Genomic DNA, 144,179 nt, shown 5'->3' with positions numbered 1-144,179 from the left:
CAAACCAACTTTTTTACAATACAGTTTAACTACTGTTGTACTGTTGTACTCTATGAGAAAATTAATTTAGCTTCCCTTATTGAGACCATGAAGCATGAGAGAAAACCTATTTAGAAACGTCTGGGGTACAATAATGACAGGTTGAAAAATATAACCAGTGACAATATAGTGAGTTGAATTAGAATGGCAACCAAAGCCTGTAATCTACTTGCCCTCTTTGCATCTAACCTAGATCTGTTCTCTATTGGTTAACCACATGTGCTACAATGGCCAAACCACATGTGAGGGATTGTATCAATAAGAGCAGGTCATCAATCAAGCTTGAGCGCTCAGCATCGTGTTTGCTGAGGTTTCCATGCCTTCAAACGAAAGGCAGAATCACTGCCTGTTGAGCCAGGGAGAGCTTGGAAAACAGAGCTCTCTTTTTTACAAGCATGAAAGGGGTGGATGAGCAGTCAGCTGTGACAGGCTACACCAAACAGTGCGACTAATAATCGGGCAGATTTTCGGACTCATAAGCATCTTTAAGGAATATTTCATGCAGAAAATCAAACTAGGTGTTCTTGTTTTTCAGTATGAGCTCCCTCCTTATGTCTCTTGAAATATAAGACACAAAGAATTCCATAACAAAGGTGATCTAAAGAAGAGACAAGTCAACAGAACGATGGACATGAATGGCAGAACCACCTAAAAAATATTCCTGCACGCCCTTCTACAAAACTAATGTCGACTGGTAATATAATGGATGGATTACTGGACGGGCATGGATGATAATGAAGAGACCAAAAATAACAACTGTTAAGATACAAAAAAGAAAGGATGTAACTATGGTTATTTTCCATGTCTGTATCAAAGGCATCATTTTCGTATAACTCATCTGTGGCTGTACTCTAGCTTCTGTTGCAAATAGCCCGTAAACAAACCTCTTTTTAAGCGCTATATTCTTTTTTTTTTTTTTCGGATTAATCCCTTCAATTTTACAGTGCAATTATTACAGATAGCTTAAGACTCGAGGCTTAAACCTTTATCATTATACCCCACCCACTGAGTTACACAGTTCTTTATGCCTGCATCCTCTGCATTCCTTCCCGTTCCAAGTGTATGGACAATGTTTGCCTATGAGGAACTACTCAGGTTGAGGGCAAAATAATACCTTCCCTCATTACCCTCATCTAACACACACTCTAGACCCTTGTATGTGCTGTCAATGAACATTCAATAGAAGGGATTAAACCCCTCCTTCACCCTGTTCTTACGGGTTTTTTGTTGGTTCTATGGGTCATCAGATCCAGCTGGGAGTCTTCACTTTGCCCAGAATACCTCCCCGTGTTATGACACAGACAAAGTACAGACTAAGGAATCAAACTGCTGAACTACTTTGAAGATCAGTGGCTATTATTCCTCAAGTACCCACATTGTTCTACGCTTGAATTAGTGCACCTGAATCCACTAATCGACGGTTGTTAGTTCTATGTGCATATGAATGACATGTGAGGGCTGTTAAGTGATATTTGAGTGTAAGGAAAGATTCCCTGTGGTTCAGTTTGAATTATTTTGGTAACCGTGCCTCTTATCTCTCTTTTGATTTGGACAAAATACACAATACAATAACCGTTGAAGAACATATTTCATCAAAAACTTATATTTGTCTCATGCTATAACTGAGGTGACACACACGACACTAAGGGTTGTTTGTGTTCTCAGTGTTTCCAGGACTGCAGGTTCATTCAGGGTAAATGATGTGTCACTGGGCCTATTCAGACCTTGCATTAAGATCTGATCAGAGGGATCTGGTCACGTGATCTCTGACCATATTTGGAGTTGGTCTAGGTCACATGTGTCTGTATGTGTCCACATTCCTTTGGTGGTGTGGCATTGAAAACCACCTATATTCAGCAGGTGTTAGGGCTAGGGTTAGGGTTAGGGTTAATGGAGTGTTTCCTCATTTTTTCAGGACAAAACCATGGCAACTATTATAAATAATCACGTGAAAAGGAAAAAACACTGTACATGATGTTTGTTCATTAGTAATTACAGCCTTTTAAAATATTCTGTACTGCACAGAATATTCTACCACATATCTACTATTTATTACTATTTATTTTATTATTATCATTTATTTTATTATTTTGCATTCAATATTAAGATATTCAAATAATACACAGGTTCAAATATCTTCTTTTTTATTTGAAGCATATGCAATGTCTTCTGCCCTTTACCAAAATATGTTGGATTCATGTTAATGTGTATTTAAAGAAATTTTAATTTGCGGGGAAAAACAAAAGGATATGTATATATAGAAATGTCTAATCAACCAAAGACTTTGCAACCCCCTTGCAGTACCGTCAAGGACCCCCTGTGGAAGACGACCTACATATTTCCTCGCTTGCACACACACACACACACATACATATGTAAAACAGTGCTTGGTTCTGGAACAGCAGTAGAGATCCATTAGAGACAGGAGTTGTTAAAATATTCTATGTATTTGGAGACACATGCTAATGGTCTGAACACACATACCTAAAACTTGCAATTTGATAGCCCAGATCAGATCTTAATGCAAGATCTGAACTGGCTCTTCTTGTGAGCCCAAAAGGTGGTTAGCATAATTTTTACACACTGGAGCTGAGGAGGGTGTACTGGTTCTTAATTAAGGAAAAACTTGGTTGATGAGAATAGGCCTTTCCATTCAACTAAGGATGACACAAATTTTGCTCCATGTGGACTTGAGACTGGTGCATAAAACAATCGCAACATACTGAAAATGAAAAGAGTTGGTTTTCTGATCTGCTGCCTTCATTGTTAGATTAGGGTCAAGTCCAGAGAACTGAAACCACTTTCAGTACAACATTATTGTCACGGTTAAAGGAAACCAATTTTAAATGTTCGACATGTGAACTGGTCTGTCATAGACTAACCACCTTAACCTCTGCCTGTCATGTAATTCTTGCCTTTTTAACCATGGCAGCCTGTCAGTGACGTTTAAACAGACTGAAGATTGTGTTGGGGTGGTTAGTCAATGCTCTTGTTTGTGTGACATTACGTACTCAGGGATATTTTTTGATGAACAAGTTGGATTTTAGAAGACGAAACAAAACATATTCATGCACCTGTGTGACACATATGTGCGGCTGTCCATGTTCCACAAACTGCAGCATATGACCCACTCTAAATGACTGTAAGCAAATGAAGAAAGCGAGGTAGGAAGTTGCAATACCATGAGAATACCTTGATGAATGTTGTGGCATTTGTCTCCTGGAAGCAGGAACTTCCTAAAGTGATGTCTAAAGGCGAAGCCAGTAAAGGCTTTACAGGGGTCAGCAGACAGGACCCTTAAGACTTTGCTGGTTAATGGGAAGTTACAAATCTCTTCCACGGGGATCGGATGGGAAAAGGAGCAAGAGGCCAGAGGAATCACAGCGGAATGATGCTTAGATAATGCAACAGATTTGGTCTCACACCTGTGCCTAGGCTGTTGCAGTTGGGCTGCACCTGTGTGATATCTCCCGAGAGGACAATGAATAACCTCAGCTATGGTCAGACACCATGGAAGGACTGGGACTCCCAGAGGGAGGTGCAAAATAGTGGCAAATGTGATAAACTCTGTCATGGTATTCTACAGTAACATGGGGAATTATGAGGTGTCAGTAGCATAGCGAAAGGAAGGGCAGACAAGCAGTCTCCATTTACTGGGTGTTTCTGATCACTCTAACAGTCATTTTGCTCTAAATGACTCTCTTTTTGTGTGATTTTTCTTTCTTGTTACCTTGCTCCAGTAGAAGTAATGACATGACATTGTTAAATAAATACAAAGATCTGGCTTAGATACAAAGAAAGTGAAAGAACAGAAGAGAAGTCTAAATCAAATCAATATCTGGTGTGACCACCATGTGCCACTTAAGACAACATTTATTCTTCTAGGACCCCTTGCACACAGTTTTTGAAGGAACTCAGCTGGTAGGTTGTTCCAAACATCTTGGAGAACTAACCACAGGCCTTCTGTGGATGTAGGCTTCTTCAAATCCTTCTGTCTCTTCATGTAATCCCAGATACACTTCTTCTTCTTTACAGTGAAGATAGTTCTTAATGACCTTGGCTGTATATTTGCGGTCTTTGACCTGCTGCAGAATAAATTTGAGGCCAACCATACACTTCCCTGATGGTATTGATGATGAATAAGTATCTGCCTGTATTTCTCAGCATTGGGGACACCATTAAGCCTAACCAAATCCCTAACAAAACCAAGAAAAACTTGCAAGAAGCCTCCACCATGCTTCACTGTTGCCTGTAGACACTCTTTGTTGTAGCTCTTTCCAGCCCTTCAGTGAACAAATTGTCTTCTGCTACAGGCAAATATTTCAAATTTTGACTCATCAGTCTGGAGGACCTGCTGCCATTTATCTGACCCCAGCTCCAGTGTTTTGGTGCATAGTTGAGTCTCTTGGCCTTGTTTGGGTGTCAGAGGAATGGATTTTTGGCTGCAACTCTTCCATGAAGGCCACTACTCCAGACAGTAGATGGGTGTACCTGGGTCCCACTGATTTCTACTAGTTCTGAGCTGATGGCTCTGCTGGACATCTTCTGATTCTGAAGGGAAATTAACTTGATGTGTTTTTCATCTGCTGCACTAAGTTTCCTTGGCTGAGTCTACAATCCTACAAAATCCCTTGTGCAAGTGTACCTATGCGGATTGATGCTGGTTAGTAACACCAAATATTGATGTGACTTGATTTGTCTTTTGTTCACTCACTTTGCATTTTGTAAACTGATAAGGAAAATAAATAAACCAAAAATAATTTCATATTTTTTAAAGCATTCTTAGTTTACAGCATTTTTTCCACACCTGCCTAAAACTTGTGCACATTACTGTATCTGATTTAATTTTGCTGATTCATCCAACATTATTAATGTGTCTGTCAGGGTGCGTATAACAGAGAAATGGGATTTACTATTACTTACTTAAAGAAAGACACAGATATTTATCAGTACATACCTACATACTGCATTAAGTCTGCAATCAATCAAGCCAGAATCGTTTACAGCACGCTCCACACTTTAATGCAGCGTTTCTGCCGAGGCAGCATAAGCATCCCATATACATGTAACAGCGGAACTGCACCCAGTCTGCAAAGCAGTACCACCTGAAGAACAAACCCTGGAAAACAAGTACTCGTTCTCTTGTGTCAAGAGCTTCATAGCTCACACAAGTACAAATATAAATCTGACACGCTGTGCACTTGACAGGAAAAAAAACTCCCTTTGCTTTCACTGGTGATTGTTACAAGCTAGTGAGAGAAAAATCAACACAAACTTCAAGTTAGACACCACAATATAAAATTACTCTACAGCAAGTAAAACCTGTTGCGGAAATGTTATTTTGTGTTCAGAAAATTGCTATATTGTTGTTTTACTGATGCAGAGTGAGTATTTAGTCATAGGTTGAGGTGGAGCTTAGTAAAGCCACCCACCTAAATGCCACTGCACCATTGGTGTTTGTTCAACTTCAGCCCTTCTAAATGCTTGGTTCACAGTTCATGCATAATTTTTATTTATTTATTTATTTATTTATTTCAGATTTGTTTATTGAATTTTTGAGACACAATACTAACCAGACAAGAATACCAACATACAGCAGCAGCAGTGTGGAAATAAAAGTAACTGGCATAAAGAATAAGTGAGGATTAAGCGGTATGGAAGATGAGATGAGATGAGAAATTTCACAACAGTAAAACAGTCTTGATATATCCATTTTATGACTTTACGGACTGAATTGAAATTCAAAGGAATGAACGGTTCCTCGTCAGCCTTTACACTGAGGGAGTGCTCAATGTGGATTGTTTTTTTCATGGGGCCCAAAATTCCCAGCAGTGCCCCTGCATACAGGTACATTTGCACCAATCAGCCACGAACATTATGACCACTGACAGGAGACTTAAACAACATTGACCATCTCATGACACTTCAGTGTTCTGCTGGGAAACTTTTGGACCTAATTTATGTGGATGTTACTTAGTCATGTAGCTCCCACCTGGACCAGACCAGGCACCCCCACCCCATAGCAATGACACTCCTTGATGGCAGCAGCCATCCCCAGCAGGATACAGCCTGATACAGACACACACACACACACACACACACACACGCACAACAGTTTAGGAACAACTCCAAAAAAACATGATGAACCTTACAAGGTGTTGACCTGGCCTCCAAATTTACTAGATCCCAAACTAATATCTGCGAGATGATCCACGGAGGCCCCTCTCCTCAACACATAGGACCCAAACATTGCATTGCCAGACACCACATGGCGCTGTCAGAAGGCCCGTGTCTATTCTCGATGAGTCACCACTGTTCTGGATGCTCAAAGACCTACACAATATTAGGTCATAATGTTATGGCTGACCGCTGTAAGATAAGACAATTGAAGAAAGCATCCCATGCCAATTTAATTAATATTGTGCTGCAATAAATAAATAATAATAACAAAAATAATAATAATAAATACATCTAATCGGATAAGATGTGTTGTAATTGTATCTTTGTCAGTCCTACTTTTAGAATATTTGGGTCAGTCCTTACTTTGACATTCAACTGGCAGTTTGAGAGATAATCTTTGGGTTTAGGGTTAAAGTCAGAACTAGTTTTAGGTGTGCAGTGGGTTAAGTGTAGGACTAAGAAGTTCAGGTTTGCCACTGAGCGTGTTTGTGAATGAACCACTGTTTTCTCAAGACAAGATGATGACTGTTCTTTTCCCCTCCCAACTTCCTGGTATAACATAAATGGGAACAGATTCAAAATCTAAAGGAACAAGCAACATACAAGCTTGCTTCAGCGCCAATTCACAGATCTTGAAACATAACATCATGACATGAGCCATTTCTTAACAACAAAAGTAATCCATAAATAATTTTTTTCCGTGACACACTGTGGTGTGCTAATGCTTAGTATCAACCGTTTCTCTCAAATGAAACATGAGATACAATGATCACTTTTCTAAATACAGCTGCCTTGGCAAGATCTAACAAAACAAGTATTGTGAGCTACCTGCTCACTTTAAAATAAACAGCCCGCAGAGGTAAACTGACAGAAAAGAATAGATTGTTTATTCATTTCTTGGGAGATGATGTAGCTCAGAGAGAACTGTATGGTAGGCTCCTTCAATTGGTAATCTCATGAAATAACATTTAGGGATTGGCTTTAATTTGACACACAGCAGCGTCTGTCATCAGAGGCTTGTCTAGGACTGGCTTAGAGCAGCTTCACATGATCTAAACTGTCATTACATGACAATAGCATATCTGATTTTAGCTACTCCTTAACTGACTCCACAGTCCTCCATGATGGAATATGAAGAAATTTAACAGGGAAAAAAATATATATATATATATCTACAAGCCCTGTGCTTTTAGTTTCACATTCTCTAAATAATCAATCAATTCAGTTCACTTTAAGGTTGAGTGGTTTTTCCTTTTTCCAATTAATAACATTCCACCATTCCATCTGTCAGCGCTTGGCAGAAGTGAGTAGCAACAGTTTGTTGGAGTACCTTTCAATTCCCACATTGTTCTTACTGTTCAAGTAAAATGCTGCTGTTAACCCTTTATAAGGCACTCATTGAATTACATGGAATTTCCAAATTTAAACCCTGTTATGTTAACCTTTTTTTTTATTATTATTATTTTATCCTTGTGAAATTTTCATTATCTTAACTTTTCATGTAGAAAATCATGATCAATGAAATTACCACATATGTCCTACTGGTCTAAAATACAGTACATGTTTACATTTGTTTACCACTTAATATCAAGGAACCATAAATGCTGAGAGAGAGGCTCAATGCTCAGACACTTGTCAACATATACATTATCACATTAGATAACATTAGGACACTTCTTCATGGTACCTAATGAAGCAATTATCCACAGTGTTCAGTGTTGGACCTTACAGACCACATTTCACTGTGATTTTACCTGAGAATGTTTTCTTGATCTTCTCTGAAGCTTCTAAGCCTCAATGAGAGGTAAAATTTCAATTTCAATTTAAATGTGTGCTGAAGTCACCAAATATGGTTCCTTGCTCTATAAAGTTAATGGGATACGCGACCCCTATGTAAAATTTAGTCACTCGCTGCATTCCCCAGAGTTGGATAAGGGAGAAAAGGCATTTTTAAATTGGTCCAAGCATTGTCCTAATTCGGCAGTGCAGCTGTTAGCTTTAGCTTGGCATAGATGCTGTAATGTAGTGTTGTTAATTAGCCAGTCGTTCACAAAAGTGATAAACTCAAGAATTTGCCTATTTACTGTACTCCTCGTGACCTTGGAACAAACGTCAATGCAATTAACACTAAGGGATTGCCTAGGGCAGATAAACCTCCAACTTCCATAAACACACCGGCGTGACTGGTTTTCAGGTGCTGTATGGCGTCTTTGTGCATGGCAGTAGTGCTTTGCCAGTGCTCTAACTGCCTTTTAACTGCTCTAGGCAATCCCTTAATGTTAATTGCTGATGTGTTGACAGGAGACCATTAGACTATTGTTGTCTCGTGCAAACAATAGTTGTGATTGTTTTCAAAGCCTAAACATTCAGTGAAAACACCAGCCCAGATTCTGAGATGTTAGAATCATAAGTATTGTATGTACAGTAGACTGTATGTAGTTCCCAAGTCTAATTTCTGTACCATAGAGGTCCATATGTCCAAACACTATGAAAAACCATTGAGCCACACGGTTCACACATGTTGGGCAACATATTCCTTCATTATCCCAAGTACATTGGTGTATTTGGGATTTGAGCAAGTCCCAGATATTCCACTTAACTGTTCACAACAGGAACCTTCAACAAACCCAGAGAGGATTGAGAAACTGACCAACGCATTGCTGTTATTTTTGGCATTTCTTGTTTTGCCTTGTTTGCGTCACATCTTTGCTATCGGCTTTAATCTTTGCTGTCTGTTGCATTCCTTAACGTCTAACTATCTACAAACACATCATAATTAAGAAATAGCTCGAAGCGTGAACACAGTCACTCTCCTTTGTTTGGTAAGTAGCATAATACTGGTAACGCTGCTCCAAGTGAGCGGATACTCAGAAATTGGATGAGATGCATTCAAGTTGGAACCAATTTCTCTCATGTGGGTGGCCAAAAGGGAGCTGTTCAGTGATTTAGCTTCAGCTTTGTCTATCTCCACTGATATCATTAAAACTAATATGATAAAATGTTTTTCAACATTAATAGTTTGACTGGCACTCTATGACTTATGACATCTGTCATTTTCTCCAGTTGCTATGGACTGGAAAAACACTGTACTCAATGAGCAATATCCTATAATTAGTGTGAAGGTAGCTTGTTTTAAATTGAAATGGGCATTTTATTTTATCATCTTTTAACCAATTTATAAAGACAAAGACAATATGTGAATTCAGCTGCAAGTAGCAATGTATTCTCTCAGTCTAGACCAAATGACCAAGACTACAAGTAACAGTCACCATCCAGTGTAGATTGTTATGGTTCAGTCCAAACCAACCGTAGTTAAATTCAATAAAACTGTATTTATTTACTGTCAAAAACAACTCAAACTGTCTCAAAATACTTAACACAAACTAGAGCCCGAAACACCTAGAGCAAGCAATAAGGTGGTTTATGGACAATATGCACATACATTACACAGTGTCAAAGACATAGATGTGTGCAGTGTGCATCAGATATAGCAAAATGCTCATTTCCATCTGTATTACAAAAATAAAAAATACAAAACAACATCCAACACAGACCCACAGGATGTACAGAGATGCCTATAACACCATGCTACAAACGTTGCACAAAACACAAACACTTTATGCAAAATACAGTCTAAAATGGGCTCCTAATGTAATGTACGAAGTAAAACAGTGCCTAGTAATGTCAGATTCAGATTCTACATCAACAGTGGTCAATCAGAAATTACAGGGTATATTTTAAATAGTGAGGAAGTTACGACAGAAAAGACGGGATGACAGGAGGAGAAGAGGGCAACAATATGACGCATGCATCTGTCATACATGTGATTATACACACATGCTGCACACAAACACGATACAAACAGTTGTACAATAGCAGAAGTGAATCACACTGACCATCTTGTGACAAGTTCTGCTGGGAAACCTTTGGACCTGGTATTCATTCATGTGGATGTCACTTAGACATCCCCAGCAGGATGCAGTCTGACACACACACAAACTAAAAAAAAAAAAAAAGATCAAGTATCTGTGGGGTGATCCACAGAGACCCCTCCCCTCAACTCAAAGGACCCAAACACCCCCACTAATAACATTCTTTTTCCACAGACAAAAACAAAAGAGTTACCGTCATAGAGATAAACAAATGTACAAGGGCATAAAACTCTGTGAGAATAGTGGTTCCTGGTGAGTTTAAATGCATGGATATTAGAATATTAGAGGTATCATAAGCAGGTTGGGGAACTACGTGTCTAGGAATAGATAACTAGAAGCCACGAAGAGAGGGCAGTTTGATGGGGCTGGGGCTGGGGCCGATGATTCGTACACAATGCTATCGTCACAAATCAGAAAAGCACGCAATGTTTATCTCCACATGAAATGGTATGACACAGAGGAAAACCCCAACAAGAAAAACAATAATTTGGATGTGCAGTAAAATACAATGCAATTTCAGCGAAAACACTTGAAACACTTAAGTTTCTGAATGCCTGGATGAGTGTGTATGCTGTTCCATCTAGCTAAAGGGCAGTGCGTGAGGTGTTCTCAACTTCTTCTCACTGTCTCAGTGCCAACCCTAAAGCTATGTAAACAGCCATTACAGAATTACTATCTCTAAACCAAACATTAGGGCCTGTGAGTTAAACAGAGAAATCAACTGGAACACACTCGAGCATGGTGTCGTGACGTATTGACCCACGTCTGAGAGCGGGGATTTGTTGTTTTTTTTTCTTGTGAACTGTAACGTCGCTTGCAGTAAATGAGAATTTTCACGAAACAGTTGCAACACAAAAACAGGACTTCTACGTCACTGAAGGCCAAAAGACAAATGTCAGGCTTAAACCCAAATTTACACAAGGCAGGATAAAAAGAAGAGGAAACAATGGAGTCCATTATGCCTTAAAGGGAAGCAGGAAATCACCAGTGCACACGTCCAACACCAACAGTATCGTTTTACAAAATTCATACTGCATAAATCATTTAGTCATCAAATATAACACACAGCAAGGCCATTCTTCTCCATCCCCTTAAAATGACAACAACTCAATTCCTCACGGTCAATTTGCGATCAAACGACATTATGATGTTAAAATGTAAGCATCATTAAAGTTCATCAAATTCCTGAGACCAATTGTGGCCTGTGGCGGGGCTCATTTGTCTGCTGTAAACACACATAAATATATTTTGATTTAATTTGACTGCGCTTCTTTTGTGGGCGGCGGGACTCGACCTTGGCATCGTCACATTATGCGTGGTAGCGAGCTTTCCTCCCCTTTAGTCTCTTCAGCCTCATATTTGTGCAGGAAGACGAATTGGAAGCAGCTGAATTGAAGAGTTAAACAAATCTTGAATTAATAGTTCGGTGGTTATTTCCTGTTTGTAACACACCCCTCTCCCTTCCTCTCTGTTTGTCTCTCGGTTTCTCTCTCATCTCATACCAAGCCTCCCTACAGCCCTACCCATAACATTTAACCTAAGTCCTCTTACACATAACCACCACGCACACACACACACACACAAGCACATGGCTCCGTTTAACATCTGCAAAGGCTCAAAGGTTGTGACATGGTGAGTACTGTAATCTACTGTATAATGATGTAGCCTCCTGAGACAGGTCAGTTACATAAACTGAAAAGCACTGACGTGATGGCATGCTCGTACATGAGTTTTTGACAGTATTTTACAGTAGCTGCAAAGGTATTGGCTTTAGTATGTTCTTGGTGCAAGAGAGCGACTTTTCTGAATGCATAAAAAACAACAACATTACATAAGAGAACATTCTCCGACCTCCCCCTAATCTGATTGCCTCTTTGTGTCGCTGCCTCATGGTATGTCTGAGAAGAACAAACTATTACATTGTATATGCGCTCCACACGTGTATCACGTCATCTGTCATAAACACATTTAGAGAGCTGCTGGCCTGTGCTAAAGTTTGATGTTTGCTCAGTACCTGTTTGAAATACTTTTTTTTTTCTTTTTTTTGCCAACGGTTGGAATTTCCTTCATACAAAAATGGAAAAACAAGACAGAAAAAAGTAAGAGCAGCGGCAAAAGACTCAGAGCAGATATTCAGCCTGAGGGATTCCCTCGTTTGGCAGGACGGCAGCACTGCCTGGGAGATTGTCCACAGGGAGATATAAAACACACCGGGGAGAACAAAGGTCACGACTCACAGACTGAGGCCTAAGCCCCCCACACTATTCAGCCATGTCATCGTCTTGCTCGCTCTTTGGCACCCGCTGATCCCAGCGAACTCCCAGCCAGGAGGTTGAAAAGCTAGGATCTGCACCCCAGCCCATTGTGCTGTTCCTGCCTGCCTGCGTAACTAAAAACTTTCAATGAGGGCTACGCCCTTCACATGTCACTCCCTGGACCCTGAGTGGTGCAACAATGCCAAATGTATGCCAAATGTTTGTCTTTAATGGTGGGTAATTTATAGACACTGGCAGGAGCAAATTTGGACTTGTGGTCAGAGGTGTTGATTACCCTTTTTATCTAGCCGTTTGTTTGGGAGCATGATCAAAGCCATCATCCGTTAGCTATCATGTGCTTTTCTTCCCCCTCTGCCCCTGCTCAAACTTTGGCAAACAGCCATGCATCGGCCTACTTTCTTTGTTTTATTACTTCAAAAGGTTGTGCCTCACCCCATTCATCACAGAACAGCGCTCCCGTCAAAGCTGTAACAGAGTCAGATTGTTCAGGCATTTGGGCATTTAACAAAGCATGGTGAGCATCTCCAAATCTGATGTAATTCAAGGAGGGATAATTCAACACTCTCAGAGTCATCTTTGATCTGTGATCTGCACCATATCTGCACCCACGCTCACCCGTGGCTCCCTTTATCACGCTTGATTATGCTTTTGATATTTCATCTCCCCTAATCCATTTGAACATATTACCACAAATTGGCACTGTGATGCGGAATATCCCTTGATGATGTTTTTTTTTTTTTTTTAATTTCCTAGGAGTAACTTTGATATGAGCACATAATTGTTTACCATTTACACTTTTTCTGTTTCTTACTATCAGAAAAGGGACACTAACTGACAAATATCCAGGAAATATTACCATGCCAGGGTGAAGAGTTTTGTAGTGTGCATTTTCCTCCAGGGGGTCTTTCAAGCAGTGCTGCCGCTGCATGGATTTGATCTTATTTATCTTCCTGTTCAGCCCAGTGTTTGTGCAAATGTTGGCTGCGAAGGGAAGGCACATGAGGCAGAGGAAGCCACACCGGCTCTCTCGGAGGCACCCTGCCCCTATCTCGAAGCCTAATCCGATGAGCTCACACTCAGCATGTTCCTCTCGTGAGTTCTGCATGACTTGCGCTGCCCCCAGAGATAAAGGAAGGATGGGATGCTGCTGTCCTCATGGAAAGATGGGTGTGGAGTGTGTGTGTGTGTGTGTGTGTGTGAGTGTGTGTGTCAGGGGAGCGGGGGTGTTTTAAGGAGGTGGGAGGGAATGGGTGGAGAATCGGTGTATGGTTGTGGGGAAATGGGTGGAGAGGAAACATACTAAGGCTTCAGTGTGCATGTGTGTGGGGGAGTCTCATCATCCACCACCTCTCCCGCCCTGGGACACTGACCTCTTTGTAAGATTAATATTAAAAACTCTGGCTCTGTGAAGATGACCCCCCCTCCCCAAGACTAATCCTGTGACCTCCGGGGCATTAAAGTGACCGTTAGTGGACACGGCAAGGACAGTCTGTCATTTTGGAATCCCAGCGCAAGGATGGTGGTGTGTGCGTGTGGTCAATATTTGTAAGTAAGCAAGTGTAAGGTGGGGTGCGGGGTCTGTTTGGAGAAGTGGGCTATCGCGTGCAACAGAGAGACCCTCAACATGACAAATATGGCTGAAGAGTAGATTCTTGTTTAAGGTTGTTTGAATGGTTTTTAATAGTTGGCCAAATCTCTACTGAGGATAAAACTCAAAACTAGAAATATGAATTAATACACTACAGAGTGGCCTATAAAGCACATTTCAGTAGAATTAGTCATGGAAAAACTTTAATATGTGGAGAAATGCTCTTTCTTAGCAGACTGCTTACATGCTCAGACTTGAGGGAATCCTTTATAGCTTCCGAAGTCTGTAAGTGGCTGGCCATTTGGTTGGTAATGTTCAGCGACAACACAAAGCACCGACTTGTTGTCTCTGGGACCTGTGGACGTCTTCTGAGGCTCTTGGAGGCAACTTTATGTGGTGATAAAAAAAGGGGGCCCAATAAAGCCTTCTCACCAGCGGCAGATCCTCCCAGCGCAGCAGTCCTTGTTAATCACAGCAAACAGTTGGAGAGCCTTTCAAAGGGGATTATATCAGGGTCAGGAGCATTTGGACCTTAATTACCCTTGACATAATGTTTGACCATTCTGCTACCACTGGGGAGGGCAACACTTATTAAGGGAACATGGGCCTAGGGGTCACCAAGGTTATCCAGGTCAACACTGTGAGCAAAGCCCACTCTAACTCCTTGCCATCTTTGCACATTACATCAAATGAATCCAGATAAAGATCTTTCAGTCAGCCTCCAACAAAAGTGATGTGCCACGGAAGTAATCTGGTTATTATTTAAGCAGAAACATACGGATTGTGTTGGGAGGGGGGGCATGATGTTGTTTGACCTCTTTGCACTGAAGGCCGTCAGTTGGGCAGGACCTCAGACAGCAGGGCTCAGCTATGACGTGCAGACACATGCTCAGAGGGCAGCTGCAGCCAAAGGGTCAGAGGTCACTGGCTCTAATCCCCTGGCTAGCAGAGTACATCTGTACTTGAGAGCAGCGCAACTTTGTTGCAATTTCCTGATCCACACAAACTTCTTCACTTGCAGTTACAGATTTAACACATCCAGCTAGCAGATTTAGGGTATTAGCAGTGTGAAGAATACCTGCAACTTCTGTAACATCAGTTCCATTTCAGTGCTGCCGAAACTCTTCTTCCATCCAGTTATGCGTCCTAGTCCATTAAGAGTCATAGGATACAATATCTTTCATTGTCAGAGCACAACACTTACTATTGTAACATAAATTGTCAGGTATTTACAGAAATTCTGCCGCATCTCTCCATAGACAGAAGTGGCAGCCTTATAGTACAACTCTATAAAAAGCAGTTAACCTAAAGCAGTATGTAAAAATGTTAACTCTATCCGAATACCCCAATCATGGCAGGGTACTGATTGTGTACATTCTGCCTACAGAACAGAGCACATTCACATGATTTGGCTGATAGGTTGAAGGATTATATTTCTTGTTTGTTAAGTATTTTCATAGAAATAGAAAAAGAGATATACGTGGTCTGCATAACAAAAATCTAGACATTATATTTGACTCCCCTATTTTTTATTTATTTTTTCCTCCCAAGGTGAGATGGAACCAATACAAAACCCCACAGTGCCACAAAATTTGTCAACCTGAAGTTCTCTTGTGTCAAACTAAAAGTGTGTGGCAATGTGCGTCTTTGGGTAACAAACCTAAGACAACCTCCCCTCGGTTGATATGGGGGGGAGCATGTAACTGGGAGAGTTACTGTAGTGTAACCATAGGATTGAGACGGGATTATGGAAAGGTAGGGAGGGCCGAGACGGGGAGAAGACAAAAGACACTTGTAATTAATTTGTATTTGCTTCTCAGATGGTTCAAATTTCTATTGTGCTATGATCCATGACTGACAAAAGACATGAGGGAACTTGGAAGAGAGACATGGTTTTCACATAAACACCACTGATTACTTATTTGCATACATATTTTAGAATTTTTTTTTAATTACCAACATGTTGTCACAACATGGCCTTCCCTGAACTCTTGAGGGATTTTAGGAAGTTCTCCTGCTTCATGTTTAGCTTTTTTTACTGAGTCCAGCAGGGTAATGCAGGATCTTAACCCGCTAGACTGGGCCTGTCTTTCCTCTCTGTGTGCATGATAGCACACATTTAAGCCCATTTTCATATTAAGTTACATGCCAAGACTGTTAAAATGAAAAAAACAGCATGTGCATGATATTTGGCAATCTAACATTAGACAATACAGGCAGTTATGTTTCATCTGTGAACTTTACACTACAGTTTAATTGTCTGGTTGTCCCATCTTTGACATAAGATTAAAGCAGGAAAGCAAACTCAAGACATTTTAGTTTTTTTATTCTCCACTTTGCTGTCAGAGTTGTGTCTTCGAAATAATGTCTGGGATTAGGGTAAAGCTTTTTAAGGCTGGTGGGATTGCACTGTAAATTCTAACAAGGTACAAGGTATTTAATCAAATAAAGGTAATAACCCTAACTTAGTTTTTGTTATCTTGTTATCTACTCTTACTAAAAATGAGTTTGCAGAGATTTGGGATTGAACAGGTGGACCAACTCATTGTTTTTAAATTCAATCCCCTTAGAAAAATTATGTTTTTGAGCTGTCAAGTTAATAGTCTGAAGGTTCACTGGCTTCCAGGCCATGATGACAATGTTATATTGTTGTGGAAACTGAAGAAGTATTTCTGTATAGCTCTCTTTGGGTCATATGGTTTAAGAGGCAAGTAGTGTTCATATAAACAACATACAAACTAAACATAAAATATACAAGCTTATATAAAAACAATGCACAAACTATACAGTATACACCAAATACAAAGTATGTACATAAATTAGTGCTGTCAAACGATTAAAAATTTTAATCAGATTAATCACAGGGTTGCTGTGGATTAATTTTGATTAATCACAATTAAATATCATTAATTCTTAATCTATATTAATCACGTTTCATTTTGCATGAGCAAACACACTCAAGAAAGAAAGGAATATATCTGCACTTAACGTGTTGATTAAACAGTTTCAACAAAACAACTTGAAACAACTGAACTGCTTTTTGTCTTTTTTTTTAACATTTGTCCACATTAATGTGTCCCTGTTGCTACTAACTTGTTGACATTGTCCAACGAGAGGAGAGCTGGCCACTTCTTATTTCCAATGTTGCTGCAACTGAGAGCAGTCTCTCCAAGTGAAAAGTGGTTGCAGGAGTGGACGCATATTTACAGCCAGCATTGGCAGCTTGTCTTAGTCTTGGTTTGTCTCCAGCTCTTAGCTACGTTAGCCCAAGTCCTAGCAGACTCCCCGACTAACATATACTTTATGTTGGTCCACTGTTCCGTCTTGTTTTTTGTGTTGTTTTTTTCTTTTTTTGTACTCAAATGTCCCATACAGAGGACAAGCGTGCTGTTTAGCATCTTCCATCTTTATGCGTTGGTTCTGCTGCCTGGCACTCCCGGATCAACTGCAAGTTTGCACATGCGTGATGGTAACTCTACTTGGACAAACTGCCTGAAATGAGACGGTCAGAATCATTCTGAGCTGCAGATGGATTAATTACATTAAAGTTTTTAATAATGACAATGGATTAATCCGAGTTAACACATTAATTTCCACAGCCCTATACAAATATAACAGACATTAAAAGCATATTTACATTATACAAAGCTATATACAGTACAAGGACATACATTTTTACAGAAAATATACAATATACTAATATATATGTGGCTCCCAGGTAGGTGGAGCCTGACAGGTGGGGTCTGACTTAAACGGGCAGCTGATTATTCCAGCACGGATAGATAGCACCTGACTGAGACCGGGCCTGCTGCTGTGGTCGGAAGTAGAGATTTTATCAAGCTTACTGTCCCATGGGAAGACAGAGTTAAGGAGGCTAATGAGCGCAAGAGAGCTAGATATGCAGAGATGGCAGCTGAAGCTGAGGGTAGAGCGCCTGTGTGCGGCCGGTGGAGGTGGGTTGCCGTGGATTTGTGGCAAAATCCACCATTTCTCTCCTATGCAAGCTGGGCATTGATGGGAGAGAACAGAGGGTCACAGTAAACAACATGTTCCTGTCAGCAGAGCAAGCAAGTGAGTGGCTGTGGCTAGGGAGGAAAAACGCTAGTTCGGGAGCATGTTAAAGATGAGGATAGCTGAGTGGTTTTAGTAATTGGTAGTAGGGCTAAGCTAATCTCTCGGTGGTTGAAAGTCACACGGTTGTGTGGTGGCAGCATGGAGGGGGGTGAAACTCACTGTTAAGCCTTCTTGAGGTGTCATTGGCCTAACTTGACGAAACATTGGTGAGGGAGGTGCCCACTGAGGTGTCTGTGAAGGTTCTCAGTTATGCAGGTCATGGTAATCCAAAAGGCGTTGAATAAAGGCAACTGGACATTTAGAATTTCTTGAAGACATTTCACCACTCATCCGAGTAGCTGCTTCTGTTCTGAGAAACTAGTGGGAAGTTGAGGTTTAAATAGGAAAACTCTGTGGGTAAACCCATCAGAAACTTGCTTGACCAGAAACCGGTGCCACTAATTTCTTGTTGGTTGCTAGTTGGTAACTGACTGCTAGCCTTATAATGAATATATATAAATGCAGTAATATGGATATGAAGATATGGTGTACAGTATATAGTGAGATATGTAAGATACGTAGTTGTAAGATGTATATTTCATAAAATGCTGTATGAAAATAATAGCATCAACTAGTAGCCGAGATTACAGATGCATTTCATGGAATATTGCCGTGAATCATCCCCAGTATTCCTTTTATTTTATCTTTTTATTGAACAACAATCTCCACACTGATAATTTATTAAGGTCATATTCATATATGACCTTAATTCTACATTCTGGTCTCATATATAAAGGGGTATCATATGCGATATATCATCGTGATTGTTGTGGTGCCGTTTGAGCAGTTATAGCAGAAGTAACTCTACACTGTATTCCCAACAATCTTTATTGATAGTGTCAAACCTGACCTTAGGGACACAATGTACCGTATGTCCAGGCTTATTCCTGAACATGAATCATTCAGGCTGGGCGCAGCCAGCAGCTAAGATTAATGTGTTTAAATGAGCGCTGGAACACATTGCAAACAACACACTTCACCAATAGCTGAAAGTAGCCGAAGACACTCAAATAGTGGCATGATGCATCCCTGACCTCTCAGACATTTTGTCAGTGAATCAAGTTAAATAAACTTTTGTATGAACCAAGCATTTGACGACAACAAAACACTTGTAACTGTTATGACAGAGCCGCAAGGGACATTGCCGACATACAAGTCATTCATCAGAGTCCCGGGAGCCGTTGGAGAAAAACATTTTTCCGCTAATGAAAATGACAAAAGTGCTGGAAGTGTACTGTGAGGTGCTGTTGTAGAAGCTGCTTTATGGCCTTCCTTGAGTTTTACATGAGACATGGTGGCTAGGTTGCATAATGAAATAATGAACTGGGGCTGCATTTAAGCCGAAACCTTTTTTTGGCACATGCTGCCAAGACAAGAATAGTGGAGCATTGACTCTTGTCCTCGTAAATCTATTGCTGGATCTATTAATAATCCTAAAGCAGTCACAGGGTTTTTGTTTGGTTTTCTGTGAGCTTTATAGCTGATGATGCTAGCAAGACAGCAATTTGAGAACGGAGTAAATTAGGTATTTCAGATTTTATGAACTCAGGTCTGTCTGGTTTTATTGCAGCAATGGAAATAAGCATGTTAACGTTCCCAGTGCCACATTCCTAGCAGATTCACAATGGAATGGGCCATATTATACATATTAATCAGCTTATTTATGAATTCCAAATGGGCTTCGGGAGAGTCAGAGAGGCTATGACAAAATCCCATTTTGTTATTAGGTTGCCCTTGAAGGTTCATAGGCCAAGAAAAATAAATAATGGGAAGGAGAATGGCTATATTGTCTGGCTGCTTGGCAATGGCTGCAACTAAGTATTTGTTGGGGGAAAATCCCTCTTATGGCAAAATTCAGCACTTGTTGTAAATCATACACTGAAAAGCTAATCCACAGTAGATGCAGCAGATAGCATACAGACAGTACTTTGTACTGAACAAAGGCCTGAACATAATGCAACTCTGCAAGCTCACATCATCTCATTATCCTGCTATTGTACTGTACAGAACAAATATACAATACCTGACATACTTTCATCTCTTCTTTATTTATATGCATGACCACACTGAAAGATTAGTAATGGCCCTTTTATGTGTGCACACGCAAGCACACACGTGGCCATGCCAATCACAACATATGGTAAATTAAACTGCATTTAAACAAATATCACATGTAAACATTTTTTATTGTTCCATTGTAGGTATAACTCGTTTCACCACTCATTTCTTTTGAAGTGCAGGTTGTTTTTTAGCAGTAAATAAATAGCCAGTTGAGATAAAAATATATAGAAAATAACAGTTTGTCAGTCCTTTTTATAACATATCATTAGACTGGAGCGCTGGTTCGTGGACAACGAGCTCTACCTAATGAGCCACAGCCGGTACAGCAGCAGAATTCTGCTTTTTCATGAGTAATCATTTAATGTTATAATATACCACAATATAACCTGTCACAAGGAAGGTTTTCTGCATTATTCTTATTTTATAATTATAATTCCTCAAATTTATTTTCATTTTTTGGTTCTTAAGAGTTCTTCACACCGCTGGACCCCACTGGACTATAGACCCCTTCACAGTTTGTAAACAATGTGAAGTTGTTTGAGGGGCAGGGCTTTACTAGATGCCAAACATCTCAAACACCATAGCTTGTTAACAGCAGTTAGCATTTTTCAATGGACTGTTTTGGCACGAATGGAGGAGGAAAATGTATATTTTAGAGAATATACTAATACACTCACTCATTCACTCACGAGACTGTGAGTGTTATTTTAAAAAGTTTACTCTGACTGATGGAACTATATTCACATGGACGATTTGACCAAAGGAGGACACAAAAGGGGATGAAGCCTGGTCTGTCTTTATCAACTGGAGCCTCTCCAATAAATAAGCCGTAAATAAGCATTAACTTAACATAATTTCAGTCACAATTTATTCTAACCCGTAATGTTATCCAGACTGAAACTGGTGATGCATTACATATCAGTCTCATCTTATATGAAATGTGTGCATTGTTGATTGTCTCACTCTAAAACTTCCTTTTAATCGCCAAAGCCAAACCAGTTGTGATTAACAATCACAGAGGGAACAATGCCCTCCTCTGTCCCTGCAGAATGAAACTGTTCATGGTCACAATCTTTGTGTATTTAATTGGCCAGCTTGATTTGCTGAAAGATGGAAGTAAGATGTGACGTGTCCAACTCTACTGCAAGAACCCACCTCCCCAACACAACCACCCGCAGACAAGCAGCGTCAACAATGAGGATGCCCTGCCAAAAGTGACCAGGAGGTCACAGACAGGTCAGTGACCACTCACATCTTGACTTCCGACTGTTTGATACACTCTTCGACATGTCACATCAAGCGCAGGTGAGCCATGAGACAAAGGGTAAGGAATTTAGGGTTGGAAAGTGAGCAGGAAAGAGGGACATATTGAGAGAAAGCCCTATTTTCTTTCTATGGTTTTCATAAAGGCAAGCTCTCTGATTGCCAGTGTCAAAGTGACAGGGTCTTTTATGAACACTTGGCGGGTCCCCGCCCTGGTTTGTATAGCCAGGCAGTGATAGCAGTGGCCATTGTTGGACTACGGAGAGAGGAGCGGCTCTGAGCTATTGAGAGGGGAGCCCTGCTTGCCCGCCCTGTGCAGTGTGTTGGTTGAATAGGCAGCTAAGGTGTCCATGCCCCCCAGTGCCCTTCAGTGTGGGAAAGCTGGTGCAAAAAGCACCTGCAGCATCTTGACAGTGGCCGACACGGGATTGCGTGCTAGCTTTGGACGCACAAGCCACCGTGAGTTGACACTCCGAGCTGACGGGTACAGTAGGAGTGTCAGTCTCCCATGCTGTACTAACATCTCCTGTCAGAGATCAAACGGATCGAGTTCACATGCACATACAGTTCTTGCTGCATTGTGCATGCTTGCACTGTGCACACAGAGATGTGGTATAAAGCACACTGACAGCGTAATCTGATTCTCTTTATAGTACAATACGTACACAATCACCATACATGCACTTGCACAATCATATCTGTGCAAATGTATACATGTTATACAACAACAAATTACAGCGCATAATGCAGCACGCCTCTAATGCTTGGGGAAGCTAACACACACACAAATCAGATAAGATGACACCTGTTCTCAAAGCTCTAGGGAACAATATAAACCACATTTCCCTATCAAAAAGACAGAAAACAGCAGGTTTCCTGATTCAGTTATCTGTACACTTCCCAGTATTTGTTACACATTAAAATCTTACAAGTATGGTCATATTGGCAGCTGTAGTGTAACGTAGAGATTGTTGCTTTAATCAGTGTCTTATTTATTGCCTAGCATGTTCCATGTGATGTGTTTGTGTTGCAACATTGAAATTCCTGGCATTCCTCCCTGGAATCCACAAATAGGACCTCACAGAACGGGATCATGACTGCAAAACAAGACAAGATTCCTGAGGCAAGTTTTAACAAAAAATGTTATTATGCCTTATATACTGTATGGAACACGCTGCCGAGACATGTGCATCTGTAAGGTAATCTGTAAGATTGCTGTTGCTACAGATGCTTTTTATTATTATTATTATTTATTAATTAATTTCAAAAGTAAAAGTTCCATTTTACAAACAGGATTGTCTGATTTATTCTTGGACCCCACTTGTTTTGAGCTAAGGCTTCCACAGTGTGCGACAAAAAAAACAATAAAAAAACATAACTTAACAAACATTTACTTAATATCAAATATGCATTATGATGTCTGTGTTCAGGCAGGATTCAGATTATCTGTTATCAGTCTCCCTCTGAAGGGACTCCTGATTACCACTGATTGGTTGACTGCTGTTTCCCGGGGCAACGAGCGAGCGGGAGAGCTGGTTGACACATGACAAGCAGTTTGAACTTACTTACTTGTTTTCTGAGGGGGGAGCTCAGTCGGGTTGACCACAGTGTGGCTGTTGTTCCAGTGCACAAGGATTACAATTAACCAGCCACTCCTGTTGGGCTTAATGACCGAACACAGCAAAAGCTGGCAGCAGGGACACTTCCTGAACAGCGCCGGGTTAGCCCTAATTGGTTCTGGCAGAGAAATCCTTGCTGCTTATCTCATAGCCAGCTGAGAAAAATCACCAGTGGAGTATGAATCAAAACATGTTGATTGTAGGAAATTCAGATGGAGAAACATACCTACCTACTAGAAAGCTCTGTTTTGTTTTATGGTCACATCTTCAGTCACAGTGGGTTTTTATTGTCTTCTTCTGCAGTAAGTGATCCAGTGAGTGAGTGTGTATTTGTAAAATTACTATTTACAGTACACAAAGTAAAGCTCATGCTCTCTGGACTAAGCCCTTGAGCCTTTACAAACAAATAAAAACATACAAAAAACCTCCAAGAGAGAATTGTGGAATACCCTTTTTTTGATAATAGGACCCTGCCAACACATGTCCAAGCTCAGAGTCAAATGGGGCAGGGGGGTTTTGGATGGGAGGTCCAGGGGATTTGGGTAAACCATCTGTTGACCAAAGCTTTTGGGGAAAGAGCACTAATATGGATTTAGGATATTATTCTCTCTGCAGGTGGGATTGTCAAAACCCCTGCGGATTTCCCTGCGAGGAGGGGGCGAGCCTAAGGAATATATATATATATATATATATATATATAAAAAAGATTTCAAAAGAGGGCCAAGGCAAAATCTACTGGACAAAGACGTTGCATTATTGAGATTTACCCTAATCCCCAGGACTCATTCTTAACTCAGCAGAGTCAGGTTCAACAATGAGACAGAACAGAATAGAGAGAAAAAAACATCACAGGATCAATACAATTTTTCACTGCAAATATCCATAACTTTGGGTGGCATTTCCTTTCTCCCGCATTCCAAGCACAGCCGGAATGGCAGCAATAAACATGTATAGGACGTGGGTGGCTCTCCGCATGAGCCAGGACACCAAACTGGGTTAACTCGACCACAGTCCACAGGCTGACCCTTCCATCGTCTCAGGTAATCGGGAAGCAAGAGCTATATTTCCTTCTCTAACCATCTGGGATCTTCCAACAGCAGCCGTATTTACTGGGCTTAACAGCGATTTGCCCTCTTTGCTTAGTTGTTTGTTTATCAAGACACCAGAACTTTAAGCTGCCAGGTGCTTTCACTCTAAGGGAACATGCACAGCTGCTCACATCTGCATCAAGAGCAGTGACGGGGCCGTACTCCCCGAGGCCACAAATAGGCAGGATGGCTGTAACAAGTTTTTAATGAAATTCTAATCTCCTTAAAGTCCCAGACGAGAGTAAACTGACTTTCCTGTGACTGTCTAAATATCATCTGAGTGTGCTACCTACAGACTGTTGCATATGCCAAAACAAATCATTGCCCAAACTAGTTGACCCAGGACTCCACAAAGTCTAAACTAAGCCTTCTGAGAAAAATGCAAAAATTCTTCCGAGGCAGATGTTCGGCTGTCTTTTCAGGCCAGCCGCTGACCACCAATAGCAACTTCTTTGCGTGCCACAAAACGAAGATTATACAGACGGAAACATAACACATCTTCGAGAGTAAGGCACAGAGCAAATCCCAAATTCAACGTTTTTGCAGGACAAAATGTCTTAAAATGGCAAACGAGTCTGTACCATGGAAACACCGTACATTCATTTTTAAGTAGAGCATTTACAGGAATTCAAAATCAACAAAAAGGTGGTGGTGATGAGAGCTCTCAGTCAGTAAATTACAGCTTCCTTGTAATCCGGCTCTGATCCCATTGCCCCCTCCCCAGCACACCCACCCACTCCCCCATTTCCCAATCTCAGATACTGAGTGAACTGATTCCAGGAAATATCTATTTTCAGGAACAGATTGTGGCGTTGTTGTTGACACAGTGTTGTAACAGTGAAGTCATAGTGATGGGTAAGTCACTGCACTTGGTTGCTTTCCTCTGACATCATCTCATCAGGACACCTTCAGCAGTTTAATTTTAAAATACAATTTTAAAAACGTTTTTAACGTGATCATGCTCATGATGACAAAGTTAACCCTCTGATGTTTAGGTATAGATAAATTTGCAGTAGAAACAGTGAATAAATGTTTATAAAATCCCAAACTGTAAAGTCAAAGTCACTGAGAACAGTTCAGACAGAGAGTTCCACAGTTACAGGGCCTGAACAGCAAAGTTGAGATTTAGGAACCATTAATTAAGCCCTTCTAGAGGATCTGAAGCAGCTTCAGGCTTTAAGTAGGTCACAGATATAGTCCAGAATCTATGTAAAGCTTCAATGCTGGAAATGCTCAAAGGCTGGCAGCAGTGCTGTGTATAAATTGCTGTTTTTGGACATTTAGAATAATTTACAGTATGGTGTGGTGAAAATACTTGGATTGGTGCTAAATTTGGTTTCAACATTTGTTACCGGGGTTGAGGGGTTGAGCGAGGATCGGATGGATTGCCGTGGACTTATGTGGACAAATATTCATGTCAAACCAGTCAGCTCTTCGTCCCTGCACTTGTAAAACCGAAAAATGGCGCTTGAAATCATGACTGATAAAGCATCTCACCCTTTTGTTGCCTGGTTTCTTTCTTCTGTGGCATCATCTTCATTTTTATTGTGATGTGCTAAGCCATAATTAGGTCATTACAACCCCCCGAGGGCCTGGGACAGAGGACACTCACCGGCACAGTTGCTGAGAGCAGCAGTAGTACTGGCAAATACACACCCAGCACACACAAAAATTGGTGCCCAAGTGTGAAGGTTGAATAATTCGGATGCATGCATGGAGGTCGGTTATTATTTCGATTAGTGTTTCGATTTTATTGACGTAAATATATAAGATTAGACCAAAAGACCAATCATAACACTGTCATCCAATGAGCACCATTGCAGGTATGGTTAGGAAAAAAAGAAAGAAATTCAAAAATTAAAACAGCAGTGGACACATGAGGGCCCCCATCTTGGATGTTAAACAAAGCCCTTACAGTAGATTAATTGTTCCATCATTAAGCCATTAAACGTTCATCTCACTCCAGTTTGTGGGGGGCCCTGGAATTAATTCATGGTCAATAAAGATGACTTAAAGCCGGATTAGTGGATTTTGCCCCTCGTAGATATAGGATCTGGCTGAAGTGATCCCATGCGTAAGGATATGTGAATCCAGCCACTTTGGGGGCTCTGTGGTTTTGGGTTGATTAGTTTCGCGGATGTCCTTCCTGATGCTGTTGGGATATCCTGCTGCTTTCCGGTAAACCAAACATTTCTGGTCATACGCTGCAAGAAAAAGAAAATCTTTCTGAGCAAGCAGTTTAATCAGAGCTCTCTGAGATCTTAACACAGGATGGAAAACTCAACTCTAAACATGATACAGTGAAACACATTTACACTGCACAGCAGCCTCATTGGAAAAACGGTCGGACTGAATATTTTGAATCCTCTGCGTTAGTCATCAAAGACGGAAGAAAACGGCAAAGTAGAACGTGAGCTTGATTAACCAGGAGAGGCGTGCTGATCAGGGACACATGGGACAGAAGTCCTACAGCTCTCAATAGAACAAGACAAGGAAATACAATCTCTCAAACTGTAATTCTGAATAATAGGCTAACTTCCTTCAGGAATGGTTCAATTTGATTGTTTAATTGTTTGCAGACATGTGGGTGAACTAACTGGAATCTGGTTAGATTTCTCTCCCAGGAATTAATGAGGACCATGTTGGGAAGAAACTGAAGGAGGGCTTCACAAAATGAACACAGAAACAGCTTGTCATTACAAACGGAAATCACTGTCCTGTTAAACTGAATTGACTAATTGAATGATTTTTTTTCTCTGTCAGCATTCTCAGTCATTCAAGGATAATTTGAAGGAGTTAGTAAGAGGGAACTGGTTTGCTGATTTGACCAGTAACTTAAAATCTGAAATATGTATATAAATATATATACATGACAAGGCATAGCATTATGACCACCTCCCAAATATTGTGCAGGTCTCACTTGTCCTATGGGTTAAACGGAGAGTCCCCTGTGGATCATCCCACAGATACATGACCAGTTTGGGATCTGATGAATTTAGAGGGCAAGTCAACACCTTGTGCTGTTCTTCATGTTTTTTGAGTTGTTCCTAAAGCATTTGTCTGTAGAGTGGGGGTTCTTGGTCTGGTCTAGGTACAGTATAAATATAAGTAAAGAAATCAGCTATAACTCCCAGGGTCTGGATCTATTGCTACCATCTAGCTTTACTAAACTTTGCATCTGGTTTAAGAAGGACCCTAATGTGTTGCTGTGAGTTGCTCCCCTCTTTCCCTTGTTTTACAGTCACTTGTGGTTTCTTGTCTCCATGCATTTGGTAACCTCTTGCTAATTGTTCACACTCCATCACCTACTAATTGGTAGATTTAGTATGCTGGCTAGGGAGAACAGTTGGTTTTGTTCTTTTTTTGTAGATGACAATAATTCTAGACTATGTTATGTGTTGTTTGGTTCTATTTTTCTTCAGTTTAGCAACACACACTCTGGCCCTTTTCCTTTACAGGGTTGTCTCCTTTGTTAATTTGCCAATAGATGAATTACTTTACTAGACCAAAGATATCAGGTTTGTGTTGCATATCTGTATCCTAGCTGAGCTGGGACTATTATCTATTAACCTGTTCTTTTTCATTCGCATAATGTTAAGATCACAGGTCTGCTGAAGTGATCCCTTAGGCCTTTTCACAACAGAATAATGATTGCAGCAACAGTAGGAGATGGAGATGAGGAAAAATTAGATTAGCTGAGGTCAGTACATCAGAGAAGTGTTGTCATACTAAACCAACAGAGAGCAGCAAGCGTGGCTGTCATGTTAACACTAACCAAATTTAGGTGAAAGTTCAACAAGGTCTGTTCCCCCTCTGGTGAATGTGGCCTGTCGCTCTATCTCCTCATCTCTCCAATCAGTCCATCCTCAATTTCTACACGGCTGCTTTCATCCAGTGAACTGTGTGTCCGCCTTCTCTCAGTTAATCATTCCCTCGTCCCCATGCTTTAAAGTCAATGTCATTCTGTCACCAGAGGCCAACTGTTGCATAGCCCTCCTCCTCTCCATCTCCACCTTTACATGGTCATCCCAAAGCTCCTTGTCAGAGGTCTCCTTTAGTCACATCATCTCCTTCTCCACCGCCATCACCAGCAGCACCTAGACTCCAGGGGGTCCTGTCCCTTCTGCCTTCATCACAATATAATACAAGGGACAACAAGCAAAGATCGTAATTATATAATTGTTATTGTATTATTTGTATCAAACCTTTGAGATACAGACCATGAATAAGGCGATAGTGTTAATATTACAGATGGCATAAGCAGCACATGATGATTTGACAGCAAACTAAATACAGCTGTATTCTCTATTTCACAATTACCATCTGATGTTGTGGACGACACTCATATCTACTTAAAATAAGAGAGTCATTTTCACACTGCGTACTTTTGTCCTCTAACACAAGTAGCTATTTGTTCCAAAGCAACAGTACTTGTTTTAGGCGTCTCTATCAAAAATAGACCTCTAGAATGTACTACTTTCATGCGTAGTCAGGTCTCCTCATGATAGCTTTAAGGCGGGCTCCAAAGAAACCTGGGGAATAAGGACAAACTATTTGCCGTTCTTGTGAAGAGTCTACTTGTGACTACATGCAGATTATAATAAAAAGTAATGTCATTTGAAATGTGCTTCGTCAAGTCAGCTGTATGAGATGTGATGACAATGGTGAGATTGTTTGCTTATGTTTACCAACCTGTTTGAAACATTAAAGCTAATCAAAACGTATCTGCTGACCCAATAAATTGAATTAGCATTTGTATGGCGCTGGCTATGATTCTTTAGTTCTGTATTTCAGTGAATGGTGCTTTAGGACCTGGGATCAGATTGAATCTACTAATGTGTTAAATAAATGAAAGCGCACACACACAAAGCATAATGTCACTGACAGGATAACTGTAGCATAGACTGACATCTTTAAAACATCTGTTACATTCATTTACTATTACTATTTATTTTTGGTGTACCAATTAAGAACACAGTTTTTAGAATAAGATAAACCTGTATCTAGATTATGCCACACTACAACTAATGAAAAAAAGAGAATGTAACTTCCTGATCTGAAATATATATTTTTACTGCCACACAACTGCATTCGACTTATTGGTGTAATAATTGTGTAATAATTACTATGTAGTTTGTTGGATTTTAATAAAGATATTGAGGCAAATGAACATAACGATACATCTCATCATAAAAATACTTGTGCAAGCATATAGCAGAGCCATCCCCAGAACCATGTCTATTTTACACAACAGGACAGGACTCACACTTCTAGTTAAAGATCCATGGGTCAAATCAAACACACCAGTCAGCCACAACATTAAAACCACAGACAGGTGAGGTAAATAACACTGACCATCTTGTGTCAATTCAGTGTCAGCTGGGAAACTCCTGAACCTGACATTGAGTGTGGATAGACATGTACCACCCACTTAGACCAGACCAGACCTCTGATCCACAGAGGCCCCTCCCCTCAACCCATAGGAGCCAAAGGGCCTCCACTGACAACATTCTGTTGCCAGACACCACAGGACATGTGACACCTAGAAAATATCCGGAAGGTGGTCATAATGTTATGACTGATTCCTGTATATACAGACCATATGCATGCTCACTTCTGGAAAAGTGCAATGATTCAAACTTTCTTGGTTAAAATTCATTCTGTGATTCCTAGAAGTTGTTTTGTTTTGGTCATTTGGAAGTGGTTGTGCGTGGAGGGAACCATTACCCAGTTAAGATTCTTCTTGCAGCTGGAAAGAAGGTCATAGAACTTAGAGGGCAAGTCAACTTTAGAACTGAGTCAAGACTAAAGTGCCAAGATACAAGCAGTGGGTGTGAATTAACCAAGATATACTGGTGATGGAAAATCTTACTTCTTCACTGTTACATTCTTTGTTTTGCCATTTTGCTGTCATCTGTTGAAACACGGTCAGGTTGTACTTGTTCTTTGTACTGAGTGTGAGATCTGTCCTATAGTGTGGAAAAAAGAAACCACTTTGAGCGATTTGTCGTGACTTGATTTTGCCGTCTCTCATTCTACCGTCCTCTTGGGTCTCTTCTTAGCCATTGAGCTGGTTCACATCCCTGAAAAGCCCTGCAGAGTGACATCATGGTGCCGATTCAGCTTGCATCTGAAGCGCACCTGTGATGAGGCAACCCACCCTCCTTCAAGACGTAAAGACCACACCTGGACTGCCTCTGACCTGAATAACGTCACATTATATATGCTGTCATCTAAACAGGAGACTCAACATGGTGAGTAACATATAAAAGGAACTTTTTAAAAATGTTTAACATAACCACAATGTATTTTTACTGAACTGTCTTATCACTGAATGTGTTAAGGCAGTCTGAAATGCAGTAAACAGTTTTGGTGTATACAATATAGTGTTATACAGATGGTTGTGGCATTGTGAATGACTTACTGTCATTGTCTTAATTATAACTTTTTGCATTGTCAGAGGGACACATGTCACGTGGCCGTGAATGAGTCATGTGTTTGTCCGTGAGGCCATCACCTGGGTTCTCCCTGTTCTCTGACAGGACATGTTCTCACACGTCGGCTATCCCCTGAGTTTTTGGAAACGCCCTTGCCAATCTATCTGGAAGTGCATTCTCGCTTTGAGTGCTATGTGAGTAAACAGACGAATGTACAGCTCGTGAAAAAAAAGAAAAAAAAAAGAAAGGGCCTTAAAACGCAGTGCTGGGAGGATATTTAGTCATATGACGAAAATCGGAGAAGAGATCTCAGCCTCGAGGACCCACATCTGAGTGGGGAAGATGTTTCAAAACAGTTAATGCTGCTGCTTGACTACAGACAACCACACTTCAAAATAGAACATGCTTCCACCTAGCAACACCGAAAGATTTGAACGGCTGAGCAAAATAACACTACCACAGGCTACAAATATGGGACAACTTGTGAGCTGTTGCATCGTTTTCTTTCATCCCATGCCATCCGCGCAAGTGAGATCACTGACTTTACGTTTAACTGTAAATGTTGCTGTTTACACCTACAGACCTCGCAGCACGTCGGTGCCATGTGATCCTGGAGAAGCTGAAATATGACATCTGATACAGAGACAAACAAGAGCATGGGAGATACCTGTGAGGTATACAGTGTCCGGGGCGATTTTCGTGTCAAAGGTGGTTTTACCATGGGCTTATGCGCTGCCATTCAGGAACATCTGAGACAGTGCTGTTGCTGCCTTTACCTCTGTGTTTCAGCTTTTAACTCAGTACCTGACAGTCTCTGCTGGACAGTTTAAAGGATGAGGCTTGTGATATTTTATACTTTTCCTTTGTCCGCAAAGTCTGTGAAAATGCGCACTATAAACAACAATACATGTATCCCGGTAACAACTGGTGTGTGTGTGTGTGGCTAAAGCCTGATACTGTATACCTCATTCCTTTCTCTATTGTCGTCCAAAAACTATTAAAAACCCATCAGTGAGCCACGCTGCTGTGCAGGATGATATGCTCCTTCATTTCTCTTTGAACACACAATATACTGACTCCCAGCACATTTTTTTAAAAAGTCAATATTTCCGACCATTGTATGGATTTACAACTTTAGTAAAAACTAATGGACTTGGGGTTGAGTGCTCAAGGATTGAATAACAGCTTAATATCAGCATCATTTGAGAATGCTATTTTACCCTTTATATTGTAATGGTTTTGGTTTTGCATTATCAGGGTGGCATTATACTGTCAACTGAACCCACCAATGACTGCATCCTAATACAGTACGGAGCCAAAACCCAATCTAACAATTTCCCTAAAAAAAAAAAAAAGTAAATTAATTAAATGAATTGGGCTCTCTAAATACTTGCAGATTTGTTCTGGTCAAAAATTGTTTATTTCTTAACTCCACCAAATCTGAAGATTGAAAAGGGCCACAAAACGCTCTGTTGCATAGTATGCAACATTCATGATCCACTGTGCTCACTGCAGGGAGCCCAGGCCCTAGGCCGTAGGTCTTCAACAGGGGGTCCGTGCCCCTAAGGGGACCATGGAGGCACTGCAGGGGATCCAGCATATTTTAGGACAGATACAAGGAATAGTTTCATATTAAATTCAAAATGATAATAATGCTGTATACTTATAAATAGCACTAGGCCGAGTTTAATATAGAACACATATAGTAGGTAGTGGGTCCCTGCTTAGTCACTCCTCTGAAAAATGTTGAAAGCCCCTACCCTAGGCTTTCCAACAGGCTCTTCAAACAAGTGTTGCAGGTTCCCTCCCTCATGTGTACTTGATGGTCACCTGAAAGATAACATTACTGCCTAATGTAAACAGGAATAAAAATGATAAAATGCATTGTTTTAACTTTGCTGTAACCAGATATAGACAGAGAGTTGTTCATATTTAGAAATGAACAGTGAATTCAATAATATAAATAGCTAAAAAACAAAACAAACAAAAAAACAACAGCAATTTCAGCAGTATTCAAAAGTCAGTGAAGGTATTAATAAAAATTACTAAAAACTCTCGATTCAGGAAAATATCCCCTGTGACTGTTTTATGACTGTATATGAGATCGTTATTATAGAAGAATTCATATAAAAGGAGGATTTTATCTTCTATTAGTCCATCTTCATATTTTTGCAGCTGGACCAATTAAAAGTTTTACTTTTTTTTTTTTTTTTATTAAAATTAAAAGTTTTACATGAAAACTGACATAGCAGAATGGTTGACACATTCATGTCACGGTATGAAGCATTATATTTGTTGCTATTCAAAACAGTTTTAGGGCATGGGCCTAGCTTGACTATCCCAAGCATAGACTTCAAATTTCTATGGAACTGCTCCTCTAAATTGAAGCCAAAGCAAGTAGAGCTCCCCCTGGTGACTGGCTGCAGTATAGCTCATAAGCTCCACCCCCTCCATGTTAGTGGATGAGACTTGAGACAAACTGAAACACTAAAATGCATGCCAAATAATTAATTCTAATAACAGTTTCTCTCATTTTAGGCAGGTAGGTAATATAATGTGGATGCATGTTCAAATGTCAATTTTAATTTTTAATTTAGACTCTGGCTCCAAACTTGCAAGATGGTGCTGCTGGTGTCCCTGGGAAGGTAGCTTCTGTTTGGCCAATGCAAGGATGCGACAATGCATTGTCTATATTCATATACAGAATATGGTCCCAATCTTACTTACTTACTATACTTGTCACTCACAAACAATGACTAAGTCCCACCTCTGATAAGTAAGTAAGGCAGGCAACAGCAGGGTGTGAAGGCACTGAATCAAATTACTGCGTGTGTTGGTGCCGCATAGGTAACACGTGACCTTTTCAATCTGTTCTCACTTGGGTAACCACTCAAAACATGCTTGGTGTAAATAAAAGTAGCTCTTTAAATCATTCTCTGTTTTTCCCATCATACACACAAATGTAAAAACTATTTTCTCTGAGTGTATTGTTGCCACCTGAAAAGATTATCTTGCACTGGGCACTCACTGTGCACACCTGGAGATACTGTTTCATTATTAACAGAACAGTAGGTATTACAACACATAGCGCATTTCTGGTAAAATGGTTTCATCATTTCAGTTTTAAGTATCACGGTGACACAGTTTAGAGTATGGTGGAATGCAAGGAATTCTAATCCAACCTCTCACTAACCCATTTTCTGAGGAAAAAACTCTCTGAGAATCCTGCAGGTCTAACGCTCCATTTTTGGCAAAATGGTGATATAATAAGTGTGAACAAAGCAAAGTCCATGTTGGAAACCCTATCTGTGCAGGTGGTTCAACAAATGGCTTATCTAAACATGCAGGCGCCGTCCTCGCAGGTGAGGAGAAGAGCATTACACAGGCATAATGGTCCAGCTTACACCCAACAATAACGCTACTTCAGTCCTGAAACTGACACAACTCAGCAGATTGGCTGAAGAGGGTAAAATATCCTGCCTTCCCTGCACGACTAGTGCTAAGGATTTGCACAAAGGCAGAGGATTCAAACAACTAAACATCTAAATTTTGCACACTCCACTTTTGAAGGCAACATCCAGGGCCTCAAATCAGCCTTATGTCCCAAAACAAAATATTTGAATTGTCCTGGAACCTTGACGAATATTGATCCAAAATTTAAGTCGACAGCCGATCCGAAACATTGTTAATCATTCCCCTCAGAATCTCAAAATGTCACGATGGTCAAATTTGAAGACAAAATAGCTAACCTATCATTACTAGTTATATAACTTTACAATAATGATACCGTGCTGCAATGTCTCTTTCTGGGAGAGGTCAAAATGTCACCCCGTGCCTCTCATTTTGTCACAAACCTTCAGCTCAGGCAACGGTCCAGAATCGCTTGAGCAAAGCACTTTGCATTCCTAAACTCATTCCTAAACTGAAACAGCTTTTTTTTTTTTTTTTACAGCCAACCTCGTAAACATAACTCCGCTCATAACTAATGCGCAAAAACGCTGCTGCCGCTGGTATTCCTAGTCAAGGCTTACATTTATGACTATGCAATAATTAATTTCCTCAAGGCAGCTTTACCCCCCAGCTTTGAAGTGGAAAACAGTATAATTTCTTGTACATTCCTAATGCCATCACTTCTAGTTTGGTGACTTTACATAAAAGGCAATTGTGTAAACAGCACCGTGCGGCTGGAGGCCCTTTTTTATGATGGAATAAAACAGCTTTGGCCTTCATGTTTTTTTACAGATGAGGAGGCTGATCCTGAACCCCTGTGTTTCAAAGCTTCTTGAGCCCTGCACAATCCTCTCCCAAAACCCCCACCTCCTCTTCTTCTTCAGCTTACAATGGGCCTTCATTCACTCTATCTTCCTTTAAATGCCAATAAAATCTTTTACATTTCCTCGGCAGGCACTTAAAATTCGGCTGACTACTGTGCTTTCGGCCTGTACTCTGCAGAATCTCCTCCTGTTTCAGCTTTCGTTTTGTTGTTGTGTTGCCTGCCTGCCTTCCTTCTTTTTTTTTCTTTTTTCTTTTTGTCACCCTTGATTCAGCCCTGACTAGCTTTGAGGAGGTAACACAAGGGAAGAAGAAGCTTATTATTTTACGAGCAAAGTATCGGTCGCCCTGTTTATTTTCTTAGCTCGCCTTTTAGAGCTTTATTCAGGGACGTGCTTTTTGACATATGAGAAGGGTGCCAGGCCCTAAATATTTCACAGCTTAGCGACCATTTGTACAAGCTGTCATGAGCACACTTGCTTACCAACCGCCTCAAACTGTGATGAACTCATCCTTCCTCTGTCCCGTCTTGTATTTCTTTCCTTTCCTTTCTTTGTCACGCCCCTCTCCCCCATCTGCCCACTCAATTCATATCCCATTTCTGTCTTCATTTTCTTTACTTTTTCATAGCTCCATGACACCTACTATCCATCAGTCTCTAATTCTGTGTCCCAGTGTCTGTTTTCCATTCATTTCTGTCTGCCTACCTCCTCTCATACTTTTATCCCTTTTTCATTCACTACAATCTTCCCTTCTGTCCGTTCCTTCCTCTCTGCCCTTCCTGTATTCATTCAGTCTTTCAGATTCACTCCCCATGCCCTCTTTGCTTCTTTCCAGTGTTTTCTCCTTCTGTCCAGGGCTCCACACCCACATGACCAACATCATGCGAAAACCCTCATGACAGCACACTCTGCCAGCCCTGCCATGCTGTTACACGCTGGGAGCAGGGAACCGTTTTTTTTTTTTTTGTTTTTTTTTTTCACAAATCTCTTGTCTCTTCCAAGCATTGTCTCCTGGCCTAAGATTAATAGCCTGCTACTGCAGCAGGAACTTTTCCATGAACCAGAGACACTTTTACGATCCCACGAACCTCAGCTGCACTTTGGCCAATGGAGCAATGGTCTAAATTTAGTTCCTCGGGTAGAGTTCAATGAGCTGTCTAAATTAAACAACAAAGTCTGATCTTTGTGATGATGTCCTTAATTATATTGTCAGTATGGAAATATTGGCGAATGGCTGTTCCGGGATGTCCACTTGTCGCATTTCGAATTTCATTCTCCAGCTCCTTCACATCATCCTTGTTGATTTGACTGGATCAAACATCAAACCCCCGACACCATTGAGGCTAAAATATTCAATCTTAATATATTATATTAATAAAATATATACCTATATAGTCTAATCTTAATATACTGAGTTTTTAAATTTATAGAATAGTTGCGGCCATGCTCAAAAGACATAGGCCAGACAGCTTCTCTTCCTCCTCAGACGCCTCAGAGACTTCAAGCTCCATTTCAAGGTGTTCAAGAAGTTTTGCACCTGCACCACAGAGAGCATCTTCTGTGGGAGCATCACCACCTGGATGGGAAACTGCACCAGGCAGGACTTCCTGGCCCTCAAACAGGTGGTCCACTCAGTGGAGCGGACCATCAGAATCCCAGTCCCCTATCTGCAGGACATTTATACAAAACGTTACAGGATAAGGGCCAAGAAGATCCTGAGACAGCCCAGACCATCTCTCTGCTCCCTACTGCCATCAGGCTGAGAGGCGGAAGTTAGAGTTTTTATCCTCATGCAATCCATCTGCTCAACTCTGAGCCTTCACTGCAGTTGTTTGTTTTATTACTGTACCTTGCTCTTTATTGACACAGCTGCAATATTGTAAATGTATGTTCAAACAAGAGCTACCCCCTTTTCATTTTACATTATATATTTAACTTTATGGCATTTTATTTTTCTCTTTTTTATACTTAGAATTTTTTACCTTTTGTGTTGTGTGGAATTATTACAGTTTTTTGTACTACTGAGTGCAGGTACTAAAAAATGATATCTCAATCTTATCTTATCTGTCAAGTAATAAAAGTCTTAAAGTCTGATGTTTTAGGGAGTCCTGGCTTCTTCCCCCACCTCCACACAGTCTTTCACAAGGACACCTGACCGCTTGAACCAAAAGATCGACGCTGTCATTGTTCTTTGAAAGACACTTCTGAGTAAAACCCATGACAGCGTCCCTGACACCAGAACTGGCTGTGTACTCGTGGTAAATGTGGTCACAAAGGGGACATGAAAAGTAAGCTGTGCTTTTCATCCATAAACAATACAAATACTGCAGGTCAAACCTACTTGTTAAACTCTACTGTATACCAAATTGTGTTATACTCATCGTGTATGTAACCGCTCAATAGACACCAGCTATTGTTGAAGACGAGAGGATTTTTGTTATATCTAGAATGCTGAGCACCTTACATGGCAAAAATAACTACAACAAAAATGAGAGTGGCTGAGTGAACAACCACAGAAGCTAATAGGTCTACTTTCAGTAGCAATAAATTATATATTTGAGTATGCTGAGCAAAAAAGGCATTTCTAATAATAATATAATTAATAAAAAAAATATATTTTATTAAATCGATGTGATCCCAATGAGGTTTTATTTATAACTGCATGCACACACACACACACACACACACACACACACACACACACCTCCCCAAATACCAGCCTTACAGTTTTGACAGTATAACATATAAAGACATTTGACAGTTTAACATATAAAATTCCACGTGCAACATTCACATAGCCAGGCATAAAGAAAATGAAAAAATTTTCTTGTAGATCCCCTGATTGTGTATCTGATTTTCTCCAGCTTCATGTGGTGCATGACCTCCTGAACCCAGTGACTGTATGTTGGAGGTCTTTCTAATTCAATAGTGTTGTGCCTCCTAGCTAGTAGAGAGCAGATAGCCAACACAGTTTTGTCCAACATCTCAAAATCGAAGCCCATCTGCGCTACACCAAAAGGTGCAATAAATGGAGAAGTTGCACGGCCTTTCCCAAAAATCTGTGAAGATTAACTGCCAGAAAGTACAAAGCTTTCGACGTGTCCAGAACATGTGTAAGAGAGTAGCTGGATCCCGTCCGCATCAATCACAAGTGGGGTCTATGTCAGCTTTGATCTCAGAAAGCCTTAGACCAATGCAGACGGTGTGCAGTTTTGAATTGGATAACAGCATGTCTAAGATAGACTGATGAGGAGAAGATTCCCTGTATTAGTTTTTGCCAAGTGTTTTCTGTAATTGGTTAATTTAAATCTGTCTCCCAATTATTTTCGAGGAAGCCCAGAGGCATGAAATTATGGAAATAAAGCTAATAGTTCGTTTTCTAACTGAATTACAGTCAAAAATTGAGTCCAACAGACAAGTTGGAGGACATGAGGGAGAACATCTAAAGTTTAAAATACAAAATTCCAAAGTTGTGCCAATAGAAATGTGATTTGGAAATATAATATTTTTGTACCAGTTGTTCAAAAGAGGTAAGTTTGCCATCAAGATCAGACTGTGAGACCAAATCTCTTCTGGACCATCTATCAAAGACCTCATCCATGAACGATGGGACAAACATGTGATTTCTTGCAATTGGTGTAGCCTGAGATAGATCTGTAAGTATGAAGGATCTCCTAAACTGGTTCCAGACCTTGTTGAGTGTAAAACAACGGGGTTAAAAGTAAAGTTAGAAATGGGCTGTATAAATGGCTACTTAGAATACAGTAAAACGTTTAACCCTCTCACACTTTTTATTTCATTTCACATCATATGTAACTTATCAATCCACTTCCTCATAAACTGTAAACTGTAATTCCAGTGAGCAATAACTACTCCATAGGGGCATTTCAAAAGAGGTGCCCTGTAAAAGATATGAGCCAACTCAGACCTCAAGTAAAATTCTGCTCCAAATTTCATTAGCACTATCTAGACATATTTTTTCTATCCTCAATGTGCAGAGGAAAGGGGGTTGGATTGTGTTTTACTGCCACTCATGCAATGCGCAAGGTGTCAGGAGTTTTTGTTAGTTTTGTATTAAATAACTGGTCACAGTCATTTTAATCCCAATCACCTGAACGATGCGTTGGTTGGGTTAGAAGTGGCAGAGATTACCATCACTGGTTTTAGAAATCCAAGATAACGTCATACATTTGCAGAACAATAGCGAGTAGTTTTGAATGAAACTGTTAGTTATGAATCATTACTCCAGATTCTATGAACGTAGGTGCAGCCCTTTGAAGCTAATGGGTTTATCCCTCACGCCATCACCTTGTACTCTGCATGCAGCTGCACCCTCGTGCTGTGAGTGATTGGCACTGTCAATGTTGCACATTGTGAGAGTCAAGCACTGACTGCTACACCATATGCCCTTCAATACATTACCTCATAGGGTGACGACACTGATCTATCGCTGAAAATATAGAGACAGAACAAAATGCTGGCAGAGTACATTGTAAACCTCTATCCCTTGAGTGCTGGTAGACACGCAGAGGATTTCTCTCCAAACACCAGCCTTTGAAAGCTGCCTGGTAACCTTTTATGGGGCGAGGAACCATATTTAGCAACTTCAACGCACATTTAGAAGCTTATAATTTTCACCCAGCCAATCGGCAAAGATCAAGGCAATATTCTCAGGTTAAATCAGGGTTTAACGTAGTCCACAACGCTGACTGTATCTTCTTTATTAGGTACAGTGAAGAAATGTTGTCTAATGGGATAATGTGTACACTGTTAAGTGTCTGTATCAGCACTTATGTTCTAATGGTCTAAATTTACATTTATTTACCACTTAAGGCCACAGAACCGTATATGGTAACTTCATTGTCCCTGATTTACTACATGAAACTGAAAAAAAATTTGAAAAAAGTAAGATGAGTTGAAATGTAGGCTTTTCACTTCACCTTTCACCTTTCACTTCACCTTTCACTTTTCACATATGTCAATTAATGCCCTGCAAAGGGTAAAGCAATGTAAGACACTCTGGTCGACCTAGCCTTACACTATGGGCAGCGTGTATAATAATGAATAATGTTGCACATAGTAGGAAGTTCCATCATGTTTCTGTTCCTCTCCATCCAGAGAGAGATACATCTGCGAACGCCAATATGTGTGTCAGAAGCCCCTCCTTGCACCAGGTTGTGAGGAGAGGGCTCGATCGGGGGGCGACAGAGGAATGGAAATCATGTGTCTCAGTTGATGCACAGTCTACTGAACCACTGCATGTGGAGCTGGCCCAAGGAATCACCCCATGAAAGGCTGACATCATCCCGTGAAGCTGCATGACATACAGAACTGTCACAGCATGGTAAGGCATGGCCATGAAAAGCTGTCCACGCTTCCACTCAATGCTTCAAAAACCGCGCTCTCGTGGTGGCCCAAGGAGTTTAATTCTACTCCCAGATAGACAACATGCTGGGAGAGAGGAGAACACTTTATCCAGGTTTTACAATTTTATACATAGCCCTGGAGTGAGTAAACAAGAGCAGGTTCTCCAGGTAAAACACTGTCTGTAACGGTTGTAGAGCCAAGTGCAGGTGTTAAAAGTATATAGTAGATGAATGGGGATAGGAACTGGTTGTACTAGTACTGAGCAGGAATTCTCTGTGTATTGGGTGTCTTTCAGATCTACCAAAATGAACTAATTACCCTGGAGAACGCATTGCAGCAACTGTCAGATCATCAACATGCAATATGTCCCGTCAATCTGTTGAAAAGCAATAAATCAAGTATGGATCTAAAGACTCCTGACTTAAATAAGTAAAGTCTTTAATTTTCCTTTTCCTGGGTAAGCCAGGAAATTCCATTTTAGTTTTGGAGTTTCAGCAGCTCTGACAAAAAAGTGTCACCCTGTTACTGTGATGACAGGGTTGTTTTTCAAATCCTGTTGAAATATGTAACCCGTGCTGATCAACACATCCATCCACTTGTCCACTCTGAGTAATGCCCCTGCTGAATGTACTTTCCACTTTGTTATAACATTCACAGAAATATGATATAAAAATAATATTAGGTTTGATCACAGTACAGAAACGTGGGGATTGGAAGTCTGTATGCGAGTTTGAGAATGATACGTACACCTCTAGTAACACATAATTTCAAAAAATTTGCTTTCAGTTCCTGATTTGGTACCTTTATTTTATTACTTTAACTAGTAACAAACGTTTTTCAACATGTTGTGAATGAAGTCTCGCTGAAAGAAAAAACTTGGCAATACATATAAAGACATTCAAAATGTCATTAACCCGCTCAATGCTAGGCCATCATTGGTTAAAAAATATTGTTATTTTACATGAAGGAGCTGTCATGGCTCAACTTTTTTTTATTATTATCATTAATTATGATAATACAGAGCTACCATATAAACATTTTACTGCACATTAGACCTTCAGGTGGACTGGAGTAAGTGATTAGAGTACAGCTTTTGACAATAAGGTCTGACAGAATTTGATACAGCATTGTTAGTAGGCGTGGGTGTAAACCACTGCACATTGTGAGGCATTTCCAGCATGAATGCAGCCTACCATTAGCCTAGCAATGAAGATAATACAACTTCCTCTACCCACATGTTAGAACCTGACAGCCATTTGGAGCCATAAAAGTCCAGAAGGTTCCCATAACCAGCAGTTCACACCAGGAAGACTGTTGTTAATGTTAATGAGGTGTGATGGCAGGCTGCGTAGTTGTCAAGGTCAAGGCTAGCACGGCTAACAGCACACAGCTAGCAGGGTCTCGAGACAAGTGGTGGTACACCTCAGTGCTGCTATTACGGAGGCAAAAAGACTTTTGAGATGTATAATCGGTCAAATAGGAGCTATAAAGAACCTGAAACACAAACTGTTGAAATTGCACTGACAGCAACACTGTATGGATCTTCTCTGTGGGGGATACACACAAGTTGAATCATTTGAATCCATGATTGTCAGCAGTAGAAAATGGAACTGCTGCATGAATGCCTGTTCCATGTTGTACGTCCTTATATGGTAGAAAAAAGATTTATTTTTTTTATTTTAGCTTCACTAATTTGTTCTCAAAAGACAAAAAACAATTACCAGAAGACGAGGCAAAAACTGATTGAGGAAAAGAGAGGTGCTGCTATGAGCCATACAGGGGAAACATTTCAACTGCTGTTTACACAAATTCACATTCTAACCAGTAATGTCAGGACACTTGCATGCTCATCCATACACACATACTATCTAACTATACACTGTGAGGAGATAAATATTGAGGGAGTTCCCTGAAGACTGGGTGCATGTATATAAATACTCACATGAGCAACACAGTCCAGGTTCTTTACATGATGGCTGAGTTCCGAACTTCAAGAGAAGAGAGCCCAGTCGTAGGACAGAGTGTCTTATCGTTATGCGGGATGAACCCAAAGCAGATCCTGACAAGGCCAGGTCACATATTTGACATTTGACCCAGCACCACTACTGAGAGCTTTGCTAGTAAAAGCCAGTGTGTGAGCTCCATAAAGGAGGAGAGCGAGACACCCAGACCGGATAACACGGAGGCAAAGAGTGTGGTGTTTATGTCAGCCCGAGTCCAATGTAAACTGCTTGGATGCTGTCTGTCACCACACTGCAGTAACACGGTTGTCCTGTTTTCACTGTCCCATTTATAGCTGTTATGAAACTGCTTTTAGGGGATCAGGTTATGAAAGCATACCATGTACTGAAGCGGCACCCAACAGATTTATAGTGTTCTGAAAGGAGTGAGGTAGTTCAATCTCTGTTTGTAAAAAGAAACAAACAGTGTATGTTGGAACTAAGGTTCACGAGAGTCCGGAGATTCTCCAAACTGATGGGCTATGTTCTCTCTTCTCACACTTGCTGCCTTTGAACAAAGTCATCCCTATCTTTTCCGAAGAATCTCAAAAAGGAATTATTTTTACACCTAAATCAACACTGAATCAACCTTTCCTTGTTAATTAGTAATGACTTCGGATTGATCCCTAAAGGGGATAACCAGAAACTGAACTTTGTATCAAGATGAAGACATTTTTGAACGCAGTCAAAATCAAAGCAGCTGAGAAATTTTAGCTCTAGTGGGTCTAGTTACAGTCCTGTTAGATGCTTTCTTAAATGCAACGGCAGACATCCCTGTCCCAAGTAAAGTTTTCCAGTTTGTCCTGCAAATGCAAGGCAACCAAAAGCTGCAACTAATGCAGGTAAATTGAAAGCTTTGGCTTCTGATCAGTTCCCACATGAATACTATGGTCCAGTACAACACCTACATCACAACTGTAATCCCACAAATTATAAATTATAAATACCACGCCTCAGTTGACCCTTCAACTTCCTCATGGAGGATGAGAATAATGGAAAATTCTCTAGCTGGAAATAAAGAGAAACCTGCAGCTACTTCAGGCTGTCGACTTTAGTTTGTAACTACATGCTAGCATGTGCTTGAAGAGGTTACGTGAAGTGTGATAAATGTCCTCAAGTGATGTCTTTTGAGTTAGCATGTGTTAAGCCCATAGGCTACAAGTCTGAAAAAAATCTTGGAATATCAGGTTAGAAAGTTACCAGACATCTAGAACGCCCTTCTCAATATCAGACATATTCAGTGCGGTAGATTCTGCAGTTACATAATTGTCCACTCCACATGTGTTGACTGACTGAACTGGGACAAACCTGATTACATACTTTCCAACACTCAGAACTCCTCCAGAGCCACATTGGATTTGTTTTCAAAGGATAAATACTTTTCTTCTATGAGTAATCTAAATGTTACGTGCAAAAATGCACAAAATAGGCCTTGAGCATACTGTCCAGCTTTAATAGGACATGGATAGTCAGAATACACCGGTACCTTGATATAGTGGCCATCCTTGCATATACATAGTGTGCTTTGAGCACACTACAGCTTCAAAATAGTGGAACATGTTGATCTGTTGTTCTGATACAGTGTTGTAGGGTGGGTACATTACAGTGATACTTAGGGGTTTATGGGTACATAAACAGAATATTAACTGGTGTTTTTACAGGGTACAAACAGTCACATGAAAAGGGAGCTATGTTTGGAAGTACACAGCTTTTTTGACAAAACCACACAAGCAAATTGCACTTCAGTTTTCAAGAATAGCACATTTATTTGCAAGTACTGTATCAAAGAAAAACAGATCAGATGTTTCGTCCAAATATGACAGAAAAGTTAATTATTTCCATGGATATGCTACTTTTTGACATAGCTGTATATTACTTGAAACAATGTAGCACGTTTATGTTGAAAATTGGTGAAGCACATACTTATATACATATTTGAGCTTTATAGCAAGTTTCAGGAGCAGGACCACACCCCAACCATGCCTCTTCCGGCTTGAACACCCCGCCTCACCTTCTCCTCCTATTTCGTTCTCGTATTCCACACCCTCTCCCTCCCACCCCTTTTCTCCTTCTTTATCTCCTCTCTCCGTAGGGTCCTAAATAGAGAGTCCATCGTGCCCGGGAGCCGCGGTAGATTCGCTCACAAAGCTTCCCCACATCGTACTTACATCATTCCATTGTCATTTTCATACTCGCCCATAATCATGCATCAATAAATCGTTAAATCCGTAACTCTGTTTGGAAGTGTGGTTCTCTCTAGTGAATCTCACATAAAGAGCCTGGATAGTTTCACCTGTGTTAGGTTTGGGGAATATTTCAGTTAAAATATATATCGTCATTAGAAATATTAATGTAGGATGTGTTCAATGAATTGGCTTCCTTAAGAGAAACATTTACTTTAAATTTGAAAATGGAACAATCAGTGTTTCCTCAGTTTCTTCACCTCATCAGTCCAACACAACCTTCTCCCTTTGGTGTCCCAGTAAATACAAGAGAGATGAAATGAAACTTTTTTACTACAGTATCTGTCATAGTGGACCTCTCAATCATTTTCAGTTACAATTTCAGTCTGAGCCCTGTCTATGTCTGCCAATCTGCTCTGTGTCTAGATGTTCTAGGAGCCCCTCCACCCACTCAATCATTTAACAGCCCCAAAACTACCTGCTCAGCTGTTTCTCATTCTGAGCCTGCTGCATCCAACGTCACACCTCTCAACATATGAACCTGCCATCATTCCCTTGTCTGTTGCCAAACCTTTGCAATCTGGTTACCAGATTCTGGTCTTCTGATCCCTGCTACCAACACCTCCCAGCCTCCATTTAATCACAAATGTCTCAAAATAAAGTTACTAAATTCTTGCACGTCTTTGAGTTTGAGCCCTCTCACTGCCACGTACTCAGCATACATAAGGAATTTCTATGCATGGTATTTACCTTCATTTTCCACCTTTATTAGAACAGTAGTTTTCCTGCATGTTTCTTCTGCATTCTGCTGGACTATCTGTTTAAAACAAAAGTTCCACGTCTCTCTTCATCATCTCTAATCTCACTGTGGTCACGTTGCCAAAGAATGTCTTCTTGTTTACATAATCCATCACTTCTAAGTGATGAAACATGTAAACTGAAACGCATTCTTTGGCAACATGCTCAGCTTCAGAGGCAATATTAAGATTAGAGATATGGTCTAGTTGCTCTATCAGCAGACCAAAGGAGTTTCAGGTATGGTCATTTACTGACATTTAAATATGCACATACATGTATTTGCTCCACTGTTAAACTGGTGAATTTACAGACTTGAATCAAGTGTACGGGCTCCCTCCCTAATTTCTTGGAGTTTTGCCTTCACTGTTTGTCCCTGCTGGAAGTATAGTTAATAACTGAATATGTTCGATTTTATGCGATTACTTATGTTTTCTTGTAGCTTTTTGTTGTTTTTTAACAGTGTGATAGGTAGCCTAAATAGTGCTTGCAGTAGCCAACAAATTGTAAGACTAGGAGGATTACCAAGAGTGGCATCTAAAAAGAAATGCTATACATTATAAAAAGAAGGAATAATCATTAAAAAATAAAGACTATTCAACATCCTGTACTGAGTTGACAAACTTGCCATTCATACTAGAATTGTTCTGTACCTTTGCGCCTACTACTAATTATTGAAAATGTTTAAGCTGCAGTTTTTGTGAGTTTTGAAGTTAAAGGGTTAGAAAGCATTTTAATTTTAATTAAATTCCTTTAAAAAAAATTCCTTTTAATGCTATAATGTCTCCAGGAAAATGATCTCATGCACTTCTTACATACTTACGGATAATACGCACATTGTATGTTGTACGTATGTGTTAAAAAAAAAAAAAGTTTTGCTCCAAAAAGAAATTTAAAAAAAAAATAGATAGATAGATAGATAGATAGATAGATAGATAGATAGATAGATAGATAGATAGATAGATAGATAGATAAAACTAAAAGAAACTTAGGTCCCAATCGTGTTCTTTGGCCATCATTAATAACAGCTATAATGGTACTGTGATTCCAAAAAACAAGCAGCTAAAACACACATTGCGTGTATGGTTTTGCTGGCTTCTTTTAAGACGTACTAAATCATTTGAAGGAGGCTATATTTTGGCGCTTAAAGTCTTTGTACAAAGTAATGCTAAGTTAAACATGTCCTGTACTTGTTGCGAGTCCTCTAATCTAACTATGCTAACCCCAAGTAGGGTGTCATGCAGTCCCTCCAGCCGAGCTCAACACAGTGCCTCTGTACTGACACATTCCTGTTTAAAGTCCAGGCAACGGTCAAAGGAACCAGGCAATTACAGTGCAGCTGCCTGCGTCACTTTTTTGTTTACTTCCAAAATGTTCAGTATCTGAACCTTTTTAAGTCGTTCCTTGTGTGGGAGGCTCCTCTTTCTCTTTGAGGGAAAGAAACTAGCAGTGTGCAGAGATCCAGCTGTGTGCCACATTACAAACTCAGTCCCACCTGAGTCGCTCTTTCTATTACTGTAAAACTGTGTTTAGACCATTTTCTGATATATTTTACGCCTAACAAATCATAAAATTGGTGGACTTGAGACAAAAGCTAAATGCAGTGGACCTGGATATGCTCTGCAGAAGACTACCAAGTGTAATTTAATGTCATAAGAATGTGTGACAAAAATAACAGTCAAGGGTTAAGAATAGTTAAATGAGTGTTATAAATCTTCCTGTGCCTTCCTTCTCCTTTTTAACTGCACCTTTATATTTACATGAAAGCATTATCATCCCTAGGGCAGGCTGGATGTGTCAACCCTTTACCACATTTAGATTCTGCCTTAAGCTTCCTATCAATTGATATCTCAGTGTATATTACCTCATCACGCCACCAGGAAGGATCTTGATTTCTTTCACTGCAAAATCACATCTCTTTTGAAACTTATTTGCAGTTTCCAGGGTGAACACAGACTCTCCTGTATCCTTCATCTTATTCTCACTACCCAAATCTTGAAAGTTGCAGCATAGATTAGAGGGCCATAAACTGAGGGCGTTGCCTTGAGGCTCAGTGACCTCACCATCGAGCAGTACAATGTCCTCATCACTGCTGATGCTGCAGCAACTTGCATTGTCTGGCTGAGCTGAGGGTTGTACATTATGTCACCTCTGCACACCTACAAACATGCTGTTTACAAGTGCACAGAACACGTAGAGGTGATTTACTCCTTTCCCTGACCATGGAGACTTTAAATCATTCGCCTAAAACTCCCTCCAGAATGTCAGTCCTAAGAATCAGCTTTACAAATGTTTCATGACCTGGTTAACATGTGTGTCGTGGCTTTCGACCTTTCTCAGTGCCTGCTGGGGATGATGGTCCGACAAAACTCGGAGGAATACATCACCGACACAAAGCGGTTCGGGTAACGGTGGCTGAACATCTCAAATCTCCTTATAGCCCCAATCATGTCCACCAGGCTTTACTGGGAGATCCTACGGAGGCCTTTCCAAACCACACACAGATTATTTGACCTTATCTGTTCTTGTTCCGCCCCAGATCCAGCTGGACATGCTCAGTATTTCTACAGAGGAAGATATTCAGAAAGTATCCTCAACTGCCTCAACTAAGCTAAATCCAATTCAAATATGTACTCATTCATTAAACGCCTAAAATGCAATGTTACAAAATTCCAGTCCACGTTTAAACATAAAGAAGGAACCCGTTTCTCCTACCAAAAAACACCACAGTATCTGGTTAAGAAAAGTTAGTTATTTTAAGCAGATCTGTGAATTGAATCACAAAAAAACTTTTCTCTGTTTACAGATCTCTACTGCTGCAGCAAAGATTCTCAGCTGTGATAATTCCCCTTTTTTCTCCCGTGCAGTGATTGAAACTGCCCGTGTCATAAAAGCTTTGTTGAGCTTAGGGCCTATTGGAAGCCCCGGGCCCCCGGCCATTTCAAGCAAGCTGCTCTCAGCTAGTGAAACCAGAGAAATGGCAATGCTCATGGGAGCAGGGATAGTGACTCAAAGACACCCATTCACCAGCTAAACACTCCTCCCAGGGGTGTAAGCCATACAAGCAGGATTGTACAGCAAGCACACATCCTCTGTTGTTGCCTAAATGGAGTTATTAATCCATATTTTTTTTATTGATCGACACAAGCTTTGACCTGTGCCGACTTGAGAGAGTGAAGTGGCTTTGAGAGAGTGCTACTTGAAGTCGTTACCTCAAACCAGGAGGATCATGTGAGACAATGTAGTGAAAGAAAATGTACTTTCAAAGATTCCTGTCAATCTCCTGATAGCATTCATGCATATATACTTAATATCAATGGAATATTACCAATGCTACATGAACTCAGTCTCTCAGTCTCAGTCTCCCAAGTTTTCAGTGAAAAACAAAACCCAACCTAAATAGATCATCCCTTTTAAAAAAGTTGATCGTGTAACAAACACAAAAGGAAATACATGCTCATATGTAAAATGCAAAACTTGGAAAAACAAAACAAAACAATGGGCTCTGTAAAGAAGACCAACCTTCATGGTATGTTGTGGCATACCTCACAATCAAAGCATTTTATTGTCTTCATTTGTCTCTCATGACAAGATGTCAAATAATGTTATTTTGTCAAAGTTGCTGTTGTCACAGAAAAGCACTGGTGTGCTGACACACGGGGGTTTGCAGTTGAATATTAGACTCTGTAAGACAGTAGCCTAATTTTCCAGCCTGCTTTCATCACTGTCGCTGCCTTTCAATCAAGCTTTCCGTTGAACACGTGGTCTATTTTGACCTGACCATCTGACCCGAAACAAAGTAGAATGTTGAATGAATCCAACCTTACAACAATTAAAAACCAAGCAAAACAACAATAAAAAAGAATGAAAAACACACTGTTATGAATGAATGTTTTTGGACTTGTCCAGTGGCCGAGCACACATGGTGAATCTCCCTGTCTAAGAAGCCAGGAGCTTTGACAAAAAGCAAAACTCTGCAGTTGATGAAAGCTGATATGGCAACAAATCACATGGGTTTGCTTCTCGTATTCCCATTTTAGCCACACCACAATGGTGAGTCACTGGCAATGCCAACAGAGTTGTAAGTTTTGTCTACCGCACCAGCAGGTTGGCTGCCCAGTAATACCTTAAAAACCCAAACTGGGAGAACCAAAACTACCTTCCAGATCCCTGTAGTTGTGCAGGAGTTTTGCAATCCTGAACAGATGGATGCTATGGAAAACGGGAATATTTTGAGAAAGATGATGTCTGTGGTTTTAATTTTGAATGGATATCAAAAAAATATTATAAGGTGTCCTACAAAATATAAATGCCTCCAGCCTCAATGTTCTGATAATAATCCTTTTTCTTAGCTGTCCATTCAGATAATAACCAAACTATTGTTGTGGTCACTGCAAATCACGCAAGAGGCCTTAATCTAGATTTTACCATAATCTGGATGTTGGCGGTAATGGAGTTGTTTCTGAATTTTCTGTCCAAATATTGCTATGAATAGTTAATCTTATGTTTGACTGAAATAACCCCACCGTCTGCTGCCTGCTCCCTGCTGCTCTCCCAAAAGAATATCACACACTAATCAATATGAATACTAAGACACCATAATCTCTCTCTCTATGGGTGCTTTCACAGGGAAGAAGAAGTCCAGTTCCCAACCCTCGGAGTCCCACACTTCTCCCATTCATTTAGCACGCATTTAACATGTTAAACAATTACTCAAAGAAAAGGGCTCACGCCCCCCTCAGGGTCCCCCGCATTCAACAATGGGATGACAACTATGTCAGTAGTTTGTACAGAGTGACGAGAGAGCGAAAATATGCTAAAAATCATCATGCACAAGTGAACATAAATAGATGGCCTCCAACGTACATGCCAAAAAAAACAGTCGGTGCGCAGCAAATGCAACAAACGTAGATTCAACAGTGGATAAAGAAGCGGGAGCAGACTGGTGGGGTGTGGGTGCAGAAGGGGAACCGGGGTAATGATGAGTGGGGGTTTTGGTGGGGGCAAAGTAGCGCAGAGGCTTTAACAGCAGCTGCCCAGAGAGCGACGACTGTACAAGAGGGAGGTGGAGACATAAAGAGCAAGGGAAGGAGGGATTTGAAGAAGGGAATGAGGGAGGATGGAGAGAGGGGAAACTGATGGGGCAATGGGATTTAGGGAAGGTTAAGGAAATTTAGCTGGTAATTGAGAAAAGTAGATAAGGGAGCAGGGGAAGGTAATGTAGAGTCCAGTCCTGCAAGCTAGTGCAAATTAATTGAAACCAACTGTAGATATAAACAAAAAGAAGAAAAAAAAAAGATTGTTGATATAATGTAAAAATAGGCTGTCTGATTATTTCCGAATGCCATCAGGGTGATGGGGACTTGTAGTCTTTTTCGACATGAAAACTGTTATCCCAATGTAGCATGATAACATTAATTCTCATTATGCCCCTTTCTTAAAATGTGGATGGCGTCCGGGCTTCTGGTCCCACCAGCTGCCAGGAGTGTCACAGGGTTAGTGGGCCCTTGAGCCACACAGATAATCAGCTTTATTAGTGCTGCCGCTAAAACCAATTTAAGAGCAGACTAGAGGGATCAGACGGGCCAGCTGTCCACACCAGCGCCACGGCAGGCACTCTTGCCCTGGCCCACACAAAACACCAAAACAACAACGAGCCAATTGTGCGTGCAGCCAATTCAACTGTGCGAGCCGGCTTATTACCATAACTGAAACACTTGGCAAGAGAATGAAAATACAAACGCAAATCCAAAATCTGCTTCAGTCGGTGATTAACTGGAGGACTGTAAAAACGTTTCAGACAGTTCTAGGTTTTTGTTACCTTAAAGTTCCTCTTTGGTGGATATTTAATGTTGAATTAAAATAACTACAGTTTTAACATGGCAAGCATTAAGCCTTTTTTCTGTGCTGAGTCCAAATCAAACCATGTTCAGGTCTCTCCACAGTTCACCTAACTCATCAGCGCAGTCAAAACATCCTTGCCTCATCAGCGAGCCTCCGACCCTGACAGTGACCCACCAGCGGCGTCATGACCTCATGGTGTTTCCTCTCCACAAGACAGTCCATCTCCCAACACCACTGCTAATTACGCAGCGACGAATGGAGGCTAACTCCATATTAGACGGGACACGTGTGCAACGCGCTGCAGGCACGAATTCAACCTTACGTCATGTTTCTGTCTGGGTTAACAACGACACGCGGGGAAGGAAGAGCAATGTTAATCTGGGCCGGTCACAGTCTCACTGACTGTTGCATCCTTAGGGAGCACACAGAGGTTTCAAGGCCAGATTAGCTGGAAAAGGGCAAGTGAAAAATAGGGCATTGTAATAGATTGGCCATTCAATATCAGGGCAGGAGGACAGTTGAATTTTGAAAACAGTTGAAGTTTTCAGTGCCTTCATGTTTGATTGAGAAACAGTATTGGTAGACAGAGTTTTATTTTTTCACTGGAAAACAGACAGACTAAAACTTGTCCCTGTCATTGCAATTGAGGGTGTTGGTCTGCCCTTTAAGACATTTCAATTCATTTATTTTATTTTATTTTATTTTATTTTATTTTATTTTATTTTATTTTATTTTATTTTACTTTATTTTATTTTAATTATGTGCCAGATTATTTCTGCTACAGGCAAATATTGCTAAATCCAGAAACGCTAAAAATAAAGTTTTAGCTCTGCTGTGTGGGAGTTTGTGTGTGTACTTAAAATCATTTGGATTGGAGACACTTTTATTACACAATCAGATTTACGTCGTTTTTAAACCTCTGCTCATCTCTGTCTCATCTGATAAAGGACGAGGGACAATGCTGCCATTCTTTTTTCTCTCTAAGTGGAATGAAATGTTTGCTTTTGCAATTTTGTTCAGATGCAGTACAATAGTTTAGGAAGTGTGACAAGAAAGGATCTAATATATATATATATTTATATATACATATAAAGTTTTGTGTCAGTATTAGCATATTATTAATGATTCTTGCATCTATTAAATACATGAACAATCTTCTACAACTAAAGGAATCCACAACTTGGGTTACACATGTCAAGCTTGAGCTCTAGCATCAATACCCAAGAGGAATGCAGGGGTGCCAGGCACCAAACGAAGGATCTATGTGTGTGTCCATGTACACACACATAGCAGCCTGTTTTTCAGGAGTCTGTGTGTGTGTGTGTGTGTGTGTGTGTGTGTGTGTGTGTGTGTGTGTGTGTGTTTAGTCATATGCATGCATGCATGCATGCTTTGTTTTCTCGTATTTTCATGCATGCATCTTTGCAGGCTTGGCTTGCATTTGTTTTCATATGTGTGTGTGTGTGTGTGTGTGCGTGTGCACGTGTGTGTGTGTGCATGCGTGTGTGTGTGTATGTATTCAAGATCTGAACAGCAGATTCTTCAGGAGCACAGATCTCACTTAATCTGCAGTTAACGGCTGTTCAAACAACCTCCATAAATGTTTAACGGTGCTGCCCATTGCCTATTGAATGGGGGGCATTTTACCTCATGCAAAAACAGGCCAACAGGGGCCTCAAGGGCCCCCCTGACTTCCATTTAATGCGTGTAAGAAGGCGGCCATTATCAGCCTTACAATGACACAATTCACCCAGGCAGTGTGTCTGCTATCCCATTTGGTTCATGTCAGGGCCCGAGTCCTGCTGATGGCTATCTAATTGGAAGAGTTCATCAAGAGCTAATTTCTGAAGGACTGTTGCGTTAGACTGTACACAATGCATGTCGTCCAGCAGACATTTATTAAAAGGCTCGGCGGGGTGGAGATTAAACACAAACTGGACATGGATAGAAAATATTAGGTGTGATCACAACCAGAATGGATTACATTAATCTAAGTCATAATACCTAGAACTATTCTACTAAACTTTTGAATTAACTCTTCATTATTATTAGTCATGTGATTCTAATGCCCTTTTACTAAATATCAGTTTATTTAATTGTATATTTTCACTTTCACCGGATAAAGAAAACCAAGATGAGATCACAGTGTATTTAATGCCATACTAACATAAGCCTTAAATGGACTAAAACCCATCTTACATATTTCTAAACCAAATTTAGATTTCTTTTTTTCTACAGTACTGGTCACTCAAACCTAATGGGAATAGTGTGACATGTGGGAAATATGCTTATTCACTTTCCTTCATATTTAGTCATGAGAATGGTATCAGTAATGAAAAGAAAACAAGCATACTTCCCAAAAATTCCAGCTATTCCTATTAGATGCAAGTGAGTTTTTCTGTCATTAGCCATATCCTTCATTGTCACGTAGCGTATAACAATGGATTTAATTGAATGTCTCACAGGGATCACACTGACTACTTGTATATACGTACGCATATCTGTCTCTGCTTCTCTCTCTCACACACACACAGAGCTGGAGACAGAGGGAGAGGGAGGGTTACTGGTATGTGTAGCATGGTGACCAGTGCATTTAAGAGGGCAGGACTGCCTCCACTCAGCGCTCTAGGGGAGCACAGTGATTTACTGTTCCTCTCAGCAGTGTTATAAACGCTGCTCCGTTCCTTAATGAGCCTCTGACAAGCAGCATGTTTCCAGCATGTTTTCCTTTGGCTCAGTGGCGACGGCTGCCTGATTGCAGCCTCCATTAAGAGGGCATTCCCACTTACGCCGGCGCAAGCCTTCAGCCATACGCACTCAGGCATTACAAGCAATCAACTAAGGCTAGGTAATAAGGGGGTATAAGCAGCACCTGCTGTGTCACCAGAGTGAACCAGAGCCGAGAGGAGATGTATTCTAAATTTAAAAATATATCCCATGAGTGAAAAGAACTTTTTTTTTTTTTGTATTTTTAAATGGTTTCAGTGTTTATATTGAATAACTGCATCATGTGCCCAAGAGAACAAGAAAAGGTCTTGGTTTTGGAACAGTAACCATCTTATATCTCCCATAATGAGATTATTTGGCCTCTCATTCCTATGTGGCATTGAGGTAGTGGTCACATGAGCACTCACTTACATCTAGGACACTACACTAACATCTGTAGTTAGTAACAATAAATCAGTGAGGACATGTTATTGTGTATAATATAAAACCAGACTGTTACTGGACAACACACAAACTACTTTAAAATTCAACCTCATCTGCTTGATAAAACAAGCACTCAACACACTGTTATCAAAGACATTCCACTCACCCCCAGGTATGTGTTTGAAATGGTACTGGTACTCCACTGTTTGTTGTAATCCAGTGTAGTTGATAGAAAAATCATCCATATGAGTTCCTGTGTGTCTTTCATATCTACATAACCTGCCTCCAAACACACACAGTCCAGCGACCTGCCACGGAGACAGTCTAGAAGCCAATCCCGTGCAGAGGCAGGTGGCGACTGACTGACAGCTGCCAGCACAACAGCTGACACCCAATATCTGCACGCCACCAGTTGCAGCTGGACCAATGGGACGTAGCAGCGGCCGTGTAGCTGGGACAGCACTGCCTCGTTCACTGAAACCCAGGACTTCACAGAAAGGACCACAGATTCCAGTGTGCCCCAGTTCCTCCGCGACCAAATCCCCTCTGTAGGTCTGTCTGGACCTGACGTGCTGAGCCGCCAGTCCCAAGGATGCTGTCCAGACGCCATACGACTCTCGCACTTTCTCTCCTCACAAGGCTGGATTATTCTTCAACCACCTGGACCTCAGAAACAAGGAACATTGAGCAAGTTTTGAATCTGTTTGCTTTAAATCCATTCAGGAAGTACAACTAAATCATTTTTAAAGTTGAGTATTACACAGGATTTGCTTTGTGTAGACTTTTGTACAACATTTGTACTGTTTATACAACATAAATGCAATATTTAAATTACTAATGCTGCGAATATGCATCAACAGACCGGGCACATGCATAGTCTTGCGTCTGTGTGTTATGAGGAGGAACTGAGCGGTCCCAGAGCCAGTTTAATAAGCATTAAGAGACAGACAGTAGAGGATTCTTCGCCTTAGCTAGCACAGCACACTAGCTAATCCGTTCTTGTACAGACTCACTACTGCTTGGACCAAATTAACCTCATGTCAGTTGAAGGGGGACAGCAGCGACGGAGGTCGGTGGATCGAGATATTCTTTGCATATATTCTGCATCTGTGCCTTTGTCGAGCATCAGTACTTGTTTCTTCACTGCATGAATCATCTTTCCACTGTCTGTGTGGTGTGCTTGAGTTTTGAATATTGTCTAGATCTCTTGGAAGCAGGAAATTGCTCAATCTCCTGCTGTATGTTTACACAGAATTTATGTTGAGTTTTGTCTCTCTTTCTGAGGTTTGAGTTGTTGGCGTTTTTTCATGTCCATGTCCGTTGTTCTTCCCACATATCATTTTGGAGTTTCTTCTTCTCTGAGATAAATGGATTGTTTAATATTAAAGCACGCAGAAATAATCACAATCAACAAAACTCTTCTCTGAAAAAGTAAATATCTTTGTTTTGTTCTTTTTGGCAGCACCAATAGGGTCAAATATAGGGTATTACCCATGGTCAAATTGGGAGACACCTCCAAAGATGTTGGAGGATGACCAAGCTAAGATCCTGTGGCAGTTCCAGATACAGACTGACAAATTGGTGATGGTTACCCAATCGGACACTGTAGTGGTGGACAAACAGTGGAACAAACTGCAACATCAGAAGCTCTAGAAACATCAAGGACTGAAAAAAAGGAGCAGAAAAGTTTGGAAGATTAAGGCAGCAGTGGTTCTCGTGGTGAATGGGACACTTGGGAACGTAGCTCCATCAGATTCCAGACACAGCATCTCTGTCCAGAAATGTACTTTACCAAACCCTCAAGCTCCGAGGCCTCTGGTAGAGGACTCAGTGTTAACGCTGCCTCATAGAAAGATAACTGATTAGACACTAACTGCTTGGGTTATAATCTGAGAACGAGATACAGCTTCATCAGGGACACGCAGTTTATAATACTCTGACTACCTCTCAGTTCGTAATAGGTGATGACTTAACAGACAAAGTGACTGTAGCATGCTTAGACATGCATTAGACTGAAAGTCTAAGCATGTCCTGTTTTAAATCTCATTGGATGGGACAGATAATGTGTGAAGGACAAAGGAGAGCAAGACCAAGAGGGATAGTCTCTGATGAGATAACAGTTATCGCTGATCTTGTACATGATGGTGCAACCAAATCAACAGTTGCTTAAAGGGTATGTAGTGAAATGGCCACAGCTGTTGAAAAGAGATAAATATGTTTACACCGCAAATTAAGTGATAATTGAGAGAGAGATTTGTGTTAAAGTGTGCAAGAAGTTTGAATCTGGGAGGGAGCGACAGAGAGAAAGAGATATTGAGTGTGTGTGTATGTGTGAGTATGTGCGCACATGTGCGTGGGTGTGTGTGTGTGTGAAAACCTATACCAGCCTGTCCTCAGGGGAGTAATACACACTACCATGACACATCTCTGAGGAGTTGCTGTATATTGAAATCTGAAATATGTGTCGCATCATGACCAAAACACAGAACAAAGCCTTTATAATTCACATGTTATTGATACTACAGTAGGACACAAAGGAACAAGAAGCCAAATAATCACATTATAGGAGATATAAGCTGGGCACTGTTTCACAGCGGAGACCTTCATGGCCTCTCACACGATTGGAACAAAAGCGCAGAATGCATTGCAGCTGGATAATAACGTGGCAGTCCAGACCAGGACTCAAGGTATGACCTGTTTTCATTTTGAGCGGCACACACTTTTCTTAAGAGCATTTCCAACTTTATGCTTTATTACTTTATGCCTAATCCATAATGGGCAATTGCTTTAACATATATTGCTCCTTAAATAACCACAGCTATGATGAATGGATTTTTCCCAGAGGCCCCATCTCTAAATTTCAACCAAACCTGTCAGGGTCTCAACACACTGAAACTAGCTCAGGGCAAAAAAAGGACTCCAAAAAGAAACCATGGTATGCTGCCCCAGTATCACCAGCACAGAGCTAATAGATAGCAGGTGAAGGATGAGAAAGAGCAATGTCAACACTGCAATTGGAGCTCCCATTTGGCAGGACTCCAGACCTGCTTAGCTCGTCAAATCAAGTGGTACTTTAGTGCTCTGCGATGCCAGCATGTGCATGTGGGGAGGGACCACTGCAAGATGTCCAAGTCTGTCGCGTAGTTTTCCAGCAGCCATCTCATGTGGAACAGATGATGATCGTGTGTGTGCAGAACAGAGGCGAATATTCGGTGTGTGGGATCTGACCTTGTCACTCCTTACAAGGATACCCTTGGTTCAGCAGTGATTGGGCTGGAGTGGATCTGAGATGATAGGTTGTGGTGAAGCTTTTGACCTGATATGTGAACAGTTGCTGAAGCTTTATGTGAGCGCATAAAAAGAGAATGGACAACTTGAAAACACCCTCCTTGCAAATTTTGCATTGGGTGTACGTATGTGCTTTATATTCCAACTAAATCTACTTTCTGGACACAGTAGAGAACATAATGTTGCCTTACTTGTACACTTTGCCTCAGTAGTAGTCAAAACTAAGTATTAGTAAAAGATTTTACAAGATTTTTTCCAAGAAGCACTATTGGACACAGCGTAAGAGAATATCTCACATATTTCTATGTACTGTTGGGATCTGAATGCCCTAAGAGAGTTCAAGAAGTTGCACTGCAGTTGATGAAGGAACAAAATGTTCTTCTGCTGGAGGAGTTTGACTGCCCGGCTTTACTTTGAACTCTGCTGTGTATTGCAGCTAGATTACACTTCTGATAAAGTGTTTGTTATCATCCTATTGTCACGACCCGGCTCATGGGCTGCGTCAGAAGGCGAAAATACGCAGTAACATAATGTTTATTTACAACAACCAAGGATAAACAACGAAAGCATACAACCAAGGCGTGGTGTGGATGTCAGTATTTATCAGTGTGTCTGTTGATTGGTGAGTGTCCTCGTGTAGAATGTAAAGTGTTGGATGAAGTAAAATAATCAAAAATCAGGCCGAAGCCAACCACACAACAATATGGTGCCCTCAGGAGGGAATGCATGACAATAACAGCGTACATATAATTGCTCAGTGGAGGCAACCGGCCTGTAATATCGATGATTGGATACTCTAATGCATCTTAGAGTGTAATACATTTTTCTCCCTGTAAATTAATTTATTTAAATTTATCCTAGATTTATCCTTTTTTATACAAAGATTTTAAATTTATGCGTATGCCTGTACCTACTGTTTCTTTTTAGTATTCCTGCTGCACTCTGAGCCATTGCACCAAAGTTTCATTTTGATGGGAATCTAAATGACAAATAAAGTCTGTCTTTCTCATTCTTCTGCTGCTTTACAGGTGGGTTGGCACCATCATTTCTTCCACAGGCTATGTGGAGATGATGGAGGAAGAGGTGGCTGATCAGTTCAAAGACTTTAACCTTTGTGTGTGTCTATATTATTAAAGCCTCCTGCAGACTCCAGCGCAGACTACCTCTGGATATCAGGACAGAGGTTTGCAGCGCAGTCAAAACAATGCAGTTTAGCTGGCTAATTGAGCGCAGGACTCCTGCAGGTCAAAGTGCTATTCAGTGCATTACATGAGGATTTGAATCGCTACTAATGAATGATTTAAAAAGGATTAGGGTTAGGGTTAGAAGTAAGTTGTTGTTTTTTTGTTTTTTACTTTTAGTCCTAGTGTCTTGATAACCCCTGTAAGATCAACCTATTTTTGATAAGGTATGATAAGATGTTGTATGGCCATTAATTCTTCTATTAGTTGATTCACTTACTGTGCATGTATAGTTTCAAGGATATCATGGATCAAGCTGCTTGTGTAGTGGCATTGCTGTACTGATAATATATGTATAATAAGGACTGTCATATTAGGATTCATCTTCTGTGGACCCTTATTATGCTTTTATACAGTGAATAAACGGGTCTGCAGCAGCAGAAATATTTTTTGTGGGCAAAAGTGCGTCACAGAAGACTGCGGCAGGCTTAAAACAGGCTCATATCCCACATTTGAACATTTTTCTGAGGACACCGTCAATGTTTTGTGTTTTTTCCACTTTGCCGATGCCCTCCATTTAAGGACACCAGCTTTATCATCGTCAGTTAAAACACACACAGGAACTTCGGCTTGGCAGAGGAAATCTGAAGCAAAAGCGTTTTCATCTGCCTGTGCTCAGGTTACAGTGTGTTCCTGTGCACCCTAATCCACGTGTTTGTCTGGAACACAGCCTTCCTCTTAAAGCAGACTATTAAGCATAATCATTCTACTTTGGCGCAAAAACTGTGGGCATACTTACAAGAGATGGAAGGTGAAATTTGAAAAATAACCCAGAATTGGTTGAATGCAAAGCATGTGACTACACACATGTATAATACAGCTTAGTGAGATGGATTCCAGTCATTCATCTCATGTGATATATTTTTAGAAAGACCTCAAATCCCCTGTCCCCTCTGCTTGGCATCAGGGTTATACTGTGGTTTGATTTAGGTGGATTACTGGATGAGAGCAGTGTGTGTGTGTTGGGGAGGGGTGGGGGGTGGGGGGGATCCCAGGCTTCTGTTGTGTTCTATTGTATGAGAAATGTAAGGATGGAGTATTTACTGATGTCATTATGAGAGCAGAGTTTAGTACATTGCAGAGATCACTCTGTCTAGACTTTGGTGGTGCTATAATGGGATTCAGCCAGATTACTGTGATTACAGTTGTAGTTTTAATGCAGCTTTCTGGGTAGCCAGAAGGGTTCAGTTTCATTCACTTATGTGCCAGTTGGATTCCTCAATGGCTCGGGGCCATGGTAGGTACAGAGAGGATTTTAATTTTTCTAGGCCTCATAAAAATGCAATTTTATTCCGCAGGCTTGTGACTGAATGATCTCACAGGACTGGATGTATAAAGACTTAATATTTTAATGTCTTAACTACTGGCAGTGTGCCTATGAGACCTTCCTTGCTAATGTAACAATCGGATTAAGATGGGAACCAGTTTACAGTTTGGCAGTGACTGCTGAACTTGTGGTCTGTAACCATGACACACATATCACAAATACACTGCAGTGCCTGAGGTTCACAACACACGAATGAACACAAAATGAACTAAGAAAACTATTTTCCCAATGCAGGACGAGATTGGGCACTGGGAGCGATGACCTGCAGGCCAAAATGGGAGCGATGTGGACAGCACATAACCGCTACCACAAAGCTCCATTTTTTATTATTTTTGGTTTGGAGAAATCATGATTAGTCAGACAAATAGCGCTGACATTGTAAAACTAGTGCACTGGCCATACTTTCAGAAGACGTATTACAATCTAAAAAAGAAAGTAAAAGTAAGGACAAATGCTCTGGCAAGCGATAGTGACAAGAGTACAGAGATTTTTCTTCTGCAATAGCAGATGTGAAACTAGGACTAGCGCATAATCAAATTCTCATTTGGCTGTTTGAGCTAAGCTGGGTTAGACAGTCCCAGTCTTCTAATGTAGATGTTTCTTTTGTACTGATGATTTACACTTCATGCCTTGCGTCTTATGCGAATTCATGCTGTAGAGGTTTTCCAACAGTCGTATAAGATGGCATATTGGAGAAATAAATGGGAACATAGTTTTTTCTTTTTTCTTTTTTTTCACTTAGTTTACCATTGCAACAGATGGAATGGTATGTAATTGGTCCCAACTTGTGTTCACAGATGTAAAGCAGATAAAATGCACCATTGTTCAATTCAATACTCTTGGGGAATTAGGTAATTACTTTACTGTATCTGGTATCACCAAAAACTTATGGCTGCTCAGGTGGGCAAACTTTAATGAATGAATAAATTCTACTTGGTTTGCTAACACTTTTGACTCAACTCTATCTTAGACATAGACTTTAATGAATAATAGTTGGTCATAGTAGCTGGAGAATGAGCTCCTCTGTACCCCTTGAGCCTCTTGCAGTGGGTGGAATGGATTGTCCATAATGGAGAGCAGTTATCCAGTGTCCTCCTGTCCCTCACTGAGACAAACGTCTCCAGCTCCCTACCAATCAAATCTCCAGCCTTCCGGATCAGTTTGTTGATCCTACTGATGTCTGACAAGAAAGATTCTAGTAACTTGCTGCACAGATTGAAAGACCTGAGCATCCTGAGAAAGTAGAGTCTACTCAGGCCCTTCTTGTACATCACTGTTGTCCCTCCAGTCCAGTCTATTGTGGATATGACTCCCAGGTACTTGTAGCGGTCCACTACTTCCACCTCCAGGCCCTGGATGTTGACGAGCCCCACTGATGTCTTCTTCCTCCTGAAGTCAATGACCAGCTCCTTGGTCTTGTCCACATTCAAGAGTACATGGTTTGACTGGGACCACTCCACGAAGTCTCCAATCAGTGTCCTTTACTCCATCTCCGTCCATTTCCCTACCACTGCAGAGTCATCAGAAATCTTCTTTTTGCACAATGTAGACATGTTATAGTCTTCTGGTGGATTTCAAGTGAAGCACAAGGGAAGCACATTATCCCCCATCAGAAGGATCATTTGCTTCCTGTTTAGAGCTCTGTTCACTCACTCTCAGTCAGCTCCTTTGAATCTGACATCTTTAAATTGGTTGACCCTTGAGTGAATTCAATGAAATTTGCATATTGCTGCTTTAAAAATCTATGCATTAATAATGTGTAACCTACTAGGGATGAATTAGACAACTTGCTGTTGATGAAGCAGTCCTCATAAAACCCTCTGACTGTTAGGTCTGTGGATTATTCCGCCATTTCAGTTATTTGAGACTCATAATAATCTCCAGTGTACTGGATGGCAAGAGACTGGCAGGAGACAGGTATGTCCAAACTTCTACAATGAAATGTGACAGACTAGATAACATGAGAGACAAGTCAGAAAATACTGCCTGACACTTTCAGGTTAAACACAACCTTGAGCTACAGCTGGCAACAGGCCAGACACACATGCGCCGATGGCACTCAGGTGAGCGACTTAAGGTGCCTACTGCCAAGGAAAGGTCTTAAGACTTTTAAATGAGGCCATCCAGTTTCCCATGTCCCTCCTACACGTCCAGTCTGACTTCCACGGCAAAGATGAGGTAAACCGGGTTAAGACAGTCGAGACGGTCACTTGGGAAATGACATAAAGTCCCAGACAGTGTCCCAGCCTGCTTGGTTCACGTTAGTGATGTCTATGCCCTACATGTCATGTTCTGGTGCGAGACCTGTTTACAGTATTTCAATAGCTTCCCATAGGCTATGGCTTCATACTTTAAGGGGAATAATACAGTATGTCTTTGCTTTCCAAAGCAACTGCTTGGCCAATATAAAAGATCTTTTGTTCCCCGTTTTTGTCCTTAAAATACCCAGTAACACACAACAAGGTAGATGTGGGCTTAGGTAATGTGATAGTACGCTTGTGTTTGCTTTGTGTATATGTATCAGATACCAATAGGGACTGCTCCAGTCAGTGCAGGCTGATCTCTCTCAGCCATCAATCAAAACGAGCCCTCGAGATATTTTTTCCATCTACATACAATTGTAAATGTTCCTCAAACAACACTGGTTAAATAACGTGTCTGTACAGGTGCGCATAACACACTGAGTGACTTAGAGCGTGGTCATTTGGGACCTCAACTTAGGAGGTTTTAAGTGCACTCTTGAAGCAAATCCCCTTTGTTACTCCTTCAGATACTAAAGGATGTTTTTACAGTAGGTCTGAGACTGTTGACAACACAAGGGCTGTTGTCTTTCATCGTCACTCACCTGTCTGAGAGCGATACCCCCCCCCACCCCCCACTCCATCACCCTGTCTATGCCTCACACATCTAATAGCAGATCAAAGCACCTTTACTTAATCACCAAAGCTGCAGCGAGAGACCACAACAAAAGCAAAGAACAGTGGGGAAACTCCCCAACCTCTGACCTTTTCCCTTATGAGACTCCCTATGAGGAATTAAAGCTCTCAGATGTGGCACACATGAACCCCTTATTTCAATCCCCAGCCGCTGAGCGCTTGGCCCGTGAGCCATGCTTACGTTTAACTGTAGCCACCCCCATGACAGGACCTGCAGCAGGAACCAAGGTGGGGTCAGTCATGGTAACCGGATCATATCTGAGAGAGAACAAACGGACCCTCTGGAGACACGGGGCACAGATTTCACAGAAAAGTTGGACGCATTAAGTTCAAGGAAGTCCAATTTCCTTGTCTGTCTTGACGCTTGAGGTTCCCAGACGGTTTGGTCATATGGGAAAAACGACAAGGTCTTTCTCTTGAGAGGAAGCAACAAGCCAGCCAGGCATGGGGGTTACTATGTAATATATCACAGGCTGCCTATAATAAAACCGGAGCGAGGAAGACATGTCAGAAAAGAATGGGCTTGATCTTATACATCTGCACAGCGTTTCAGCGACTTTATTTGGACAGGTGTCTGAAAGCTTTCAGATGACGTTCAGATTGGAAAAGTAGACGTTAACGAGCGTAGAATATTGCAAGCATACATGTTATTATTAAAACCCTCGCACCATTGTACAGACCCTGAAATGCTAAAAATAAAATCTACTTGAGGACAAACCAGTAGTGGATACATGTCTTGGAAACTTGAATCATTCTTTATAGAGATCAACCTAACCAGCTCATTAACTAGTTAGAGTTCATTCTCTGCCACAAATATGTTTTTTTTTTTTTTTTGTTATACCAAACATCTATTGGTATCAGCTTTTAACCATAAGGGCAGTTTTTTATTTGTTGTGTTGTGCTTTTCCATTTGGACAGCTGGCTGAAACAACTTTTCACAATAACTACTGGGAACATGTAAATTGGAAACCTTGTGATATTTTGGAGTTCACGTTTGGCTCAGTCAGCAGCTCATTGGAGCTTGCCAAACTGAATGACCAGCGATTGAAATCCAATCTCTTGATATTCAAAACAATAATAAGTTGTAAAATAAATACCTGGCACACTTTAGGACCCATAAAGGATGAGGTCGTTGCAGAGGCAGAAAAGTCACAGGGTAACCAGAGAACCGAAAGAGTCACAAAGAGAAGACTGAAAGCAAGCAACGTGGGAGAGAGATATAGAGATGAGGAAGAGTTTATGCCTTTCCCCTCATCTGCTGTCCTTTTCTTCTCTGTGGCACAGATCAGAGATGTGTATCTCGATCTGGGTTGCATATTTTGGACTGATCCCTCCCCGGGGTTCCTCAAACTGCTCCTCTGTGTTTGTGCAAGCTTGAAAGAGAGTTGATAGTATTCAAAGTGCCATGAAAAAGAGAGTGACGCACACAGTCGCTGAGTTTTATCTTGACATCGGCAGCTGGGAGCGCAGCTTCAACGCATGCCCGCCGTCTCACGTTTCTGAGGCAGCAGTCGCAAAACGAACCATGAAAGGCCCTTCATAGGTCAATGGCCTGGTGATTAATGAGACAGTGAAGAACCACACAGTGACAATACGCTGCGCTGTGTCACCTGAAGTGATGCCTCCAAGTCCTCAAATTTCATCAGCTGCGTTTCTGCTATACCACGGGTGGATAAAGAAGACTTTACTACAAATCGCTAAGTCTTTCAGCTGATACGTTAATTATGTTAATGTGCCCAAGTGGTTGGTCTAATTTCAAACAGATTGTTCTGTTCATAGAACAACAGGATGTAAGTTGTAATTTGGACCAACCGGGATGCCTTCCTGCTTTGCTGTCAGGGAAACTGGCAGAGAACTACAGCAGTGTTGGAATCAAAGAAGTGAGCGGATGTCACTAAAAAAGGCCTTAAGTAAAGATGTGTGTTCTCTTCCTGGTTCATATCAGCACTGCAGATCGGAAGATTGCTGGGAGGTCTTTCTCATACAAGTTAGGCTATTGCTTCACTCGCTGCAGATTTGATGAACAGTGATTGGGTTTGTTTGATAAGCTCATCTGAACCATAAGCATAATAAGAAATTGATTTATGTCTATTTGAACTGGTTTTGTAGTTGTTTTGGGGTGACTTGCAGTTGCCCTTTTAGTTGCTTTGTCTCTCTTTGTGGTCAGTCACAATTTAAATGTGAAGCCTGACTCATTGCCTTTGCAAAAAGGCCGTTCAAAAAGTATGCAACCATTTCCAGAGCTCTGTTTTAACCTAAATGTTAATGGGGCTCTTGGAATTAATAACTTCTCCAGACATTGACAAGATTTAGGGAAAAACTGGAATTTCACATTCCATCTTATTTTAGTGCACTTGGCAGGTCTCCGTTCCAGGACATATACATATCCTAGGGGCCCGATAATGAACGTGCACTACATATCATAAATGTTTGTGTTCGTTGGATCAGTCTTATCATTATATCATCATCCTCTCAGGCTTCATCCACGCTGCCTTTATGGCCCCAGTGACATGTAGGGGAACAGTGCACACCACCATTAGCTCAAAAAGATGAAAATATAAAACTTGTGTCACATTATCTGAGCTTTGAAGTATTGTATAGCACACCTGACCGCAGTTTGACTTCCCGTTTTCATTACTCTCCAGGTGACGCTTTAAAAAATGCAGAAGATATGAATGATTTAGCAGTTTATTGATACTCTTCCATATTCTTTGGGACTGCACTGACATTTGTCTCATATGCGCGTCACCGCGTCATTGTGCAGAAAATCTGGGGTGTCTTTACTTTTTTGAAACTAATAAAAGTTGCTGAAAGAAAAACCAAAGAACATTGACGACCATAGGCAGATTATCATTTGAATTTTTAGTTTAAAACTTATCATTTGTATTACTAGCAAAAACAGATCACTGGTTCCTCCTAGTGCTGACTACAGGTAATGCACCTGCCACTTGTACACAACTTTAAAGTGAACATCCAACTCAGCAAACAGTAAATCGCATTTACTACTTCTATTAAAAAAAAAAAAAAAAAAAAAAAAACACTAACTCCAGCTGTGAACCTTTCTCCAATGTGTGATTTTCTGTTTTCTCTTTACCGTAACAGCAGTGGAACTTTTTACTGGATCATTTGGAGACATCACAGAACTCCCTCACTGATTCCTCCCCTGAGAGAGCCTGTTAATGTGTGATTAGTGGTCAGGGTGTGTGTTCATGTCTGATTCTCTTCCACAGGCTCTGTGCCGCACGCTACCGTGAGCCAGACTGGGCCGTGAGTCAGAAGAAGACGGGGCACTTGTGGCCTGCTGCGCTGCCAGCTCTCTCAGCCAGCTGTAACTGCTGTGGTGAGGACCTTGCCTGACAACTGCTGTATCGGCAGCAATCCGCGGTCACCGGTCTGCGTCTCAGCCGGCCAGAGCTACTTTCTCATGGGCTGCGGGGGAAAGGCGAAGGAAAGTCCCAGACAAAGTCATATCCGAAAGGAGCGGCCTTGTAATGTTTCCTGTGAACGAAAGTAAAGTAGGATCCGCTCGGTTGCCATTTGAAGTCTTAAAACTTAGAAATGACTTGTTCCCACCTGCTGAACTCTCAAACCTCAAACAATGACAGCTCCTTGACCACTTCTCCCACTTACGCCAACAAAATGCCTGGGCCGGATGTTATAGAGCGGGTCCTTTGAGGTTGACCATGAGTCACTGAAAGGGGACAACACCCTCCCTCAACCCCCTCTCTCCGTCCCCTCCCACGGCTTTGAAGTGGTGGCAGATTGTGCGCAAACAACATAAACCTCCCTGCGACAAACGCTGTGATTTACCACCCAAGGCAAGGAAATGGCCACTAAGACAGTTCCATTCAGTTTATAGGGCTGTTTTGTAGCTTTCGTACCTCCGGACGGACGCTCTTTTGTGATAGCCACTTTGAGAATGCTGGAAAAGAGGATTCCCAAAGAGGAGCCGGAACAAATGCCCGGACAGGCACCTAACTGAGGCTAACAAGCTTCAAGACAACTTTGCCGCAACTAAACTCACACTCTCACTGCTGTGGTGAAGGCATCCAAAAGCCAAATGTCACTGGATCCTGGAGTTAGATGCTGCCCTTTAAGGTTTAGGATTATCACATCACTTGGAGAGCAATGCTGGAATATTCTGAAACTGTTGCAAAGCTCCTAGGTTATTGGACATATCTTGGACATTTTGACAGATCAAGTCCATTTCATTTTTACTTTTATACTCTACTATCTATCTATTTCAGTAATACAGAATTATTGTCCACTTTCCTATTATGTAACATGTATGATTAATACCGTTACCATCATATCAATCCACTACTACCATAATCCTCATAACTATTATTATCATTAATATTACAGTCCACCAGTCCAATACCCAATCAACTATGCCCTTTTTACTATTTATGTCTCTTTCATGTATTGTCTCTTTTCTTTCATCTCTCTTTTCCCTGCTTTACATACATATACTTCCAGACTCAATGTCCACTTACACAGCACAGCCTTACACACACATGCTTTATAACCTCCTATGTTTTGTAGCTGTCTTGAACCAGTTGTTTAGAAAGATGAAGAAGTTTTTTTTACAGTATGATTACAGTATGATTACATTTCTATTACTGTGGTATTCCTGGGTAGGCTACCGCTAATTGTGTGAGACATACGTTTTTTTGTATTTATGTTTTTAAAAATATACAGGGAGAAAGAACAGTTTCTGCCCAGTGCAACATAGCAATTGCTAATTACACATAAGAGAAGTACTTTTATGCCTCTCTCAGAGACAACCATTATACTCTACAATAAGAATTACATTTCTGTATTGTATTCTGGTGTTGTGAAAAATTGTGAAACAGTGTGCACAACGTCGTGGCTCAAATATGTGTCATTATAAATGAGAGAAAGGTAAGATAACAGTGTATGGCCTCATGTTGCCCATAAAGTTGAAATAAAACATTTTGCACCTCTTCTTTGTGAAATGACTGTGACAATGTGATGTATTTCCAGTAGATAAAGTGTCTGGTCAGTGTCTGTCTTTGTTGGTCTGTCTCTTCCAAACATATATCTGCTGCGTAGAAACAGTAATAAAAAGAGGTTTGTGTCTAAAAGCAAAATTATTCCAACTGTATGGGCAACAGTGTACAAAGTAATGAACTATGGCTATAGATAAGACACTATATGTGTCTTATATTGATTTACACTGGTTCAGTTACACACAGCTGAGGATTTCCTCCTGGCCCTGACCACAGACAGGTAAGTGTCAAGGCACTGAGTGCAACATGACAATAATAACTTATACGTCAGTAGATTTTGAATGCAGGCCTTTTACTTGTAATGGACACTTTCTTTCCAGACATTCTGACTGTCACATCAGGGAAAGCAAAGGTGAAACTAATTTCATTAACAAAGTGTTCCCATATGTCATGACATAGAATTGACCTACACAGACAGGACCCTGGAACTCAATGGAATGGAATTTGAATGTTATCTGTTACACTTTTACTGCTGTGACACACTATAAACGCCTACTAGGGAAACAGTGGGTATTTAGCTAGGATTGTGGTGCTGCTACTTTTACTTTAGCGAAGGGGGCTGAATGTTTCCACTGCTGCGGTCCATGCCTTAATAAAATATACTGTAGCGATGACGGTGGCGAGAACAGAAACAGCAGATTGTTTTGTACAGGATTAACCCTTCAAACTCCAGACATCCAGACATGGGATCAGGCCATACCTCTTATTACCATTGGCATTTTTCATAAATGTGACCCACTGAAGGAAAGGGTACCTCCCAGCACAGGGACCAGAAGAGCTGTGTGATTTTGGTACCATTCAGCTGCATCAAATTTGGTAGAGTTACAGTTGAAAACATGTTCAGGTTCATTAGAGTTTACAAACAGTTTACAGTTTTGATTAGGCAAGTAAAAATATCTTTCCGGTGATGGGGGATAAGGCGGCTGGCTCGGTCTCCAATCCGTAATGCTATAATGAACTTAAAGATAAGCAGTTGTTTCTAACTGGACGTGGGGATGTTTTTTCAAGTGCAGATTTTAAATGATAGCATAAGATTTAGGGGCCACAAATGTGGGAATGAGTCCGTCAGTCAAATCAGTTAGTTTGAACGTAAACTAAGGGAGCCTCAATACAATCCTCAAATTAAAAAAAAATGAGAAACTGAAGAGAAATGAGGAAAAAAATTCCATAAATCAAGGGCTGTGTCGTGTAGCGATCCAAAGGTACACAGTCAAAGCCAAACAAATTGCCTTGATCAACTGGTTTACATACACATATACATATGACCTGCTTAGCCTCACAGACCTTAGTAAAAAAAAAAGTAACAGCTGAGTGGGTGTTTCCTGAAAACGTGTGTGTGTATGAGGTGAAAGAGACGAAATTTAAATTTTGTATCATTGCCAGAATGACTGTCAAAAATGCTGATTATAAAACTATTAAATTATGATAATTAGAACACTGTTTCGGACCAATAGAATAACACATTTTTTTTACACCGTTATCTGTTTATTTGATTTTTGTTTGTTTGTTCTAGAATGGGCCCAGACCAGTAACACAATAACATAATAACCTATAAGTAATGAAAGATTTTTTTCCATTTGTTTTAGTGCAAAGAAGAACGAGCAAATTAAGACAATATTAGACATATCAGTTAATTTCATTGAAAATTTTCAGTCTGTGTAATTTTCACACTTTGCAAATCCATGCTGCTGACCAGGTTAGAACGTCTTTTAGCCCACGGCACATATGTTTGACAACTGTTATCTAGAAGTAAATTCCACCAAAAGTGCTCGACTACACCTAACCCAGAAAACCTTTGACAAACAAATGGCAATGTTTAAGATGGTCACTAGAGGGCAGCATTTTCAAAGGAATACAATTCACTATGACTGTGCACGTTCCTTTGTTAAAGCATGGAAGGTAAGAAAGTGCATCTAAAACCTAGACCTGGAGCAGTACAGTGGGAATTAACCTGGGGGTTGGGTTGAGCCAAAGGATTCACCTGACAAAATGTATGTTTCAAATAACAAATAAAATCTAATACACACTTTAATGACATGATGGGATGAGATAAGTATTATATTAATGTTATGGACACCATGAAGTAAAAAAAAAAAGAGAAAGAAATGAAGAATTCATTGAAATACATGACATTTGAAAGTTCAGCTCTTAAGTGTTATTGCGGGGCTTAAGAAAACTTTAATGGAGACTTAATTTTCATGAAGAAAATCAAAATGAATGAATTTGCTATATATGGTTCATTGCCTTTAGGTGATAAACAAGTGTAAACATGTATATAGACCATTAGAATATAAGTGCTGATTCAGTTAACATACACTTTATCACATTAAGCAACATTAGGGCACTTCTTCATGGAACCTAATAAAGAAGTTAGCTCAGCTTTCATGTAGAGGTGGACCTTGAAGACCACATTTGAACCTGAGAATGTTTTCTGATTGGCTAGGTGAAAACCACAAGCTTCTAACCTCACTGAGAGGCACATTTAAAAAGTTACCAAATATGGTTCCTCACCCCATAAAGGGTTAATGTCTCTTATTATGGCTGCATAGCCCTGGATGACACAGGACACAAATGGTGTGGAGTCTGCTGCCCTAAGAAAACGTTGCAGTGTTTGAAGGGCGCATAGAGTCTGTGTGAATAGGCCGGAGCTCTATGGGCAGATAAAAGGACAGTGTCTTACTAAAAAAATACCCTTTGAGGTTAATTTGCGAATTGGAGTATTGAAAACTGAGAGCAAGACATTATATTTATTCTCATGTTGGTGATAGTGGAGGATAATTCAGCACATTATATACATACAGTATATATTCAACATATATTGATTTGAATTAAAAGTGATTCTAACACACAGTAGCCAAACTTTAACGGTTCAAATCTGATTGGAAAGATACAGCAGAAGCTAAGCATCATTTTCATATTTCATATAACCTTGACAGTTTGTTGATGTTTGTGTATTTTTAAGATCAGGAAGCCTTGTCTTGATTATTGAGGTGAGAAGACACAAGCCTTTGGAGAGCTTTCTCTACCTTTTTATTGCACATCAACAGTTTTAATGGTTTATGTTATGGGCCTTAATGAGGCATTATGTTGCGTTTCAGCTATTAAACACCAAAAAAACAAAAAAACAAACAACAAAAAAAAAACATCAGACTCTATTCAACTAATAATGAATAAACAATTACTCAAATGGGAAAAAATCCAGTCTGCAAGTAGATTCATCATACCAACGTGATTCAGCAACAGCAAAGTCCACCAGTTTTGAACCTTGCTTCCAATTTTTCATGTAAACAATATCTGAGACACTATCACATGCTGCAGATCTCATGACAAAAGAATGCATGAGGTAATACGACCGAACCATAATGTTATGGTCAAGCTTCAAATCCTTGGCATGTCTTCCCTTTACCTCTTTATCCCTTTTTCCTCTTTGATTCTTTCTCCAAAAGCTTTATTGTCAGTACTTTGCAGTTACACTATTGCAATCAGGAAAAGAAAAAAAAAACCCCAACAAGCTCATTAACATTCCTGCCTGTAAGACTGTAGTAGCACGGGAGAGAGGGCCAGCGAGCCTGACACTGGCATTCACCCTCTTTTGAGGACATGCACAGGCACAGAGGCACAGGGAGATGCAGAGGCCGCTTATGTGCAAAGGCCGGTTTTGAGAGTGGGCACTCAGGCATGATGCAAGCTCAGACAGAGACAATAGGTGGCAGCACCTCAAGCCCTGAAACCATCCAGGCCTGACGATTCCTCTGTGGCTCGCTCTTTTCATCCTCTTCATATCCACCTCTTTTTGTCTCGCGCCTCTGCTGTGGAGCCGAACAGGTGGCGTGGGCCAGTCTGTGTGGGGTTTACGTGTGATTTCCATGTTTGTGTGTAGTCCTCCCGCGTATGAAAGAGCATGAAAGAGGTCGCACAAAGATGCTCAGCGGCCTCCTTGATAGTGCCCCTTTTTTTGTTTGTGTGGGGTTGTGATTGACGGGTCTTCTGAGACCATGAAAGCCTCACAAGGATGAGGAATTATCTATCTATCTATCTATCTATCTATCTATCTATCTATCTATCTATCTATCTATCTATCTATCTATCTATCTATCTATCTATCTATCTAAGCTGGGTCACCAAACCAGGAGGTGCAGGGGTCCCAAAAGCTTAACTCAAAATCAACCACATATTTACATGAACGATGAAGAAAATTAGAGCCAGGTTACAATTATTCAGTTACTTTTTTTTTTTTTTTACATAAATATGCAATTCATTCATTTTGTTTTTTATTAGATATTTATGTAATTGTGCATATTCCACTTTTTATCTAGACTGTGAATTTATTTCTTCTGGTATGATTTTGGATTTATCGTTTTGTTTTCATTTTGTACCATATAACTTGTAAAATCAATCGTAAAGGAGGCCATCAAACGAGGCCCATGGTGTACATAGTCTAAGTCCATGTTTTTCAATGCTTGTAAAATACATTAATTGGCTCAGGTTAACTAAATTCCGACACATTGCATTTAAGGCCAGGCCGTATCCTAGTGCGTGAAATGTCACATAGCACACAGAGTAAGAGAAATGGGAGGCAAGGCAAAGTTTGACATTTCATCTTCCTTAAGCAAAGAATCTGAATACTTGCTGCCAGCCAATACTAATAATACCCCATCACTATGATCCACACACAGTTGCTGTCTGGCTGAGTCCTTATCATAAAGTTATTAATAATTTCTGCAGGAAAACACACATCTTGATTCATAACTAACCCTTGGCCTAATCACTTTATAGGTCTGTAGTTACTCCTCAGAGAGATATGTAGAGGGCAGCGTAGAAAAAACAGTGCATAACTATGCAATAACTGGACTCATGATACAGTATGCTTTTTAGATTGTCCATTTTTAGCTTGGAGGTAGCATTCAGAGTAGATTCCCCTGGTTTCCCCAAGAGCCACTACAGCGTGTTGAAACTATCAGTGAGAATAATCAGCTGTATTTTCTATTGAAATGTGTCATCCTGCTCCACCTGGAGCACTTTTACTTTTGTATTTTTTTATTGTTATTATTTTTTGTTAATATTGTTGTTTTCAATTAATTTTTTATCTAATTCATTCCTCACGCAGAATTTCAAAGACAGTTTTTTTGCACCTCAGCTAAGTTTGTGTTTTGTCGACTTGAAGCATAAGGAATGTTCCTCCATGGCTGCAACGCAGACTTAGCTGGCCTCAATTTCTGTCTTTTCTTTTCTTTAGTATTTGTGCTTCTTCTCTTTCCTTAGAAATGACCATTAGTTTTTTTTTTTTTTTTTTTTTAAAAAAGAGCATAAAATGGGCCTGTAAATGCATCCATTCAGACTGGGGTTTCTGAGGTGAAATCTATGCACGCATCACATGTATACAAAAGGTTCCAGTCAAAGGAAAAAGCCGGGACGGACTGAAGAAAACAAAATTGTGATAGTTTGTTGACTACTCTTAAATCCACATGCAGTGGGTTAAACTATAGAGCTTGGGTGCATTATTGAGTGTACATTTGTTTTGGACAAGATAAGAGAGTTCTTTGATTATTCGTGCACCCGCTTCTCATAAGAGCATTATTGCTCTTAAAAGGAAGAAAAAAAATACAATCGGAGCTCTAAGCGCTGTTTTATCAACCGCAAGAAACCTGATGAAATCATTTCAGCAAAAGCATTGATTGGTGCGCTGCAGCTGCTGCTGTGTGTGTGTTTCATAATGATGACTACAAAATCCCGGACAAAACTGGCTCCAGTTGACATCCTTAACTGTACTGGCCGTGAAAAATCGAACCATAAATGAAACTTTACCTAACTTTTTTTTCCTCCCGAGTCCAACTGCTGGATTGAGTTAGCCCGGCCCATCTGGTGCAGCAAATGGCCCAACTCACCAGGGAGCAAGGGGAGTGAGAGAGGAGGAGATGGTAAAGTGGGGGAAGGAAAGGGGGGGTCGGATTGAAAACAGATCAGCAGCCTGAAGATCTCAACACCACCGCATGTCTCTACAACAACTGCCGTGAGAGGGCCGTACCGCTTTCAGTTCCAAACTTTTACGCGCACTACAGAGAAAGGAAAAAAAAAGACTATTACGCATCATGTTAGTTTGTTGAACAAAAGCGCGCAAAGAACGCACTCAAGAGCGCACCACTCGGAGAAGATGGATTTTAAGAAAAACTTAGACGCGACTCAAGCTTCGCACTGAGTCGCTCCCTGGGATAGAGGAGGTGTAATGCAAACTTTGCGCGTTTCAAAACTTTTCTTGACTCGGTTCATGGCGTTTTGCGTCCATTCCGGAGAGACTTGTTTGCGCGTTTTGCGTTCAGCGGCGGTGCCAGTTCAGTTCTAGTTTACGGGAATCGGACTTCTGGCAAAGTTTTCATCGGACAAAAAGACGGGAGTAGAAGAGGCTTCGGCTTCGAAAAGTGACGGCAGCGAAGGTAGGGGGAACTTTGTGGTGATGCTGACAGCGGCGGCTCTGGGAGAAGCCGCTTTAAATGTAACCGTGTTTGTGATCGTCCGTGTTAATGTCCTAACCCCAGGCTTGTTCTTAATGTGTCTTACTGCTTAGTTTCTCCGCCTCTCATCTTTTTTTCCCCCCTTTCCTTTTCTGCTGCCTTGCGTGTCGGCGGCAGATGCGGCTTAGGGCAGCTTCACATCTCATTTGCACTTTGAACTTATCTGACACAGGAATCCAAAAAATTTTTTGTCCTGCAACTTGATCCATATGGGAAGAGATGCGATCAGAATACTCGGCGCCAATCCTTCCACGTACCCTTTAATAGTTAATGTCTTCCTCTGAAGCTTCTAAAACTGAATTGACTTATTTTTTGTTTGTTTGTACTTTCCAGTATAAAATTCACTTTAATAAAACTTAACTGCGAGTACATTTGGAGGAGAGCTTTTTATACTTAATGCGAAAAACTACTTCGGCAATTATTTTGTCCCACATCATTGAAGGAGCCACCTAAAAACACATTCCTTTTTAACCTTTGAATGGCCTTGGCTTTCTTTAATCCCTTAATGCTACAAAGCAAAAGTACAAACATCAAGCAGAAAGTGTCAGGAATGCAGTAGCAGCATGGACACATTACTGTGACAGGGCTGTGGGAGATGTGTACTTAATGTTGAAAGATTCAGAGTTTACTGTTTGCTCTCCAGACTGAGTAGTCAACAAACACTTCACGCCTTTGTGGGGCCCTTTAGCAGCTATATTTGCTGTTGGCTTTTACCCCATCTAACAAGCGCTGCTAATGATCTCCAAACTTATGTGCGGACTTGAGTCCCACTTTTTTGTTAGTTTTCTGGCCTACATATTAGTGTAAAGGAAACTGCTTTTTGTGTTTTGTGAGCCCCCTCCCCATATAAGTCACATTTGAAAAACAGGCTTTTTGAATGTTAATGAGACACAGACCTAGAAAAGTTGGAAAATAGTTTCGGCTTTAAGACTGAGACGGGACGATGAGTTATTCGAGTGTGTGAACAATTCAAGGTGTTAAAGCCTCGGATAATGCCGATATTTGTGGTTTCTCTCTCTTTTTTTTTCTTGCCCAGTTTGTGCATGTGTGTTTTCTGCTTCACATGATGACAATGCCAGTCAGGGCTGAGGTGATTTGCATGAGAAAAAAAAAAGAAAAAGTTTTAGTGCGTTCGCCTATTGTGAGGAATGAAGAGTTCCAACAGTTAGGGCCTACTGAGAGTGAAAGGAGTGAAGAATGGATGAGCCTATTCAGCTCATTCAGCCTCAGTTCGGGGGCTCCGCTCTGCAGCGTTCAGAGACCCTATAGTGGCCATGTCACTTTCATCTCCACAGCCCCTGCCCCTGTGTGCTGTTCTATATATGCTTCTGTAGCCCCCATTTTCACACATAGCTTCTGTGCGCAGGCCGCACTTTATTGATCTGGTTCTTTTTTTGTGTGTGCGCCTCTTTTCTGGAAGTCTGCAGAAAATTTAATGAACCAAATACTGGAAAAGGAGCGGCAGTGCTGTGTGTGTGTGTGTGTGTGTGTGTGTGTGTGTGTGTGTGTGTGTGTGTGTGTGTGTTGGAGCAGTATAGACCAAGGAGGAGGGGGTAATTTTTTTTTTAAAGCAAATACCGATGAAGTCTAGCGTACAGGAACGGAGAGGAGGGCTGGAGGAAAGGGTGAAGAGGGTGAAGTCTGAGTGACTCCGAGGAGGGGGAGGAGCAGCACCCCACCACCTCCACCACCACCACCCCCAACACAACCCTGCTCCTCTCCACCACAACCACCCACTCCTGCTGAGTAAACTCAAAAGTTGAAAAGGGAGAGGGAGAATGCCTCCAACCTCAGCCCATCCTGCCCGGAGCCTCGTTCCGCCGAGCGCAGACACTGCACTGTACCAATGAAGCCATTCAGCGGCCTGTCACTTCATGATGGCAGCCGTAAGAAAAAAATGCGGCCTGCATGGGGATGCGGTCGGTGGGGTGTGGGGTGCGGTGGGGGGCTTGTGGGGGCCCTCGGTGGTTCGGCAGAAAAATGTTTGCAGAAGAATTTAGCGTCTGTGGATTGATGGGGAAGCTGATGCTGTTTCCCTTGAGCACGTTTAAAACCTCTGATTTGCTGCTGTAGTCGTGAGTCCCCGGCGTGCACGGTTCCTACGCTAGATGACTGATTTTAAATCTTCACAAGCGTTTAGTGTCCTTTAGTATGTTTCTGGAGTCTCTTTGTTGCTTGTGTGACCTCCGATGTTTTCTATAGAACTTGAAAAGACAATGTTTTTGTGATTAGATGCTTGGTTGCATATATCAGTTCAACTTTACTGTCATTTTGACTAACACGCAACTCTAATGCACACAGAATGAAGTGGCACGTTCCTTGGAAATCTGTGTAGGTTAAGGTAAATAACATAACTTAGTAAAAGACTTAGTTAAAATAAGTTAAAAGACTAAATAATGGATCCACAGTAGGACATATATACAGTGAATAATAAAACACGGCGCTATGTTTTCCTGTTATAAAAAAAAAAAATTATTTAGAATTAGCCGCTCACTGCACATATACCCAGGGTGATTCATATTAAATTTGAAACACTTTCGTTTGGGAAATAAAGCAGCATGCGTTTCTGACTCGGGCGTAGCAGAAAATGAATGAATCATGTGGACTGAAACGTCCTCATGTGCGGGGATGAATTGATGAGGCTTTAATGGCCGTTTAGGCGGGCTGTAAAAGGCAGCTACGGGTTGAGCGACACCGCTGCGATCTTTCACAGCCAGGCTGCACTTCAGGCGAAGGGGAAAGCAGGGGGAATGAGAAGGAGAGAGAAAAAGATGGTCACTTGCATTCATCTCTAGAGCCCTTCACTGAATCCCGTCTCCTTTGCTGTTGGCATGGGGGGGGGGCAGCGCGGGACAATCGACGCTTGTTTTAAACGCCTGTTGTTTCACTCCCCTCGAGGCGCCCTGTTCATTCTCCCTCAAGTGTGTGAGGTTAAAAAGGCTCACATCATATCCGGGTTGATGGTGGCGGTGGGGTGGGGGTGAGGCACGGTTCGGCCTCTCCTGTTTTCCCCCCTCTTTACACTAGTGCAGCTATGAGTGGGTACTCGAATCCTGGCTGGTTGTAGCACACACACACGGCCTCTATATACGTAAAATACAGGAAAAGCTGATGGACATTTAACAAGCCATTTTAAGTGCTGTACGGTAAAATAACCGACAAGCTCATTACAGGCCGATTGACCTCATCAATCACTGAAGCCATACCCCCTTCATCTTCAGCAGGAACTCACAACTGCTGCGGAAATCGGTTGTTTCAGGAGAACTGGATTTCCAAGCCAACAACTTCTAACGATCCCCTTCCCATGCGTGTGCCTGTGTAACAGCAATTTTTACCTTGAACAGTTTCAGTGTCTTGAAAATAGAAGGAAACCCGAAGCAGATTTGACCTTGTGTACAGCGCGCTTTGCGTGATGCACGGTGTGTCATCACCAGCAGAATATACAATGTTTTTCCCCATCACATCTTGGCCGAACTCTCCATACACTCCTTAACTGACTCATCGGAAGCCCAGTTTCCCAAAAGCATTTTAGCAGTAACATCATCATTGTCTATCGGCTTACAAAGGAACAATGGTGGTTGTAGCTCTGGGGTCTTGTGAAGGAACACTGGCCAGGTCACAGGAGGTCAGTTTATTAGTAGGAGGGGGATGGTGAGACTGATTTCATTATCTCAACACAAGATAAACTCTGGACAATGGAAAGTGACAGGTTGCTTTTTTTAAAAAAAACACCTTTTTGAAATACTTGTATTTATCTTTGCATTAGTCTTGAGGTGACGTGTTGTGTTTGTTAAGCCGTGTGTATTAATATTGTATTTGCAAAAATGGTATGACGTCTATTGTGTCTGCAGATTATTGAAACTAAAGTGTTAATCTGTGCTTGATGCTAGCAGCAGGCTCCATCAGACAATTTCTCCAAACAAAATCGTCACCATGAAAGTGGTGGTAATGCAGAGGATTTGACAACATATTAATGTAAGTCAGTGTCAACAGTGTCACTGAAACCTAGAAATAAATCAGAATTGTATTCGTTTAAGAAAGTTACTCAGGGCAAACATATTAGGACAAAGACAAATTTTTTGTTTAGTTACTAATTCATATCTCTTTACTGATAGACCCTCAGTTTATCCGATTGTTGCTTTTTATTTACGGGCGCCTGACATTATTTTTCCCACCTTAATTCTCACAGACTGGTGAGCAACCTTGTCACATTGAATTTTTCTACATTACTAATTCAGTTTTGTAGTCACAAAAATGTCCAGGCTCCATGAAATGGATATCCATCTTGGATCAAGACTAACAGCTTGTTGCCAAAATAAGTAATTTTAAGACATCAGGTTAGTGTCTCCTAAGCCTCTTGGCTGGCTATGGAAAAAAGACTGTCAGATGAAAGTGTCATCTGAGAGAAGGATTATGATTTCTCTTCAGTATCACTTCCTTATCAAACACCCAAGAGGCTTTTCTGTGTGGCTGCAAGCTGTTGAGATAGACTGACACAGTCTGCCAGACAATGGCATATTGTGTAGCGTGTTTGCCACCGGCCCTAATCTGATGCAGAGGCAGATTGGGGGCTATGCGGAGGCCAACCAACAACAAAATGCAGCCATCGTAGAGGAAAGGAAGAGGGGCAGGGAGATCAGCTTGTGCTCTTAACTCTAGGGTTTGTGTTGGGGTGAGGAAAGGGAAAATATTTTTTAAGTTGTAATTTACAATGGGCCCTCCCATAGCTACAAAGTTGACGTAACCTCAGGGGCCGGGCGGTTGGGCTTCTTTTCTTATGTTTCCATATGATGGGAGATATTAGATTCCAAATTGTGCTGACTCAATGCCAGGCCACTGTCTCCTCTCAGATAGAAGTCAGAGACAAGAGACAGCGATTCAGAAGACTATGAGCGGAGCTCGACTATAGAGACATGTGGTTGTCTTTAGCAACTCGCTCTGAACCTCCCCTCCCTCACAACATGTTGCTGCCATCATCTCTCGCTCTCTTCTCCGTCTAAATCTCACCGTGGCTCTGAGCCAAAACGAGGTTTGCTCATGTTTTGTAATCAGCTCATTAGAGAGAAAGTAGGATGAAAACCATACTGGTTGTGTGCGGGGCTCATCTTTGTGCCCAGTTGTTTGGCATGCAGGCTGCTCTCAGGGTGAACTCGACGACGTCAACAGGTGGTCACGTTGCAGCAAACGCATTCCGGCAAAATGAAAAGGCCAGCGAAAGCAGCAGAAAATCTACATCAAGTCAGTTGTTAAGCAGCAAAGCACACATTGCTGTTTGCACAGACTTGTGTTGTATGAAGGCCGCAACAATATGGAAGTTGCTTTGACACTGAAACCTGTCCTTGTGGTTAGCTGTGGTTGTGATTGCAGTGCAGCTTTTATAAAAGTCTTTATAAAAGTCACCTTGAGATGCACATTTAGTACTTTTAATCCAGAACACACTTTTTAAATGATGCTAAAGCTCAGGTGGCTCATGGCAAAGCACAGTTCAGCTTGTGAAAAAAAATCTGTCATTTGTACAGTGGTACAGAATTATAATAGCTTCTATGGCTCTAGATGACCTGGAATATCTGTTAGCAGTAACCCCAAAAATTATATATGGCCAGTGATATTTGCCAAACACAGACAAACTTTGGTTTCAACAAAAAGAACGTAACTCAGACATTTAACTGCAGCAAATTAGAAAACAGAAATGACTACAGTGACATAATCAAATCTTGTTTGTTCCATGATAGGGGACTTTAAAGTGAGTCATTAGGGAGTTTGAGCCTGTTCAGACGTTGCATTAAGAACGGATCCGGGCTATCCGATAGCAAGTCGGTACGTGTGTTCAGACCTGCCATTAACATGTGTCTCTTAAAAGACATCAGTGATTAAACAAACAGTAACTTAAGCTCACACGGCTCCCTGTACATCAACACGACGTGTTAATAATTAACATAGAATCACACTCATGTACTCACGTGAACTCACATGTAAATACTTAACATATTTATAAATTCTTGGGGTCCTGTGTTCAGGCCTGCCAGATCAGCCCTCATAGCCATACATTTGACAGAGGGGACAACATCTTGAAACCAACAACGTTATATTTGCTGCTAATTTCACAGCTAGCAGTTGTTGTAGCAATTAACACAAGAACAAACCTGACGATGCGCTTTCACAGCTGCTATAGATGCATCCCCAGTGAACACACATATACACTGACCCAACTGAGCCAGCTTCAAAGGGAGTCCCCCCTCCTGTTTGACATCGTACAAGGAGGTAGCGGCAGCTGGTGTGAACAAGTCAGCAAAGTTTAACCACAGACGCACAATGGTGGATATCCGAACTACCTCTACTGCAGTGGGGATTCGCCGCAACAATGTGGAAGTTGCACCGCGTTGAAACCCGATTGTGGCAAATGTCAAGCTTGACCACTTGGTCACATCACTGGTTTGTGGGCAGATCCACCTCAGCCTGTGCACAGGAACACACACACACGCACTGTCAGTTTTTCTTAAGTAGTTGCCGGGGTTATTGACAGCTGAAGCAGTTCTGAGTGAGTGCTAACAACACATTTAGGATGAATGACCCAGGCCAAATGCTTAAGAGAGGAAGTCGACTCGACTGCAGTGTTGCACCAGTGACAGCTGTGACTGAAACACACAGACGGACAAACCTTAAGGCAGTTACAGGATCACCTCAGCAGTCGCTTAGCTTTTTGTGTAGTTTATTCAGTTGTTAGGATTTGATTCATTTTGTAAAAAACATTAAATGTTTGAATGTCTTGAGAAACCCACCCTTTGAACTTCCTAGGGCAGTTATATAGGCCACTGTCTTTTCAAAATGAAATATGTCCATCAGAGCCAGTAGTGTCCGATGATGTTTTGGCTGAAAGGCATCCGTGTTCCCCCCCAGGATGAATTGTTAGAATTTTGGGAATTCCCGATCCTTTTATGTTGTACACATAATTTCATGATATTAAAACAAAAACCATACCCAAATTGACATCCTTGTAGTTGAGTTGCAAGTTTTCAAAGAAAAGGGAATGTGTTGTTTAAAAATTACAGTATTTTTTGGTTCTATAGGCATGCAGTGGAATATTTGCAACGTAATATTCTTTGTCCTTCATCAGTGTCCAAGACAGAAACCCATGTTGCATCAATTCTAGATTCCTCCCACTTGGGGACTATGTACTGGTCATGAGCTCCACATCTGTTTTGTGTTGGTTGAGGGAGACAAAGAGATCAACCACAGGATATTGCCTTTACTAGCAGGAAAGGTCAGGTTCAGGGGTGGGGTAAGAACTCATCCACGGGGCTTTTCTCTGCTGTTTTAGATGCCTTTTATATTACATCGGTTGTTAGCATCTCATCTCTGTGTATTATCTGAAAACCACTGACTGCCTGGGTTTTGGTAAGGGACTTAAGTCCAAAAGTGATTGTAAAAGTTTGGAATGAAGAGGAGATTTGAAAAAAAAGAAAAAGAAAAGATACAGAAATAGTTCAGATAAAAAACACTGAGGTGCACAGCTACATATATCTAATAAAGTTGCATACAAGTGAAATGCTTAGAAAAGCTTCTCCCTGTTATGAGAAAGCCTACTGCGGCAAAACGCTCCTTACTGCTTGAGTGACCTGATTCTATACATGCATGACAGCCTGTAGTGATGAGTGTTTCAACCTCTGAATCCGACTAATGGATAATGTTCTGCTTTCAAGCCTTTCACAGTCTACTTCATGACCTTTCCGACCTGAGCTTCAAATTTTCACAGGGAGACGTTTCTCTAAAGACAAGTGATTCACCCACAGAGAATGCGCCCTGTCCTAGTCTAAACTTGTCTTCTCTCGGAGGTCTCTGAAGCTTGCCGTCCATTTTAGTGTATCATCTGTCAACAAAAACATTCCCGGTCTGATATTCATTGCCTTGCGCTGATAACGTACACATTTTTCCCACATAAGATAACTTTATGGAGTTTCTCATTCTATAGGGGACAGGGTTTTTGAAGAGTGCAAATCATCAAATTTGAGCAGCTCTTCTGGCCCCAAAGGTTTTTCAAATCCGCAGTAAAACATTTGTGGCTACATAGGGACAGAAGAGATTCTTCTGTCTTGAGATTCTTGTAGAATCATCATTAAGCTCAAAACGCTTTTCTTTTCCCTCCATTTTTGTCTCCCCCAACTTTGTGAATGAATGTTTCTCAGCCTTACGCTTGTAACTTCTCCAGTACTGCGTGGGGCTTTAGTTTGCTGTGGCTGACAATGAGGCTGGGGTGCTGAGACTCAGCCGACACAGTAGTTGTGCGCTATAAAACCAAAACACTGTTCAGAGCTGAGAGGACCAGAATAATTGGGTTAATTATTTTTCTGTCACTCAAGCACATTGTCATTTGTTCTCACATTGTCTATTGTTATATATGACCCACATTTATAATTGCTGCTTTAGAAGTGCACTAGTTTGTCCAATACTTATGTCGGCCACATAAATCCAAGATCTGGCACATAAATATCACATTTAGGTAAATCTTGTAGACATTTTGAAGATGGTTGGAGCTGAGTCTCAAATGTAGTGAACCAATACTGAATGTTTTAAAAAATATATATATATATATTTTTTTTTTATAATGAACATTTAATTGCAGCACGGCAGCCAAGAGTAAAAATGAACCTGAAACGTCTAAATAAGGATGTATTTGTTAAGCGAAAAACACTTTCATGGAGAGAACATCTGGTAAGTCAAATTAAAGGTTCCCTGTGAAACTGTTGCAGAGTGCTGGGGAAGGGCCGGCCAAGGTGGTTAGCACTGGCTGTGTGAGGGGAAAAACATGTGTTCTTTTTGTCTGAATTATGCGAGGAACTCTCCGGATGTAGTAGACGTACAACTGAAGCGAGGCGAAAGATGAAGCCTGCACGGAAGCCGTCACCACCATCTTCTACACCTGTCTACCTGTAAATTAGATCTGATGCTCGTAGCATTCCACCTCTGTGTGTCATTGTTTTTTTTTTTCTTTTTCTTTTTTCTTTCGCTGGAGCACAACGAGTTGCGCATACGCTGGTTGCTTTTCTGTGAGGAGCGCACAGGTTGAAGGTTGGATTTATAAATCTGACTTAAGCATAATCTCAGACCTCCTATAGTGTATTTTTGACTTCAGCTAAACTTAGCAGTAAACACGCCACTAACATATAAAACTGAAATGTCGTGCTCTTCAATGCTCTGATAGGTCTGGATTGGAGCACTACTTTCCACTGTGTTCACAGGCCAATGTACAGCTGGTATTCAAATTTGCTATCTGCAATTCCTGAGCAGTGCTCAGAAGTGAGATCCTGTATCCAGGATGAAGAGGTGTTTTCAGAATGCAGTTTACCATTTGAATGTTTCGTATAAAAATTGGGTCTAGAACAGTGCGCTTATCACTAGAATCAGTGATAGAAAAGGAAGAAATGATCGAAATGCTCTTTCACCAGGATGCCTATAGCTGCCTATAGCAGCACAAATCACAGTAACATAACGTCTGAACACAGAAATATGTAAAACAAGGCTGTATTTTGGTTTTTGGTGGTTGTTATGTTAACCTGCATGAGTGTCACCATCAGAAACCTGAGTAGAGAGGTCTGCAGGTGGCATAGGGGCAAGGACCTTACCTATCCATCTCTCTTGAGTTTGCCAAGTGAGCAGAGTGTGGGACAGCAGTGGGTGAGATTCTCATTGAGTGTGTGCAGAATGACTGTGTGCATCCGTGTGTGTGTGTGCGTGTGTGTGAGTGTGCGCTGCCAGGAAAGAGCGCCTACCAGCATACGGATCGCATTCACTGAAAGATAGGAAGGAAGAAAGTAAGACGAGCAAAGCCTGGAAATCTTCAAAATGAGAGGGCCTCTTTTGATGTGTGTTTGCATTCCTTTCAGTGTTGGTGAAAGGGGAGCTGTTGAACGGTAGTGGAGGAGAGGAACACTTGAAACTGAACAAGGCGCTAAGAAAAACACACACCGGGTCTCATGACAAAAGTCCTGCGAGTGTGAGACAAAGGGGGTAGAAGCTAAATTAACAAGAGAGTGGAAGAGGAGGTCAGAGAAAAGAAAAGACGAGATTTGAAAGAATCTGCAAATGGACCAAGATAATTGCAGACCTGAAGTATAAACTCATTAGTCAAGTGATTTTTTTTGGACTCATTTCTTTCAAGATACCTGCTCTGTTTATGTGATTTGGCTCGGGATACAAGTGCCTTTCTCCATTACCTCAGTGTTTTTTGCCCGGTGCCTCATGTGGTTAAGTGCCATGTCTGGATGGTCAGTGACAGAAAGAGCGTGGTGAAGGGAAATTAAGATGTAGTATCTCTTTTATAAACTGTATTCTTCTATTTTCCACCCTTTACACTGTACCAGTCCTGGCCCCTTTATGCTGTTTCTGGTAGCTATGAATCACTAAATAAGTCAATTTAATATTGAGCCAAAGCATATTCAAAGTCTTCTGTATGTGGGCGACATAAAATAGTGAAAATAGTGCTGAAGAATTTGTCGAATGCATTAAATACATGTCTCTTGGCATCTGAGCTCACTTCTTCAACAATTAAACCCGAAAAAAATCAGAGTTTCTTTGCCGAAAAACGAATTATTTACTAAAGACAAAGACATTTCTCTGTGGAAAAAGCATCCAGTTTTGTGGCTGTGTGGTAGGAAGGAACAAGAACAAAGCGCCCTCAATGTAAAACTTTTAGGGCTAAGGTTTCGGAAATGGTTAGTCCAGACTCACCAGCCAAAATGCAGCTTTGAATTCAAATGAACCAAATAAATCATTTACACCAGTAATCTGCCCAATTCTTATTTTTGGAGTTTGCTGCCAGACAGCACTTCCCAGAATATATGTTGTAGGTCATTTGAATCCATTCATTCCAAAGGTACCAGATGCAGAAGACTTAATGAGCGGAAGTTTAAAAATGCAATGTAACAACTAGAGAAATAACATAATCACTATTTGGTTTCCCTGGATTTAGGTGCCTCTTTTAAGTGAGGGCAATGCTGCTCTGGTCTCTGAAATCTCCAAGCCTACAGTCACATGGCACCAGAGGGTGGGGTAAGAAGGCCCTTATCCCGTTCGTGCCGCAGTGGGCTGCCCAGCCAACCAGAAGATGAGAAAAGAAGTGTGCCCTTGTTGTTTGTTCGCCTTTGGCCCTTGCCATCTGTCCTCTTGGTTCTTGACACCTGTACTAGCCTGTCAGAGCTGGACTTTCCTGTCATTGGGGGCAACGCGGGTCTAGCCTTTCGGGAGACATTGGCAAACAGGGGTAATGTCACAGCTCCATATAATTAAGGAAAGAGGTTTGTGGGTGGGGGTGAATTTGGGGCCACCGATGGACTAAAATATAGCTTTTCTTTAATATTTGTGATCTTACAACACCCTGAACAGCACCTGCTATTTTTTTAGGTGAATGACTAGTGCAGGTGCTAGTACCCAAACTCTTCTTCATCAGAGTATTGGCTCAAGCTTCAGAGGCAATTGGAAAGCAAATAGCTGGCATGCCGTAAAAGCGTTACAGCTATTAATGCGATGCCAGATGTTCATCAGATGGCGGTGTTAAGGGGAGGATTCTCAGTTATTTTTTTAGAGGTCAGTGGTGCTAGAAAAGCAAACACAGTTGCTCCAAGCGCCGGCGTGTTCATGGACACATCTTATCTGCGCCAAAGGGGTTCAGCACCAAAAAAAGCTTTCTGCTGCTTTCTGGCCAAGACTGAGCACGATAAAGGCCCATGAAAGAGCATGTTAAATTCTATCACTAAGGTGATGTCAGAGTGACGGAGTTCTTCAAGACAAGACGACTCGCTGGCTAGCTCGGGTACGTTTGGCAAGCGAAAAAAAGAAACAGATGCAGCCTAAACCTGTTAGTCGCCCACCTCTAATCGGCTTACATTGGCTCGGTGACAGGCGACTGGCACCTCCAAAGGGTCACAGACATGGTTGCGAGTACACACATCGCACAATAGAGGATGACATGTTGGAAATCCACATGAAACCAAAACCAGTACTTCACACATTCAGCTAGCAGTAACCAGATCACTGAACAATTACGTTTTCCTTTTAATGACAGTATCATTCTCAGCATGTGCAGTTGTGCGTGCGCATGGTCTCACACCATCCAGTATTTTTAATAGGTTATTTAAATCCTTTGGACTTTCGTGGTTTTATGTCGAGCCAAAATTACATTTCCCTGGGTCAAGTGGAATTTAATTTATTTTTCGGACTCCTTTGGACATAAGTCAAGCCATAAACACCTTTAGCTTATTATACCTTACAAAAAATTAGCCTTTGCTTTACTTGTGTAAAGGTTTAATAATCAACTTGACTCTTCATAGCTCAAGCAGGTGTGAGGAGAAGATTGAAGAGCGTCATTTGGACACACGCCCCAAAGGTCTTGTTAAATATTGAGTTTTTCCAAAGCTGCAGACCCAATATGGAAACATTTCTTTTCCTTGCACCTGTGAAGTGTGAAGTCACCTCCTCAAATAACATGCAGTTGTTCAGTCTTGTAGTAAAGTCCTCTCAGCATTCTGTCAAAGCACATGCAACATTTTCTCGTCAGGGTTTGAAAGCAGGTGGAAAAACGATGACCACGAGCTAGCCAGAGAGTGTGGAATGACTTTCCCCTTCCAGGCTGGTCAGGGAAACCGGCTCTTATTTGCTCTCAGCACAGGATGATCTTGTAGGTCCCACCAAGTCAAACAAGTGGCATGTTGCCAAGTCATCGAGCCTTTCACACAGACATAAGGGGGTATTGACACAGTGTTTGCAGCTAAAACCTCAGCGCTAAGAGCCACTCACATTTACAATTGGGAAAGAAGGGGCACTGTGGCCTCATTACATAAAACTGAGAAACCTCTGTGTGTGTTTAGGGCCTTGGCTGACATCAGTCACGCTGACAGAATAAAAATATATGCATGCCTGAAAAAAAATGTCAGTGCTGCGATAGATGCTCTGATAGTGACTTGTTTTCATCTAGGATGGTTACTTAACTGAACAGTATTTTTAATATATTTTAACCAATTTTAATGAGAAGTACATGAAGACTCAAATCGGTAACCTAATACTTATTCCAATTAATAACTGACACTGTGGTATATTCTACTGTTGTACCATGGTGATTTTTGCTCAGCAAGTCAATGTCTGTATAGTGCAGTCTGCAAGATCCTGAGAAATTCTCTTTAGCTTGTTTTTTGTTTCTTTTGTTAATTCCACAAAAGTCGTGTTTTAATTTGTTGAAGCTTTTCGGTGAGAACTTAAATCCATCGGTTCCACTAGTTTCTGTAACCTACCACAATCGCTGGGCTTTTCCTTTATTTGAAAAAGGTGAAACTTGGCACCGGGGTTTGCGCCGTGACAACTTGCTGCAGTGCTTGTGCCTGGACAAATCCACTTTACCTCATCCCAGGTCTTAACGTGTGTTGTATAAGCATTTTTTTTCTCTCCATAGTAATTTTTCGAAATTATTTCTATGTCTGGTTTTTCAACAATTAGTTTTTACTATATTGAGTTAATCTCCGACGCCAAATAGCTTTGACTTTCTATGGGTGCAGGTTTTCCATATTTATCACTGCTATGTGTTCAGTACCAACATGCCACTGTTTTCACTGCTGTAAATGCTAAATGGATTGTGACTGAAGGTTCTCAGTGTTTCGCTGCTCAGCCAAGTAGCTTCTCATCTTCAAGAAACTCTACAAGTCCAATTACCATTTCTAAACCACATTTGCTTTCCCTACATCAGATATGTGATCTTACATTATTGTCTCTCTTGATTTTCCAGGTTGTGACCGAAATTGAAGAGCAGCATGGAAACTTCGACTCCCACGGCCACCGACAAGAAGGAGTGTAAGAGCTCTGGCCTGGATGGAACCAGCTTCTCAGAACTCCCAAAGAAACCGTCACCAACCACTCTGACCAGAGGTACAACCCATTTCAAATGCTCTTTTATCGCTTACTCTTTACATTAGATATTTGCAAGGATGGCCATGAAGCAGGAGGTATGGACCATGCTACAGTATTAAAGTAATTTGATGAGAAACTGGTAGTACCTTAGCCCTGTTCATTTAATATGTTTGTATAATATCCTCATGTTTTTTCTGTAGGATTTTGTACTCTGCAGTGCAGTGAACTGTAACATTAGGGCTACTCTCATAAGTAACTGGGTGGCACATGAAAAGAGTTAGAACCAGAGATGAGGGCTGCATGTTGCAGAGATGTCAGAGAATGGGTGATGAAAAAATGTTATAATGAGGTCGAAAGACCTTGTTCTCACCTCCCGAGTGTAAATTTCATGAATTACTAAAAAAGGCTGGCATAGCAGTGGACGACATGGTGTATCAGAGGCCTCGGATAAAGGCTGGGAGGAGGGAAGCACCTTTGAAATGCTAACAAGATGTCGTATGACATTGTGGCGTTAACGCTATTTCTGCTTAATGATGGGCTTGGTGGCCTGCCATGAGAGGAGCCATGAGCATTAATTGTTTAGGGATGCATGGCGAGAAACTAGGGCGTTTCTGTGCGTCCTCCCTGGCATCTCCACAAAGGGGCCACAAGTTTCTCGAACCAGCAAAAGAAAATATTGCTCTTGCCATGACATGAATTATTCAGCCACTTACACAGTTATGACCCTCGAGTGTCATGTGGGCTGTGTGGGTTGAATTTTCATAACCTTGCCCTGCTGAAAAACAGTAGTCTGCACCCATCAGAGGATATTTGTGCTTGTGAGGTAACAACGAGGGAGCAGGATGTGCAAGATTCCCTCTATGAAGGAGTCATAATTAAAAGATGAGAGCTCATGTTTTCATTAGTGAATGTGTGATGAAAACTCCTCATAACGAGGTTGGAGGACCTTGTTGGGGCCTCTGTGGTACCAGTGTTATAAATTACTAACGCCTGTTGGTGGAGTCGGCTGATGGACACTGAAACCCCTCAGGAAGACGCGCTGGCATCAAGTGAGGGCCCACTGCAGGAACGTATCATTCAAGTGGTTTTACTGTTTAATGACGGGCCTGGTGGCCTGCCATCACAAAGCTCACTTTGTCATGCAGGAAAACAGTGAAAGTAGGACATTAGTATGCCATTAGATCATTTTAGTGCTCTTTGCTTTAAATTTTGATTATTCCTTACTACCGAAATGGGGATGCATGTATGAACAAAAATGTGGGGCAAATGTGAATAAATAAAGCAGCTTTGTGAGATGTCATGAGCTTGTTTACTTAAAGTTCCTCGTTTATTCTGATTAGTTATATTTGAACTGGAATTGTAAAGTACTCTGAACAATCCCGGCTACATTATGGTGTATTAGGCTTGACAATGCAACGGTATAATGCAAAATAGTGCAATTTAAGGAGAAACATCCCGAAAACATCTTGTTAATCGTAATATGTTGTGTCAGCTGATCACAAATCACCTAACTTGTTTCATGAGCTCTCGCTTTGCTCTTCTTTCATGCTATGCCCAGTTGAACTCGCCTGTGTGTGAGTGTGGAAACGTGATGTGTGTCTAGTTTCCAATGGAGAGTGCATGTCAGGGTCCAAGGGGGAGTCGGGGAAGGAGAATAGAGGCTAGGGACACTGGCACAAAGGCCCAGGCCAGGTTCAGTCCGTATGATAGGAATCAGACTTGTTTCTCAGTGCCTTGTTAATGGTTTTAAATGGGCGCCCACATTTTGTGTGACAGCCTGCATCTGTCTTGCTACACGGTTTGCTTCCACAGGCCTGGCCTTTGCAACCTGACTCTGAGGCCCTGGGATTTACGAGTCTGTGTTGGCTTGTGCTTTACCATGTCAGAGTAACATGTGTTCAGATTAGGTGCCCGCTTCTAGCGCTGTAAAACATCTCATGATTTCAAAGGAATACCTGTGATTGATGCACCCCCTCCCCATTCCTACTTCACACCAAAGACTACAGGCGCTCAGATGCGTGGTGTTTTGCTGCTTTCCTCTGGCCTCAGTTGAGGAAGAGTGACGGTTTAAACACAGATCTGCCAAACTTGTTTTACGGCCCTTATTATATCCTGCAAAAGTTTGCCAACGAGAATTTTTCCATCATCGCTCACTTTGGTGTTGACTGTACGAGGCCAGTGGGGCATACAAGCTTAGTTATTTCTGCCTAACTGGTGTGTTATATTCATCTTTCTTAGAATTTGGCTGTAGCTTGCGAAGTCTGGGCAAAGATTGATGTTCTTCAACGTAAGAAAGCACACTGTCCACAGACAGTTATTCATGGCTTTGATGTATCTAAGGAGTGTCCCAATGAGAGAACAATATCCTCACCTTTCTCAAAACTTTCTGTCTCTAAATATGAATACAGCTTTAAATCATCTCACCTCCAGCATTTCCTCATGAAAATGTATCAGCTGCAAGTCTTACTTGTCTGACTCGATATTTTCATTGCGGTTCACTGTGGCATAGATGGATGATGAAGGGAGGTTTGGTATAATTAGTCTTTCTGGGAGTAGAGCGTGGGTTAGCGATAAGGAACTGGGTGTTAATCATGGCCATAGTGGGTAAGTCGTAGTTGCAACTCCAGTCTGAAGGGTCTCCACCAGGGTCTCTCCACTGGCCTTAGGGTCTTTCTTTGGAAGGTCCTCTGGAGTGGGTCACAGCCCCCCTAGCAGAAAAAAACAGACCCCCCATCCCTCCCCATCCATAGGCCTACTCCAAAGGGACAGCCACTAATCTTCCTGAGAAAGAGATTTCTGCCTTTCTTTCTGTGGTACTAAATGAGGCTCTTACGCCGCTGTGGTTCCTCTGGTCGGCTAAAAGGTGGAGGAGGGGGTTGGGGCTCTCAGTGGTTAGGGTTATGCAGGGATGACTGCATTCAACCCCGTGCTCCCTTTGGGTTTAACTCCACAGCCCTCATTTGAAAGAATCAGAGAATTCATCTCCTGATGCCTGAAGTGTCAGCTGAAAAGGAAAATGCCTTCCCTCACAATGCCCTCGGGTCCATGTATCATACATTCATCTCATATTCCACTGAGACTCCAAAATCAAAACATGGGAAGAATTACTTGTTTTTTCATGATGTTATGAATGCAAGTGTCGTCTTATTTCAGGAAATAAACTTGCAACTCTAAGGGTTACTTGGTAGTTCAGACTTGGCAAGTTTGACTCTGAAGTATAAAATCTGGAGGGCTGGCGGTCACAGCACGGCCCTTCTGTAACTGGAACAGCAGGGTACTTGACGATGTCACCGCTTAAGATCATCTTGGAAAGAGGATATAAAACAACCCTGCTTCTCTCCATTTTCATTTCTAAATAATTAAAGCCTGTATGGTTTTATTATTTGAAGATCTGAGGCCTAATGATAAAAGTATCGAATGTTTTAGGGAGGTGTGGATTTATTTATTGCGTGCCCAATGATAAAACAAATAGAAACTTTCTCAAGCATAAGTGCACTTGGCCAAATGACTCAGATGTCGGGGGAAAAAATGTATTCTGGCGAACCTAAAGAGTTAACATCAGAAAATGTAATGCTAGCTGAATACAGTGTAAATGTTAAAGCCAGTCTTGAGGCAGCTGCCACAGCATTAATACCCATGGATGTTACCATAAAACCATAAGCGCAGCTAGCTGGCAAAGCATGCCAGGTCCCGAGAGAGGACATCACATCTCTGAAAATGTCTGAGCAAATCTTCAAATAGCCTTGGTAAATCTTGGTAAATTGATCTGAACAATTAACTTCTTTGATAATAATAATCCTAAAACTTAATCATTTGAAATGTAACCTACAGTTGTTTGTTATTTATAAAGAGCACACATAGAAGATAATTAGTAACCTTATAGTCAGAACAATCTGTCCATAGCCCATTTTGTAAATTTAAAATTTTTGAGCTTAAATTCAAACACATTCATGAGAAAATAATGCAAAAACAAGTATTTGTTTGACATTGAAATGGAATATCAAGTGAACAGAGACCATTTTGCTATTCTGCAACATTCAGAAAAGTGAGGTATTCTTTGACCAAGGCGAGCTAAGCGTGCAGGACAATGCAGCTCTGTGTTGTCTTTCTCGTCCAAAGGAGTGCTTTAGCTCAAGTTACGTGGATGTGCGTACAAGAAACACCTCCCCTGGCTCCTAAAGCCACCAAACATGCCATGGATCTCAGTTTTAACAGCCCAAAGTATATATTCATATCCCCAGTGTTGAGAGAGAATCAGCTCTATCAGGTGTCATGTACAGTAACATTTTTTAACAGCATATCAATAATGCCTTTCCTGATACATGAGAAGATGTGCAAGCAACAAGCTTACAGGAAGGCCTATTGACCAAGTCCCAGTCTTGTTTATTTTCCTGTCAGGGTCTATAGCGGCACACTATCAGGAAGTCACTGCTGTCCAAGAATGACTTCAAAAGAAATCGTTTCTGTCCCAGAATAACTTTCAATTTGCGCCCTTGTATTCGCAAACTTATAGCTTTGTCATCTGCAGAGTCAGTTTACATCTGGTTAAGTTTTGTGTGTGCGATATTGTCAGTATTGCTATAAGTTGAGGCAAGACACATGTAACACACATTCGCCCTAAAAGCAAGCAATGCACAAATACTGAAGTGGCTCACTAGTGGTCAGAGAAGCAGCTTAGGACTGTGAGGTCACTGGTTTCGCTGAGATCAATGCTTGCTTTAAAACGTGGCTTTTTTATCAACAGTTTAGTTGGTTGTTTTTGGTGAGTGACCCATCTGAAATGGCCGCCTTTATCATTACTCATCACAGGCACTCCTACACAAGCAATAGAAAACAGCGTGGTTCTCTTCTATAGGCTGTTAGGAAGTGGTCATAGAGTTTATGACTATATAATATATGAATATTTTTTCTTGATTCTTTTTTTTATCTATATTTATGTATATTGCAGTACAGAAGAAAAGCAACACCAAGAAAAATCCAACCATAGTGGAAGGCACTACAGAGACTAGTCTCTCCAGCTTTGAAAAAGAGAATATCACAAGACAAATGTTTATTTTAGTGATTGCTCAGCAGGATTCAAATGATATTTTCTTAGTCAGTGTCTATTGTATGTCGATGCATTTGGCAGGTCTCTAATGTGGTTAGGAACCATAAATCAACCTCAAATTAAAGGACAATTCTGATATTGGTTGTTTCTTTGGAACACTCCGCCTCTGCTTCAAAGCCTCCAGAATTTAAAAAGCAACATGGTATGCTTTGGGCCATGTCTGGGAATATAAATCTCTCTGTACCAGAGGCGTCTACACGCACAGGGCCCAAAGACAACATGTTACATTCCTCACCATTTACAAGCAGTGGGAGAGGAGGTGGAGGCAATATATGGATGCTTTAGGGGATTAGCCAACACCCCGTCAACCAGATTTCTCTCGCTATCCCTCAAGTCTCTCCCTTCTCCCTTGCTTGTACTTCCCTTTTTCTTTTTGTGCTTCATCCTCTCTTAAACAGAAAGCCCTTTCCCAGCATGCACAGTGTAATCCATGCCCCCACCTCAAAGACACTTCCTGCCTGTTTTGTTTGCCGGACTGATGGGAATCAGACCAATAAAGTGCCAAACTCACTCCACTTCTTTAAGGTGTCACACCGGGCAACCGCTTTCTTTTAACAGGAAGACGTTGCATGTTATTAGGGAACTTGCGTAGAGTCCGTGCCTGTGCATTTGCATGCTGTGAACTCACAGTCCTTCCGACTCAGTGTAACCCTTGCTATCCGTCAGACTTCAGCTCCCAGACTGCCAGCCTCGACTACTTTCATCTGCTAATGTAGCCCTAACACTCACAGTTCAAGTGAAGCAAAATAAACGTCGGAGGAGTTTGGACGTGGTAAAACAAAAATGTGTCCTAGCTGTAAACACAGGCAGGAGGTGCTTATATAAACAGGCCGGGTTCCTATTGCTGAGTTGGTGTAGAGGCGGACAGTTTGTGGTCAGGCTCTTCCGGCTTGTCACCCCCAAACCCCTCCACCTCCCCTCCCCAGCCCTCTCCTCCAGACACAGCTGTGGTCCGCCCTCATAGAAACACTGCTGGAGGAAAAGAATCAGTTACAGTGCTACACAAGGCGAGGAAGCCCGCTCATCCATGATCGGACACGCATGTCTACATTTAGCAGGCTTCAGTTGAGAATGCGTACGCAACATATTGTAGACCTCCTCTGTACACCCAAAGGTTTGTACCAACATCTACTTCCACACGAACAATATTAGCGCATTTTATATTTCAAACGGCTCCACTGAAGACCCCCAAGAGAAAGGGCTTAGAGTAAGTTTCCACACAAAAACTGTCATTACAATTAATTGATTGAATTAATTGATTTAACTGCATTTTAAGTGCCTCAGATAGCTTGAGGAGTAAATTGATTTTCGCCATCAGTGAAGTTCCTCCTCAGGGAAATATTGCTTCTTGTAATTACCGATCTAAGGTTTCAACACTGCTGCTCTTCCACCTCTGCTAGCATTCAGCCTAATCACTCAGAGCTCAGGGACACAATGACTTCTTTTATACATATCACCTGGCAGCCTTCGGGTTCAAACGTTAAAAATAAAAACGGACCGGGCCAACAATATCCAACTATCCTGCCACTACTCAGCAGCTGGGTTTGAAGTGGAGGCAGAGGAATTCCATAAACATTTATGGAAAAATAAACTTTTACAATATGTTTTCGTGGTCACGTCCACCAGCCGCATCACCAGCCTTCCCTAAAACACATGATTCGTCGTAAACTAGATGACCAGCAGAATAAGCAGATGAGGCTGCCTGAGTAAATAGTGGACAAAGGTATAACAAACAAAAGCTGTCCCGGCTGCAATTCACCGCCTCTTGGACCATGTCCTACAAACAGGATCAGAAAGAAAAAAACTGAAAGGCTTCCCAAACAAACATCACATGTTGAACTTCCTGCAGTTTAATTTGAATTTCTTAGCATTCAGGGCTCTAATTTCAGCGCGTTCTGAACTTTCTGTAAGGGTAATAAATAGGAATATTGGGTGTGACGAAGGAATTTCAAATTTATAAAAAAAAAAAGGAGCAAGGAGTTTGTTTTAGCATAGCCTAGCACAAAGGCTGGAGGCAAGGGGAAAAAGCTAGTCTGGCTCTGTCCAAAGATACACTCACTAAAATGTAGCCCAATAACAACTTCTGTGATTTTGGACTCTGCTGGGGCCTATATCAACTGTTTTATGCCTCAGCATGGATAGAAAAATGGAAGAACTACCATTGTTGGTTGGTTTTCTTGCACAGTTCCTCTTGTATCATTCTTTAGCACTGAATCAAAATAGCTATCATTTAGAGAAATTTCCTGCCAGCTATCAGGACAGGGAAGTACAGCACCTACTCCTTTATTTGAAACTGGATGTTTGCAATTTGGGACTTGTCCTCATTTCAACACACACGCACAAAGACACACACATGAAGACATGACACAACAACATTTCTGTGGGAATATGTTATCAGAGTTGAGGATAAAAATGTGATATGGAGGTAAGGTGAAGCCTGGAAACCAGACCAATTTTTTTTATTTTGTTTTTTTTTGTGGCAGAAAGTTCTGGCCTGGATCTGCTCCGCTGGGAACTGATCACATCCAAGCAAAGATCTGCCGGGCCAATTAAACTGTTTGGGCAATTTTGCAACAAAATGGTTGTAGGGCTAACCAAGTGTGTGCAGAGGTATTTGTTTCTGTGCATCAGTTGAAACACACCCCGTAAACAGAGAAGTCATTCAGCATTCAGACTAATAATGTTAAATATTATTTGTCTTTTTTTACTGATTCATTGATACCAACATTTAAATTCCATTCAAACCCACATCTGCCCGCTAAACCTCAGTAACAGCTCAATTAAAGTGAAAAAAAGTCTCCGTGCAACAAGGTCCACTGCTTCACTTAAAGCTTCATTATGTAAGTGCCACGATGCCACTGTCTAATAAACACTCCCCGAATGAAAAGGGTTTGTTGAATGAAAGCCTATAGGTGTTAGCATAGCGTGTAAGCCTGTTGTGTTTTGCTTGCCAGGTGATTTCCCCAATGGTGTTAGCTAAGCCTGAGAATTCCTGGCTTGGCTTCAGAGAAGAGTGCGGTCATCCCCTGACAGCAGCAAATACAGACATGTTCATGGCATGGATCTGTTGCACTCAGTATGGATAACAGTTTGTTTATTCGCTTGACCACCTTCACCATGATCGTGGTACATGTCCATTGATTTGTAAAAGACAGACTGTAGATTTGTCTCAGCACAGTAACATTCCAGTTTATCCGAAAACTGGCCCAAATGTCCATAATTATACCCCATATAATCTGTTGACATTCTTACCTTTACCATGTAAGTGGTGTTTCTTACGGAGAAATAGGTTGTTTCATGCAAACTGCACCCCTGTAGTATGCATATCTACGCACAGTTAAAAATCCATCTTAAGTAGATCCATTGTGAATACACACACGTTTCACTAAGACTGAAACTTCCTCCCTAACTGAACAAGCTTAGACTCAGCAGAACAACAGAGGTGTTTTTATCAAAACAACCTGAAAGTTCTAGCGTGGACTTGGACTTTGAAATCAAGTTGTCTTAGTGTAGCCTTACAATCACATCGCATCCCACTTGGCTTAATACGGGCTGTCTCTTGATCATTGTCTAATCAGAGATTAGCCATCACCTGTGCCTGTGCTGTCTTGTTGCGGCATCGTGCGTCTTCATTACCGAAGCGATTTGCTTTCCAAATGCACAGCAGTCAATAAGCTGCACTTACTCAGCCCATGAACATTCTTTAGATCATGTCAGTTTTGTATTTTTTTAGTCATCATCCTGAAAAGATTCAAATCAAGATTTGCAGCAAAACTTTTTTTTTTGTTTTGTTTTTTTGGAAAAGTGTGGTGCAAAACCAAGTGTTAGCTTTGGCAAAACAGTATTGTGATGTTTCAGTGATAAAGGTACTGTAAATCCTCTTCATCTAGCAGGGTTCTAGTCTTAGAGAGAATCAGGCCCATCTGAAATTCCCACGAAGTAAAGCGGAGGAGAGAGAAAGAGAGAGGGGGAGGCTACACAGCTGAAGAGGGGGTATTGTTTACATATCAAGACGCTTCCTCTAACTCCAAGGAAAAGCTGTAATTTGCGTTGCAAGGTTTTACAGTTTAATTTCTCCATTGTGCGGGGGGATAACCCCTTAATTATAGAGGAGGAAGTATCCCTAAGCCTTGGACAGAGGGTGAGGCCTCAGTGGGTTTTAGACCCCCTGTTCTCCTGCTCTCATTCCAGGTTTGCTGCGACCATTTTGATTGCTCGTGAGCACATGAGGTGTGTCTGGGCACCAGCCAATGAACACTCTGCCCCAGGTTACATTTCCTTTAGTGAGGCCAGTGCTGCAGTCCAGAGAATAAGGGGCGAGGGAGGGTGAGGGATCATTATCCAAAATGGAAACCATCGCATAAAATCATCCCAACATTTGGGACATCGAATGAGAAACTCCTTTTTTATAACAAGCAATGCAGTTGACATCCAGACTGGGCGCCTATGTTGAAAGATATAATGACAGACCTGAGCAAATATTGACATAAGTTATAAATGTTCCAAGAAGTACACATTGTGAAATATATGGATACTGCAAAATGATCTATCAACACATCATTAAGCTGTGTATTTAGTCTGTGGAAATCAGCAGACGGTTCATTTTGTATCCCCATATTTTAAAAGCAGTTTAACTTGAAGTGAAGTGTTTTCCTGACTTAAATGTCTCAAGGCATTTTTGGATTAGGGAATCAATTTGTGTTCATGCCATATGAACACAAAAGCAGTAAGGGCTTATTCATTAATTAATTAATCTGTATTCTAATATATATTTATTCTTAACAACAACTCGTTCTTTGTCCTTATACGGTGATAAACAAGATCTGAGTACGGGCTGGCAGTTTGGCTTTTCTGGCGATAGTTTAACATTTTGTTACATGTTACACAAAAAGATGGCACAAATGGCTGGTAGATTACCCAATAATGAAAACAATCAGGGCTTACAACCAGGAGAGGAACTCTGACCGTCTTTCAGTTATCACATATATAACTGTGTGCCATTAAACCCGTTGAAGAAGTACACATGGGATCCTCATTTTCATTATATAGAACCAGGTCATTGAGAACATAAGACAATGAGGAAAATTTTGCCATTTTGTTTTTGTGAAAGTTTAATTTAGTGTATTGTAAGATCATCCTGTTGCTTCGTTTGGATACCATGACTGACTCATTCAAAGGAAAGTGTAGAGAAGCTGTTTTTACAGGTGTGCATTAAATTAGCTAAACCCTAGACTGCTGGTGATTTTGTGAAATGGCTCTTGTGTGCATATCCGTGTGTGTGTTGTCCTGACTGTTTGGCTTAGCCAGCTTGTCCTAGCCGTGGAGACAGTGTAATTGCCCAGAACCTGGCCTCAGGGTGGATAGAGTAACAACAATAATAGAAGGCTTTCATTTTGGGTGACTCATTTCTTACACACACACACAAAAAAAAAATAACAGGTAATCAGAGCAAGTTCACGAAACGTTTCTAATCATAAATATTTCTTTAAAAAATTGGCATGCACAAATATTGGTTTTGTTATTTGTGAAAGTCATACCTTAAAGCGCAAACCTCAAACTTCTAGGCTTAGAACATCTGTTGCATGGTCTTCATGGCATTTGGATCATTGTATTTAAAGGTCAGAACACAACTCAAAAGTGTAAAACAAATCGTAGATGGCCTCCCAGCTTTGTAAACCGGTAAGAATTACCAACTACAATGTAGAAAACGGACCAAGCTAAAAATGAGCATGACCCTTCCCCCTCATTACCTGCTGCTCCTCAGGTGAGCAGAGTGCAAAGCGGAAATGGTAGCCATATGGAGCAGCTTCTGCTTAGTCTAAAATGCATGCCAAGTGGTCTGCAGTGTGTGTGCAGGCGCGAACGCAAGAGTTTTTGTGTACTCCCAACATTGGAAGAAGTGAAGACCCAATGGATTTTTGATGGCAAAAATGTTGACGTCCCTACAACTGTGGGAAAATCTCTATATGCTTTGTTAGCACGCTACACAGACGTTTCAGGTACAGTCACAAAAACATTTACAATCTTGCCTCTGTCCTTTGTTCGATGTCTTAGCCATGCTAGTAATAAACATTACAAAAAGCCTTATCTTCGTCACAGATGTCATAGATAGTCTGTATGCACAATTATCATCGCCTCTCCCTTCCAGCCTCTAAATCTCTCCTCCTCCTCCTCCTCCTCCTTCCCTCACTCTCCTGCCACGCAGTTACTAGCACCATTAGGCTGTCATAACACGGCACATATAACCTGAGGTGATCCCAGAACTGAGTGAACCAAGTGTCCCTTGGGGCCAGGTGCTGTAGAAGCCGAACAGGATCGCTACCTCATGGTCTGGGGTGATGGGTACCACATGTAAGCAGGGGAAACTGCTGGCCCTAATAGGAGCTGACAAGCGGCGGTCGGACAAGGGGAGATCAGATGGCTTGGGCTGGACTATTGCTCTCTAGAAACCGAGCTCCATAGGCCCTGTGGCAGAGAGATCTGCTTTCGGTGCTGCCTTTGTAGAAAAGAACTTCTCCTCTCTTGGCTTGATAGGTCTCTAAATTATTGTAGACCTATTGTAGACATACATGTTCCAATTCACATGGAGCTCCATCATTTCAATAAAATGAAAAAATCTGCACCGGAGTGAACACAGCAAGTTTGAAAAGAAATAATATCAGTGCTGAGCGGTGGTGTTGGAAAAAAACGTGAGCTTTGCAGAGCTTCGACACATGATCCTCATCTCTGCTGGAGACTAGACACTTGAAGCTAAATTATGTGCCAATCTCTGAATTGCACAGTGTGTAATGCTTATGACAGATTTTCAGGGCTGTGGGGAATAAAACAAATCTTAATTCTGGCAGTATCGATATATTTATCTTTCTTCAACTGTTTGGGTGAAATTAAACTGTGAAGTTCAACTGTTTAGAAGACTTGCGACGGTAGGGGTTTGGTTATAATTATACACTTGGTTAAGGTTATTTAAGATCACAGCCATGGTTCAGACTCATAATGAACCTGACTGCACCTACTTCATTTTTACTTACTTAAATAAATCACATATCTACGAGATCCTAGGCAGGTAAGCATAGCTCTCACTAGACAGTTTAGCCACAGTTTTGCTTTTACATTTAAGCTCTGTCCACATAACGCCAATAAATGTTTCTTCTCAACCGCTGTCACACTTACAACACCACACAAGAAGAAGAGCCATCACCAATACATGGGGGAAATATAGAAAAATCACATCTTTTCTGAAGTGTCAAATTGGTGCTGGATGGACTGAAATAGGACAACGGTGTTTCACGTGTGACATGGTACATCTCAGCAATGTATGCCTCAGTGCCACTGGTGTGTGGGCTTCAACTGAAAACAATCGTATGTAGGGTTAGGTATAATGAATACTGCAAATCCTACACAGCTTTCTTATAAAGACTACAGACTACTATACAACAGCTTTAACAATTTGGTGGATTTTGAGAGATGGGAAACAAGGAGATGCAGATACTAGCCAATAGCAATCACTTTCTGTATGACTTTGCTGAGTCATGGTTCACGCCCCTCTCTGAAACCACAGCAGACAGTGTAACTTCATATGGCAGTTGTTGTGAATGCTTAATGTGGTTCATGGAAAAAAGTGATTAAGAATAATACAGTGGCAACATGTGGTACTCTTTCCTCACACAAAGAACAAGAGTTGGTTGATGAAGATCACAACTGTGCCACATGTGGGTCATTACCAAGAGCCAGGAAGGGATTGTTAAAACTTCAATGTGCTCCGAGATTGAGGCTTTGAAGCGGGGCAAAGGGAAAAGGGTTAGGGTTAGGGTTGCCTCTAATCACAGCAATGTCAAAGACAAATGCCTCAATGACCAAATTCTAGGAAGAAAATGTCTGACATAGCAAAAAAAAGAAACCAGCTAAATAGTAAAACAAGATAATACCTCCATCAGTAGTTGTTTTTGTTGTTGCTGTTGTGCTTTAGATCAAATCAAGATAAGTGTGCATTACTCTGGATTTGGTCTGGAGTCTGGAGTTGAGTTTGGCATGAGTCCCCACTGTAATTGTTTCACTATGTCGCTGCTCGATTGTGTCCCATCCCATAAGCTGTCTACTTCAACTGATCTTATTTTAGCCCTCAAAAACATCAAAAAAAATGACAAAATCCCACTTTTATAATCAAAGTTATATTCTGAGGGAAATGATTTAACCGCCAGTGTCTTCAGTTTTTCTCAGAAACCTTTTGTTGCGGCAGTGATTCAGTTCAACGACTCCATGTTCAATGAGTACGCTCATATCATCAGAACCTCAATAAACATGTGGCTAGTGCTGTACAATTCGCATGGTGAGAATGTGAACTTTTGGCTAAAAATTCAGCTAAGTAGGTAAATTGCTATGCTTTCCAATTTAACAAACATGCTTAAACTTTAGCTGGATGAAAATAAGCCTGGTTTTAAGTAGTCAGGTTAACAATGCAATTCTAGTGTGATTACCACCTATTTAATTTGTAAATGTAACTAAATACCATTACATATACGTATGTTTTGCCAATACATTTATTTTTCTACTCCCTAACAGTTCGTGCAGGTATCACTACAACTGGGGAATTGTCTAATATGTAATACTCACATATCACAGGTCCCCTTTAAAAAAGTGGTGAAAGTTTGGTCTTGAGTTGCTATGTCGGGACCTGATTATGCCCTGGCAAAGATCTGCCAGGCCAGTCAAATAATTTGTCTGGGCTTTGTGAGGTGATGATCAATTTACAGCACAATTATGTCGTAAAATATATTGACAAATAACTTCAAATGTCTGTTAACAGTGATTAAGGAATTTTAGAGAATGATTGGCTCTGATTGGTTGTTGGATTACCCACTTGCATGCAGAGGTATTTGTTTTCTATTCATTGGTTGAAACATGTAGTATAATGAAATCCCTATGGGGTGTTACCAGACTGCGCCAAGCTAGAAATATAGTGCTTCATGCAGAAAATAACACATTTGCCTTATTAATTTCCCGTTGATTTTTTTATTGTGAAATTTTAGATGCACCAAAATTGTGTTTCCAACCATTTCAAAACTGTGTAATCACAACTCGGTCCGCCCTTAATCAGAACCTGCACGCTTTAGCTACTTTTTCAGCTGCTTGATTGTGTCACTGTCATCGCCAATTCTCCACAGAACCGAATTCTTTTATTTTGACATATTCACTGCGTGTGTAGTGTACAGTAAATTAACACACAATGCATTCCAGATGTCTGAGTAAAAAGTATGCTCCAGTAGGAATTTAGTGGATCAATGTTAAAGCCTTTTTTTTGTCTTACTTTATACTTACGAACAATGGAAGCTCTGAAGTTAGATGTAACCTTTAGATTCACGATCCCTTTGCTGTCTTCTGATGAGTAATTACACCTGTCACTAATTGTTTAATCGTCACATTAAAGTGTCTCTTATAAAAAGTAGATCTTTTGTGAATGCTAATGGCCATGCATATGAGTTGAATGAGTACATTGAACACTGAATAACACAGGACACTAAAGAACACATCAATTTCTTTAAACTGAATCTAAGCATAGCTCATCTATGATGCACCAATACCATAGTCTTATCATTATCATAAAATGGGACATTATAACAAAGCTTTACTGGGATAAACTTTACAGCTGAATTGTATTCTTAGAAATCAGTACTGCAGGGAGAAAATATAGAATCACTTAGTCCAGGAAAATTGTATGCAAGAGTTAGGCATTTATAGTAATTGGTTAAGCAGTTGGCCAGGAAAGGTCATACTCTGGCCTTGCTCTTAGAGGCAAATAATCTAATCTAATCTTATCTTGAGAAATAGTATCAAAACTAATGTGTGCCTCAGATATGAATTTCCACTGCATCTTAAACTGGTATTGCTCTTCACTACCAACAGACAGCAGTTCACCCTCTCTTCACCCTCTGTCAGAACTGTGTGAACAAAACTTTTGGATGAAGTTTAAATTGGTTCCTGGGCTTGTTCCTCTAAACATGGCAAGCATGGCCCTCATGCTACGCATGCCATGTTTAGAAGTGTGGTATCAGCAATTTCCAAACGACTTTGAATGGAGCTCCCTGCTTTTAACATGATTTATTCCTTTAGATTTCTTGTTTTGTATTCATATATGTTGTTCTGCTTTCTGGTCAAATCTGCTGGAAAGCGACTCCTCTTCCACTGTTTCAACAGTTATTGCTGAAGAGGTTTTGACCAAGGCGTCCATTAAGGGCCAGCTGCTCTGCTAGGGTTGCCCCCCCAGTAGGTGGTTAACCTTTGGTTAAATTGGGCCCATGTTGTGTGGCTACAAACTACAAACTAGGAAGTGTAAAAAAGAAGAATTTTTATAAAATGTATTATTCCCTTATTTTATCTTATTGCAAAGCTTTTAATATAATTAAAAATTACATTACAAAATTACTGACAATTTCCTAATGATTGCCTTTCCTGAGAGTATCCATAAAAGTATGAGATAAAGGAGATTCCCCCACAGGCTTACCCCGGAGTGACTCAAGTCTCGGAGTGTCACACAAGGGATGCGGCGTGTCGGCTAATTTTATCACACAATGCATGCTGTTTGTCAGTGCAGCTCCAGTGACAAACGATTCCTTATCTTGAGGGCTGTTGTTTGTTGTTGCTGAGTAATGTCCTGGCCGCTCGCTCCAGTCTCTGGAGCCTTCAGAGGCTTTGTCAGGCCTGCTGCTAACTGTCAGGAGCCATGCTCACATCAGAGGCACCTGCACACACACGCACACACTTACACACACTCGCACAAAGAAAAAGGATTCCAAGTACACAAATCTTCCTTTGATTTGTATGCATCTCAAGTGTCATTTCTCTCGTGGGCTGTCCTCTGTGTTTCCCGTTTCCTCTCTGACTTAAGCTTTCCACCTCTCTGAGACGGCCTTTCCATTTTCCTACACATGTTCTAATGAAAACAAGCACGTAACACAGATCAGGTTCCTTTTCTTTTTTCAATGTTGCTTCTCTGTAAACAGATCGACCCTGTTGGCATTGAAGGCCTGATGAAAGCGACATGTGTAACTCATAGGGCGCCTTGTTTATTTGACTTCCATGCTTGCATTAAGGCAAAGTAAACATATCAGTGGCGCTCCAGGCTGCAGAACAACCAGGAGGGTGCGAGCGCTGGTTCGCTGTTTGATCACTTTCGCAGCGCCGTGCTTACTACAAAACATAGCTGCGGGGAGGAGACAGATCTCCCTCTTAGTGAATAACGTCATCCAGCAGCGGTGGTGTTAAAACCTTTGTTCACTTTTTAAATACAAAATGTTTTTGTCTGGAGAAAGAAATTAATTAAAGGAAATCGCCACAACTGAAGTTTCTCTGCCTTTGCGCCCTGTGGTAATCCTGTTACCTCCAGGCAGAGCAGCATTAAAAACATACATGGGGTTGTGGCCTCAGTAATTAAAACCTTCTTCTACTTCCTTTTTCCTTTCATTTTCACCCATCACTACATGAGCGTCCTCTCTCTTTAAATTTGAAGCCGCCGTGTCGGTGTACCTTTGACATTCATTCACTCGGTCCAGCTAGCTAAACCCTCGCTAGATAGACAGCAAAGGAAACTTCCTTTAACGATGAATTGCATTTCGTTAAAAAGTAAATCACTTAAAACAGCAGGGGTGTGTGGCCTACCATAGGGCACACTGTCTGTCATACACTATTCAAAGCAGATGATGTGCGTACTATTTCATGAATGGCTCTGGGCAACTAAATGGCGAAATAAACTCCTGTTGAAAGGTAATTTAATCCAAGAGGGTGAGGAGATTTTTCTAAAACTGAGCCGACAAGACAGATCACCCCGTAACGTCCAGAAACACTACTCCAAGACGTCTTCTGAAACAAGATATTGTGTTTGTGTTTCGCTGATTATGCTATCCAGAGCAAGTTTCCGAGAGGGCCAGCCGGCTGAGACACTTTTCATGGGGACGGAGGAGGCATTCGGCTTCACAAGGTTCAGTCAAATGAAGGCGCCTTTGATAAATATCAAACTGATGAACATATTTCATTTAAAACAGGTGACATCAGCTTTTTTTTTTATTCTTTGTAAAACACGGACCCCAAAATGGGAGCCACCTCACGAAAAGAGAAAGAGCAGGTCAGCATGGGGAGCAAAAAAAAAAAAAACACCTGAGAGTCAATCCATTTGGTTGAAGGCCCTCTGACCTGCCTCACAGCTGTTTCTTGTTAGCGGTTTAAAACCAATTCCCAGAGTTTCCACACTGAATCCTGCCCCGGAGAAAGAGGCCAGACAAGAAGGGGGTTTATGAGATCCTGCAAGTCTCTCTGTGTGTATATAAACAGTGTAGTCTTAATGTTTTATCTTATCGGGATAGCTGACCTGAGAGCGCAGGGGCCTGCACTTAAGATGCTCTGCCCTGTGTTATGAACACCACCAACAGTCAGCTGTGTTGGCCTCAATTTCTTCACGGTCTTATTTTTCTTTAACATTATTAACCCTCAACTGAACCTCAGTGACACGCAGAGAAGGGTCATTTAGTGAGAGCTGAAGTTTGTTTTAAACGTTCCAGAGAATTAAGTACAGTATAGCACACACTGTATACTTAGAGAGAAATCAGTCTGAAAGTTAAATGACAGATTGCACTCAGGTTCAGAAATCTGGTAGACTAAGTGTTTTTGTCCGTTTATTCTACATGCAAATGCACGTTAAGCCAGAGCAGAAGACTATTTGCGCCTGCGTCTGAATGTTAAATCCTAAACGGGCCACATGTTTTCAGTCGTGTTGTAAACTTAACTGCTATTAATGTCACAGTTAAATGAATGGATATCGGTTGTTTGTTTAACCAAATTCCCACGCTGATAGGTATAAAGATTTTTAAGAAGACAAATAGTCTAAAACATTAGGCATTTCCTCTCAGGATGAATTTATGGCCATCTGTGTCTCAAATAATGTGCCTTCATTGTTCAAAGGGGAAAAATGTTGTGTATCCCTCTGTTAATACCATAGACACATCTAACGGATTCACCGTGGCAGTTTGATGGAGACCAGGCTAGGTCTGTCCACAAGATACTCCCCAGCTTCTCGTCGGGGGCCTAGAGAGCCGTCTCCCCGGGGGGTGCCTCACCTCGGGGTGAACCCCAGCTGAGACGGCTTTAGATTGATGTGCACTGCCTCCTTCTCCCACATTGTGTGCTGTTTCGGGTACTTCCTCTGCCGTTCCGTTCTTCCCTTTAAAGAAAAACGCCTTGTTTACGAGTCGGTGGTGGCGGTGGGTGGGGGCGAGGGCGCTGAGCTAGCGCTACGAATGTCGTCATAGGGCGCTGAGGACGCTCTTTGTGTGAACTGGCAGCTTCTCCGTCAGCTGTGTCGGAGAGGTTAAAGGGCTCACGGGAGACAGAGAAAAGCTCTGAGTTCCCGCCGTTTGAAGTGACTTGGCTTGATTGGTGCATTTGCACTTGCCAGAAAGTGTCAAGCAATTGTAGTTCGGAACTGAGCGAAGGAGGAGCATGAGATTGCGCAGAAACAAACCACTTCCGTATTGTTTGGATAAGTGAGAATAACATATACGTTGTCGAGACAGCTCACTAGTAAATCCAGCACCCGTACACTGTTCAATACGTCTACAGCTCAATGCAAACCCCGACTGGGCCTATCCTGTTTGCCCGCGCATCCTCATGACCTGCAGTTTTTCTTATCATAACCACAACAATAACAAACCCAGTGCATTAATTACTTGATCAGCCTCACACCTGTGCTCTAAAGTGGCCAGCCAATAAATCAGAAGTCTGCACAGGAAGCTGATTTTCCTGACACCTCATCAGTCTTCACAGAGAAGCCCACTTCCCGCCACATGGCGAGGCTCGCTAAGCCGAGCTACCTGTACGCTTGCACAGAACCACGCAGGACACACCCGGCCCAATTAGGCAATAATTCCAATGTGATTCAGCTTGATGCTAGTGGTTATATCACTGCTTGAAATCCTTAAACTCTAATTTTGCCGTTTTTAATGAAGAATTTCGCAATGCATAACATTTTGCTAGTGATATTTAGCAAAAACAAAATGACAAAACCAGAACTGTATTAGCAGTTTTTAGATGAAAGTGCCTGACAAAGGGAAAGGTCTCTTGTGCCTTTGAGTTTCCCCCGGCAGCTATTTTACACCGAGGGGTCGTTAGTACCTCCGGCTAATGGCAGCCTAGGTGAGATAAGGTCCTGGTAGCGCTCAGTCCTTAGAACAATTACGGGAGGTGTTGCAGCACCTTGTAGCCCAGGTGATGGATCGTTTTGGTGGTGGGTTCAAGGGGTTGACGCTGAGAATAAGGAGTGATTGGCTAAGGCAGCCCTCCAAATTTGACAGAGACAAATCACAGAAGAGAGAAGGCAGCTGCGTCTGAGTGGGATCTGTAAACACGCCGGGACAGGAACTGAGGCAGCAGAGGTCTGAAGATGATACAACACATATGGGGGTGTGGAGATAGGAGAAATGAGGACATCATGTCGACGAGATGTTGAAAACAAGCCCAAGGCCTTATAGTTCCTAGATTTTAATCATGCACTTGCCTATGTTCATCAAGTGTACCATAAAAAAAATAATTTTACTCAAGAATGTGGATCTTACCACAAGAAAAAGGACTGCGCAGCAAAGCTGCACTAATCAGTTTTTTATATGAGCATGTTGTCAATATGAAAATTAGTATCACGTATACGTATAGTGTGGCTAGAGATTTCTCAGAAGCCAGTGGAGACTAAAACAGAGCTAAGAGACACGGAGCCCACCCCACCAGACCGTTTTTAGTACCTAAAAAAAGAAAAATTCTCACATATATTCCATGTTATCAAAACCCAATTTGTAAATAGATACTTGTAATTGTGTGATGAAAATGATACATTACGAACATCAAGTTCCAATACTGAGCCCAACCCTGACTGCAAATACACAGTGTGTTACATTAAAACTATAACTATCTGACTTGCTAACTTGCCGAATAAAGTTAAGGTTGAAGCACCATGCCATCTTTACAGTACTCACACAAAACCCCTTAAAAAACTTTGTTAGTGTTCCCAGGCAGTGAGTGTTTGATGTGTACATCATAACATATACAGACTTAGACGGAGTTCACAAGGACTAATGAATTTCCGCTCAAACCATCTTGTGTCATTACGAAGACCATTGTCCTAATCCACTTACCTTCTGCCCAAAATCCTCCTATCAATAAAAAAGGTATCATTTTACCCTCCCTGAGGGCTGTTAAAAGTAAAGAGCCATCCTGTTAAGACTTCCTTTCATAGAAGGCAGTGGTTTTGTGCTCTTTTGTAAGCCTCTAATCCCTCTGTCGCCATCACTCGCCCATGTACTGCCCTACAGGAAGCAACGTCTTGCAAACCAAACCTGCAGATTTCACATTGCGAGCGTAGTTCAGGATTCCCGGATTAGTCTAAACACACATTATTTATTTATTTATTTATTTTATTAACCTTGGGTATAGCACTTGCTGTAGTGTGGCTTGTGTGTGTCTGTGTTTAAAAAGGCATTTCTGTTCAGCCTCCAAGTAACACGTTTGTGTTTGTCTGCGTTTCTCTTGATGGTTGCTAACTGAGACTGAACTGCAGAACAAATCAGTGTCTGTGTGTATAATTGTGAGTGTGAGTGTGTATGCAAGCACATGAGCATTTGTGTATAGCCGTTGGCACAGCGCTGTGTAGTTAGGACCCAGGCCAACTTCTTCTGGTGGAATTTCCTGTCTGAATCTTGCACCCCCACCTCTCCTACTCCTCTGCTCTTCACTTCCTTCTTTTCCTCCGTGCCCCACAGCCCCCACCCTCATCTCTCTCACTGCCTCTTTCTTTCAATGCACGACAAAGTCTTTTTTCCCTTGAAAATTATTCCTGGCCTAGGCCTCTCGGGGTATTATTATTATTATCATTGAGTACTTCCTCAAAGACATGAGCCCACTCTGCTCTCCACTTCAGCATGGTCCTAATCTGGGCCTTAATTTGGACATAATGAGAGAGTGCTTTTCCTTCTTCTTTCTCTGAGTCATGAGACTCGAAGGGGCCTTTGTTAACACTGAACACCTGGCATTGTCTTTAGCGGGAGATCAAACCAGTGCATTAAGATGCAAAGTAAAAAGGATGAGATGTGGGACTCTTCCTGCTGCTACGCAGTATGTTTGCCACGTCTGGAGCCTCACTATAGGGGCTAACAGGCACGGATACGTTCAGTCTTAAGACAAACACATTATGGGAGATCTGAGAAGATATAGTGCAAAAGAACAACAACAAAAAAAAAATAAAATAAAAAAATCCAGTTAAAGGTCCCTTTTCGCTGGATTTATTTATAATATAGGCGTGTACTGTTTAGAGTGCTTAAATGGACTGAAACATATAAAATTATCACTTACTGTAGAATAGGGCCTTTGATTAAAAAAATAAAAGAACCAATGGGCTAAAGACATAGCAGACTTATCATGACAGGCTCCACACTATGCATTATCTAAGATACGCTGTACACACTCTTACAGACCTGAAAGGTATTCCTAACATCCAGATGTTAATATGTGTCTGTTTCGGTACACAAATAAAACTGATGATAAAAAATATGCAATTCTGTGTTTATAACAATAATTACTATTAATATTTATTTGCATTTGTTCCGTATTTTAAGACTTTTATTATCTGCTCTAAATACACCTTAAAGGGATATTTTTCAAGTTTTTAATACTTAAATCAATGTGGACCAGATTTTGCTGTCGCTGTTGGAAGTTCGCTGCTCACAGAGCTGTCTCGGAGTCTAATATAAATGACTCCTCAAATGGAATTTGTATTAACATTTTAATATCATGTCAACTCTGACAGCCCTGATAATAAAACAGACTTCACCAGTAAGAGTGGGCCGTGTCAAGCCTGTTCCTGGAAGTCCAGTTTGAGTGGTATATCCATGATTTTCGAAGGGCTTATCACACAAGACTTTGCAACCCTTTAAAGTTGTAATAGTGACCATTCTATTCTCTGTTTTATGCGCCTTACACTTGAGACAAGTTGTACTAATATCTTCCAACTGTTTTTGACATGAGAAGCCCAGGGTGGAGTAACCCTGCATGCCAACGTACCCAAAGGGGGGCGGACTGGCAGTAAATCAAGAGACCGAGGCGTGTGAATCTTCCCAGCCGTGTACCTGTTGGTAGTCGTCCCTGCAGCCCACAACACAATGCAGCTGTCTTGGTGATGGAAGGTCCTGCTCAGCCCTTATCACCCTCACATTCAGCAGCACTAACCCGGGAGGGGGGCAAGGGGAGCTTTCAGCCTCTGGAGCTTCTGCTTGGTTCTGTTAATTTTAGTGCGTTTGTGTTTAAAATTCACCAATCGATTGACCATCATGCCTTAATGAAGAAACGCTGGTCTTTTCATTATTCGAAAATTAAAAAAACATTAAGATGGAGCACTTCAGGACCTGAAGTAAAGAAAAGGAGCTGGATTTAAATCTTTAATCTCCAGTATCTGAAAACAAACAAACAAAAAAAAAAGACTTCCAGCAGAACCTTGCTGTCTGGTCTAGTGTCCTCGTCCTGTGCTCTCCCCACCCTCTTTACCAGAGATGTGCCAAGCAGCACAAGCAGGGGCCACCCCTCAGACAAAGCCAGAACTTCTGGCTCCACTTGTGAAACAAAGCTCAAACTCCTTTTCCCAGCTCTCAGTGCCCCTTACTCATTTACTGGGTGCCTCTTTTGGCTTTGCAACACACAAGCTGACTCTGAACTGGCGGCCTGTCTCCCAGACAAAAGCGAGGGAGGGTCACTGGCTGAGTTCCAGTGGCGTAGATCTCGATAGAAACCCAGAGCATGGGCCTTCTGAGTTCAAAGGCAAGAGGAGACGAGAAGAAAAGGAGACCGATTTTTACAACTCACTTTGTTTTCATGGTCAGTTCTCACTGTTCTCGTTGGGTTCAGTCAACCTTTCCGTTATCTTATTTTCACTGGGGACATCCAGTCATTTGTAAAAATGCCAGGGTCTTTATTAACTGCCATGCAAGTCGGCTACGATGTCTACGTCTTCTGCAGTGCAAAAATGATCCCAGAAAATCCTCTGGGAACACAAATCATGTTTTAAGCTGAATTTGGTAATGTTCATGTTTGATGGTGTGCTCTTTTAATTTTTAGTCTAAGTGACTATAATGACTGTAAAAAGTCCACAAGAATATTTTGAGTAATTCTGCCGCAAAACCCAACATAACAACATCTCAGCAAATTTGGCAATGCCAGGCCCCATCTGTTGTCAGAGTTTTTAAAGGCAAAACAATCATTGACGGGTAATGCCTGCTCTTAAACAAATTCCACACCAGTCAAATGTTTCACAGTTCAGAGCTGCCTTCAGGGAGACTCTCTTTCCCAAGTCACGTGTAATCCCATCAGAATTAGCTAAGGACAAGATTGTACAGCGTCATGGTGATTGCCCCAGTCACAGTAACAAAAGGCTCAATCAGGGTTAAGTAGCAGTAATGACTGTCTTTGTATCTGGCATCGCCTAAAAACAACATCCAGCATTCTATGGTAGCCTGCAGGCACAGAGTCCGGTTACACCTTGTTTTCACTGCAGTGAATCAGACAAGACACAACACAAACAGGAAGGTGTTTTTAAAAATGCAAACACTAAAAAGAGAATCCAATAACTAAGCTGTGTCCTAATGCCGTGTGCTGAAATATACAACAATGAGCCGTTTGATGTCTTGATTAATTCAGTGCAATTTTTATTCTACTCAACATGTGCCGTACTTAAACCGAGCTTAATAGAAACAACATTTCATCCACGTACGTACTTTGCTTGCTTATACTTTTTTATAGTTTTTTTTTTTTTTACCCATGTCATCAGTGAAACCCAACGCTTTCTACGCAAATGGTTCACATTAAAAGCCCCCCAGTGGCTGAATAGGCTTAATCAGTCCCTTTCCTGGCAAGCTTTCAATGTGGAAAAAAAAAAACTACAGATAGAGTTTGGTATGGCAACGGGAAAAAATGCAAAGCGGAACGGATTTAAAACGTTTAGTCAATCAAACAGAAATTTTGGAACAACTGTTGTTGCTCTGATTATATCAGTGCTTTAGAAACATATATTGTGCAGAAATGCTGAGGTTAAACAGCCTCAGTATATTGGCATCAAGTCGGTATGAAACGAGGCACCCCCCACCCCCCCCATACCAAATGGTAGTGTTCCTCTCACGTAGAGCTAATGATCCATTCTCTCTGAGCATTGACCTCTGACCTCCGAGGTCCCAGGTTTGCTGGCGTGTGTACGGTCAAAGAATCCTAATAGCAACTACAGATCACCCCAAGGGAGCTGCCTTGCTCCTTTTCTGTCTGTCTCTGTTCCCCCACAGTGAACACACACGACCAAATTTTCCCCATCAAGGCGACTGCAAAGTCTTCCGTAGCAGTGGTTTTTGGCTTATTTTTTCTGGGGAGAATTAGCACACACTTTGTATGTGATCACAGTTATCCTCCTCCTTAAATCAAGACAGTAATGGTCTCCCACTCACTCGCTGTAATGACAATAATTAATGAAAATCCACTGTGTTGCACTAATGAGATATGCCCCAAGCCATCAGACTATTTATGACAGGAAATGGTGGATTTGGGCATTCTTTGTCTGGCACATAAAAAAACATTATTTGTTGTGTAAAACCTGCTTTGGTCTCATTGGATAGAGAGACCATTAATGAACATACAGTTCTTGGGGCAAAAGCCACAAACGGTGTAGGTTTCAGTTACTGGTGGATTACGGGAACTGTAAAATGGTAGTTGCATCTTGTACTGCATTGTGGGCATTAGTTAGTATATTATATTTAAAGTGTATTATTTTATTATCTTATACAACTCTAAGCAATGCAGTTGTCAGTGCTGAAACTATTCCCTCTCTTTTGCACTTACAGGCACCCACCACCTTTTCCCCACTTTTCACACACCCATCCCCATCGACATGCGGCACCATGAGGGCCGGTACCATTATGAGCCACACCCACTCCACTCTATGCATGGGTAAGTATCCAGTATTTGCTCTTTAATAAACATTACTTAACGAGGAGTTGCCCAGCAGTGGGTGCCTTACATGATACACTCATCCTACGGAACAAAACATGAATCACGTTGATAGGACTGTATTTTAAGTTACTGGAGAGGATTTGGGGGAAACAGAGTATGAATACACTGACACATTTTTAATATAAGGTGAGATAGTCCTGTATTTATTGCACAGTTAAGTGAGAAAATTATGAAACTGCATTTTTACAGGTTAATAAAGTAACAGCATCAGCTAAAGAAACAGCATCAGCTAAGTTTAAAATTTTTGAGCAAATTAATTTATGTGTAAATTAATTTGTGTGTAAATTAATTTGTAAATTTAAAACATTAGATTCATAATGGTCTTAAAACTGTGCCTTTTAAACCAACAAATTCCAAGTTGTTTTTTTTACCAATACTGATTTTTCATCTGAGTAAATAATGTCTTTAACAAAAAGGCACCTTTTATGATTTGTTGACTTGATTTCAAATGCTCTGTCCTGTTGGTCAGATAGACAGTAGAAGTGGGATTCACAGCTCTTTGAAGGGAGTTGTCTTTTGTGAATCCGTTCCTTTCAAAGAGCCATTCCAAAGACTGGCTCATTTTGATATTTTCTGTATTTACCTGTACGATGGCAGCCTGGGAAGCACTCATTTCATCTGGGAATGATATGGTAAGATTTGAATCCTAATCAATTCCGACTCCTCATTCCTCCCCTTGTGTCTGTTCTCCAAGTTGTGTGTAAAACACAGTAAAAAAATGAAACTAGAGTGCAAGTTCAACTCGGTTCCCGTTGTCCGTCTAAAGAGCCAGTCAACAGATTCGGTTCATTCGCTAACGTCATATCTGTAACAGCCTGAGCAAGAGAGAAAATGTGATGAAGAGAGACAAGCCACATTAGTACCAATACACGAGGCTGTTTGCATTTCCCCTTCCATCTCCTTTCCAGATATTTCGCGGTTTGGGCCTGCCAAGAAACATTGCCTGTAGTAGAACAACTCTACTAACCTAAAAAAAAAAAAAAGAAGAAGCCAGTGTTAGTCAATGTCGCAAGAAGTTAAAAACGATCTGCTTGAGAATGAGTTGTAGCAATAAATCTTTTCTAGCCTACAGAAGAATAACAAAGAACATTGTCTTAATATTAACATGTCTGAAGTCCAGTTGTGCACTTAGTTTTGCAACTTGTATTGTGACCTGACCTAAAAAGAACACATTGATTTGTTTTCTGGCTTATTATTGTAGCATTACCATAAAAGACCGGCCTTCTTGACATAGCCAGGCCTGCATATGTTTGTTTTTTTTTAAATATTAGAACCCAGGAAAAGAACAAGGGAAAGAGATCAATAGAAGTTTGGTGAGAACTCTGCTGTTACATTTAAATTCAGCAAGATCAGGTGATACACAGTCCAGGCAGAGCTATTCATCACCGGCATAGCGAGGGAGAGGAGTGTGGGGGAGTGTGTGGCTTTGCACCCGGTTTGTTGTGATTAATGTGATGTGACTCTGACAGAGTTCTCCCCCTAATTTATCAAGGCCTTGATCTAGCTGTCTTTTACCCAGCCCGTGCCAAATTCACCTAATTACCGCGCCGTCACGTGGAAATGGAGCAGGGTGTCGGTGCGGGGCACTTGGTGGCAACACTTTATCAGTGGCTGGTTGCAGGATGCCAGGCTCGCGCTTCCTGTCTGAAGGATCGTGTTGACGGCACACAGAGCCCACTTCATTACTGTTTGCATGTAACATAAGCTGCAGAATAATACACTATGCAGGTTATTCCATCACGGCTGTTGTAATGCAGACAATGCAGCGCTCTGTACTTGTACCGTGCTCCTTGGCAAAACATCGCAACAAGCTAGTGCGGCTCAATAGGCCCGGGTGTGTTTTGTGTATTGTTTTGAGTGCAAGTGCATATGATTTTGTGGGTTTTTCTCACCGCTGTACACAATCTAACTGAACTGACATATAATCTGACTGGATTTTCATTTGGCATCAGCGATTTATGTCATTGGATATAGTAAGTTCCATGGTGACAGTAAATACTCCACATATATAGCATATACACTACACAGCTCAATTCAAGATAAAAAAAAGTAATAATAGATAGTAATAATGATAATAACAACAGCAGCAACGTAAAAGAACCTTTTTTTTCCCAAAATGATACAGCGTCTTACATGCAATGTTATAAGATCAAAAAGGAGGGTAGAAGTGTTACCTTATTAAATCCCACCCCCTTCAATTAACTAATAAAAAACAGTAAACACAGCTTCCTGTATATTATAACATAAAACGCAACACCTGTATAATACACTTAAGACATTATAATAGTAACATAAAAACTATTAATCAATACATAGATTTTTTTTCTAAGTATAAGTTAATTCCCTTCCTCAATCTGAGGAAGGGCACCCAATATCAATGTTGGAACAATTTCATGGCAGGAAATGTCAGACACAGCTTGATGATCCCTATCTGAAAGGCTGTTCCAAGTAATCTAAATATGAGGCCTTGAAGAACAAACTGGGAATGGTTTATGGTTCAGTATTCAGTAACAAGCTTGTCAGTGTGACTTTTCCATGTTTTTTCAAACCTGTTGACTGGGGAGAGGTGTTGGCTGAGAACGTTAAAGGCATTCAGTTCAGGTTCAGTTCAAAAGCCTTGGCACACATTGAATAAACCTTAGTTGCCCAGCGTTTACCACGTCAAAACAGCAAATTTTTCATCACATTTCAAAATGCTTGATTCAAGATTTCAAAGTAGCGACTTCCTCACTGTGAACCCCCTGTCTTTCACAAACTTAGGATTCCATTGAGGAGAAACGTGCAATATCCAATCTGCTTCTGCAACCCATTAGAAAGAGCCTTTCATGTGATGACAGTAGAATTTGGACTTACATACTGTACTCATGTGCTGTGCTGAATATTGTGGAGTCGGACATTTTCTGTGTGAACCCACAAGCAAGGAAAGCCAGTCACTGTGCCAACATGTTTGGCCGGGTAATTAGCATCCGAAATCCAACCTTCCGTTCCCAGAACCTCAATGACAACGCAACGGATGAGAAAAACAGATCCCCCGCTCATTCCGCAGCACGTATTTATGCTTTTTGGGAAGCAGCAGTCGGGGGCAAATTGCAGCACTGAAAAGTTGAAATATGCCCAAGGTTTTTGTGTGGCAGAACTGTGGCCTACGCCGCCCCTGTACACAAACAGATGTGGTCCCGCTAACCAGGCAATCAGCCTGTTCAAGGCCCACAGCCCCACACCACGGAATGTGTTGATTAAACACAGTTTACAGATCTGCCATTTGGGTTGATGTTGTTTTTTCCCTTCATTGTTTTGGTTTGGTTAAAATGGGGAGGGGAAGGGCGCGGAAACAGTGATGGGTGGTAGGTAAGGGGGGTTGATTTTTAAGTCTGGCAATTGGTAGCCGTGGTTTTACATTCATGTTGTTGTCCTATGTTGTATCTTGTTGGCTGTAGCCACTACTCATCGTCATACTCATGTTTGAATTTGGATGCTCCCTTGAGTTACAGCCAGGAATGTGCTGCTCAAAAGACAAGGGACCTATCAATCAAACGACTGGGATGTTGCAAATCAATGGCCTGAATTTTTCACGGTTTATCGCATGGTCTCCACGTAATTTTCTTGCACTCAAAAAGACCAAATGGTATGTGACAGCAGTGGAGCTGAATAATGCGTAATTACCCTCTGTATAATCCCATCTCATTTAAGTATATTATCCCATCGTCTGACACAGTTCTACTGGGCCCCTCCTTTGTACACGGTCCCTGCTTCTCAGGGAGTATAGTATGATATTGTGTCCAAATCCTCAGCATCCTGATCAGGGCCCCAAAAACAACTAAGGCAGGATCTTAGCATATCCCATGTGGGGTAGCCTGGTGATTTATCTTGATCGCATTGGCTGCCCAGTAGTACAGAAGGGAATGTGTTATATCATAATTCATCCTACCACGAGCCAGTAGGGAAAAAGACAGAGAGGCAAATACTAACTTGTTGGTCAGTGAGGAGTGCAGGAAGTAGGCAGATAGGGAAGTTAAAGTGTGCCTATATGACCTCATCTTAAAAACACGTTAAGTAATTAACATGGATCATAGATCAAGTTAGCACTTGCAGAAAGAAAAAATAAGTTGTGGAACATTAAAATTTTCACGTATGGTTTGAGGCATTTTTCCAGATACATTAGATCAGTTGACTGCAGCTTGTCTGTAACAATTAGCAAATGGGCTGCTGTGTGGAATACTGCACACTGTGTTGAACTCTTCCAGGCAGAACACACATTGGCTTAATATTCCACTGGCTAGAATGTAAAAAGAAACAGTCTCACTATCACATTTTTCTTTACCTCATCACTAAGTGTAATGACCTCTTCCCCACCAGTAGCCTAATATACATGCACTGTGGTATGCACTTACTCATGGGGTTACTCATATGCTCAACAAGCTGCACCTTGTCCAAATCACTTTTTCTCACAGCAGCGTTTTAACAATGGAACAACAGAGAGCATGTAATCACACAGTACAGAACACAGAGACAAATAGCAATTACCTGTCAGAAAGCACGTACTATATACTCACTTCTTCTACATTGGTGTACCCCCCCCCATCTTTATTTCACAAGTATCAATGCACCTTTATGTCTGGCTTGCTATATTTTAGTCTATCTCCAACAGGGCAGCCACCCATGTGTTCAGGTTTGATGGAAGTTTCTTTAAATGGCAGCTACTGATTAAGACGCAGGGCTCTCACGAGGCTCAGAGCCCCTCCAAGAGCTTTCTATTCATCTTCTGTGACTGAAGCCTCTGGAAAACGCACAGGCTTCAAGTAACATCTTGTCAGTAAAAGGGTGGACCGACAGGGCTTCAATAATGGTACCTGCCAGACAGGACTGTTATTTGCAGCCTCCTGACAGGCAACGGCAGTAAATTTGACCGTATTATCATAGCTTCATATACAGTGTTCGAGTGATTTACTGCAACTGAAGTGGTGCGTGTCAACAGGCTGGTTTGCTTGCAGCCAAGAAACAAATAACTATTGTTGATGGATCTAGGTTTATGGTAAAATGTTGCAAAATAGGTTTGGTAGTTTCCTTTCAAAGCTAGTTCACTCTGCACATTTTCCTCTCTGTGATCATTTAAGGGAGCTTACGAGTAAATTATATATCACACTGGCAGTATCCTTTTGCAGAATATTAGAACCATACCATACTAATGTAGAATGGAGGTCAAGATGAAACATGCTAAACAGATTCTTGCATTGTTTAGGCCTTCTGAATGCTGGGAACTCTAATATGCAATCACTCCGATGAGCTTTAAGTCACCTAGACTAATAAGAGGAGTACCGGTGCCAGCTTTCCCAGGTAGTTCATCAGTGAAGCACCCGAGCACTAATTTGAAGAGGCAGTGCCAACCTTTCTGTATGCTGCTTAGAGGCAGGCCAAACGAAGCGTGTTTTTGTGTATGGAGCGTCTGTTTCTTCTCACTTTCCCCTCCTGCCCAGAACAGAGAGCTCTTTATGGTTGTTTGTAGGGGAAGAGTGGGTCCGACGGCAGAAAGTTGGCCCTCAGACAAGGCCAGCAGTCTGCAGGCGCTTACTGGAAATGGAGTGAGGGCCTGGGCAGGGCTGTGCCGGGTGCAGGTTGGCGTCCACACAGAAACAGAGAGAGCGAGAGAGACTGAACAGGGAAGCTTTGGGAGGATGATGGGGGTGGAGGGGGCACATCTTGGGCCTGCCAGGTCTGTCAGGAGTCACAGTGACAGACCTGGGTTTTCTTGAGATGTATCAGCCACTCTTATAGATACAAACTTGTCCTTTTGAGTCATCCTTAAATGACTTTACCATAGCTGTATTGGGTTGATTAACCATTCTTTACAGTTTTCTTACACATAAACACATAGTGTACCCAGCCTACGGTTATTTCTGCCAGGAATTCAAACCACATGCATAAACACTCATTTGTTCACAGCGTCCATTGAGCTGCTAAAGTGTAAACTTAAGCAGCATTTGCTCTGATCACTCACAAGAGAACTATGGCATTGTTTTTTATTGCATTCTATGTGGCTGTTGTGGACAGACTTAAGACAAAGAAAAACACAAAAGCAGTCTTTGACAGATTTCAGGGCTTGCATAAATTCACTTTAGTTTTTCAATTCAAACTGTGAAGTCAGGCTAACTGGAGTTTAATCACCAAAAATCACCATTAAAAATGTTCAACTGACAGTAAAGTGACCTCAGTATTCATTGTGTTTGCCTGTAAGGTTTTACTCATTTCTTACTCAGGCTCATTGTGTGAGGCACTTCTCTACCCCACTGAGAGGACTCTCATGAGTCACTAGTCTGATTATTTCCAAAGCCCTCTGCCTTCATATCTGTCCATACTTTTTCCTGTGTTCTTTCTTGGACAAAATAACTGATCCTTGTGATAACAGAGAATGAAAATGTTGCATCATCTTATTGGACTGTAATCCAGTAATCCGCTTTCATGAAGACCTGAAAGTGATGTTCTGCAAATCTTTCAAACAAGTTCAATTCCTTTCTGACTAAATGTGATCTTCCGGGGGTGTCATTAATAGCATTTGTTCAATCTAAGTTCACCCAAATATGACTCCTGTAGATGTGTTATTTGACACAGTGTTCATTTATTAGTTACAAGTAAAACTAGGACCTATAATTCAATTTTTACAGTTTAAGTTCCTTTCCGCTTCACACACTGAGGGAACCAAAGACCACTTATCAGAGTGAAACCAAACTAGGTCGACTGAAGTACCGCTGCCCGTTCAAAGGGTTGTCCCACTGCCAGGGGCCAGTAGACGTTTTTATCTAGAGCTCAGATCCTTGGAGCTATCAAGAACTACGACAGTCACGTCTCTGTGTTTCTACAAGCAGAGTTGCCAATTACTTGCTGGAGATTAAAGATTTATTGTATATCCTGATTTGACAAGCAGGCATACATGGTTCTAGCCATAGGTGACCTTAGGCAGCTACGTAAGGTTTCGTGCATTCAGCTGTGCTCTCTTGTCATGCACCACGTAGTACCTGATTTGAGAGACCCTGTAGTTTTGCCCACCCAAAGAGACAGATACACTTCCCCGTAGCCTCGCAGTTGAAATGTGGTCTTGACTTGTCTGTAGCTTTAGGGCTTAATAGAAGAAGGTGAACAAAAAGGGATTATTATGTACAGTATTAGCTGTGGGACTGAGGCGGGGGAAGGGGTGTAATTGGATTGAGTCTGCAGACACTTTTTTGGAATAACAGAAGTTAAGGCTTGTCTATGAGCATACCACTGAAGAACAGTCACCATGATAAGGTTAACTAAGCATAATACAAGTAGTTAAAGTAAGGCTGGCTGCCACCACTCTCTTGATCTCACACCGTCTGTTTTACTATTTCCCTTAATCTTTGAACCTCCTCCTCCAAACCCTGCCCCCTTCTTGTTCTCTCTCTCTTGCTGTCTGTCTCTCTACGTTTGTTTCATTTATTAAAATGTTCCTCATTTTTACTCTGTCTCCACAGACCTCCAGGACTGACAGGCAGTCCAGTCATCTCAGATATTTCTCTGATCCGCCTGTCACCCCATGCAGCGGCTGGTACGGGTGAGTCGCCGTTCAGCCCTCCGCATCCTTATGTCAGCCCCCACATGGAGCACTACCTACGTTCAGTACATGGAAGTCCTACCCTCTCTATGATCTCAGCTGCCCGAGGACTGAGCCCCGCCGAAGGTAAGAGTTTGTGCACACACTTTACTGTAGCACGACATTACAGCATTTCATCATTTTGTGCTTTCCATTCTGGTGCGTCCAAAGGGTGGCTTGTGCCCAGCTAGAAAAAGTTTATATGACATGTTGCCTGACAACGGAGGAAAAACTAGAGAGAGAAGTTAAAACCATGTGTCTTTCACACCTCAGCCAAGCACCTGGCCAATCACAGCATGAAGTGGGCGTGAATGTCGGCTTGTCAGTTTCGTTTAACTACAGAAGTGTTCGGACACAGCTCCCCAATCCACCAGAAATGAATAACGCGTTCCCCAAGATCTTTGAACCATTTGACAAGCACATAAGAAGAAGCAGAAGTAATACAATCTCTCAAAGAAGAGGCCAAATTTTAGTTTAGAAACTTCCTGCAGTAGAATTAAATATATACACAGACATACAGGTACGAACTTTTAAAGTACTTATCATTTGAAAGCTCTTGGGAAAAAAAAAGAGAAATACACACAGATGTTTCTTACATGCCTATACAGATGGTTAACATGTAAACAACTTCCTGTTAGATTATAATCACCATTATCCATCTTCAAGATGGGAACACTCATGCCTCAGTCTTATTATGGTGTATGTAATGTATACAAACTGAACGCTAAACTGGAAGCGATGTGGAAAATCTTTCAAATGGAAGCTATTCTGTAATCGCTTTGACCAGCTAGCATTAAGGAGGTGAGATCAGAGTTGAGTGAGTTTAAAATTTATGTATCCTGTGGACTATAAACTAACTTTGTATGCTCGGCTGCAGGTCACCTCAATTACACAGACTTTCAGTTTACACAGCTGATTATTTAACCAACTGTGATAATTAGTCTTGCACCTTATACATTCCCTTACTGGAGGTACTGAAGCATACCTTTCATCAAGGAAGTGACGGTGTTTTTGCATGTGTGCGCATGCTGGTGATTTGCGGCTGCATCAGGCATATGCTTTGCGGTGCAAGCAACTTGCCTGCTTGTTTGTAGTGTTAGGGTAGGGAAAACCATGGAAATTAGCACAGACAAACACTTCAGATGTGCCTGAACTGAGTTCACACAGTATCAGAACTGTCCTCTCTACTACTGTTCAAACAAAAAGTTAAAGAGTGGAGTCAAAGACCTGCTGTATGCAACAATAAATCACCAAGAACACGCTTCTGGCAAGTAATGTCTCCCACCTTTCAAGGGAAGAAATGCGGAAGAGATGCTGTCACTGATAACGTGGCAGGGAAATATGGCACCAAATGGAGGGCACTCTGCAGGACTGCAAAACATAAATAAAGTCTGTAGAACCATGGAGTTCAGTGGAGCACATGTAAACTTCTGATAAGAATACCTGGGTGCCAGGCATGTGTTGAGGATCATTTGTGAAGCCCAAATTGCTTTATCTAAAACTTATTACAAAAAAAAAGAACTAAACTAAAACAAAAGCAACTGGACTTGCTGAGAGTTTTCCTGAAGACATTTCCCCACTATTAAAGTGGCTTCCTCTGTTCTAAATGACTGGTGTGGAGTTTGGGTTTATCTGGATTGTGGGAGGAAGCAAAGGCATGGCACATGAATGAACTGTGTTCTTAACAGCATAACGTTTTTCTGGTTTTCCTGGGAAAAATGAGAGTTTAGCTCCTATCTCTCAACCCTCTGTAGTCATAAGTGAGGTCACACATGCAGACACACACAGAACACTCACACACAAAATGCTACTCTGCAGAGGTGGTAACATGATTTGGCATCCATGGAGAAACCAAAGGAGCACGCTTGGGTCGCTGCTGCAGCAACACAAACACACTGCCTGTGCTGTGTTACCACATCTATGGGCTAATGGGTTCTGATGGATCTATAGTTTTGCTTCATGTGTGTGCTTGTGTATGCGCATATGTGTGCAGAAGGTTGCTGAGGGTGGAATTGCTCCCCAATAGTCCACAGTGATCCCAACCCCCACTTGCTCGTGGAAACCACCATGCATATTAATCTACCATCAGCCCACACCCCTGTCTCCACCAAACACCCACTGGGGAAAGGAAGGGGAGGAAGCAGGAAATGGAGGGAAAGGGGGACACAGGCACAGTTAGATGTAGGAAAGAGTAAAACCATCCATCTCTCACTCTTATGGTTCCTGACATTTTTAAATGTGGCTTTACTGGGTGCAGGTGTTAACACATTTTTACGTCAATATGAGTTCTGCTTATGCAGTGCTTAAGGCTTCTACGACAGTATGAGTCAATATAACTGTGTCTGATTTTACTTATGTCACAATTGGGGACTTTCATCCGCACACACACTAGTTGAATGGGGACGTGTTTCCCTTTGGGGACCAAAACCACCCTCCCCGTTTAGATTTCATTTGAATTCTGCACTCTCCAAAATGCATTTTCCTTCTTAAAATCTCCTTCAAAGGGACTTTTTTAAAAAGATTTGTATGTATATGTGTGACCCCCTCTCCACCCCCTCCAAGGCAAGCCGTATGTAACTCCACACTGCCCCTAGTGTGTGTGTGTGTGTGTGGCTACCTCTGTACCCATCACACTGTATTTGACTTCGGCCTGTCAAACATAATACATGCAGAACACTAAATAGGTGCAGCAGAATTGTGATGTTCCTTCCCTTTGTAGCCTGCCTCTGCCCCGCTCAGTCTGTTCCTCAGCTTCCTTTACCCTCTAGAGATATTTTCCCATAACTCAGAAAGCCTCAAAGACATCGGACTTCTTTTATCAAAAGCCTCATGCCCCCAGGGCATGCATACAAGCACAAATCTGTAAAGCAGGCATTCATGTCCTCTGTTGAGTTGTTCTTTCAACCTTTCTGTTCTTGACTCTTTTTTTTTTGTTATTCTGTTGAGGCCTATGTCAAGTGTTGTCTGAATGTATTACTTCAATTTAGGAACAGCAAAAGCCAAAATGTATTTTGATCAGCTCCGTGATCTGAGAATTCTAACATGTTTTCCTTCTGGTTATCCATTTGTAGAGTATTCTATTATAGGACAAGTATTTTCATTGCTGTTGTTGTATGTATGTTCATTGCAACGAGTAGCAAACTTCTTCTCCCCAACTATCTTCTGCTGCAGTAACCCATGAACACTTGAAGGACCGTGCCCTGTTCAGTCTCCCGCCGCCACCCCCTGGGGCCAACCCTACAGAATACTACCACCTGATGGCCAGTGCCAGTCAGAGAACTCCCTATGGTGACCTGCTGATGCAAAGTGGCGCAGCGGCTGCAGCGGCAGCAGCAGCAGCGGCGGCTGCAGCTCATCTACCAGATTACATCAGCCCACTTGATGGTGAGGACAAGAATGTTTGCTATGTTACTAGTTGAAACCAAAGATAATGTTCAATTTCAATTAAATTCATTGGCATATTGACACTGAGCTGTTTTGTTTGGACTTCGAAAAAGCACTGGCCTTTGGAATTTCTTTAACCTTGAACCAGATCCAAAACTGACCTGTAAGCGTAAAACAACCAACATTATATGTCAGTCATTAGTAAGTAAAAAATGATTCATCCGCCATGTTAGTAACACCACAGCATATGCATGTCTTTCATCCCCAGCATAGTGTAAAAGCCAGAGTTAACAATCGTCCTGTCCTTTGTTCTCAGCACCAGGCATGTTGATACCAACCTCTTATTTTACCTCTTGAGGCTTTTTCGTGTAAGGTTTGCCCACATCAAAGCTTGTGATCTTTACACTTAAACAACACGGGGGGGTCAAGGCTAGATGAGGGTGCACAAACATGGAATGCCCGAAGGCCAGTACCTTGTTAAAACTCCTTAAAGTCTGTCATTCTGATGGTTTATGTTGTGTTTGTACTGTTATTATGAGTAACATCCTACCAAATAAAGTTCAGGGTAACCATAAAAGGAGCAGCACGGAGGGAATTTGGCATGAGAAGTATCCTGATAGCTTCATCTCTGCTCTGTATCAGTGTCATTCTCCTAAAGCAGGGATTAACCTCGCGGGCTGCATGCAAGGTTAAGAGAAGGGATGTGGTAGACCATCTTACCAGCTGCAGGTTAACGGTGACACACAAATACACAGAGTGGTAGGCAGAAATTAATGCTCCCTAACTCATATATGTGTTTGCAAACAAATTCACACAGGCCAGCCTATTCTCCCATGCCAGGTAGAACCTCAGCCCTCTATCGAAATGACAGTCAGGCATTGGAATGCAGGTTTTGGCAATGATACACATCCAAGAAACTTTCAGCCCTTATGAATATTGTAGGAAACAGAATGTCCACAAAGCAGAAAACTGTCCATGAATGTCAGCCTTTCGATGACTGGTAATCAAATATCCCGCTTGGCAACAAGACCCACTTCGCTGAAGGAGCTGGCTATTTCATTCAACCACCCACACAGAGAAGAAAAAAACTACTCCACTGCCTACCCTGCTGCAGTGTCACACAGTTTAAAGACACTAATGTAACCATCTTTATGCACAGGTGGGAAAACACAACCGAGTGAAAAAAAAAAAAGGCTATCAGATATAGGATTTCTTGGTCATTAATCTTTTAAATTGCTCAAATCACTTAATTAAACACAGCAGCGCTGAAAGGGAAGGTTGAGGAAGGTTTGCAGAAACTGTAGACCACCTTCTTTCCCCCTGCCCCCTGCTCACTGTTCCCCCGTTTTTCTCCCCTTCCTTCTACCACCTCAGTGACCGCTACTGTGCTGCTTCACCCGCACTTGTTTGGGACGGTTGTTTACTCATGTAACCACAGCCCCCACCTCAGCTCACCCCCGCGGGCTGCTTCAATGCAGCGTACACACTCGCTGCCACTATCCCACCAACTTTTATTTAGTGTTCTACCATCTTAGGAGTGATGTGGTCGGGATTGGGTCACTCTGCCAGTCTGGAGGCCCTTCCATCGTGGTCTCTAGGCACAGGCACCATATTGACCAAGGCGGGCAACTAATGGTCATTGCGGCCAGCCTCTGCCTGAATCAAAGACCTTATTTACTACCAGAGCATGGGAGGAGGACTAGAAGCAGAGGTGGCAAATATGTGTCTTATCCCTTACCGTTAGTTTTGGACGGCAGTGTAGATAAAACCCATATTAAAAATCAATTTATGCACTAATATTCAGCGGACCTACCACAAGAACTCAGAGCCCTGAGTGAGTCCATAGTATGGCTTTTGAACCAACCCCCCTCCTATTCCTGTTTTCCCTCTGAATAAGTGAATTGCAAGTCTCAGGGTTAAACCAAAAAACACTGAGCACAGCTATGAGGAGTGTGCTGCTGGAAAAGTTGTGGACACATGCACTGGTAAAATACTGTTGACATGACTGCAGGTCTTTCTGGTCTACTGAAGAATTTCAGGATTTACTGTTGGGCATACCTCAAGCCAGACACTTAAAAACAGGAATTTCTCTCCAGACAATGAGGAAAACCTTTCAAGATGCTGCTACAACTGTCGGACCGGCACAGAGCGGGGAACCTTTTCATTTACCCAACTTAAACCACAAAGCTGCTTCTGGCATTATTGCCCTACAACTAACAGTCTGACTTAGCATGCCCTCACTAGTTTCTTCGAAAGAAAGTTCCAAGTTGCATGGAATAAAATAAGTCATCATTTCTGACTGACTTTTGTACCAGATGCTCCACATCTGTTGAGGCTGTCAAGGACGACTTTCCAGATCCCCAGAGGTTCTCTGTGACAAACTGTCTGGTGCTTAAGATTACTCTTGATGTTCAGGGTCAACACCGTGCTCCTGCACTAGTCTGAGCCCAGGTAAAAACCTCAAAAGATGGAATTAACTAAGACGGAGAAAAACGAATGCCATGGCCTTAAAACAGACATTAAAGTGTACATCAAAACTACTGTAGCTGAAGTTACTTTATAGTATTTTGTATTGAGAGGTATTCAATACAAGACTGTTTGTGTATGTATGAATAGGTATGTAAGGGCTGGTGTGCAGAAAAATATCAGTTTGCAGGAAAACATTGACTCTCCCATGACAAAAGCAGCGGCCAAAGTAAATGTCTGCCATGCTGAGGAAAAAAAAAAGATTTCACTGTTAATGCAGCAGAGGGAGTGAGGGCGATACATTTTTGCACTGATGTGGTGGTGAAGAGAGAGGGGGGCTGGCGGGGACTGGTCCCCTCAGACTGCATACACAAACACTTAACTATATGTTGGTTCATGAGCACATGGGTGGAAGTGTGTGCATAAACACGCTGGCAAACACAACGGTGGCTTTAGGGTGCACACTAGGGGCTCATAGAGGATTCAGCGCAAACCTCCTCACTAATAAAATTCACAGTGTTAGTATTAGTGAGATTTAGCAGGGAAAATAAACATTCTCCCACTCTGGCAGGCTCGAGGGGTGGACGAAGATGTCGAGGCCTGGGGCCCTGCTGGCCCAAACTCAACTCTGGTGTGGTCGTGTAGGTGTGGGGGGCGGCTAGCATAGTGCAGCTCTCACTTCACCTCAATCAGGGTCAAGGGGGTTATTCACTAACGCCACTTATTCTATCATCTAATTCACACGAAAGTCAAGAATCAAATATGAGGGATTAGAATGTTTTTAGGAATGAACTTTACTGCGATTTTTGTTTTCATTAATGATCATCTCTGAACATTCCCTAATCTGACTTTATACATTTGCAATGTTGCAAGTTGGTCTCTTCACCAGCAGTGCTGCTCTGCTGTAGGGAATATAGTGTATTGCTGTTTTGCCTCTCTTCCCTGTTCATATAAATACTGCAAACACCCGAGCAATTCCCTTTCCCCGGCCTCCCTAACTCTGAGGTAGTTATTTAATTTGTGTGAACAACTGATTTTTTTCAGTACATTGAACTGATGAGCTGCTTGTCAAAAGCGCTTGAAACAGTGTTAACATAGGTCTGCTTGTGTCAACCCTCACGTTGCCCGTAGAAACTGATGTAACATAAGGTACAGTACGTAGCTCTACCTTAAATATGGGTTAAAATTAAACTATAAGAATCTCAAACCCATACGATAAAACACCTTAAAATGCATTGAAATGTCAAGGATCCTCTTGGCTTGGCTCTCAACACGGTCAGAGGAAATACTAACATTTATTTATTTTTTTTTTTCTGTTAGCAGAGACAGTTTGTCCACACATTCAAGGATGTTGAATGCTTTGCATTTCTTACTACATGTTTGAGAATGTATTGGCATGGAGCTGAACTCTTGGCTCTGTTTTTGTGTCCGATCCAGCTCCTGCTAGTTGTTCCGTTGTTGGCGTAACTGTACTGTCTCTGTTAGCACCACTGTCTCCATGGGCTTGCGAAGAGGCGAGTGGATTCTTAGAGATGTGGAAACTGGAGATGTTTTCACTCATAAAAATGACACAAATAAAAATCTTAAGTTGGAAGTTTCAGATGTCATCTTTGCTAACTGTATATATATATATAAAAAAATACGAAAGGCAAAATAAGATGATTTTCTAAAATCAATATTATGGGAGCAAAGGTTACATACCAATTCTTGGCAGAGACTCACAATGACCCTCCATGAGCTCAGGTCAGAATGACATTGGGTGCTAGCTACTTCTGCACAACCTTTCAATTACAGCATTTTAATTTTCCACAAAACCATTTCGGTTAAAACAGCACAAGCAAGTCCTTAAAATAATCACACACGAGTACACACACACGCTGCTCTTTTAGATTTTTCTTTCTTTTTTTTTTTTACTGTATCAATGTGCGCTGGAGCGCCTGTAATTATGTCTCTCTATATAAATCCAGATCCCGCAATTACAACCAGCCCCAGACTCGGTCCCACAGAGCAGCAGCGCACACATAGACACAAACTCGCATATTTACACGTACACACACATGCCGCCCTGCCACACGGTGCTGCTTCGCCGCAGCCTGTGCAACATCTGTTTTCTCACTCCCTGCCGGAACCTGCTCACCCTTTCAATTATAACCGCCACCTATAAAACTCTTCTTTACCAAGTGGCGAGAGAGAGTGCGGTGCGTGCGCTTGTGTGCGAGCGTGCACGTGCGTGAAATTTGTTCCAGGTAATATTAGGTGAGGTCAGGTACGTGCGTTGGAACAGCAACCGAGCTAAACAACAGGAGCGTGCCTGCGCCCCAAACTTTAGAACGCTACAGAAACTTAATGTCTGTGGCTGGAGGCATTAAGAATTCTTTTGAGGTGAGCTAGATGTATAGATTGAGGGGGTGGTTTGAAGATGAAGGTAGAGAGGGCGGTGTTTGTGGGCACTGTGCCCAGAGGGGTGAGGCAGGCGCCAGCCTACTAGGCCACCAGGTTGTGAGGCCTGTTTCCTGCTTCATAAAGGGGAATATTAATACACTTATCTCTTATTAAATCTGTTGGCAAGCCTAACTGTAAAAAATAGCAAATCCTAGCAGCTTCACGGCCGGTGTGGAGCAATGCACAGCTTGTTTGAATGAACTCCCCATTCATGACGATCTACGATCCCAAGTGGAAGATCGCCTACGCGCTATATATTTTTTTTTTTGCTCCCCTTTACTCCATTCCATTCCATTCAAATGATGACACAATTATTTAACCCCAAAGAGATGCATTCCTGAGGGCCGTTTGTTGTTTTTGCCAAGTCTTTAATGCACGTCTATATCATCTATTTTTTTTATTTTTTTTTTGAGGTCCCCAACTACTGTTGCTTGCCATCTGAAGTTCCCGGGGGCCTTTTAACTGAGTGCATATGCCTCTACTTTACGACTCGCCACCTCCAAACATAATAGCTTTGTATGTAAGACCCTGCTTTAATGGCTGTGGGTCTGGCGCAGTGATTACGGCGGTGCCTGGATTCATTTGGTTAGAGGAGTCGTGAGTTCCACCAGCACAGAGTCAGCGATTGGCAACATATTGACAGCGGTGGAGGTGACGTGCAGCAAATGTGCGTGTCAGATGCTTAGGTGAACTGTGATGGGCCCATTATGAGCTTCCTGCCTCTTGCACCTCTGATGATGCCTGCTATAAGTCCTAATTACGCAACTGCACAAACACACATACACACACACACACATTAAGCCTGGCTTGTCCCTTGATACTGCGAACCAGCACCTGTTGGTCCCAACCAGCGATTTGTTTCTGTGTTTGTGGGAGTGGGAGCTTTGTGGCTTTGGCGATCGTAAGAGATGAATACACATGACTGAGGGACTATCAGTACATGTGGAAAAATAAAAAGTCTTCCCTTCAAGTTCATGGGAAAGTAGTCAACCCCATTATATACACACACACACACACACACATATATATGTATATACATATATTTTTTACAAGAATAAGAAAATGCTCCAAGAACCAGATCTTACAGGAGGCCATGAACTCTACCTTTGTGAGTCAGCCTTGTTCTTTTTTAATGGTATTCTGAAATCAATTTGCTTAAATTGCCTCCATTTGACTTACCCAAGTACAGCAGTCTCAAAGAGATTGCTATCACGGTAATTACAGAGAATGATTGGGGCCAATTCATTATGCATAAGAGGATGTGAATGTTAAATAAGGGAGCTGTGTGTGTGTGTGAACGAGAGAGAGAGAGATAGGGAGAGAGATGCATGAGATAGAATGTGGCTTAACATGGCTGTGACCTCCACTAGAGTGCTCTGGGTTAAATTGTTCTTCTAACATAGCGCGCGACCACTCCTGGTTGTGTCTAAGGCCAGGCAGAGTTTGAACTGAAATAAAAGGAGCTCACACTTTAATTCTCCAATCCAGGGCAGCAGTTGGAGCTCATAGAGGGATGTTATTTTGAAGGCAGTCAAGTCACACACCTAAAAATGTCAACTAGCAAATGGAAAGTAGATGACACTGCTGCTCTTTTTTTTTCTGCGTCCAGTGTCACGGTTTTCGAGCCCGAGGCTGACGCCACGACTGAGCAGGAAGAGGGCGCTGTCCATCTCGCCTCTGTCAGATGCCAGCATTGACTTGCAGACCATGATCCGCACCTCGCCCAACTCCCTAGTGGCCTACATCAACAACTCCCGCTCCAGCTCGGCTGCCAGCAGCTCCTATGGACACCTTTCCGTCGGAGGGATCAGGTATGGCGTGCATACAGGTCGTGTGGCAAGCGTGTGCAGCACACTCTTGAGCATTCGGACGTTCAACATAAACATCAGTGTGATAACTGACTTTGTCTTTAGTCACAACCGAGAACCGGTGATGATGAATGATGATTTTAGAAGTCTGCTTTCAGCAACATATGCTACACATTTGTTTGAAATCTAACCATAGGGTAGCCTTTAGAGAGGCTGATTCCCAGGTGCCCCATTCCAAAATGCTCCCAGTTGAGCAGCATAGCTCGGACTGTAGACTGATGCAATGTTGCACTTGCTATTTTAGTATAGTTTAGTATATTAATTCTCCCAGGCCCTTGGCAGTGAGGTCCCATGTGACCCAAAAAAACAGCATTTTGGGTCAAATTTGCTGATTCAAATGTGAGTTTTGTGTGGGCTTAGTCTTTGCTATTACACGAAAATCTTCGACCATACATTTTATATAACTTAAACTTCTCTTCTCACCCCCAGCCCCACCTTCAGCTTCCCCCATCCCATCAACCCAGTGGCCTACCAGCAGCTGCTGTCCCAGCAGAGGGGTCTCAATGCCTTCGGCCACACGCCTCCTCTCGTTCAACCGTCGCCATCCTCTTTCTCCGCCCGTCAACACCCCCTCACCGCTTCAACCATGTCCACCCACAACAACTCCACCTCTGAGGTAAATCAGGTAGGAAGAAACGAGTGTGTGCTCTTGAACGCACAAGTAATGAAATAAGGAGCTTTATATATATATTAAAGTTTTACCCCGAATCCTCTGTGTGAGTCTCTCAAATAGCTCTACAAAGCATGATTTTCACTGTTGGGTCATTCAAGTTTGTGTGTATGTAAATGGAAAAAGTCTTCTTGTTGAGTATTATGTGTTTTTAAGGGCAAGGACAAACACTGAGTGGCCCTCTCTGTAGCAGAAAATATTCACTGCAACTTTTAGGGTTTCTCAGCCAGTCCAGATAGAAGTTAGCATAACATTTTCAATAGGTCTGAAACTAATGATGGTTTACAGTAACAATAGAGCTGATGAAAACTGATCATGGCCTTGTCCAGCAAGTCGTACTAAAAAAAAGTCGAAAATATGCACATTTGAGGAGCCGGAGCTGAGACACGTTTTTTTTATTTTTTTTTAGTTTTCAAGAAGAATTTTTTTTTTACAAATGAAGTCTCAGGTCAGAAATATGCAGGAGACTCCTTCACGGTTCCATCGTCTTACTTCCTGCTGTCTCCTGTGCTCCTCTTTATCAGCCCACTGTATACTCCACGGCCACTCATAATGTAAACTTCCCACTCAGTGAATCACATCACCTCACACTACTATCAGCTGCCTACCGCTCTGTTTCAGCGCAGTGTCTGCCAGAGCACACCAACACTCTCCCAGTGTGCGAGTATTCTTTGCACACACCCGGACAGACACACTCCCATTCACACACAGACATTTCAACAGTGATCAGAACCATATTTCCCTTTTGGTTTCCTGCCAACTGAATGAATCATTGAGGCCCCCAGAAATCTTAAACTGCACTGTAGCGTCTGGGTGGGATTAGAGGACCCCCACCCCCCACCCAATATTGGACCCTGTCCAATGAGGGATGAATACACACACAAACACACTCATTATTCTCTTTCTTTTGTATTAGTCCATTAAGGCTTTAACACGCCTTCTGAGTATGATCTAAGCAGATCAAAGCAAACATACGGACTCCCCAAACCTCCTCCCCAGTATGTAGTGAGGGTAATAACTCCTCTTCTTTCATATTTCCTTGTGGCTTTGGCGATCGTAAAGCAGTCTAAACTGTTTAGTCTCGGCGGCGGGTCTAAGTCTGACTTATGGGCCGTGGTGCCTGGTGCAACCAGGATTCTTCACATGTCTTTGCAGCAGAGCATCGAGGGAAAAAAATTGTACTGTAATTTTGTGACTTGTATCCTTACTCCAATGTTCCCTGTGGTGCGTAAAGTAGAAGTGTCAGCTGAGTGGAATCTGTGGGTTTAACACATTCAGTGAGTAGTTAAATCAATAGGACAATGATATTGTTCTGGCTCCTTTTCTGCTTCCAAAGTGCATTCAGTATGTGTTTCTTGAACTTCGCCTCTTCTTGTTTTTATCTGTTTCAGAACGCCAGTGGAGACCCAGCAGTCAGCAGCACAGTCAACCCACTGACTACCAAGAGGTCAAAGGTTAAGACTGAAGCAGAGGGTCCACTGCCCATTTCACCATCTTCTCAGGTGAGAGACTATAACAACAGTGGACTTTAGTAGAAAAAATGCATTTCTGTGCAACTACAAAAAAAACATCTAAAAATTTAAACTTTGCTGGTTTTGCATCTCTCTTGACCTTCAGAGGACTTTCAACTACAGCACTTTTTTCATGCAGCTTAGCTATCTGTACCGAGAGACAAGCCCCATTTTTAACTAATTTGCTAATTTGGCTCTAATTGATTGCAGGTAATGATTAAAAATGCAGCAACAAGGCTACAATTAACAAGTAGATAAGAGAGATAAAGAATGTCTCTTTAACATATTGACCACAGATTAATTCTAGACATTATTACGCCAATGGGTACACGCATCTGTACAGTTAGTTTGCCCGTTTCTGACAAACTGCATCTTACTCCAGGATCATGGTGGAGGGATCTTGGACCTGAGTGAAGATCTGGATAAAGATGAATGCAAACAGGAGCCCGAGGCCATATATGAGACCAACTGCCACTGGGAGGGCTGTTCCAAGGAGTATGACACCCAGGACCAACTCGTTCATGTGAGTGCTAACCTTATCTATCTATCTATCTATCTATCTATCTATCTATCTATCTATCTATCTATTGTAAATCAGAACTGATGCATATTGTTGTATAAAAAAAATGGAAAGTTCCAACCGCTTTCCTGCTGTTGATTAAATCCATGCTGATTGAATCCGGTCAGAGAGTCGTCCAGTGTCTGATCCTTTCCTGCCGGGTCGACGCGCATGTTAATGAGCCTGTTGGCTCTTGCTAGATTCAAGCCTAAGCCCTACAGCTGTGCTCAACTACACGCACACAAACACCGCATCCCTGACCCATAACCCCTAACCTCCTACTCCCAGCTACACCCCCAGCCCCTGAAGCCCAGAGAGCCAGCAATAAATCCATCGTCATGCCAGCAACTCTGGAGTTATAGAGCTCTGCGCTCCCCTTTTTTCCCAGGCCACGCTTTCCACTTTTTGACTATCTGTCAGTCATTTATGGCAAATGGGGCTTGTGTCAGGACCTAGAGACCAGGTGGTGAACAGGTCTCAGTAAGTCCACTATGGGACCAGAATTACCTTTAAGAACGTTTACACCTTACAAGAATAAGAAAATGCTCCAAGAACCAGCAACAACAGTTGCCTATGGTTACTGCTAAGCACATCTAGGGTGTCACACAACATTCTCACAATATTATTGAAAAAAAAAAAAACACGCACAAGTTTCTGCTTGACTAAGTAATCCCATTTCAGTGGCCACCAAAATTATACATTTACTGCAGTGTGTAACCTGAAAATAGAGATCCCTGCACGGGCCACACACTTGTTTCCTCCTCCTTCACCCAAAATAGATCTGAGCAGAATCTCCAACCACAGAGCTGTTTCACTAGTGAAGAAATGGTCACATTTGTGGAACATGATTGGCTTGAATGTTCTCAAGTAATAAAGTAGTACCTTTTACTGAAAATCTGTACCAAAGGCAGCATTGTTTGCAGAGATGAACACTAAGTTAATCTCAATTAAGGAAGTCCTGTCGCTCAAGTAGTCAACGAGGGCCCAAGTTCTTAACTTTGAGGTTTGACTTCCAATAAATTTTTTAATCATTTGCTGTATAAAAGGATTTTGTAGTTTGTGCTTCACAAACAAAAAGATTTGCTGCCTCTCCCTTTAATTATTACAGTAGCCATATTAACTATTTTTCAAATAATTATTTGGGCAAAATAAGCAACCTGGTGTTTTCAGCGGCTCTGGTTAAGTATGATAGCATTTCCCTGTTTTTAGAAAGTCAAAACACCATACGTTCATTAAGTCTGGAGAGAAAATGAAACAAATGCGTCTAGTACGTGGCATACATGGCAGAAATACTCTTTTTTTTTTACCTTGCAGTTCTGTCAGTGTGACATGAGCAGATGCCAGATGTGGCCATCTAAAGACTTGTCTGGTTATCTTGTTTGGGAGAGCATCAGAGTACAAGATGGGAAGGGAACCCACAGCATACTTGTGTATTTAAACAGATCCTTTCTGTACAATGGTTCAAAAAGAGCCTGTGATATAGAGGACTAGGTGGGGCTTTTGTGGTGGACGCAAGGGATTGCCTGGTATGCAACATACAGCTAGTTAAATAACATAGCATTTAATGTTTGGGCTAGATGGAAGGTTTAAAGTGATTTTAAATTAAAAGGCTCAACTCTGGAATAACTGACAACTCTGGAGTAAAGTATGTTTTGATTTTCTGAAGCCAAGTCTAATGTCATCACATTTGTGACAAGACCAGAACAGTCCTGTCGATTGTAGTCTGAGGATACTCAGATTCTCTTGCAGAGTTATACAATTCTTCTATATATATGTAATATATATATATATATATATATATATATATATATATATATATATATATATATATATATATATATATATATATATATGAAACTCATAATGAACTTGTAGCTGGAATTAATTTAAGACATGATTTTGGAGAGTAGATGAGCTTTTTAAGAGAGCCCTCAGAGAGAAAGAAGATTTTTAAGTTATTTTTTTATAGCACTCATAATTACAGCAGAGTGCAGTCACATTTATCTCAGTGTACCAGAGTAGTTAATGTGCAAGTTCAGAAATCCCACAGGAAACACAGGATCCATCAAAAATAAGGAGAATGGAAGATAATGCCGGTCGCAAACTCCTCTTCCTGACCACTTTTTACTAGGATCCAAGGAAGTTCCTCCTCCTAGAGAAAGGTTAACACAAACACACGCAGCCTGAAAAAACAGAGCGCTTTTATAGGTTTTGTTTCCTTCTGACAAAGGCATAATAACTGTCAGCTCTAATTGATGGCACCGGCCCTCACAATGTGTGTGAAAGTAATGATGCATGCGTAGTAGACACATGGCACATGATGATTTTCTGGTGAGAAAAAGGCAAGAATTTGCTGACATGTCTTCAGAAACGTTTCTAGTCACGGTTATTTATTTATTTATTTATTCATTTATTTGCATGTGTGGCTCTTCATCGCAGACATATGTTGGGATTCAGTGCGATGATTGATGTGGATTGATTTCTCCCCTCAGCACATCAATAATGACCACATCCATGGTGAGAAGAAGGAGTTTGTGTGTCGCTGGGAGGAGTGCTCACGGGAGAAGAAGCCCTTCAAAGCCCAGTACATGCTCGTGGTTCACATGAGACGACACACGGGGGAGAAGCCGCATAAATGCACAGTAAGAGCCTCACATTCCTGGATGCTACCGTGGTAGTAACTGACAGGTTAACTGATTAACCAACTACTAGAGATAGAAGTTAAGCATTACTCAGATGTACAAGACTCTCTTTGCCTGTTAAAAAAAACTGACTTACAGAAAAAGTTGATCTGATTTTCCTTGTGCTTGTCATCACTGATATTCTCCTTGTTGATAAGTCATGGGGTTTCATTGAAGCCTTCATTTGCTGTGTGAAGATCAAATTGAGGCCTGTTTGCTTGGCTTCAAAGCTCGTTCATAGTCTCTTGTGAATGCATTAAAACAGATGACTTGTAAAGGAGGGAGAGTTAAGAAAGCTGATTGACAGCGTGGGTGTGTAATTAAAATCTGCAGACAAGCAGGGGGCCATGGGTCCTTATTAAGACCAAGCTGTACATTCTGTGCACAAATCCCACATGCATCTTCTCATAACACTCTGGCTTCCCTTTAGTCTTGTCTTTTCAGGGAGAATCTACTGACTTTTATATTCCCTTTCTGAGCTGCTCTAATTTGATTCTCTTTTAATTTCAGAGCCAATTACACTCACAATGACTGCACAGAAGGAATATCAAATTATAGCTTGTACAGTACAAGAGAATACAAAGGCTAAACACAGACTTGTCTTTGTTTCTACAAAGCACACCAGATAAAGAGCTCTACCACACCTCACACTTAGTTTAGATATTTCACATAATAGTCCTTTTTATCAAAGTGTAGCAGGGCTTTGCTTTTGTGTGGCACGCCACAGTAGGTGGGCAAGGGTCCAAGAGTAAATTACATTTAAAAACTGAGACACACACAGCATTTTGTGCAGTCAGTCTCACCGTCTGTCCTTCTGTCTCTCTGCAGTTTGAAGGGTGCTCCAAAGCTTACTCCCGCCTGGAGAACCTAAAAACTCACCTCAGGTCCCACACTGGGGAGAAGCCCTATGTGTGTGAGCATGAAGGCTGCAATAAGGCCTTCTCCAATGCCTCTGACCGAGCCAAGCACCAGAACCGCACACACTCAAATGAGGTATGTTCTTGCATTTGCATAAATCAACTGGTAGGATTTCATACAATTAGTTTGATTTCAGTTTTGGACCAAGCATCAGCAGTATAAAGGTTTCCATATTTGTTCTGTTTGGTGTGTTATGACTGCCATTGTCACTTCGGAGGATTCTGAAGATGTATTTTGAAAAATCTGCCAGGGACCATTTTATTGCACGCCAGTATTTTATATCCACGTCTGAAAGCAAATTCCGTTGTCCACAATTATAATCGTGTCAAATCCCTCTTGTCAGAAACCGTACGTGTGCAAAATCCCAGGCTGCACGAAGCGCTACACGGACCCAAGCTCTCTCAGGAAGCATGTCAAGACAGTCCACGGACCCGAAGCCCACGTGACCAAAAAACAACGAAGCGATGTTCCTCCAAGGCCGCAACCACCCAAAGGCAACGGGGAGAATGAGGCGAACTCTAAGCATGGTTCCAGAGGCACGGATGGCAAGATTGAGGCCAACAGCACCTCTAGAGGAATGGAGGACTGCCTACAAATCAAATCTATCAAGACAGAGAACTCTATGGTGAGCTGGGCCACATTAAACTGTGGACGTCACTGGTTAATGCAGCACGTTCAGGACAGCTATGCTGTTAACAAACGGGCAAAGATGGGCACACACATTTTCTTACATTTCTCAACTTCACTAACAACTGCTCTTTAATCAAATTTTTACTGCTAGTGCTCTCCTGTATCCTTTCTAACAATCTTGTGGCTTGACCTTACATTTCTCTTTCCTTTAAAACCCTCGTAATGGACAGACTTCTCTGAGGTGAGCATAGAAACAGTCTCAGCATGGGAAAATGTGCAAAAACATTGTGTAACGTGATATATCATTGCAATATTGCGTAATGTATCGTGATTGCATGATTATCCATTTTGCGTATTGAAAACACAAAAGCAGACTTATTCATGAACTAACACACACTAAGCCATTAAACCGGTCATTTTTTTTTCATGTCCAGAAGATCACTGATAGTAGCCTCCATTGTCAACAATAAAATGATTAAAGCCATTTTCACATAAATATTCAAAGACTGGGGTAGTTTTAGCATGAGCTCGTAGCAGTAGCAGCAAGCTGTGAACAAGACTTTAGTTCATTTTAGGCCAGTGTGAACTACTGTCACCGCCGGATTGTTGCTACCAGATCTATTATCCACTTGTTTTCTGGGTGTGAATAAATCACACTCCTCTATAATTACTGAGATTATGGAACTGCTGGCCTGCATTAGTTATTACAAAATGCCATTGCAATCAGAATTTCTTAACTTTATTTCATTTATTCATATTGTAGAATGCCTAACGTTGTTCTCTAAATTTACCACGAGATGATCATTTTTATTATATTTCACGTTCATTTCTCATTTTGAATATGGCTTAGTTTTCCCAGTTGATTTTCTTGACATCATACTTTATATTGAAACACCAAATTTATATCAGTGTTTTATTTTGTAGAATGTCTATTTATTAGTTGAAAATTGATTGATGTACCACTTCCATTTATAATCAGTCTCTTATAGTACGATTCATCACACTTACATCAAAGTCCTCCCTACTGTCCTCCTCCAGACGTATCAGTCCAGCCCTGGCGGCCACTCATCATGCAGCAGTGAGCCATCGCCTCTCAGCAGTGCCAACAACAACGACAGTGGGGTAGAGATGGCCATGCACAGCGGGGGCAGCTTCGGGGACCTCAGCGCACAGGAGGAGTGTCCCATGGTTGACTCAACTGTTCCTACTGGGGGACAGGTGGGGGTGGGGCTTCAGTTGAGGAAAGCTGTGGGTCATGGTGGCGCGGTTACCATCAAGCTGGAAAACATCAAAAAGGAAAGGCTGAAGACAGTGAGGGACTCCTGCCCCTGGGTTAACTCTGCACCACAGCCACCACAGGGCCAACGCAACAGTATGAAGCTGCCTCCCATACCTGCAGTCGGTAAGCAAAAAAATGCTGATGAAATCTTTTAGTTGTCTTGTCAAAAATATAATAAAGGTTCAAGATAGTTGCCCTCATCATGTAATCATTTTCATCCATCTTTCCTATCTCTTAGGTTCCCTGCTGGAGAGCTCAAATGCGATAAATAACTTCAGTGGTTCGTATCCTGGTCCACGCATGGGTGACCTCTCGGTAACGCTGCTGAATCAGCTAAATGAGCGTCGGGACAGCAACACCAGCACCATCAGCTCAGCTTACACCTTGAGTCGACGTTCCTCCGGTATTTCACCCTGCTATTCCAGCCGTCGCTCTAGTGAAACATCCCAGTTTGGCGCTAACCGTCACAACAACATCAGTTCAGCTGATTCCTATGACCCAATCTCCACCGATCTGTCTCGCCGCTCCAGCGAGGCTAGCCATTGTGGAGGTGGAGGTGTTGGTGGAGGAGGAAGCGGAGGCCTCCCAAGTCTTCTCAGTCTTACACCAGCTCAGCATTATCGGCTTAAGGCAAAATATGCTGCTGCCACTGGTGGAGCTCCACCCACCCCTCTTCCCAATATGGATCGAATGAGCCTGAGGACGCGCATGGCACTCTATAATGACTCCCAGGAAGGTTCATCGCACCTTTACCATCAGCCACCTCCTGGAACTGTGCCAAGGCGAAGCAGCGATATTGGATATGGCACACATAGCATGATGCCCCATGAAGTACCCACCAACCTTCCACGTCGTGCCAGTGACCCAGTGCGTCGTCCCACACTGGACCCTCTCTCCTTTCCGAGAGTCCAACGCTATAACAGCATGAACAGCATGAACCCCATGAATGCTCATTCATCTGCAGAACGCCACCAGGCATTGGCTATGCAGGGCTACACTCGATCAGATGGAAGCCTGCAACGGTACCCCTTTGCCCCTAGACCTCCTAGTATTTCTGAGAATGTAGCCATGGAGAACATGGCAGTAGATGGAATGATGGCTGGAGGGGAGCAGAGTGGAGAAGATGACATGGTGCTTCCAGATGATGTGGTACAGTACCTCAGGTCACAGAATTCTGGGCCTTCAGGACACAACTTGGGGCAAATTGACTATAACTCTAACAATCAGACTCAGGGCTACCAAACAGCCATGGCCCCTCCAGCATCATTTTGTGCGCAGAGGAGGATGGCCATGGTGGATGCCACCATGGCTCAATCTGCTCAGGATATGCAGTCCTGCCACATGGGTCCTAATGGCTCCCAGCAGTCTTTCTCAGCACCATCAGACAACATGAACAAGAATAACATGCCGGTGCAGTGGAATGAGGTGAGCTCAGGGACGGTGGACACCGCAACCAAGCTTTCAAAACAACCACAGCATCCTCTTAGGGGGAACCTAGCTGTTGGTCAGCAGAGGCACACCTTTGGATCATTCCAGGCACACGGTCAGGGCTTGAGCAGCAACCAGCAGGTTTTGCCTATGAGTCAAAATATATCTATGCAGGGGTATGCAAACCACAGCAGCCAGAGGCTGGACATCACTGCCCAGCAGCATCAGCAACTGAGGCAATGCAACAATGTAAACTTTAATGAGCAAATGAGCCCTCAGCAAGGGTTTGGTCAAGAGGCGATTCCAAATTCCATATCTGGGAGCACTACCATGAGACCTACCTGCAACAGTATGGTAGATCCAGAACTGCAAAGTCACAGAGGAAGGACACAGAGTGATGGGTATTCACAACTGAACCAAGTGGATCAGCAGCAAAATTACAACATTCTTTCCCAACAGCAGCACATCCAAAATGGAGGCAGAGGAATGTTACAACCCAGACCCCCTACAGAACCCAAGTCTATTGTCAGGCAACACACAGGGTCTAGCATGATACAACAGAGTCGAATACCCAAGTCATCAGAATTGGGCTCCAATCATGGTAATGACACCTCTGAGGCAAGTCCAAAGAGGCCCAGTGGGTCAGTGGCACAGAGCAGCAACTCAGAAAATCATAATGCTGCTGTGTTCTACTCAGGCCAGATTCATATGTTTCAGCCAGCCACCGTCAGCTTTGATGCCCCCATGTCCCCATGTGCCAGCCAGGCTCCTGTGAGCAACAATACGACTGCGGCCAACATGGCCTCACCAGGAGTGAACCAGGTCTCCAGCAGTACGGCGGATTCTTCCACCGGTGGATGTGGGAACACAGAGCATGCCCAAATTGACTTTGACACCATGCTCGATGACGGTGATCACTCCAGTCTAATGTCAGGCACCCTGAGCCCTGGCCTACTGCAGAGCCTGTCCCAGAGTTCCTCACGCCTCACCACCCCCCGCAACTCTGTCACCCTTGCGTCTGTACCGGCAGGGATTGGCAACATGGCCATTGGCGACATGAGCTCCATGCTCACCGCCTTGGCTGAAGAAAGCAAGTTTCTCAACATGATAAGCTGAGAGCGATTAAACACCTCATCATCCATCCATTCTTACGATGTCTATCAGGAATACATGGACAACACAAGAAAGCACTGATTGTATTATTCAAAACTGATCATTTCATACACTCAGTCATTGTCCAGTAATATGCCTGTCTTGTAATATTTGCTTCAGATTATAATATGTTACATTTAAAACTTATAATAAATATAGCTAGGGTTAAGGACTTTTTCTATCATTCTTGTTTTGAAAGCCATACTTTTTAGCTACAAATCTGTGACAGCCCAGGGTATATAAATGCATCAGAAACAATTGCCATTCAGTATTTGCTGTAATAGGCCTTTAGAAAGCAGTGCACTGATAGCAGCCCCATAGTGCCTTGCTGAGTACCATCAAGGTTGAACATCCGAGCACAGTTACCAGAAAAATGGACATGTGTACATATCAGATAATGTTTTCTCATGAAACCGTTACGTGTGTAGATTGTACTATATGGTACTTTTCTTTATGCTATAGGCTTCTGACGTTTAAACTAGGGCTGTCAAAAACACCTTGTGGTATAAACAGATCCTACCAATTAATGAAAGAGGACTAAACATTTTACGATTGTGTTGTTTTTCGGTTACAGTTTGTTTTTACAGTTGGGTTTTTTTACAGTTTGCAGTCATTAAACACTGTTACAAGCAAAGTGCACCCATTTGGGACACTACCACATACCCCAAAATGGCAGTGTGTGCAATTTGTAACAGGCAGGTTCTTACAGAACTACAGCTTGCTAAATGGAGTGCTACACTGCCAACAGGTGCTTAGAGCTCTGTTCATTATTGAATAAAGCCCAGGCTAAACAAATTATGGTTGAAGAAACATATGTATGATGTCTATTTTAAATATAAGAAAGAAACATTAACTGTTATTGCAATTTATATATGCACTTAAATCTATTACACTGCAGCACAGGAAACAAAAACAAGTGTTGTATTGCAGCTACCTGTTCCATGCACAACTGTTTTTTTTTATCACTAAGTTTTAATTGCATATACATTTTGGAAAAACATTTCTTTAATATTGTGACGTATGTTTTTTTTAAATAACTAAACTCAAGAAAACTTAATATGTAATCAATCCTATTCAATGAGATTGCAATTAAAAAAAAAAAAAACTAAAGCATTTGACAGCCCTAGCTTAAACATGTGGTTGTTCAACATTATAAGCCACAGATATTAAGTGCTTTTTGATCATGGTCTGAGCTCTCGGGGATGGTAAAATCGGATTTCCTTCTTTCCTCTCTGGATCAGAGACATAAACTCTGTATGGTCCATCTCACAAGGGGAAACGATTGAAAAGGACAAGGATATGGCTGTGTGTTAGTCTATCAGGGCACGTGTGCCCATGTGTATCTGATGAGGGGCATTCTCTAAAAGAATATACAAGTACCTCTGTGTGTTCTCAGTAGAGATCCAACTCTAATTAACACATTCATACTCCCCCTCATTGCACCCCATATCTCCCCTGGGTTCTTGATGAACTGCAGAGTGCAGGAAGGGACTCAGACTTTGATAATGAAATCCTGTTTCGGACAGGATTGGCGAACTAGGTCTGCAAATTCCTCATTTTTATTATGTTTGCTGAATTTCTAAGTAGCCTTTCCAATGTTTGTGTGTATGCTACCATCCACTTTTACTATGCTCAGTGCGTGTGCGTTTGTTTGTTTGTGTGTGAGTGTGTGTATATAGCTTTTGTACATTTCAAATAAAGTATCATCTTTTTTTTCTGTTTAAATCCCTGCTTTGTGTCTTCTTTGAAATAACATGTTCTGTGTCCCCTCGGGGCCACATGAAAGTAACCCTAGTATGATACAAGTGAAATCATCCTTGGCATGTTCGGAGTCTGCTGTCGAGTTTTGCGCTGAGGGCAATCACCAGTAAGCTGGTGCTCTGCAGCGATCGTCAGTATGTATGAAGAAGGAAGGTTCATATTAATAAAAAACAACTTGTGCCCGGACTGTACATGCGCAGAGTAACACCTACAC

At 41.6% G+C, this 144,179-nt stretch overlaps 1 protein-coding gene and 1 long non-coding RNA gene across 3 annotated transcripts; one reads left to right on the top strand and one right to left on the bottom strand.

Annotated features, from left to right (window-relative positions):
• Positions 1 to 25,469: 25,469 nt before the first annotated feature.
• On the bottom strand, positions 25,470 to 54,546 carry LOC125017760. The gene is made up of 3 exons (XR_007113880.1): positions 54,376 to 54,546; positions 27,935 to 28,282; positions 25,470 to 26,363 (listed from the first exon to the last, which is right to left on the bottom strand). It is a non-coding gene; the product is annotated as an uncharacterized LOC125017760 (long non-coding RNA).
• Positions 54,547 to 73,990: 19,444 nt separating this feature from the next.
• On the top strand, positions 73,991 to 143,929 carry gli2a (GLI family zinc finger 2a). Of its 2 annotated transcripts, none has more exons than XM_047601512.1 (14): positions 73,991 to 74,465; positions 88,312 to 88,451; positions 113,442 to 113,547; positions 121,098 to 121,303; positions 124,388 to 124,600; positions 131,118 to 131,319; positions 131,806 to 131,992; positions 133,438 to 133,548; positions 133,940 to 134,080; positions 136,609 to 136,758; positions 137,626 to 137,790; positions 138,059 to 138,340; positions 139,384 to 139,747; positions 139,863 to 143,929. In XM_047601512.1, the coding sequence occupies exons 2-14, from the start codon at positions 88,337 to 88,339 to the stop codon at positions 142,166 to 142,168; spliced, it is 4,548 nt and encodes a 1,515-aa protein (XP_047457468.1). In that variant the 5' UTR covers positions 73,991 to 74,465; positions 88,312 to 88,336; the 3' UTR covers positions 142,169 to 143,929. The 2 variants fall into 2 exon arrangements, with proteins under 2 accessions (XP_047457468.1, XP_047457467.1); XM_047601511.1 differs by having other exon boundaries at positions 131,806 to 132,001.
• Positions 143,930 to 144,179: the final 250 nt, after the last annotated feature.

Source organism: Mugil cephalus, chromosome 12, assembly GCF_022458985.1.
Source record: "Mugil cephalus isolate CIBA_MC_2020 chromosome 12, CIBA_Mcephalus_1.1, whole genome shotgun sequence".
Lineage (NCBI taxonomy): Eukaryota > Metazoa > Chordata > Actinopteri > Mugiliformes > Mugilidae > Mugil > Mugil cephalus.
The sequence above is the reverse complement of the archived record's forward strand: the minus strand, read 5'-3'. Positions and strand labels throughout refer to the sequence as shown.

What these genes read in the sequence shown, in the direction of transcription:
- gli2a (XM_047601511.1), top strand. Translation starts at nt 88,337, where the DNA reads ATGGAAACTTCGACTCCCACGGCCACCGACAAGAAGGAGTGTAAGAGC. An exon ending in CCATTTCACCATCTTCTCAG is followed by an intron (nt 133,549 to 133,939) that starts GTGAGAGACTAT and finishes ATCTTACTCCAG; the next exon opens with GATCATGGTGGAGGGATCTT. An exon ending in ACCGCACACACTCAAATGAG is followed by an intron (nt 137,791 to 138,058) that starts GTATGTTCTTGC and finishes CCCTCTTGTCAG; the next exon opens with AAACCGTACGTGTGCAAAAT.